We start from the raw sequence: 144,179 nt of genomic DNA on the forward strand, positions 1-144,179 counted from the left end.
CAAGTTAATAAAAACTGAAAAGCAAGATTATGTAAAAATTTGCATTAATTTCCCAAACTAATACTAATTTAAAACTAGAATTTATATATTTTTTTAAATTTGAAATAGTAATTTAGACACCACAGTCTAAAACAGGCTCGTCTTTAGTAACCGGTCCCACAGCCTAATCAATCCTAAACTGGATGACGCAGACAGAGCCAGGCAGTCTGTTTCCCAGACTGTGGACGGCAGCATGTAGCCTGTAACATACAGTACACAACCTGTACCACATAGGTCGGTGATTTAGTGGGCATAGTGGGACAGAAGTCTCCACTAATGGAATATCTAATGTCTCCATGTCCGACACTTTAATCTGCGGTGAGACCTCCAGCTTGCACACTTTCCATATAAATCAGAGACGCACCGTATACAGCAGAAGGCCCAGACTGTAAGTTACAGCCCTTAGTCTCTCTCTCTCTCTCACTCTCTTGCTCTGTCATCGCTGCAGGATATCACCAATATCACCTGATGCATAGGGGAGAAACAGAGGGCTTGAGTTTGACACATTAGTCATCCAGCAACAACAAAAAACTAAATTCCCATCAGATTTTATAGAGATTTTATAGCAGTAGCTAAGGGTCATATCATAATTTGGAATGGGATATTAAAGTAAATAATTTTTACAACTTCTAGCCTGCACCATGCAATATGTCGCCAAAACACAAGGTAATAACAGTCGGAGGATAGGCATCTGCCCAAAGTACTCGTCCCATCTGCCAGGATGTCAGCATTAATAGTGTTATATCTATACGGCTCCGTTGCTTTCGGCACCACTGTGAATACGCAATCAGAGGTGCCTAACAATAACACAATTTACTGCTTCATATAAAACTGCCAAGTGCGGACAATAACAACCCCCTTGAATGCTCTTGCAACCTTGAATGTCTATGATTTCACTGAGCTACCGCTACTACTGTTCACACACAACTTTTTGCTAGGCAGCTAATATCTGTCAGCAAAATGTTTTAGAAGTTTTATGAAGCAGCAACACACTAATTTCAGAATCTGTATTAGGTATTTTTCACTCTTTTCAGTTAACAGTTGCATATTGTGGTTTCTTTCCTGAGAGGGATACACATATCTGATAATGGATTTGTTCTTTGTATGCGTTAGTCATAGCAGCTCTGGTCAATATGCCAACCTCTTCTCATACAGTGCATCATAGAGTGGGGCTGAGATTGCTATCGCACTCATACGCCAGAGGTGTAACTTGCTAGCCTAATGATTCCATCTTTTCTTCCCCGTCTTGTTTTTGCACACATTGTGAAATAATGCACTTCATGTACATACGGTGAGAAATGTTAAAGTGTCTGTAAGTGAAATCATCCTGCAAGCCTTCTGAGAGGGAGGAAAGAGCTTGGGATGGCTGTGTGTGTGTGTGTGTGTGTGTGTGTGTGTGTGTGTGTGTGTGTGGTGTTAAGTATGTATGTGTGTGTGTGTGTGTTTGTGTGCGGTTGTTGGAGGGCCCCTCATGCACCGCAGGGGGGATGTGCTCTCTTCACGGTGCATGAGGGGCCCTCCAACAGCCGCCATAAAAGACACTGTCGGAAGCAGCTCCACTGACAATGAATGGGATTTTTTCAAGATGAGTAAATTTAAGGATACTGAGCTGTTAGCACTGCAAAGAAACATCTACCTCATTTTGGTGCTGAAGCTCAAACAAACACATTAAGGCAACAGTTAAGTTTAATCTCAGGATCCTATGCTACATGGTAGCTAAATGGGCAGGAGCAATCATATCTCATGCCGTGAATGGGCAGATTTTATGTAGATAATGTGGAAAAATTGTATGTGATTTCTGTGTAGGCTAAATGAGTTATGTGGAACATAACTCCTTATGATGCAAAACAAATTCCTAAGAAATCAGGAAGTACAACTGCATTGTATTTGCTTTCCATTCAATCATGTGCTTTCAAGTATTAAAAATTTCACTGGCAACAAATACTGTGAAAACTTTCAGTCCAGCAATGAATGATCTTGAGGCTCAAACTCCTTGTTCAACTTCATGCCATAAGTAGGCTACATTGCTCTGTAGAGGAGATTATTTCCCAAACGAGCAGCTGACCTTATAATGTTGCCATGCTCTGGGAGAGGAGACTGGGAGAAAATCCAACCATGTATTCATCTAACATTCTTGTTGCACATACCAACGGTGTTCACTAAGGAGACAAACATAGACCCTGGTGGACAAATTATGAATTTCAATGTCCAAACTCCGGGTACGGTGCGCCGCCAATACAGCAGGGAGCGGGCTAGTCGTTTGATGCGGTTGCGTTTGTGTAGTCAAAATATTCAAAGAAGAAGAAGGCCCCTCAATTGAGGAAAATGGCCGACGTTGAGATGGATATCGCGTCCACAAGAATGAATAATGGCAACGAACACGTGTAAGGCATTTTAAACTTAAGATTAAACTTTAGTGTTAATAAGGGGTTGCCATATTTCCCATTCGAATCTAATCGGGAGCGAGTCTGTAAGTTAGAATCGCGGAGGCTAACAAACTCGCACGCTTCATATTGTTGCCGGGGCTAGCTCGGTTACCCAACGTCAGCTAGCTAACGTTCTTAGCCAACTAGCTAATGTTCGCTAGCTTACCTAGCATTTAGTTTCCCTTAAGCACACAGTATGCAAAAGTGCAATTCAGCTTCATTGCTGCATGTTTTATTCCATAAGGTGTACGTATCATCCCACATATAGTTAAACATCATTATTCCGTAGTAAGTATTTCCCTGACAATATTAGTTAGCACAGTCGGAAGCTAAGTTACCTAAGAAACGGTTTCAGCTTGCTAGCTTAAGTTTGCTAGCTACTGTTAGCAAATCCTAGCTAACGAGAGTAAATCGTCTTGGCGGTCATGCTCAGCGAGGCAGGGAAAAGCTACCAGCGAAGTTAACTAGGTAACAGTTGGCAAATGATGCCTCAGTAACAGCAACCAGCTAACGTCAACATTAAGACGAGGTTGTTATTCTTAACACTACTTAGTGTTAAACCAAGCGCTAGCTTAATTCAGCCCATTACATAAGCATCTATCCCCTAACATCTAGCTAACTCATTCGTGCAGTGATCTGAATGCTGTTTCCCGGGTACTGGTGCTAAGTTTGCTGTTCTTCTGTTTAAGTGAGCAAGGTGCATGCAATTCTCAATCTGTGTACACCAATGCCTGCTCAGGCCTAAACAGTTGTTGAGTGACTATTTTGTCTTTTCCTGCACAGGAAGCAGGATTTGGAAAGCCATGAGAGAAGTGGAAATGAAGACAGTGGAGATATGTCTGAGGAAGAAGAGGAGGAAGAGGTAAGGGTGCGCACCTGTATGGCTTACATATCTTTTCACAATATTTCATATTGTGGATGATAGTGGAATGATGTCATGATTCTGAACTTGTTGTCCTAACAAAGCTGAAGCACAATAGTTTATTTGCCTCATCGTATTTTAACTCAATGTGCTATAGGTTTGGCATTTTCTGTGATTGTGATTAAAGATGTGTTCAGGTGAGGGCTTGAAACCTAGCTATATCAATATGTAATTTATTAGTCAGCTGCAGTTCTCTTCAGATCCAATAATCTTACTGCAGACAGGCCTATATTGAGACAACCATAGATTTTGAAGCACATAATGTAGGATTAGGCTAGAATTTCTACTAGGCCGGGTATGCTACCTTAATTTACAGCTGTTTTGAAAGAAATCTATTTGTCTTGAAGTTAAACTTTTATGACGGCATAGACAAATAATGCAAGAAAGTAAAGTAATTGTTCCACTAAGTCACAGTTTGGAAAGTAGACAGATATTTAATAGTTTTTTTTTATTTTGGGGGCAAGTGGAAGGTTTTGGGGAAAGTAGAACTGTAAAATTGAAGAAAATGAATGAAATCATATTATTCAGAACGTTAATATCATGGCATGATCTGATGCCCGAATCGACTGTCACACTGTTATGTTGTCACCACCGTAGGAGGAGGCAGAAACTAATGGTGAGAAGACAGAAGAGGGGTCCAAACATCATAGCAGTGGAGGCAAACACAAGAGGAAGAAACACAAGCACCGGAGTAAGCACAAAAAACACAAGCATGCCTCTGATGAGGACAAGGACCGCAAACGCAAGCATCGACACAAACACAGGAAACACAAACGCAAGGAGGGCTCCTCTCCCTCTGGTGCTGTCATCTTTGGCTCCTCCAGCCACAGAAAGACTGAATCTTCTCCCTCCTCTGGAAATCCCAGCCTGGACGACAGGGCCTTGCTGGAGGATTTAGAGAAACAGAGAGCCATGATCAAAGCTGAGCTGGACAGCCAGTTGATGGAGGGCAAGGTGCAGTCAGGCATGGGCTTGATCCTTCAGGGTTATAACTCTGGATCGGAAGAAGATGGAGATGCTAGGGTCAGAAATGGAGAGCAGCGCCAAAGGAGCAGCTCAGGTAAACCCATATCTCCCAGGGCAGGAAAAAGTGGCAAATCCAGACGGGACTCAACAGAGGTCAGTAAATCTAGCTCCAAGCGTCACAGTCGGAGTAAGTCTAAGGAGAGGCCAGCCAAGGAGTCTAAGCAGGATAAGATGACCAAAAGCAGCAAAGATGCAACTGTTAAAGACAGAGGCCGCGGCAGGAGCAGGTCAAAAGACAGAAAGCGTTCAGACAGTGCTGATAGGTCCAAAGAGAGAACCAGGAAGTCCCCCTCCCCTTCCAGCAGGAGAGCAGAGCAGAGAGGTAGCCGGTCTGAGAAACGTACCTCTCCACAGCCTGATGACAGACCAAACCAGGAAAGAGCAAGCCGCAGGTCCAGATCACCTGGGCGGGAACGGCCAAGTCGCTCAGATGCTGACCGGGACAAACGGCCGACCAAGTCCCCATCCAAGGACGCGTCATCCGGCAAGGAGAACCGCTCTCCTCATCGACGAGGGCCTCATAGCCCCCCGAGGAGACGCAGTGCTTCCCCTCGCCATAAAGATGCCCACCAGCCCTCGGCCAGTGCCTCAGACAGGGCATCGAAGCAGAGCCATTCTCCCTCCAGAACAAGGTCTCCTCCCAGGAGGCCACGCAGCCGCTCACCAGACCTCAGGAGGAGGGATGCTGACAGGCAAGAGTCACCACTGAGGTTGGTGAATGAGTTGTTGTGACTTTTCATAACTTCTCACACAGTTGTAGAAGTTGTCTGAATCTGACAGCAATTAAAAGCCATACACACCTTAAAGAGCACTTGCACACATTGTACAATGATCACATTTTTTGTTGGCTTTTGCAGAAATTCCTTTGCGGTGCGTTTGCGCCGTTGTTAATTGAAAAAGTCTTTTTCATATTCTCATAGAAAATACACATACTTCCTCTTATTGATTTCATCACCTGCAGAGCCGATATGCATTCACCTTGTTATATGTATGGTGCGTGGGCAATTTGGGCGTTGCAACTAATTATTTAAATGTTCTGCAATGTAGATTAGAATTTCACTGTGTGTTAATATGAGTGTTCAAATGTAACAGACTTGTAGAATGTCTCATTCAGCCTCTGTCTCGTCTCTGATGTCCCTGCAGGAAGCGCCTGCGGCCGGATATGGGGCCAGGCAGAGACAGGTCACGGGAAAACAGCCCCAGATCGGCCTCTCGCCGGAGAATGAGTCGCTCACCTCTAAGACGGAGGTCCCCGTCACCACGACGACGCTCCCGCTCTTCCCCCCGCAGGCGGAGCAGGTCTCCACTGAGACACAGGTGAGGGCAGCTCACATCTCACTGAACTATCATTAGGCTCTACTGCTCACAGAGGATATTGCTATGAGTTACACCAATGCAATATGTTCTGTCAAAGGAAAACCTTGACATTTTTATTTTTAGTCAGGTACCTGTCACAAATTTCTTTTTGAGGGGGGGACCTTCGTTAACATTCCTCTCTGGGTCCTGCTTGCGTCTAGCAGTATCCACTGGTATTATGGAAAGACATTGTCAACTTGGAGTTTTTACCAGTTAATAAACTCTCTGACATCTATGCCCTGCAGGTCTGGGGAGAGGGACAGGTATGGTAGGCTCAGACAGTACCGACGCTCAATGTCCCGGGATCGGGAGAGGAGAAGGAGGCGCAGCAGAGACGAGGACAAGTTCAAGGGCAGCCTTTCAGAGGGCATGAAGGTCGACCAGGAGTCCTCAGAGGAAGAAGTGTGAGTAAAAGAAGATACTGATCCTTGTTTTCCCACAGGACAAATAATGCATCTCAATGGGTATCTAATATAAATATTGTATGTAGTAGTAGTAGTATTTTATTCAGTCATCACACACAATACAATAAGTATAAACAGTATATACAATATACAATCTAATATACAATAAGTAGACAGTATAAACAAAATCAACAATCTATGTATTAAGTAGTGACTGAAAAGGCACAGGCAGAAGCATAATGCTTATATATGCCTATCCTACATTCTTATCAATTTAAGCTACCCTCCAGAAATAAAAAATAAAAATAAAATAAAAATCATTCACACTTGTAACCCTCAAAAATAGCTTTATAAACCAGTCTTTTGAAAACCAAAAGCGAGTTACACATTCTTAAATTTATATTAGCATTATTCCATAATTTAACCCCAACAATAGAAATACATCTCCTTTTAATCCCTTTTTTATTTTTTTGTACGGTAAACTTACAAACATCTCTCAAATCATATTGGCACTCCTGCATTGAAAAAAACCTTTCTACACAGTCTGGGAGTGACTTTGTTTTAACTCTAAACATTATTTGCAATATTTTATAATATACCAAATCATTAAATTTCATTTTATAAACAGTGGATTAGTGTGGTCATAGTAACCAGCCTTATTTATAATACGTATGGCTCGTTTTTGTAGTAAGACTATTGAATTTATAGTCGTTTTAAAGGTCGACCCCCACAATTCCACACAGTAAGATATGTAAGGAAGTATAAGTGAGCAGTAAATTACATACAAGGCCTTATGATTTAATATATCCCTAGATTTATATAGGATTGCTATTGACTTTGAAATTTTCCCTTTAATATAGTCAATATGTTGTTTCCATGTTAATTTATGATCAATCACAACCTCTAGGAATTTTGTCTCAAAAACTCTTTCAATTTCAACATCACAAATTTTTAATTCAATATCCCCATCAATTTCTTTTCGATTTCCAAAAACCATAAATTTAGTTTTCTTAATATTGAGAGACAATTTATTAATATCAAGCCAAGTTTTGAGAATTTTCAGCTCCCTTTCAGTAGCATACAAAAGTTCCTTTAAATTTTTCCCAGAGCAAAATAAATTTGTATCGTCTGCAAAAATGACAAATTTTAACAATTCAGTAACATTGCAAATATCATTAATATAAAGTATAAAAGGTTTTGGACCAATCACCGATCCCTGGGGTACTCCACAGGTGACCTTCCTAAATCCTGACACTGTCATTAATTTGCACACATTGCTGTCTATTTTCCAAGTAGCTTTTCAGCCAAGAGTAAGCTATACCTCTTATCCCATACTTCTCCAATTTTCTCAATAATTGGCTGTGATCTATAGTATCAAAAGCCTTCTGTAGGTCAATATAAATACCAATAGAACACTCATCATTTTCAACTGCCTTTGATATGTATATAACAACTGTATTAAAATAATGGGTCTACTGTGCAGTGAACTAATTGCTTATATCAAACCTTAATCTAGGCATTGGGGCACATGTAGGGTCTATGCAAAATTAGACTAACATCTAACAGGAAACTGAGGTTTTGCCATATTTCCTAAGGCCTTGTGTGTGTGTGTGTGTGTGTGCAGGTTGGAGGACTTTGATGGTGAGGAGGTAGATGAAGAGGCTCTCATCGAACAGCGCCGCCAGCAACGCCTGGCCATTGTCCAGGTCTGTTCACACCTATGTTGATTCAGATGTGCTGTTTTTGTATTTGTCCTTTCACATCAGTATCAGCATTGAAGATAAACTGATTATTTATTAAATATCTGTTCAAACACTGCAATCTTGATGTTCTTAATATAGTGGTCTAGCATTTCAGAAACAAATACATGGCTGTAATAAGGCTGGGCGATTTGTATGTTTTCATTTTGCAGTAGGCCTATATATGTGTGCATTTACAATAAAAAGTAAGCTTACTGATTGATCACAAAAAATGACAAAATCGTTAAAAGTTTTTGTCGTTGAACAAATCGGCAGCAAAGCCATTTTCAGTCATGGCCAAATTATACAGCAGCATCGTCGGTGGAACAGGTAACAAGCGGAGCATGCCCAGTGGAGCTTTGCTGTATGGGACTCAAGCGTTCAGTTCGTAATGAAGTTTCACATTCAACTGGTAGGAGCTTTAAATTAAGTAACACACACTCTGGACTGCACTGGAGGAATGCATTTACTGAACATACCGATGTGGAAAATTAGATCGGTAAAAGAGTTGTAGTGTCTGTTTTGGTAAATTTACCGCCCAGCCCTAGGCTTTATGTTCATTACTTTTTACGTTTAACATGTATTCTCATGGTCACATTATTCCTGCCCTCATGCAGAAATACAAGATCGGGAATGAGGACAGCAACATGGTGTCGGAGCCCAGCAGCCCGCAGAGCAGCACACGCAGCCGTTCGCCCTCACCCGACGACATCTTGGAGCGAGTAGCCGCAGATGTCAAGGAGTACGAGCGCGAGAACCTCAACACTTTTGAGGCCAATATCAAAGCCAAGCACAACCTCATCGCCCAGGAGAAAGACGGTAATGTCCTGGTCACGATTCTCATGTCTGTGGGCATACAAGGCCAACTGAATGAACCATGCTTGTTAGGTTAATAAATTAGGTTAGGCTAGGTTTGTGGTGGTGACAGGCCGGGTTTGTGTCGAATTGTAAACAGTAAGTCTGCACATGCAATGAATTAAGCAGTTGTGATATGTATTAGGATGTAGGATAACTATTTGTGGGGGGCCTGTGAATATTATGCAAATTTGAACGATTTGGCATATTTCAGGCCTATTTCACCTGAACTAATAGCAGCAGCCGACTGTAGCGATATAAATGTATAGCCTGGCCGAATGCTACCTTACCCTCCTCAAGGAGCCCATCACTCATAGGGCGTACTGGCACTCACATCAGATAAAATAAAATCTCTCTCTTCTCTGAAGTTTGCAACTGTTGTCTCTCATGGGGCTTGGGAGAAAACTGATGTTGGTAAGCAGCAGCTTGGTTCGTGTGACAGCTGCAGACTTGTGTGGTGCAAGATAGGCAGGGATTTTAATTTTGTTTCTTTCTGTTATGTGTTCATTCAGTTGCTGGCTTGTAATCCAAAGCCTGGGTGTCTCTGCCACCTGAAGCATGTTTTGATCTCTGCAGAGTATGTGAATCAAACACATGTTCCATATCTTCTGTTTTACAACACGGCAGACGACTAGAAACTCACCCTGTGGTGTTTCCTTCTTCTTTCTTGCAGGAGCCAACCCAAAGAAGCCCTCAGCCCCTGATATGTTTACAGAGTCAGATGACATGTTTGCAGCGGACTTTGATGTAAGTCATGGAGTAAACACCAACTTTATTCTCACTGTTACTCTTCTTTTTGATTTACTTTCAAGTTGTGCACTCCCTACATTGGGGATGTATTCAAACGGCTTAGCCCTGAAGGCATCTTTGGAAACTGATGAAGGGACTGGCCCTGGTTGATACAGTTGTCTTTACTTGCGTCTTATAAAATTGGGCCCATACCAAGTAAAGCGACGTCCTGGGTTCGAATCTGACCCAAGACTTTTGTCGCATGGAATTTGTGTGTCTTTCCTGTCTGTCTCCACTTTCATCTTTCTAATAACGGCAAAAATTGGCAAAAAATAATCTTTAAAAGAAAAATGGGCATGCTAGCTTATGGTAGCCTCCAATTTATTGAACGGCAATATAGTTTTAATATATTTTTAAGATGTATAAAATTGATCAAGCCTTTTTTATTTTCAATAGAAATGGGCCTATTTTAAATACTATGCAAGAAGTTTTTATCTAACCAACTACAGCTAATGATGAAATTATTTAACAACTAGACCTCTCCCAACTCCTTTTTAATAAGACTTAAAGGATACGGCTGGTGTTTTTAAATACATTTCTTATCGTCAACAAATCCTATGAAAATAACAAAATCAACAATGCGTTTGCTCTACTCCCATTACTTTCAGACTTCCCACGTTCCCTTTTTAGCCTTCAAACTGGAAGTCATTGGCTCCAATTGTAAGCTAAAAACCAAATACAACTCTACAAATACAACTAAATACAGCTCACAAAGACATAGTTTCAATTTTAAAAATCGCTAACTGTTGCCACAAAAAGTCAGATTATTGTAGTTGAGAATGAGAGAATGTTGTAAATGAGAACAAATTCTTCATTACGCCGGGGCCTATTTTCGGTGCTACGGAACTCCTTTAAGGTGCGGTCAGACTACGGGCTACAAAAGCTACAGAACGGTCTGGCGCACCAAGCTGCATTGTTGCCAACGGAGCAGGAAAGTGTTGCCCGGGTGGTCGCTGACAGTTCCTGTCGTCGTCAGGCTGGGTGCACCAACTGATAATGTCTGACTGTTATAGCATTGCATTTGTCTCATTTTTTTATTTTATTTGGCAAATACTCATTCTTCTAATTCATCAAGTAAACAATAACGTAAATATAACTTCCCTACACTACCTTGATTTGTTCATGCTTCACTGCGTCATCAGAGCGTGTTCTTCATGTTGCTTTGTAGCCCGTGGTCTGAACGCACCATAAGAGTCTAAGAGCCCCGCGACATTCTATTTTCGGTCCTGCCGGGAATCGAACTCGGGTCTCCCGATTGAGAGTCAGCAGTCTAAACTCCCTGCGGCACACTTTCACCCACGGGACCCATCAAGTGGTGAACAGAGCGACCGAACGAACAGCCGACAATACCATCCATAGAGCCCCTGCTGTCGCGGGGCTACAAATAGAGTATTGTGTTTTACCACACGTTCTTAGGTTACTCATAGTGGTGGTAGTGGAAAGGAGTCAAGCAGTGGAAAGGACTATTTTTGAGCAATGCAAAAACCTCTTTTAATGTTCCTCTGTCTTTCAATAGACAATTTGCACTGGCCCCATCTGAAATTTTGGTATGCCATCACATAAGAATAGGAGACACTGTAATTGAGAATCCAAGGAACTGTCTGTTGTATGAGCCACTGACCTCATTTTTGTGATGTTTCTGCAGAGTGCCAGGATGAGAGCGGCAGGTGTAGGGAAGGACTTCAAGGAGAACCCTAACCTCAGGGACAACTGGACTGATGCTGAGGGTTACTACCGTAAGTGTTCCCTTCCTAATCCTAAGATTTAGGCATCATACCTAGGCAAGACTCTTACTAGGACTCTGCCAGTGTCAGGGAAACACCCATGAGTCCTTACTTACTATCATACATACATACAACATACAACTTTTGCACAGTATCTCCAGTCAAGGCTCATGCCATATGGTGGTTGCAATTGAAGTACATTCATTACACACACTTGGAATATTTTTTAGACTGGGGTAACAACCTTCCTGCCATCAACTGTGTGTATGTCTGTGGTTATACAGGGGTGAACATTGGTGAGACACTGGACAAGCGCTACGATGTGTATGGCTACACGGGCCAGGGAGTGTTCAGCAATGTGATCAGAGCCAGGGACACTGCCAGGGCCGGCCAGGAGGTGGCAGTCAAGATCATCCGAAACAACGAGCTCATGTGAGTCATACATACTGTATATTTATATATTAAAAACCTTTTTTTTATATGAATGTAAACTCTCTCATATCCAAACTAGCATTGGCCCTTCAAAATAAAATAATTGAGAACGGATCTAAACGAAGCTTTAATTTGATATGTGGAGATAAGGACTCTTTCTTTTGTGGTCTATAGGCAGAAGACTGGTTTGAAAGAGCTGGAGTTCCTCAAGAAGCTGAACGATGCCGACCCGGATGACAAGTTCCACTGCCTTCGTCTCTTCAGGCACTTCTACCACAAGCAGCATCTGTGTCTGGTGTTTGAGCCCCTCAGGTACTGTGAGAGGGGACACTGCTCATTTCATCCTTTCCTGAGACGTGTACTCTTAATGTTATCTATAGCATTTATCTAACCTGTTAATTACTTGTTGCATTCCCACCCACAGTATGAATCTGCGAGAGGTGCTGAAGAAGTATGGTAAAGATGTGGGCCTCCACATCAAAGCGGTGCGCTCCTACAGTCAGCAGCTCTTCCTCGCCCTCAAGCTGCTCAAACGATGCAACATCCTCCATGCTGACATCAAGCCAGACAATATCCTGGTAGGATGTAAATGCTCGCTCTAAGAATCAAGATAGATGCCAGAATTAAAAGGAGATGGAGCAGTCTTGTGCTTACTAATCTTGTCTTTCCTCACAAGGTGAACGAGTCAAAGACCATCCTGAAGTTGTGTGACTTTGGTTCTGCATCGCATGTGGCTGACAACGACATCACACCGTACCTGGTCAGCAGGTTCTACAGAGCTCCAGAAATCAGTAAGTTCGGTTATTTATGTACATCTGTAGTTTTACCATTGCTTTCATAATTGGATCTTATTCATCTCATGAGATCATACTAATCACTTATATGTTTCTTTCTGTCTCAGTCATAGGAAAGCCATATGATTATGGTATTGACATGTGGTCTGTCGGCTGCACTTTATATGAGCTTTACACTGGCAAGATCTTGTTCCCCGGATCTTCCAACAACCACATGATCAAACTGGCCATGGACCTCAAGGGGAAGATGCCCAACAAGGTAGAATTGCATCATGGAATCTCAGAGCTTCCGTCAGATATATATATTTTTTATCTCTTTCTTAGACGCAGTGTAAAGGATTGTTGTTCGATGCAGTGTTGAAGAAGTTACAGATGATGCAATGTTGTGTTTTTCTTTTCTCAGATGATCCGTAAAGGCTTGTTCAAAGACCAGCACTTCGATCAGAATTTGAACTTCCTGTACATTGAAGTGGACAAAGTGACAGAAAGGGTACGTTGTTCCTTCTCACTTTTCACGTTAAACTTCCGCCTGCTCAGAGTTGTTAACATGTCCCAGAATTTGCAATAACGAGCATAAAAAATGTATTGAAAATAGTTGGAACATAAATATGTCAGATACTGAAAATGTATCGTTGTTATTATTGTTGTGCTTATAGTATCCACTTTGACTAAAGTCTCTTCTTTCAATCCTCTGGTCCTCTGCTCACATCAGGAGAAGGTGACGGTGATGAGCACCATCAACCCCACCAAGGACCTGCTGACAGATATGGTGGGAGGCCAGCGACTGCCTGAGGACCAGAGGAAGAAGGTGATGCAGCTCAAAGACCTGATAGATGGCACCCTGATGCTGGACCCAGCCAAACGCATCAGCATCAACCAGGCTCTGCAGCACCCCTTTATCCAGGAGAAGATCTGACCCACAGAACGCCACGCACTCCCAGACTCGCAGACTCGAAACCCACCGCCAGACTAGCTCTGACATGAACTCTGCAGTGAGGCAGCCAACACACAGACTTCGATTCAGAATGTCATGGATTTTTGTTCTTCCTCAACCTAATTTTGTTTATGGATACATACTCTTGTTTTATTGTAAATAGATCATTGAAATAGTAGCCATTCTTGGAAACATTGATTTTTGTGATTATCGTTGTAAACTTGTCCCCATACCCGGCGATGCAGTTATGGACTTTTTCTATTTAACTGGCATTGAAGTGACTGATGTTAAAAAAAAGATATAATTCCTGTAAATATGTCTATTGCATTATTAACAATCTTGAGCATCAGCCAGTTGAGTTTCGTCGTAGTTGCAGATGTCAGATACTGGCACATCCTTTTTTTTTTTTTTTTTAATGATCACATTGCTCATTGTGGGGCGATGCATGCTTTTGAATGTGCACCCTTTGTGCTCTAGATTTCTGTGGTGCAGGCCTGTGTAAATGCTCTGTATGTGCATCAGTGTCCCACATGTGACGGCACCCCCCCCACCCCCCCCCACCATCCCTGGCCAATTCCCAGGCATCAGGCCTGAGATGAAGGAATAGATGCATATTATGTACTCCCTCCCTGAACAATAGAATTTATCCATTTCAAAGCAGGTAGTCATTGTTTTCTGTTGCTGGACGGTTCCATGTTTTTCTAGCTTTCTCTCCCTCCAGCACTCTGGCTAGGTCCTGGCTCTTAAGGCTCTCAGATTTAAGTGCCTCCTGTATGAGCCTAGTTTGTTAAACACCAAACAATGCTGGCCTGTTGAAGCCACACCTGTAACCCTCCTTTCTCATCGTTGTATATAGTCCATTGTTATCATCGTTTCATGTATGAGTCGTTTGTTTTTTCCATTAAGTGGTAAAAAAAATCTTGTGATTTCAATAAAGAATTGTTGTGAAAACGCTGCTGAAAGAGCACCTTCAGTGTAACACAACTTTTAGTAATAAAATGTTTCATATTCTATACCAAAATCCCACTCCATTTCTTCATTGTTGGCATAATGGATGCGTACTTACTTGTCAATAGCAATGTATTCACACTTAATTGTGAAGAGCATTAGATATGTAGAGAAACAGTCATGGAATCTGTACAAATTTCACAGCTGAATGTTAGCTGTCCAAAAAGGGCTTTTGACAGCCCCCTGGATGATACCCTCGTACTCCGATGAGTGTAGTCTGAAGACGGCGAGGGAGTGTGAGAAAGGTGGGATATTCCTTTGAAGAAACTGTTTTCGACTGAGACGTCTGCAGCCTCGGAGCATCAAAGGTAAAAACGGCCTATCTTGTGTCCAGTTGGAACAATTTATGGCTCTCATGCTCCCTCTGCAGTGGAAATTCTTCTAACTGTACCCTTCATTTCCGCCATGTGATTGCACTTGTGTTGAGCTTCTAAAAAGCATAATAGAGACTCGCTTAGAAAAGATTCCCATTTTCTCTCTGTCTGGGAAAGGGGGAAATGATGTAAGATCTGCCTCTGCTTGCATCGACAGCACTGAAAAGGCTTCTGATGTGAGCTGATGGGCTGTCAGGCTAAAGGGTCTGTAAAAATGTGGGCTATAGTGGAATAACCACTGGTAAAGAGGTCAATGAGAATGAGTAATGCAGGGAGACTAGTGATACTAACACCTACTGGCTTTGATCTCATGGCAGACAGGGATCAGGGCATGACTGCTTTCAATCTCAGTCTGTAACCAAATAAGTAAATGATAATCATGCGTTTCATGAGGATGAAGTGCATGAAACCATCTTACAACATAATTGCAATTTCTTGTAATGATCAGAAGAGGGCAACAAAAGCACTAGCTATTCTCCATGAATGACGGTGTCGAAGTTGAAGGTGACTGCTCTGGAAACTCAGCTGCTTGTCTAATAATCTGTATTTCCATTTTTAATGAGAGGAATGGAATATATTCTCACCCAAAAAGCTAAGATAACACCAGACACTGCACATTTATTTACTATTTTGGCTCAGTTTTGACTTAAAACTCATAACCTAGCTCCATTGGATATGGTATGATCATATTTTGTCCCATTTTCAATCCCATTTTATTAAACATAATGTTTCTGTGTAAACGATAATGCTAGCAGTTCATTCTGTCTTTATAGTCTGTCTTGGTTTGGTGACTCCACAAAAACAAGCACTTAATTCAAACCAATAACATTTCCATATATTATTAAAACCAGCACACAAGCAAGAAAGGAGACTTAAAATATAATTTCCGTTTTTATTAAAACCATACAAACATTTGTAGTCAGTTATAAAAGAGCAAAGTGGCTCTTCTGGCAGAGGGGCAGTGCTGGGCACTCCACGCTCCCCTCTGAGCCAGATCTGCCTGGCCTCCACCCAGGGCCGGGAATCCCTGCTTTCAAAGTCAGTTCTTTATTGGCCCAAGGATCCTCCTCATATCTCCGCTAAATCTACAGAAAGAGTAATGTATTTACACATTTATATATAAAAGAGGACAATAAATGTGAAAACTAAAAAACAAAATCAAAGAAAAGTTGAATGCGTTTCGCAAATCTTGACTTTTCTGATATTCAGACTTTGCTTATATAAATGTTCTGTCATTTTTCTTTTCCAGGTCTCACAAGACACTTAACATGTTTATTCTTTTTATTTTTTTCATCATTCACAATGGAAGATTGGCAGTGATCTTTCTCTTTTTTCCGACAGGCAGATATAAGGCACATACCTCAATGTAATTCCCTCCTTTCAAAGGAAATGATTACTACTTCTTTCAACAACAAAAAAAACCACCATCAATGCACAGCTACAAAAATGACAAAAGTACCAAAAACAATAAAACAATTTGTACCTCATTGCTTTGACGCTGAATACTAGGTAAACTACTCAATATTCTGTGCGCAGTCACGTAAGACTGCAAGGCAATACTAACACTGTTGACAAAGTCACTGCAATACTTGATGGCAGTACACATTCTGAATTAAAGAGCTTTGGAGAAAATGACATGGATGATTTCCTATAAAACAAAACACATCATTTTATAGCATTTACCATCATGAGAGGGAAATTCATGTGCTGTGGACCACTGTTGGTCAGTAAGACAGATTAAAAACATGAAGCACTGAAATATCTATTTGTATAAGCATACATAAAGCACCAAATGGGACCCTTTATCATCAAGAAAAAAATGTCCATTTTCACATCAGCTCCGAACAACCGTGCAACCCAACGTCAAAAATCAGATTATCACTAACAGAATATAAAAACACGTTGTTATATACACCCGTGAGTACCTTACCAGACTAACTAAATCAAGCCATTTAGATATCAACTAGAAGACTATTTATGGTGCTTGTGAATTCTAAGACTTTGATGTGTTGTCCTTTTATTTTGGACTCAATACCATACTGTGATACTCTTGACAAAAACACCACTTGGTAAGACTTGGTAGAAGCACTGAAACATTAAGATTTACAGATTCGCAAAAGTAACATACAAACAAAATGACAATAGATGTAAATATACCACTTATCAAAAACTATGATATATAAAGTTACCATCGGGGCCTCTTAAGTTAAATGACCCATTTCTGACCTGCTGGAACGAGAATGGAATTAGAGGCTTTGTACCTATGGGATCGAAACGATAGATACTTGGCACATGGGCTAGTCTATGTACTTATAAAGACAGTGTTTATGTTTAACCTTGAATACATGCATTTATACCAACAGTGTGTACAGCAAAAAACAGTGACAATACACAGAATACTGTTTCAAAGAAGTGAGATTTTGCTCACCATCACATAGTAATACAAAGAGAAGGGCTTCCAAAAATAGCCTTCATTCCAGAAAAGGAATATAACTATTTATCTATACATATTTTTGACACATCCCTTTTCTGTGTGGGATGACAATTTTACAAAATAAATCTGTTTGGCAACTATCTCTTCCAGAACAATTTGTTTTACGTACATAATAAACCTCTCATAATTGCCACTTTTTTCTAAGTGTTACCATTTTTATCCTCTTTTTTTCATGAGTTCTTCACATACACCAGAGTTTTTCTCTTCCTTTTTCATTTTTCCCAAGGGAGGAGAGAGCAGAGAGAGAGCAGCTATTGCATGATAGCCAGGAACTTGCTCTCCTCAGCAAGGGTGGTGAGGAGGGAGCTCATGTCTCCGATGGCCATGTTGTTGAGGCCGGGCGCCACGCTGTGGAAGGTAGTGGATGCTCGAGGGGTGGTGAGCCGAGACGAGGTCCTGGACAGACCCTGGAAGATGGAGGGACTTAACACCCCTGATACCAGACTACCCTGGTCGTACCCATCCTCCAGCATGGCACCAAAGTCCAGACTTACCACCTCGTCCAGTACACCAGGCACACTGCTGTCCACTGTGCTGGTCACCTGGTCTGCACCGGGAGACAGGAGGGCGGCCGAGTCCCCGCTGCCACCGCCTCCGCCTCCGCCTTGTCCCACAGACTCAGCCATGGAGTCCAGCAAGCACTGGTCCTCCAGGACAGGGAAGGAGGACGCCTTGGGATCCACTGGCTCGAAGCAGAGCGGGTCACTGAAGCCCTGTTCTAAGTAGCCATGGTCCGGGGCCTCCAGTTTCAGCCCAGACACCTGGTGAGCCAGGGAACAGTGGGTCCCATTCCTCTGCAATTGCTGCTGCTGCTGGTTGAGGCTGGCCTGGATGCCATTGGTGTTCTCTGGATTGAGGTACTGCTGGGTCCTGGCCGGGTTCCTGTAGCTGCTGCCGACCGGCGGGCGAGGGGCAGGAGCCTGGGGATTGTGATGAATAACGGGACCCTGGGAGAGGCTGGGGAGGCTGGAGAGGCTGTCCATGGAGGCCCTGCTCAGGAGTAGGTTGCTCCCGATCTGGCACGAGGTGCTGCTGTTGTGGTTCTGCTGGAAGTGGCTCTGACTCTGAGGTCCATTGGAGGCCTGCTGTCTGTAGCCCTGGGGAAGAGGCCCAATGGTGATCTGTGAGAAGTCAGGCCTGCCAAAGGTGTTTGTGGGGTTGTGACCGTTCCCTCTCATCTCCATGCAGGAGTTAGTGGATGTCTCTAGCTTCACCCCTGGGTTGACTCTGCAAGCGGCCTGGGACTGGTTAGCCTGGGCACAACTGTTCTGGAAGTCACGGGTCAACCGCCCTTGCTGCTGCACCACCATGTTCCCAAACCTGCCAAAGGGAGCAGATGCGGCTCCATGTTCGGACCCCTGCCACCTCCCACACTGCCTCTGGTGGTTGTGCTCCCTCTGAGGAGATCGCTCGGCACTCCCAGAGCTGACCTCATTCCACTGGATGGGCAGCTTACTGGGGCTCTCTCTCTCTGCTACCTGCTGCTGGAGGCTGTGCGGCCCAGGGAAGGTCAGGTTCAACCCTGAGCCCTGGATCTGCTCCATCTCCCCTAAAGACGGGTGGGAGATGTCCCTTTGGCTGCCAGCTGTTTGGTCCTCGACGTGGAAGCCTCCGTCTGCCTGGGCCTGGGAGCGGAGGTACTGTACCAGGTCATCTGGTAGCATGTCCTCATCCCCCAGCAACAGGCCGGCCTCCCCCTCCTCCTCCATGGCCAGGGCTTCTAAGGCTGAGTGTTCTGTGATGCTGGGGGTGCAGGGTGAGTGCTGCAGGCCTCTCTGCAAGTTGCCCTCTGAGCGCGTATAGTTCTGCAGGCTAAAGCTGCGGCTTTCAGCTGTAGGGTGCTGCATCCCAGACAGAGGCGGAAGAGGGTGGAGGTTGTTAAGGCTGTTGAAGCGTTGCACTTGAGGCAGGCCGAAAGTATCAGGAGCCTGCGTCCGCACTGGGTCACTGGCCCTCCGATCGCAACTCCCTGGACCCTCGCCAGGATAGAAGACCCTCCTCCGGTAACCTGCATGTCCCATATACCCATTGGCGTACCCGTTGGTGTACCCGTTGGTGCCGTCACTGCAGCGGCGCGGCCTGACCACAGGGGGCAGCGAGTGGTTACCACCACTGTGACCGTCATCCATCATGGCCATGCGAGTCTTCAAGCTCATGCGCTCCATGTTGGGTAGAGGCGTTGGGGGTGGGCCGCCAGTCGCCGCTGCATACTTGGCTTTCAGGTGGTAGTGCTGGGCTGGGGTGAGATTGAGCATCCCCCGTGACCCTCCCCCTCCTCCCATGCCTCCTCCCCCTACACCTCCCCAGCCCCCACCTGAGAGTACCCCTCCACCCCCTCCTCCTCCCCCACCTCCACACTGGCTGGCCTCGCTGGAGCGTCGGGAGGCGTCGGTGGAGATGGGGTCGTAAGAGTCGGTGGAGCTAAGGTTATGGAGGCGGCGGTGGTGGGCGGCTGATGCCACACCCTCGCTCTGGGAAGCCTGGCTGGAGCGTCGGCTGGAGAAGCAGGGTGAGATGCCCGAGGAGCGCCGGCTGCTGCTCAGGTAGGCAGAGCTGGTGGCGCTGCCGCTGCTGTCGCGCCGGTCGCGGAGCAAATTGAGCACTGTCAGCTCCGTGCTGCCCAGCTCGGGATGAGGAGGAGGCTGAGGAGCAGACACACCCCACGGCCTGCCCAGACAGGATCCTGAGGAGAAACACAGAAAGAGAGGCAGAAAAGGAAGAGAGAAGATGGAGAGAAAAGAGCAGACAGATAGATAGGGGGGGAAAGGTTGGCGACAGATAGAGAAGTGGGAAAATGATGTGGTGAAAGGGAGATTACAGAAGGAAAAGAGAGAAGAAGAAGACAGATGAGTTAAGTGTAAGTGCACAGAGATCCCTCAGACAGATGCTGCCACAAACAACTGGCAGCACTTGGCCATGAAACATTGTTACATGCTATTCTGACTGATATGATATACAGCTTGATACGGGTTTGATACCATTTTCCAGCGGAACAGAAAATTTTAAGCATTTGTTTTGCCTGAATGCTTCAGCCCAGTTGGCAAGATGGAATTCAGGATAGTTAATCTCTCAAACTGTGATTTGTATACACATTTGGGGTGACTATCTAACTCTGCTGCTGTTTACAGCTGCTTCTTATCTGTAAAATGCCCAAGTGAGTGTTCTATGTGTGTCAAACTAAGACCGCTTCTACTTGCCATTGTAAAATTGTGAGGTTTGTAGACTTCAGTAAACCAGCACTTGGAACTGGATTTCCACACTCACTTGGACATCAAATTTTTTAATGAAAAACTGAAAAACAAATTGGCATATCTTGGAGTAAAACATGGCATTGGTCAATATTATGCATCACTGAGGCTACATATTTTACTCATGATCTTGACAAGTCAAAAAATCATGGTAATCATGAATTTTACTGCTGCTATATCAACAAAAATATCCATCACAGGGTTTTTCTCAGGATGTGAAGTGCTGATCCTAGGACAGAGATCTGAGACGTATTGATGAATTTGGATGCTATTTTATTTTAAAAAATCAAGTACTTTCAAGGCCATCCATTCATTTTCAAAAACTTTCAAGTCCTCAAATTCACAAACTTTCAAGTTGCGATGGATACACATGTTTATTCAAATCAATATGTAACAGAGGCTGTAATTTAGTGAATGTAAATGTGTTTGTAATTTTCTGAGGTGACCTTACCCTTCCCCAGGATGTTGGGTAGCGTGGAGCCTTTGGGGGGCGGTGTGGGGGACAGGGGCCCCAGCCTGGGCAGCGCTCCATTCACCTGCTTCAGCCTCTCCATCTTGATGTGCTCCATCCAGCGCAGGGGACGGCCAACACTTCGCCTCGCCTGCAGGGTCAGCATGGCCGCTGTCGCCGTGGAGACCGTGGAGTCCATGATGGGGGCTGGCTGACCCTCGCACTCCTCCTCCACCTCCTCTTCATTTTCCTCTTCCTCCTCATCCTCCTCCAGCCCCTCCCCTGGCGAGCGTCCGGCGCTCACAGCAAGCTGGACTCCACTGCTGGGATAGGCGCTGACGGGGGACTGGTCACTGCTGCATGTAGACTGACCGCCAGGGCTTGGCTGAGACGTCTGAGAGACAGACAGACAGGCAGACAGACAGACAGACAGACAGGCAGACAGACAGACAGACAGACAGACAGACAGGCAGGCAGACAGACAGAGGAAAGGAAGACAGAGAGACAGTTGGGAGAAGGGAGGAGATAAAGAAAGGAAATAGGAAAGCCAGATTATTATCAAGTTTATTTCAGATAACACGACGAGGACAAATGCACTATACCATATGTCACAAACGATGATACAATGTAATGCTTTGGAAGATGCATTTCCTATAACATCAGACAACAATAGTTATTCATAAAGTAATGATCATGAAAGATAATTTTCTTCATGTATCATTGTACATGTATCCCGTATCACTGCAGTTCCAACCGGTTCTCCAAACCAGAGAACCAATTGCTACAATGATTTATATTAACTCTTTTTTTATCAAAAGGTGTTTGATACACAGTTTTCATTGCATTACTGGGGCATGAGTAATGCCTCCCCCTGTGCCATCAGATGTGCTTGTCCGGACACACAAAAAACGCTCCAGAGGAGAAAATCATGTTTTGGGCTGACTGGCAAATAGGATAAAGGCTTCTTTTGAGACCGGCTAGTGCCTAATTGGGTTGTTTACTTTAAATTTTAGAAACTGTGGTGCACCGAGGAATAAGGGAATCACTTTTTTGGCAGAGAGTGTCAGCAGTGTTTAGAGACTACTCACCCTGTTTACTATGAATGAATTTGGCTGAGCAATTGAGCCCTAGGCACTATTGGGCATACTTTCAATACACACTGCCCTCATGCCGTTGGAAATGCACTTAGTTCTGCCCAAAGGCATGGGCATTGCTCACTGAAATATATCGCCCTCAGTAAATATCACTGCCACTCTTCAACATAAAGTACAATGAAGAGAGAAGAATAACCTTGTAATGAATGTGAGGGATGAGAGAAGCCTACAATGAGAACAAATCTGGATCGTTTTGGGTGAAAGTGTCTAATAATTGTGATGGGATGAGAACATAAATCCAATAAATCCAACAGACAATGAAAGGAATGGGCAAGCAAGGAACAAGTGAGATTTAGAAGGAAGGTTTTACGAATGCAACGTGAAGGGACACCTATCTCACCTGATTACCCACTGTCCTTAGAAAGGGAAGGAGTGAAATGCCGAAGCATTGGATAGAAGAAAACATTTACTCATTAGAAGGGGTCAGTGTCAAATGTGCATGCCTGCTACACAAACACACACACACACACATATCATTGTTAAAACACACACAAACCTTAATGTTAAGCATACAAACTGGGTTTCATTCAACTTAGGAGAATGGTATTAAAAAGCATTAGACAAGGCTGCAGGGGAGAAAATATTATTAGTGTGGATCAGTGGAACCTCAGAGAAAATGAAGTGTTTCTTTCCAAAATGAACTATCTATGAAAAACTTCAGACCTACTATTACAGAATGTTTGTTGGAATAAAGTTAATCACATTATGGGTTATTATTGAAGTTATGAGACATCTGAAGATGTTTTCTTACACGCCACTATTTTTGAGGATAGAATCAGTTGCGGTTTTGAAATACTGACTAATGAATTTCAGGTAGCAAAATCTTTCCGAAATGAACCGTGTCAAGTCTTACCATGGGCTTCTCTGTCTTGATGGACTTGACCTGCAGACATTCATCCTGTTTTGAGGTAGCGTGGTTGTACTCCCTTTGGTCCGTGTACCCGCCCAGGGGCAGTTGCCCTGGCGACCGGCCCTGGCCGTTGCCCCCGGGCTCCCGGGGCTGGGGAGGGGGGCGCGGGTAATCGCCACGCTGTTTCTTGGTGACGTGCGCCTCGGGCCCGTGCACCGTCTTGACGTGCTTGCGTAAGGAGCTCGGGTCCGTGTAGCGCTTGGTGCATCCTGGGATTTTACACACGTACGGTTTCTAAAAAGGAGAGGAGATGAGGAGTGAGGAGTCGATCGTCTACATCGAATTCTAATACCAGTAGCAAAGTCAAGGGAGCGTGACGGGATTTTGACTGTGTAAAAATATGTTTGTGAGCACCTCATTTGAGTGTGTGCGATTCTGATGTTTCGCCCGGTCCGAGGCGTTGGAGAAGGCCTTGTTGCAGCCTTCGTGCTCACACACATAAGGTTTCTCTCCAGTGTGGGAGCGCAGGTGAGTCTTCAGGTTTTCCAGACGGGAGTAAGCCTTGGCACAGCCTTCAAACTGCAGGAAGAGAGGGAGGAGGAGGACAACACCCACGCATCCTTTAGTGTACTTGTAATACATAAAGTCGCCTGAGACCTGATCTAAAAAACAAGGATGCATTAAAAGCGTTTTTTCATGTACAAGTCAATTGATGTCGAGTAAACGAACGGATAGGAGCGTCCTTACTGTGCACTTGTGTGGTTTTTCCCCAGTATGCCTGCGCATGTGGACCACCAGCATGTACTGGGCCTTGAAGGGCTTCTGCTCCCGCGAACAATCGTCCCACCGACACACAAACTCCTTCTTCTCCCCGTGGATGTGGTCGTTGTTTATGTGCTGGAAGAGGAGACGAGAGAACATTAACCAGAGCGACTGGGTCTGTATGAGGATATTGTATTTACTGTGGTGCATAATGGGAATGAAGGAAGTGACTAAGTGGAAAATCGTTCCGTCTTGAATTGATTTGTTGTTCTTGTTGAGGAAATTTTTGTCATAAATTTTGTTGCTCTGTACAAAAGGGCAGAAGAGGCAAACACAACCTCCTGTTTCCTGTTTTCAATTTCTTTTCATGTTGTTTTGATACAACAGTTTCTCCCATTTCATTTCTTTCATCCCATCCCTCTTAACTCTTTCCTTCCTTTGTTTCTAGCTTTTCTCTTTCTCGCCTTCCCCTCCGCCGGAATCTGCACACAGAGGAATAAAGGCAGGCTTGTGAGTCTCAGTGTCCGATCTGAACGGGATTTTCAAATAAAACCCTGTCACTTCGCATCACATTGGGCCCTTGCCCCGCCGTGACAAGTGCTGACAGTTGTGCTGCCGTGGCAACTTCCAATCTGAGGCTTAGGAGGGAGGGGAGGTGGGAGGGAGGTGAGGGGATAGGGCGAGAAATCAAAAGTTCAGTGAAGGCATCTGAAATGCAAGGGTTTTACAACTCCAGCCAAGCATTATATCTGTGAGCAGCAGCTTCCTCTCGCTCCATCCCCCTCTCTCTTCCCATTTCTCTCTGTCTTTTCACTAACTGTCTCATATACTGACCAGTAAAACGGGGTAAGTGGTGGATGTTACGGAGGAATGAAGGAGGTGAGGAGAAAAAAAAAAATGGCATGCAGACGGAGAATCCTCCGGGGATGAAGTCAACATCTGGCTCTCTTTCAAAGACAACAGTGTGTGGTGGCCTCTGAAGTGCCTTTCCGAGAGCAATTTAAACCCAGGGAGACAGACACAATATCCTGACCAAAAGGAACCAGTATTATTACATTCCAGAGCAAGAGTCTTTTACCTTGGGGGGGGGGGGGGGTTGGGCAGTGGGAGAGAAGGGGAGGGGATAAATAGAGACTTGACTTTGAACGGTCTTAAATGTCTGGGGAAAACACGCTTTCTTTGAGCACTTACTTGCAAGGCTGTTGAACTATAAAACATGCAGAAAAGAAGCAAATAAAAGCAAAAAAGGCAAACGAACAGTAAAAAAAAAAAAGAAAAGTAGGCCCCCCATTACACTCAGGGTCACTTTTGGCCTTCCTTTTTAACTACTGTACTCAGATAAGGGAATAGAACCCATATAGTTGAAGGCATTCTCAAGGTATGTGCATGTGTGTGTGTGTGTGTGTGTGTGTGTGTGTGTGTGTGCCAGGGTTAGTGCCCCTCCAGGCGTGACAATCCCCTGACAATGGCATCTTTGTGCTGTCCCACTGCCCCTCCCCCTGACCAGCTAGTGACCCCACACACAACCATGACCATGACATCCACACAGCTCCTCGTCCCCATCAAAGCGAGGGAATCGCCCCACAACACACACCGCCCTATGAGATCTGACCTTTCTTCAAGACATTTTGCCCCTAAGGCTCCTAACTTCAAAACAGCTGCACTCACCTCCCACTATATATAGTAGGAGTGCTCCAATACAGCCAGATACACACATATAGGCCTACCGCCAGAGCAAGCTCCACTGTTCACCGCATCCAAATCCCAAATGTATCAATAAATGAGTCAGCGCTGTAGCAGTGGGGTGTGATAGCAAAAAAAAAAGGCTAAAATTGACATTAATATATCCGCAAAGGTCCTCCATTATTTTCACTTGACAATTTTTAATTTAAAAGTGACAAAACAAGACTAATTCCACAGAAAATGATTGGGGACTGGACGACCACAGACGTTAGTGAAGTTTCCCCAAGATTGATCTCCTCCCCTCCTCAGTCAGAGCCGCAGAAAACCTCGGCCTCCTCTCCTCTTTTTCTTCCTCCGCTCTGTGAGGGAATCCCTGTGGCAAGCGATCGGTCTGTAGCGAGCGGCGTTCAATATCCCCCGGCTGAGAGCGATGGGAGCGCCGTGGCGTTGGATCACGCCGGCGGCTGGCACAACACGAGCACACACACACACGCACACACACACACGGATACACACCGTATCTGTACAAATGAAGGAGGTCGTTGACGGATGTGATGCATGAGCCCCTGAGCTGACAGAGAGGGGGACAGACAGTGCGGGGAGAGGGGCCGCCGAGAAACCTAATGGCATGATCTAATGGCAATTCTTATTGAATCAATAATCTCCATGCTGAGCGGACAGGCCCCGTTGGCCGGCTAAATCGACAAACAGGTGCTGATAGCGGCGGCGCGGCGGGTTATTCATCTTCCCCCTGCCAGCTTATCGGCCAACAACTGTAAAAACGCCACCAAGATGGATTTAGGAGGGAGTCGCACGACAGAGAGCGCCGGGGACACGGACACAGGGGACACTGAAGCCGTCTGTGACGTCGGAGAGGCGCACACACACACACACACACACACACACACACACACACACACACACACACATACATACATACATACAGGTGCAGATACTGTATTCTTAGTCCAGACCCCTGCCGTAAGTGAATGGCCATGCAAAAACACAAACAATTTTACACTTGGATTGGTGTATTTATGTATTCTCGGAAAATAAAGGCCTCCGTTTTCAAATTATTTTCACTCCCTCTATGCCAAGGCTCAAATCGTGGATTTACACCCACGCATCTCTACACACATTACTGTAATACCCAGAATCCTATCATTACTTTGCTATTTCCCAGCATTTGCCCACTTCAGTATCCATCTCCATGTCTCCTTATCAAACTCTCTCTGGGACACGGCCCTCATGCATTAGAATGCAAGCGTGCATGAAAAGAGGGCCTGTTTACAAGGCAATTTCACTAAGCTGTGGGACCCGCAACACCGTTTAGCTTTATCAAACACCGCCTAATAAATCATATGCTCTTTTGTGATGTCAGTTGCTGAAGCGCTTTGTGTAAAGAGAGGGGAAAAAAGAGCAGGAAAAAAAAAGGCAAAGAAGGGAGGGAAGGAGGGAAGGAGGGAGGGAGGGAGGGAGAAAGTAAAAGGGGAAAGATTGAGAGAGAGAGAGAGGGAGGGAGCGAGGGAGGGTGAGAGTGAGAGAGCGAGGGAGGAGGGGGCAGGGAGCTAGAATTGGCATGTGTAATTCAGCACAGTCTTTTCATCTTAGAGTAAGATACTCCAGACAGATAAGGGGCCTAATCCTTCTCCTGATCAAAAAAAATCTGCATTTTACCAATTAAAGGCCTGTGCCAGCAGCCAGAGAGGGGGGCCGCCTTCAGACTGCGCCCACGTTTATCTCCCTCCAACACCGGGGAGGCAGCAGCAGCAGCAGCAGCAGCAGCAGCAGCCGCACAGCGCTGCACACTGGAGAACCAGCCCTCCATCTAAGAACAAGGACATCACAGCGCCACCTAGGCACATGACCTGGAACAGCAGAGTCGACTGAGGAGGGTAGGAAAGGGCTGATCAACTGTGAGAACACACACACACACACACACACACACACACACATACCGACAGACACACACACACACATACACAGCATCTCACTGAACACTACTCCCACCCCCATCAGAGATCCTCTCTATATCCCCCCACTTAGTCTAGCCAACATATTTCCAAATCTGCCACTGGCAGGGTTGGGTAGCTTACTTTAAAAATGTATTCCATTACATCATCAAAATTGTAATCAGTAACGTAATGCAAATTATCCAAACTCAGTAATGTATTCTGATTATTTTCAGTTACTGTCAGCTTACTTTGCTGTATTTGAGGTATAAATATACAGATAAGAATAAGTGAAAAATGACATTGAATACCTGCCGCTATTTAAATGCGAGTAAAGTATTCCCAGAAATAATCCTAATAATAATAATCCTAACAAAATACAGTTACATTTTTTTGTGTATAAAATATGTAAATATATAGGTCTCAAGCCAGGAATGGTTTAACCACAACAACATGTGAAGTCATGCCACACTATAAAATATAAGAACTAATGATACTCAGTGATATTTCTCTAAGTGGTCAGGACACAACAATAAGATATATAAACTTAGAAAGAATAGTCACAGAAAACAGTCCAACACCTTGCTGTGTTTTTCATAACATCATACTCAGATGACTTTTTGATCAAGAACAATAACTCTACTCTAAAGCCACTTGTTATTAAAAGACTGTTATATCACAGAGAGGACAATACTCCTTAAGTTGAATTTTTCATCATATGAGAACGCTGTATAGTTATTTTCTTATGGATTGCACCATGGCTCGGCCGAAAGGGGAAGTATCAGGAATAGATCAATGAGAAATAATAAAAGCTTGTTGAGCAAGGCCATATTAGGGAATTATAGAAGTGTGGGGTTGGCATCTCCCGTGACAAACGGCAGTGAAAAAAGCCCACTTCAAGAGAGACATTAAAGAAGCCACCAGGCCTTATCTTTAAAAGTACTCCCTCCGAGGGGAAAGAGGGGAGGGAGAGAAAATGAAAGAGAAAATGAGAGAGGGAGAGGTTTATGCCCAAAAATGGGAACCAAAGCATGTGAGATGAGTGGAGAGGGAGATTGAGAGGTAGAGAGTTGAAATGTACTAAGTGATTGGTGAGAGAGGAATAAATGAAATAAATACGGCAACCTAAAATTGACACCCGCCTCGCTTTTGCTGACTGGGTAGGCCAGATAAGTGAGCTAAATTGCATAGATCTGATGTTTATCTTATCGCCGGCACCGAGAGCGCTTAAACGCAGATGATAAAGGAACACCATGGCATGTCATGGTGAGAGCACGTTTGAGAGTGTAAAAATATGCATCAAGAGCGCGGCAGGAGAGCTTTTGAACAAGGTGGAAAGCGATGAGGGTGGTGCGCAGGCTTAATTCTAAAATTAGGCCAACCACAAAAGAAAGGCGGATATTTTAATCAACGCAACCGTTACTTTTAATACTTCAAAAAGCCATTTAATTCGTGGCGGAAATTTTTCGCAACAGCAATCAAATTTTGGAGCATTTTTGTAGCTTAAATCAAAGACTGCCAGTGCTGAATATGATAATATCTGTGTGAGCAACAAGCCCGCTTTGCTAGAGAAGTTAACTTGGTGCTGAAAACCGAGGAGAAACTGGTATTTTCTCTCATCACGTTTTCCTTCCAAAGCCATTTCAGAAGACATGTACAGGGGGAGGGGACGCTCCATTGTTTGGTTATATGGAAATCCCCCCCCCCCCCCCCCCGCTCCCCCCAACAACCCCCTCCCAGTGTGCGAGGAGAGCCACTGTGGTCCAAATACTGTACTTATCCTATTACTGAGGGGGGGGGGTGGGGGTGGGGAGAGATAAGAGCATTTTCTCCTCCGCTCTGCTGAATTAGAGGGCAGGGATTCTGTAGGCGAAGACTTTTATTGGCATCTCTCTCCGTATCTGCATGTGCATAGAAAATGAGAAATAAAATGCAATATCAGAAAGTCAAATGCCCCCCCCCCCCCTCGCCCCCCCCCCCCCAAAAAAAAAAACAATTCCAAGATGGAAAAATGGAAAACTAATAAGGATTTTGTTGGTATCTGTCTACATGGCAATCACGGCTGTGCGCTGATTAAGAAGCGTGGCTCGGCGAGGTTAGGCTGGATAGTGTATGCGGTGGAATGAGCGGACATTGCTTTGTTCAGATGGCCACCTGGTGTGACTACATTGGGGGGGGGTGGGGGGGTGGGGGAGGATGTGAGCGAGCCTCTCCTCTATTAAGAACCCAACCCCCCTCTCCCACCGCCTAAACTCCCCCTGCCCCCTGAAACAGGGGCAAGAAGTTGTCAAGATCCTCAACCTTTGAGCAGAGCCCTTCAAACACGGGAGGCAGCCCATTCCGTGCTGAGGATATCAATTATAGATAGGGGTTACCACCGCGGCTGAGGATTGCAATGTCAGACGGCAAATAGACAGCTGTGGAGAGCTGAGGATCTTTCTATCAGATGTGTGGTGGTGTGTGTGTGTGTGTGTGTGTGCATGTGTATATTCCGTACTGGAGTGTGAGGATGTGTGCTTCACTCAGTGTCCCTTGTTCACAGCATCATATTGGTGTATTTTCACCACTTCTCCCAACTTCACAGAGTGAGAGAGGGCGAGTCTGCTCTCTCAGTTAGCTGACTGGTAAAACAGTTCACAGGCCACAGGGGAGAGCGGCAGCAGCAGAGCTAATAGCATCAGTGTAAGTGTTAGGCATTGTGAGGCAGACATGACCATAATGTCATTAATATTTAGCTTAAAAGCAACCCCTTAGGCACAATAGGATGAGCGCCATCCATCGCAGTGTGAAAGCAGACAGGACACGGAGGCGGAGGGCCGGTCCGGCAACATCCAGACTCTGGGAGGCTCGGTGCCAGGCCGCCGAATCAGTTAGCGGCGTTCAGCTGTGAGACGTGCTCGGCAGCCTTTGAGCCCATTACCACCGTCGCCGGATCCAATCAGGAATCCGGCAGCAGTATCAGTCAATGCCTGCAGCTCTCACTGTACTGTAGACCGCTGATGCACAAGCGCACGGGCAGGGGTTACAGCGCGATGCGATGCCTGCACGGTCCAGACTAGTACAGCTTCGGTTGATGTCGCTGGGATCCACTGAGCTCGAGGAAAAATACTGAGGAAATACTCACATAGCATACAAACCCAGAGAAATGATAGTTTCCGTGTGTGTTTTGTGTTAAAGCTGCACTAGGTGTAGGATGTAAAAATGCAGCTGTCTTATCACACTGTAGAGCTGCAGCGGAGAATAGCATCACTTCCCCCCTAATTGAGACCATGTAGATTCGTCCTATTTGCCTAAAGGAAATTCTGGTGTTGGGATCTCTGCCCAGAGGAAGTGATGAATCAAAACTTAACAGCCAAATCCAAACTGTCCAGAGAAAGCTGGACTCACCAACATTAGATCTTTTCCTTTCTCTCCCTTTGGTATCCTTTGGTACAAAGCGTTTGCAGACCGGTAAACATGAGCGTGCTGTGTGCAGATTACTGACGTCACATTACATGATTTCTGGGTATTGAAGTTAAAAATTTTCAGCTGCCATTTGAAGCTAACAATATGCAACATTGGCTAGGGCAGATTTATGTGGACAATCAAATGTTCTCCACTGGAATTGGAATTTATTGGACTGTTTTTTTGTTTTTTTTACTACTGAATACTCACATGTACTAGCTGCTCCTGCGTGTCAAACTCGCGGCAGCAGCTCTCCCAGTGGCAGTTTGTCTCGTACACCACCTCCGGCTCCTGCTTGCTCTCATCCTTGTCCCCCTCCTCCTTCACCAGGGTCATCCCATCAGGATGGTCCTGGAGAAAGACATTTTTTTTTTCAGATTAGCAACCAATACACCAGGCGGCACAGAGAAGTAATGCGGACTTAAAACCAGGAACCAGGAATGAATTGTGGTAGCTGTTTGAGTGGATTTAGGTAACATAATTTAAAGGGTTGCAGGATGCAGAGAACAAGCAAAAGGAGTTGTCTCCCTCTCCCCAACATCCAATCCATCTAAAGCCGTCATAAAATATTTGTTCAACACCCCGCTGGTTCAGATGTAGGAAGCACAGCCAAAAAATGCCCCCCTCTCCCTAATCCCCCCCACCCCACATGATTTGGTTACACGTCTCGACCACAGTGCCCATGTGAATCTGGCCTTGTTTGGCTGGCTGGGAGAGAGAAGTCTGGAGAGCGGAAATGTAGCGCTGAAAGCCCAGCTCTGTATTTGGGGTTGATATACGACAGGTCCTGGGCGAGTATTTCAGGAATCTAACCCCCTCTTCCTGCTGTAGGTTGCTCCATTAGCCTAGACATATTTCACTGTCACTGTTACATGGCTGAGTGGAGCAGGGTTTGGTCTGGACTAATACAGCAGCCTGGGCTTCACCACACACCTCAGGCTGTATCACAGCCGAATATTGACTCTAACAGGGTTTTTTCCTGCAGACACAAACACACGGCGGGCTTACTCTTATCACATTTCTCTTTCATTTTTCCCACCCACTTAAAATTTTGATTAAACAAAAGAGAAAACAATTTCCCTCTAGTGTCCTAAAGATCAATGGAATATTTTGCTTCAGAAAGCAGAGAACAGCAGAGAGCAGGGTGGGAAACTAACACCAGCCAACAGACAAATGCAGGTAAATATGGCTGGTAAGCTTGTCTATTCTTGCAGCCACTTTGGCAGGCAACCAGCCATCATTTGGGCTTCCTATTCTAGTCTAAAATCTGTGAAAAATTGTTGAAGTGGCTGGTGAATTCTGGGATTTAAGGACCGCTGTGGAATCTGCCAGAATGGGAATAGTTTTACAAAACAGTTTTAATAGCTAAAAATAGCTGAAAAAAATTCCTGTAGAATAAATCAGTGAAAAGCATATTTGATACTGTTGATACTATGATACTCATTTCCTCTGTTATAAATGTCCCGAATGTAAACAATCTTCACCTGTACGCTCACGGCTCCGGGGCTGGGCAGCTCCTCCTCTGGTTTCAGTTTGGAGCGCTTGTGGTGCATCGGGTCTCCTGTGCTGCTCACCGCAGACTCACTTGTCGGTTTGGTCTGCGGAAACAGAAAATATTAGTACATTTAAAACTTACATTTGATCATGTTAACATGTACAATTACAGACAATAATGGAAACAGGCCTTTTAGATTTATTGTTATCCTTTGTAGTGTTATTACCCATACATGTGATGCTTATCTATGGTTTAAGCTGAGTGTTATATGTGTTGTTTTTACATTAGCAAACTCTATAAGTCAATCAATCATTTAGTTAATCAATCAATCAGTCAAGCAATAAATCAATCAGACAACATGACCATGGCTGAACCTCAATATCTGATTGAGTGTCCTCACTCTTTAACTGTGCTAATGAAAAACTACGCTGCTCAATATATCACATTAGCTACCCTAATCATGGCAATTAAAACAAACTCAATGAACCAATTCAATGAACCATTCACTGAACCACTGGATGACCTGACTTTGGCCCTGGCTTAAATTCAGCCCAGGGGGAATTCTTGTTACACGCCAAGCTCACCAGAAAAAAAAGAATTAACAAGGAGATTCGAAATTCCTGGGAAAGGAAGCAAGTTTCCTTGGCTTTGTGTTGTTCCTGGCCTCTCCAGGAAAATGCTTGGTCCTGAAATGCTGGTACTTTTTCACAGGATACTGCGAGAGAGCTGAGATCCTGTCAGTCTCTGCGATATGTAACGTATTTGTTTATATTCGCCCTACTATCTTTGCTGAAACATATGAGATTCTGATGTGGTCCCAAAGCAATATTCTGTTTATTCAGGAGAAGGAAAGGGCAATTTTGGTGTGCACAATTTGAATGAGGCCTCATTCTCAGTAACACAGAATTCTAGCTGCGGGAACAGCAGGGAGGATTGGTAATAAACATTGAATATTTACTTTAAATGTGGGCCCGCACATACAGCAAGGATTGAGGAAAGAGAGAAAAAGCCCTTTTGGATCCATCCATCCATGTCAATATTCCCTCTCTATATCCTTGTTCTCTCTCTAGTGATTAATGGAGTCAGCAGTGGGATTCTATGCTAACAAGCCCCTTGTTGTTTGCTGCAGGCACGTTCTGGGCCGCGCTCGGCAGTCCAAAAACAAGAGACAACACAAGTAGGAGGAAACTCCCAGGAGATTAGTGCGTGGAGGGGGGGCCTGCCTGTACCATGTTAGCGCGCTCCGTTTCGCAGAGATGTGGCTGGCATACGGCGCTGCTATCTATTACCTGTGATGATGAATCGCACAGGCGTCTACCGGCGCTCTCACCTGTGAGGAGTCGTTGGAGACTGCCGAGCGCTCGCTGGCGCTGAGCCCGGAGGGGGGGATGCCAGGCACCGGCCTCTGGGTGGCGAAGGCTGGCGTCGGGTGGATGAGCGGCGGACTGTGGCCAAAGGCGGAACCCACGATGCCCGGTTGCCGGCCAATCAGCTGCTGGTGCATTTGCAAAGCCACCGGGGTTGGAGGGTAGGCAAAGCTTAAAGCTGGGCTGCAGGGGGGGGGCAGAGGGAAGAGGCAAGGGCTGACCGAATGTGCTGGGGGAAAACACACATCACAATACCGGAATACAACTTTACCATGTATTAAAACATCAGCCGCAGTGGCAATGAGGCAAAAAGAGGGGAAAGGCAGGACAGACAGTGAATAAATGGATTGTTCTGGATAGCTCCTCATCCCTGAGGACAATCTGACAGGAGGTGGTGTGGTAATGCTGGAACCACGGGGCTCCCGGCAAATCCCTGCCAATGAATGTTCAGCTTGTTAACACACAGTGAATTATCATGTGGTCTGTGTAAGGTAGTATGTCATTCTTCCACTGGGCAAATGATAGGGATGATAAATAATCTGGAGTGTATCGTACAGTAAATAAAGCAGAATTATTTTGCTGTTACTGCAACTAGACGCCTTGTGATTTTTCCTCAGTGTCTGTAGTTTATTTACCTGCGACCTAAGGTAGCGTTGTTGATACTGCGGTGGATGCTAAAAATCCATGAAGCCACCAACCCTCCTCTGGGGTCCTTCTGTAACCACAGGTAAACCGCCAGACAAACACAGATCTGTGTGGTTCGACAGCAGCGGCGCGCGGCCTCCATTCATCCTGAGCGCTGACGCCTCGCTCTCAGTGCGACCCATATGTCTGCTGATCTTATTACCGGCCGAGTGGAAATCAATGGGCCGAGACACATTTGGGGGCCCATCCGCTTGTCATATCACTCATCAGTCTGTTGGCCCTGGCTATTTGGGTCCTGTCACTACCACAGTGGCCGAGCACGCAACGTGATTGATCAGCCTCTTCTTACAGATCGCTGATCAATGGCCGCGGGTGGGGCGATGGATCTTTGCCTTTTCCTTCTCCCTTCCTTTCTTTTGCTCCCTCGCTCGCTCTCTGGTGCCGCGGCGTGATATATGTGATGTTTCCATGAGGTGTGCGGGATGACTGACACTCGCCGCCGGGGAGGCAGGCTGACTGGCTGGCTGGGAGATCGTCACCCACAAGGGGGTTTGACATGGATGATACACAAACACACACACACACACACACTTTCCCGTTTTCTCTCTCACTCTCTCACACACACAGACACATGCTGACACACAAACACAGTATGTTTTTACATGGTGATACTACGGTATCATCCTGAGGGGGACACATCGGTACAGGTTTTACACTTTTTTTTTTAAGTGTACTGTGTAAAAAAATCCAAATGATATTAGAGACATTATTCCCCAGGGAGAGATCCTGCTGTCTGATTTACAATTGGCATTTGCTAATCCCTGAATGGCCACCTTGAGAGAAACACAGTCAATCAAAGCACCTGAAAGACACTCTGACAGGATGTGAGTTAAACTTTTGACTCTGCACTGCAGGATCAACTGGATCCTTGGTCTTGACTGCTGATTCGAATGTACTGAGCAGAGATGCTTCATATGAAGTCTATTTTTTGGAACTGTGTTTCTGTTAGAAAGGTTAAAGTAATAAATATATAAAATCATGTCAATAAATGTCCGTTTTGCTGCTCTCTATCGGCGATTGAAATAACAGAATAGTGACTGAACCTATACCCAGTTCATGAAAGCTTTTACATATGCTGTTCTAAACGCGCGGAGTCAGGTAGGAAGCGATGCAATTTATGTTTTTCCGGAAGCTGCAACAGCGGTTTGTTTGGAATAAACAGAAGAAGAACTGGGTAGATAGCATAAGCAGTGATAGCCAACATGGAAACAGTGGCACCTACAGAAACTCAAACTTCATCAACAGGAAATCCAAGAGAATCTTGTGGACCACCACTTTAAATTATCTGCAATATTTAAAAATGCATGCAGCACAAACACCCCCTCTAACACACACACACACACACACACACAAAACACAGTCCAGCCAGTACCTGATGGCTCCAGCAGAGAGGTGGCCGTAGGAGCCGCTGGTGGAGGAGCTGGAGCGGGAGTTGTTGAGGATGGTGACGAGGGAGTTGGGTGAGGTGCGGATCATGGTCTGCAGGTCAAAGCTGTGTTCAGAGAGCGGTGAGATGGGCAGAGGGCGCTTCCTGCTGGGCCGGGACGGCAGCCTCGGGCTGGGGAAACGAGAGCCTGCAGGAGGAGAGGAGAGGAGGAGGTTAGAGTAGAGGAGGACGGCCCAGTGGTTAGAGAGACCGCTCTGTAACTGAAAGGTCACAGGGTCAAACCCGGCAAGAGCCATTGTGTCCGTTGACAGCAATGTGTCCTGTCAAATTGTTCTTCAGAAAAACACTGAACCTCTACCTGCTCTGTCGTTCTGGATAAGAACATCAGCTAAATTCCTAAAAATGAGTTAATGGATAAAAAGATTTATTGGTTTATACATGATTTTTTGTTTGACTTTTATCCAAACCCTAACCTAATCTAACCCTAACAGATGACATTTTTGTCAATCATCAGACAAAAGGCTCATCTGAATGAGTGTTCAGCTGTCAGTTGATGCACTGCTTGCATTTCATCCATGAGAAAACATGCCTTTTATGTTGGAGAAATGCTCTGACTGTGTATGGTAATATTTAATCAAGTCCAATTTGACTCGTTATTCAAATGCAATCAGTGTTGACTGGAAATACTAAAGGGGGTTTGAAAAGGTAAAAGGCAGAAACGGAAAAACCATTCTCTCTCCACATACAATGAGCCACGGGTAGAGATTAAAACATGACTTTTGTTGTCTTTTCACATGGAGATGTCACAAACAAGACAGGGAAAAACAGAGGGAGATGGAAGGAGGAGAAAAAAGCGCTGAGGGGATGTTGCGCTTTGTGCATGAACTGACACAATGACTTTGTGACTCAAGACTTGGAAATAAAACATTTTGAGTTATTTTATAAAGGCAAACAAAACCAGCTTACACAGCCCCGATAACCCCCCTCCATATTTACGGCCCCCACAATCCATCCATCTCCCAAACGTAAATGCTCCATCTCTCGTTTGACACATCCAACGATTACAGAACGCTCCATTCACATGGTAATCAGCGTGTGTGGATATGAATTTGTGTGTGTGCATGCATGCCTCTGTGGCGGCGGCGGTGGTGTTCTGGCATACACAGGCCTGTGTTTAGAGTACAGCATAAAGCTGTATGGAGAGGAACACCCCCTTTACATTGTCATTGCTGTGGCCCCGTATGGAAAAGCCGCCTTTCTCTTTGATGTCTTAGTGAGGAAGAGGGGGGTGGAGGGGCAGCATACATATACACATAGAAATACACAGCGGGACACACAATAACACACAAATCCCTGAGCTCACGCGATCGCACAACACAATGCAGTACAGTGTATATGTTAGTCATGTGACGTTCCTTGAAATGTCTGCTTCTTCACTTATTTCATTCAGCACAAATCATATAACTCATCCTCCTGCATATCAAATCATACCTTATCTTCCTGGAATAAACTACATCCAGCCTTCTACATCGAATCCCTACCTTGCTGGTGACCTGTGACTCTGCCTGACACACCCAAACACTTTTCTTTAACTTAACAAGCCGGATCCACGCGAGTGTTGAGGGACAGCCTCCACTTGTGGTGAATTAGGAGGGGGTTTAGCCGGGGGGGAGGGGCAGCGTCCCACCACTGCAAAGCCTCCTGGGAGTGGTGTTTATTAATGCACAGCACCAAATGATAAATCGGCCAACCGGGGAGAGAGAGAGAGGAGCGTCTCGTGCTCGTAGCAGGACTGTCCCTCTAATTTCCTCTTGATTTATGGACGGGATGGCTGGTTAGGCGCCGCGTCATTAATTCACGCGGCCAGGGAGGGTTCAGACAGGCCGGACTGACGGCATTGGAAATAAAAGCCGGTTCCAAACCTGGAGTTGAACCCTCGCCGACACACCTGGGGGCCACCTGAGAGGGACACTATCACAGCGGCGCTGGGAAGGGATGCAGGGAGAGTATCGCACTGTACAGAATTTATATGTGCAACAGAAATCTCAATATATGAGATGTAAAGGCACTAAGTCTAGAAATAAATCAAAATGGCAATAATCATAATTCTCATAATGAGTGTAATTATAATTAATGTCAAACATAAAAATTATGTGTCACTATTTGTTTATGGATGTTTTTTTAGGTAGATTTTGCTGAACAGATGAAATTATTGCAAATCTACTGCAATTAGACTGCATAACTATAATCAATAAATACAATTAACCAGGATGTTGTTATGAAAGTTGCATTTCGGTGTTCAAAACAAAGCTCAAACATAATTGAGACTGAACCCATTAATAAGGAAAACACTATAATATCACGAGGAAAAAATAGAAAGGAAATTAAAATTAACTAATAAAGACTCCAAATACAGATGTTAGCATGGTGATCCATGAGCACGAGCGCTAATTAGGCAGTAAGGAGGCAGACAATAGCCCATTAAAGCACAAATAGGCAGGACAGGCCCATTGTTTCATTAGCCCGGCTCTCTCTGAAGGTAATTACATTGATGTGAAGTAGACTAAAATAGCCGCCGTAACATGGTAGAGCACATTATTAGTGAAAGCCTCTTGATACGCTCTGCTCTTTGTATATTTTTTCTAAAAACCCAACAAAGCTTTAAAGTGTTAATTTTTCAGGCGTGGAACACACATTGTTGAAACATGATGAGTTATTACTAGCAATGATCACAGGCGATTTTTAAGTGAGGAGCCGGCATCTCCACTTGAAATTTGGCCCTAATTGTTTTGTTTCAGTCTATTAATCTTAAAAAGTGACACAGAAGAAAGGATTTCTCCAGTGATGAATGGTGGGACATTCCAATTCCCACTTAATAGCAATTAATTTTCTGATACCCGCACAAGTTTGGCTAGTTTTAATTAGTTTGTTCTGAGGAATAGGGGGAACTTCACCCCGGATTTCCATGAAAGCGGCGTCTGCCTGACTAAATACATTCTCATCAAAGGGAGCGGGGTGAGGCTGTCCGACCTTCCTAAGATTCAGTGTGCGTTTAATTTCCTATTTACACTTTAAAATAACTCATTAGCATAAGTCCTCTGCACACAGTCCTGAGCCCAACACATTAAGACAATAGCTCATTTAAATCATGTCAAAGTATAGCTGCAGCTCCCTCCTTGGCATGGTTGGACTGCAGTTTGATCTATATATAGTACGTGCTAGGTGTAGGCCTACTGTGAATGTGCCTTTTAGTGCCATGGTTAAGGGTTGAATTCCCACTGGGGCCATCCATGCTAAAAATGCATGCAGTCATGGCACCGTAAGGCGCTTTGGATAACAGCATCCACCAAATGTAATATGCAATGACATACACATACACTACCAGTCAAACGTGTGGACACACCTGATTGAATGCACTATGTTGCACACATGTTTTTCATTATCTTAAAGCCATTTTGATCTAAAGGCTTATGCTTAAATGCTTGAAATGTGTTTCTTAGACAAATATAAATAGTGAAGTTGATGCCTATGTATGAATTTCTTTCCAAAGCCTGGATGGCTACTTTAAAGAATCTAAAATATAAGATAGTTTTGATTTGTTTAACACTTTTTTGGTCACTGCATAATTCCATTTGTGTTATTTCATAGTTTTGATGTATTTACTATTATTCTAAAATGTGGAAAATAGTAAAAATAACTAATAAAATAATGAATAAATAATAAAAAAATGTGTCCAAACTTTTGACCAGTAGTGTAAAAGGACCTAAACATTCAAACATGAACAACAGAATCATACAATTCCACTGACTCATCTCTCATTGGCCTATGTTGTGAAGACCTGATTTATGAATCTGAACTCGGCGGTATCAAAGGGCCAAAATATATATATGAGATAGTCATGGGAAGCTAGCTGGTGATCCTGGATCAGCACTCTACTCTGAGAGACTTGATTAGAAACGGACCAATGTGTGTGTCTATATCACATCAGCTATGAGTCATGAGTGTAGCGGTATGAGATCTATGAGATCGGTGCAGACTTACTCTCCATGGCCTGCAGGTATTCCATGTGCAGGGCGCTGCTGCCGGCGCCGGCCGTGGACGCCACCGAGGGGAGCAGGTCGGTGGCGTAAGGGCTTCGGTGGCCCGCCAGCAGGGCCATCTGGTGGTAATACTCCGCTGTAGTCAGACCTGTGTGCGGGGCTGGGGAGGGCGGTGGGATGGGTCAAGAGGACACAAGGTAAAGAGAGGGAGAGATTGAGACGGAAAGCAAGAGGAGACAGATAAGATGCGAGAAAGGAAAACTTTGAGAAAGGTGGGGCAAGAGGGTGCGTTTGAAGAAGTGGGGAAGGAGAGAAAGGGAGGGAGAGCGGTACAGGAGGAAGAGGAGAGAAAGAGGAGAAGGAGGAGGAAAAAGAATTAGGCGATGAGGAAGACACGACAGGAAATGCACCTGCACTGCATTACAAGCCAGCGTTCATTTACATTAGATGATAATCAGCTCAGCAGAACAGTAATGAGCACATTAGCAACACCATCAAGTTAAGCAAAACAGCTGCATAGGGAGCACCACCTGAAGTCGAGAGTCCCACATGGGATTACCGGATGCTTGCTCAGAGATTACAGTTAGTATGCATTAGTGTGTGATTGATGCATTCATGCCAAGCATAGCATAAGTCATTGTCTTACAATACAATTCTTAAACGGCCCTTTCTGTTCTTCCTACTGTTCCTTGATCACTTGGAGAGTGTGCATGGGTGTGTGTGTGTGTGTGTGTGTGTGTGTGTGCTTGTGTGTGTGGTATATGAGTATGTAGGCTGATTCGTCTTATGCCAGAGATGGTGCTTACGTGTTACACATCAGAGCTGCAGTATGCAGATACGCAACCTGCTCCTCTACTCTGCTCCTTTAAACTCCATAGGAAAACAAAAGGCCTAAATCTGCCCAGATAGATCTGCATGCATAAAGAAATAGCAAAAGATTCTGCCTCCTCTCTACTCTCTCTCTCTCTCTCTCTCTCTCTCTCTCTCACTCACTCTGTCTCTCTCTTTCTTAAAATACCTCTCTTTTCCAAGTCATTCCCTTAGTTATAGAGTGCTGTAAGTCCTTGAACCGTCGCCTAAAAATAAACATCTGGCGGTGGGCTTCCTTATGCAAATATTCTAAGAAAGGGAGAGGGAAAAGACTAACACTGTGGTTTTGGATGCAAATATGGAATCGGTTCAGACCCACAGAGTGCTGCGGCTAATTCCTGTCTTTTTCCCCCAATTGAAGAAAAAAAAAGAGAAAATAAATAAAGAAACGCTGTATGAAAAGATCTCCTCCTAAGGCCGGCCTGTATGCCTGCAATATGCATCCCTGATTGGTTGAATGAATGTAAGAAAAAATTCTAAATTAATTCGATCTGGGTATTATGTCTTAAGTGGAAGGGGGGAGTTTCTTAATTGTCTTCGCTGTTCCGCTTTAGCTTTGCTTTTGCATTCAACCATAATGTGCCCCATTCTCTATCCATGCGCAGAAAAGGGCTTTGCGGAATTTCTAAATCAGAAATGTTGGCATCCGAGTGTGATCCTGGGGGCAAAGGGGGAGTGGGGGAAGGCTGTCAGTGTGGCACTTGACGTGGAAAGGCAGAGATGCGCCTCAGGACTTGGTGAGCCACCGGGAGCTCCTTCAGCACAACAATAGGATAAGGGGCAAGCCTACCTCTGAACCCCATCTCAACAGAGAGAGAGAGAGGGAGAGAGAGAGAGAGAGAGAGAGAGAGAGAGAGAGAGAGATAAATATTGTGTGTGAGGGAGGAGCAAAGAAAGCTGTGAAAGCAAATGTGTGGTAGCAAGAGGGTGGCACTAAATCCCACCCACTTTAAATCTCCATCGGATTCTGTTAATTAATTCATCATTATTCAAATGTACTTTTTGGTAAAAAAAAAAGAAAAAGAAAAAACCTTTGCATATTGAAGAAGGAGCCTCCCTGTAAGCATGGTGATATACTAACAACACAAAAGCTGACGGGTTAATTAATCACTGGGTTGATTAAAGGAGTAATTAGGTGCCTCATTCACAATTCACGGCATTATAAACTGTAAAGGGATCATGTGGTAGGTTGGAGAAACTATTTTGATTTAAAGCAAGCTGAGCCTGGTGCATATTATGTTGTGGTAACGGAAAATTGGAGGGTAGAGAGTTTCAGTTCGAGTACATACTTCCTGTCCACAAAGTGCAATGTTGGAGTGGAGAGCAGGAGAGGAGGAGGCTGAGAGAGGCTGGTACTAGACACTCTTGGTCTTCACTTAGACATAGCTTTTCACAGACCTGGATGAGAAGAGGTCAAGTGTCCCGGTACAGAGGAATCGCCCCTGCTATCTGCCTCTTCACAAATACACTTCAACACAAGGCAGGGAACTAGAGTGGGTCTCTGCTGCTGAAGTGTCTAAAGGTTGTAGCCAGCATGGCCGAGGACATGAGGGCCGCGATGGGAGGTCATCAAGCGGTTTCAAGACCTTAAAGGAGTGCATCGATTTCTGCCAAATAAGCTCTTTGATAAACTTACTCTTGTATGAGAGAAACTGTAGCAGTTTCACCTCTGCTTTGTCCAGTATCTATTGAGTTTGCTATAGTGTATGTTTCTGCTGGACAGTACTAGATAGCTTTGCATCATCTCAAAAATACTGTAACATACTAAATACTAAGTTGATTAAAGAGCTTATTTGCCAGAAAGTGGATGTATTCCTTTAGAGTTTACTATTGATTAGCGTTAGATGATTAAGCCTGGTTTCACAGATGGGGTGGAGCCTGGCTTGGTTCACTAATTGAGCTCCAGGCTTCAATCTGGTTCTGGTGAAACCTTCCTCTGGCCTTGCCTGTCCGTCTTGCCTGCCTGCACGGCCACTTTAATTGATTTCCCAGTCCTACATCCATCTCGAGATCTCAGGAAACAAATGCTCCCTGTAGGACAGCGTAACAACCCCCAACCCTGAACCTGAGTCCGACCCTCCCTCAGCGTGAGCGGTGTAACTGTACGTGACCGCGCCGCTCACTGATGCATCCTCCAGAGGTCTCTGACATGATTCACAGATCAAAAGGATTAGCCTCCTTCCAACCTGCAACCCCCCCCCCCCCCACACACACACACACACACACATACCTCCCACCCCCCACCCACACGCATGCAGTCACACTCATAATACTCCCATCCACTCTCTCCCTCTCTCAGATAACATCTCACTAACCACTGGGTCTTAATAGAGATGGATCTGGCCGCCTCTCACCTGACCTCCTCTGATCTCAAACAGGAATTAAACCGATATGGAGAATCACCAGAACGCTCTTAATAGCTTCAACTATCGACTCCCCACTAATCAATTATAACAATTATTTTTAAAGGTCTACTGAGACCTTATCGCCTATTTCTGCTCCGCTGAGGCAGTGTCGATGGTCTGTGCTGAGTGTGCATCTGTGCTGCGTATGTGTGTGTGTGTGTGTGTGTGTGTATGCATAATGCTTTGTGTGTCGGGTGTATGTTTCACTTTACTCACCATCTGCAGGGCTGAGGCCCCGGGCGGCTGAGAGCACAGAGATGGAGGGGCTGCTGTGTAGTGAGCGGATGTAGTCCATGTATGGGTTGATGTAGGGGTGCGGAGGGTGAAAGGGCGACTCCGCCCCCACAGAGGGGTTCCGCTGGGGCGAGATCCGGATGAGGGAGATATCGGAGAAGGCCGGACTGCCCGCCAGCGCAGGAGGCCTGCAGAGAGATACGGGAGAGAAAACAAAGAAAGAATAAAAACGCATACTTTGAATTTTCTATAACACAAACTCAAAATAAGACTGATTCATTCACACTCCCAGCCTGATATTCAGACTGAATGTCCATTTAGTTACCACTCCATTATTCAGTCTGACATTGTCTCCATGTTAGCCGTTTTCTGTGTGTGGAGGGTTGATTTTCCCCAAACCAATCACTAGTGACTGACGTATCCGGCCGCTCTGACGTTGTTATTTTCAGTTACAATGATGCTGGGCATATTTACTAACTTCACCAAGATTATTTCTCTGAGCGAGAGAACAAGCTGTTGACTAGAGCAACACCAGACTCTCTGAATCGCTCGACAAAATCTGAAGTAGGCATGACGCGATTCAGGAGTCTGGAACCAGGCTATCACACTCCCAAGATGCATAGCTGTAACAAATACTATCATACAAAACATCTATACTCCAGTGACTTCCCAAATTAAACAGGCGCATCATGCTCATTTCATCATGTATGTCTCTGCTTGTTTTTGAACGTCCAGACCTTGACTTCACCGCTGTGGGTGGACTGGCAGCGGCGCGGCCAGACAAATGGACTGTGACACTATCACTCTCCCTCCATCTGCAAGGCAGAGAGGGGAGCGCTGCATTCCAACTGCTCCCTACGCAGACATTTCCTCAGATCAAAGGCAGCTTTCAGCGCTGCGTCTTAATCAGAGGGAGACGGTAGACCACGCTCACCGCTAGCCAGCGCCAGACAAGCAACGCTACACCACTTCTCCAGGATGGCTCTGCACTTGGCTTTGAGTTGACAGAATTTACTGCATTACACATGACGGATACAGTGTTGTGTAAAATCCATCGGCTGGTCACACACAAGATAGTGGTCTCTTTTAAAATAGAAAATATGAATAATATCAGGCTATTCTTTTATAGCAAAAAAACCTTTCTATCTATCTGGTCCGAGGCATGAAATAAAGTTGAGAACAATCAAGAAAACTTCTTAGGAGCCAAGTTCGAGATGAACTAATTTGTCTCCCTTCTTATAATTGGCTAGGAGGGCTAGGAAACTTCATAATGATGGCCTTCACCACAAAGGCCTTCCCCCGAGGATGTGGAGAAATCCACATATCAGCCAGACATTAACAGGCTGAGAGATTAGAGTGAATTAGCCCCTCCACTCCTCTGTGGCTCCCCAACGGACCAGTCTACTGTGACAAAAGACCCCAGGAGAAGGAGAGGATGAGGGAGGGAGCGAGGGAGGGAGAGGGAGAGAGAGAGAGAGAGAGAGAGAGAGTGGGGGTTTAAAGGAATGGGGTCGGATAAGAGGGAGGTGAGGAGGAGGAGAGATGGAAGGGAAAAGAGAGGAGAGAGAGAGAGAGAGAGTGAGAGTGAGAGTCCCGGCCCAGAGTTTGTCTCACAGTGACCTTGAGCAAGGCCAGGGGAGCGGAACAGCCCAATTACGACCTCCGCCCCGTCCCCTGGTCCCCCACCGGCCCCGCTGTCCCTCCACTTCACAGCCCCCCTAATGAAAGAGCTCAGGCCAGGGCCAATAATGAGCACTGAGCACTGAGGAGCGGAAACAACACACACACACACACACACACACACGCACACATACAGACATATGTGTACACAGGCGTTCACACACACATACCAACTTTTGTTTTCAGCAGCCTTTCTGTAATTAGCCCAAAGGGGCTGCGGGGTGATTTTCAAGGCTTTCACTGCGTTCAGTTCACGAGTGTGACACCGTGTCTCTGTGATGCTGAAGCAGGTACATGAGGAATGGACGACAAGAAGCACTCGTCCTCTCGAGAGGGGAAGTCGTAGTCGTCCAGACAACAGAGAGGAACATCATAAGCCTTGTTGTTCAAGTTTAAAGGATGTAAAAGGTGAGATTTGAGTTTGGGATTTTAACTGACACTGAAATACAGTGTGTTTGTACACTGCCTCCATTTGATTTGTGTGTTTCTGCACGTCTCCTGCCAAATGATTCATGAGAAATATTTTACTTCCTCAACACAAAACAGGCCATGCTGAGGGCATTCTGTGCAATCCACCCTCCAATTGAGTTCTTGACAGGTGTGTGTGTGTGTGTGTGTGTGCGTGTGTGCGCGTGTGTGTGAGATAAGCAAGTCATGTGCCCACATGCCACCATTATATGCCTCATTTACACAGATCAACACAGCTGCAGTGTGACGTTCACTTTGATGTCACATGGCTGACCATGCATATCATACACACACGCACACACACACACACACACACACACACACACACACACTCATGCATGCACGCACACATACAACTGAGGAAACCACAAGAAAACCTGATCCTTCTCATGATGACAGAAAGAGACAGAACAGAGGAGAGGCCAAACCAGGGACAGAGACAACCAGACACAGAAATAGAAATAGAAATAGAAACAGAAATAGAAATAGAAATAGAAATAGAAATAGAAATAGAAACAGAAATAGAAATAGAAATAGAGAGGACCAGAGTCTGAAGCATTTGTCTCTGAACACCTCCATAAGACTATATTACATTTTGACCATTGATCTTCTACTGTGCAATAAATAGTACAATAAACTTAGATTCCTGCATCACCAACATTACAAGCGACCAACAGAAGGAGTGCAAGTGTCAATACCACAGCACCATAAATGGAACAAATATTCCTGTGTCTCTGGAAAGGCTGATATGTATGATAGAGACATTTTAGGTACAGAAATGAGAAGCCAGGAAGAAAGGTAGAAGAATTTGATTATTTCTTTCCTAGTCTGGCCCTCCACATCCGCATGCCTGTGTGAGGAGAGCCAGACACCCACTCTGGCCGCCGTGACAGTGATTAACCCTGTCATGCGTTGGCTGTGTCTCCCCGCACTGACCCTGGCTAAATGCCTCTGCTCGCCTTGTTTTTCCAATTAATTTAGCGCATAAGAACAGGCAGCCAGGAAAAGAGAGAGAGAGAAAAAAGGAGGGTTGCGCGGTCACAAAAAGAGCCGGTAACAAAGAGTAAAGGGGGGAAGAAAGCGTGCGTGTTGCGGATAGGAAGAGAGATGGCACATGTTGATTGGTAGGAAGAGGGGGGGGGGACGTTTCAGGTGAAAAAGGGAGAGAAAAGTTTGCAGGGTGTTGAAGGGAGGGTGGAGGGGAAAGGAGAGAGGTGTGGAGAGAGAACGCGGGATATGAGGAGGCAGAGGGAGGGCCGCCGAGGGGAGGGGAAGACAGTTAGAGGATGAACAGTAGTCGGAGGGAGGGCGCACGTGGAGATATGGACTGTGCATCGGGAGGGAAGGGCGGACGGGGAAGAGTTAGAGAGAGAGAGAGAGAGAGAGAGGGGGGGAGTGAGAGAGGGAGGAGAGGGAAAGAGGTCTCTAGGGGTTCAGAGCCAGGTGTGAGGGGATTTGAGGAGGACAGGAGAGAGATGGATGGCATGGAGGAGTGTGGCGTGTCTATGTACATGTAAGAGAGAGAGAGGGAGAGAGAGAGAGAGAGAGAGAGAGAGAGAGAGAGCAAGAGAAGGGCCCATCCTCTGTGTTCAGCCCCTCTCTCCAGTGCCTTGATCGTCTTAGCATCTGCCAGTATGCATTAATCAACATGACGAAAGGAAGTAATCTGACAATGTGCAGTGTGTGTGCATGAGTGTTCCCCCCCGTGTGTGCGTGCGTGTGTGTGTGTGTGTGTGTGTGTATGTGTGTGTGTGTGTGTGTGTGTCTGCACCCAGTGCCAGCGAAGTAGCGTCTTAGTTACACCTGATTTAAGATTTACATCAAAGCTGTACCCCAGGGTTTGCAGGCTGCTCTGTCTTACCAGGGTCATGGTATGCAGAGCGGCGAAAAAAAACTTTTCCTCCGCTCCTCCACTTCCCTCCACAGGTTTATAATTCCTATTAACCCTCAAAGAAGATATCCTGCAAACCGGGCACGAGGAAAGCCGGAGCTCCTGACATATGGAAGCCATTTCCTCTCACGTGGCCTGTGTTAAACCAGCCAGCGCCTCTTTAAGACATCGCATGTTTACACGGGGCGGTCTGCGGATTTTAAACTGTCATCTTATTTCACTGGATGACTATATACTTTCCCAGTGTAAATATGACCCCAAAATATGTTGAGGTTTCCACGAGGGGTGTGTGTCCATGTAAATGTCCTTGAATCTTTGTTTGGAGCAAGGTTATATCAACACTAATAAGAAATAGCTTTTTTTTTTTTGCGGACGCTGCAGTTGAAACACACAGCTGCGGCGAGGGCCGATGACCTCACTTAGGCACAGAAGGTATCATTGTGGTGCAGCAGTTAGACCTGCTGGTGTTGACACTGTGCCCTGCTAAAACAGGACCTGCGCTTTGCAAAATACGTCCAGCTCAAAGGATGAAATGCTTGCACAAGAAAGAAAATGAACAACAAAAAAAAATCTGTCTTTCTGTGCTTTGCAGAAGTATACAGGAAATTGGTGGGTCCAAATCCAATAATCCAATAACTGCCTGTGATTGCTCAGAGCCCAGCATGTTCTCCATCCATAGCTACTGGATTTGGCCCAAAATGAGATTTGGAAATAAAAAGTCTGAAAAATATGACATCTACTCTAACAAAAACCATTAAAACCACAGTTAAAACCAATCATGACATCTTCTGAAAGGGGCTATGTGTAACATTTTAATATCAATAAATCATTACCAAATTAATTTTGAGACGTTAGAAAAATTACCGTAAACAAATGAGACCATCACCAAGAAGACTGGCATCCAACCCGACTGCCATCGGGTTGGATTTTGCAGGAAATCTGCTGAATTGCTTTACGGCACAAAGGCAGATTGCTTTACGGCACGAAACAGAAAGAGGGCCAGTGAAAGGACTATAGAAAAATGACTTCCAACAAGTTCATCCTCTTCAGTAAAGCGAAATAAAAAACCTTTGTCCAAGGAAGCAAAGATTCTCTCTGCAAAAGGCAGCAATGGGATTTATGAGAAATCATTTTTAGAAACATTAGTACTAACAATACCACCTGCATGAGATAGGGGCTACCAATCATATCAACCATGGTCTCATTTGTTTACAGTAATTATACCAAGGTATCACATTCATTTGGCATATGTTTACAAATGCCACATGAGACCTTTATAGTGTAGTAGGTACGTTAAGTCTTGGTTGACAAAATGACACGTTTTACAGCCTGGATCCACTATATTTTGAGTCACGATTTTCTCCTAAATGGATGTATAGCATTTTGGAAATGGACTTTTCATATATATGAGATACAAGATGTAGTATAAAAATCCTGGGCCACAGGTCAGAAGCAGGTGGACCTGTCTCTCTTCCAGACGCATTATGCCTCCGGCCACCAGAGGCTGAGTGAGGCGAGGTGCAGAGAGCAGAGGAGCGCCTGTCTCCACCTCCCAGACCAGGTTTTGGGGGGAACTGGGATCAGTCAGGTGTCAAGGCCTCTCCTGGCCGAGGCTGACAGCCTCACACGCCCATTATTCCCCCTCCCCACCTCAACCTCACCACCTCATAGAAACCTACGCCCCCACCCCCACCCGTACCCCCCCACCCCACCCACCCACCCAGCCACAGGAGCGAGGCTGCCACCGCTCTGAAAGCCTAAACCAGAGAGGAGGAAGAGAGGGGCTCCTGACAGCGGAAACAGAAGCACTTTAAAGCTCCCAACCCTTTCACTGAGATCAAAGGGCCACAGGAACAGAGCCAGCTGAGACCCAGGGAGAGAGAGGAAAGGGAGCCGAAGACAAGGGGAGAGAAAAAGACAAGGGCGAGAGAAAGAGAGAAACAGAGACAGAGAAAGGGGAGAGATAGTCTGGCTTCTTTGGCAAAGTGATGAGATGGGAAAGTCTTCCAATATGCTTATTAGAATTGTCTAAAGTCAGTCATTAAGCATGAAAGTTCTGCCACTAAAAGCACAATCCAACGGGTTCATTTTCCATATTAGTAATGACAATTACAGGGCAGCTGTGATTCAACTCAATTCGTTTTATTTGCAGATCCAAAGAGTCTGTCTTCCATCAAGCCTTTTGCCTCTGGATCTAGCTAACACCTCTGGTGGCAATTACACACAGCTAATGGCTCGGTCTAAGTCTGTTAGCGATCTGACAGGCGGCTCGCACTCACAGCACAGACATTTCATTAAAGCAGGCCAGCAAGTTCACAGTTACAGAAAACTTTTAGATTTTAGCGATTCACGCGCCTATCCAGAGCAACTTGAGTCTTAATCAAGGACACTTTGACAGGATACATGGCTGTTAATGGACCCACTTTGGCTGTTGCAGGGATCAAACCTGCTGCCCTCATATCTGGAATCTAATATTTTGTAATTTCTTGAACTCAAGTAGTGCATTTCAGTGGCAATTCAAGACTAGGAGCTTGTCCTTTGGCCCTTACGATCAGCATCCACAGATAATATACCGTCACTTCCGTCTAATCTGAACTTGATGGGCAGTTCTCTCTGCGTTAAGCTCTTCTGGCGAGGCAGAAGCTGGGCATGGGCCTGGCCCTGGCAGGGCCCGGGGAGGTTGCCAGGCGTCTGGGGTAACTATGCCCCCCCGGCGCTGGGACGGGTCCGTGTGACCCCCTGACATCAAAGGGCCCGGCGGGTTCAGGGGGCGGGGAGGCTTTCTATTCATGGTCACATCAAGCAGGATTCCCTCTCTGTGGGATACCTCTGGAGGCGTGCCAGACATTCCCATGCACTGCACAGTCAGTGCACACACACACACACACACACACACACACACCGCTGCTGCTGTCCAGAATACCCAGGACTCTCTTTCTGTGTCTCTGTCTCCTCCCCCTGTGTGTTTCAGTCACACATACACTACCAGTCAAAAGTATGGACACACCTGATTGAATGTTCTATGTTTTTCATTCTCTTAAAGCCATTTTGATCTAAAGGCTTATTCTTAAATGCTTGAAATTTGTTTCTTAGACGAATATAAATAGTGAAGTTGATGCCATGTATGAATTTCTTTCCAAAGCCTTTGCCTTTCCATCAAGGCAAAGGGTGGCTACTTTAAAGAATCTAAAATATAAGATAGTTTGATTTGTTTAACACTTTTTTGGTCACTGCACAATTCCATTTGTGTTATTTCATAGTTTTGATGTCTTTACTATTATTCTATAATGTGTAAAATAGTAAAAATAAAGAAAAATGTGGTGTGTCCTTTTGACTGGTAGTGTTCGTGTACATATACACACACACACACACACACACGCACTTGTCCTGCCAGAAAGATGTACATCCCTGCAGGCACGTACTACTCCTCACTATGGGTGTGATAACATATGTTTATCAGCAGGAGTCAGGGAGTGTGACAGGCTCAAGTCATAACAAACGGGTCCAGGTGTCAGAGGCTCTGGGTGTAACTGCTGCCCCGGTGAACCCGCTGGAGGTGTGTCACACATGAAATATGTTCCTTGTTTTAGATCAAGTCCCCGCAGCGCTGCTCACAGTTGTCCGAAGTCAGCAGATTACGCTTTATCATAACGGCAGAAGCGCTTCTTCTCAGCGCTTGCGCCTGTTCCGACTTATAACCGAACACAATCGCTGTGAATGAGCAGGCTTGTAAAAAAAAAACCAGAAAAGTTTACGTCTGGGTTTGTCACACAGTAGGGGCTTTTCACAGGCTGTTTGGAAAATCATTTTCCACACCGCAATTAAATGTAATTTCAGCCATCGAGATAAGAAAGTCTACCAAAACAAATCAACAAAGAGTATATGGCAAAAAATCAAAACATTAAAGTGAAATTACACAAAATGAGTCTGCCTTTTTTCCTGTAATTTCAAGGGGGCTGGAATCAGGAAACAAACATCAGACCGAAAAAAAAGGTTCTCTTGTTGTGTTTCCTCTCCCGTGCTTGAACTTATTACAAATAACGCGGAGCAATCTGCACGGAACGATCCGCCTTCATCTCAGTTTGCCGAAAATCACGTACTTGATTGCTGTTTTTCAAAGCGAGAGTCAACGGTAAGCACAGGTGGAGCGAGCGTTGTTCTCAGCCAGTGTTTGGAGTTCCTCTGGCATGCCCCGGGCTAGAGAGAAGACAGGAGGGGACTCCTGGGTGTTGAAGTGTTAAACTTCTGAAAACAGGGAGGAAGTACATCTATCTCGCCTTTTTCCTCTCCAGTAGTGTCTCGATGGCCCCCGATGCCTTACACAGAAACCCGGCGGACGCCCGCAGCTAAACAGGGTCAGGTTCCACACCCCATCGCCCTCTGCTACCCAACGAGTCGGTAATGAGTGTGTGCGTCTGCGCGTATAGCCCCTCTCTCAGGTGAGGGAGGTGAGGAGAATGAGTGTGGCCCAGGGCTGCGAGGAGCGGCGTGCATCCGCGGTCCGGTCCTGAGACGGCTCCGCGTGATCCACCTCAATTCACCACATCACACTGGGCTGCTGAAATGAGCAGCCGCACGGACGGGCCTGAGCAAATCACAAACAATACACACCGCTACAAGACAGCAGAGACACACTGCTGGAGACGGCTAATCCTTCAGACAGAGATCTGAGGTAGAAAAGGAGGTCTGAAGGCAGGGAGGGGAGGGAGAGAGGGAGGGAGAGCAGAGACACAGAGAGAGAGAAGAACAGGAGCATCAGGTATAAGACGGAAAAATATATATTTCCTTCTCAGCGGTGAAAATCTCCTTTTCAGAATGAAATCCATCACGTTTTCCTAATACATACTTCGGGTAGAGGAGGGGAGGAAAGCGAAGCAGGCTGGACGGAAGAAAGGCAAGCGCTGGTGGGAAAGTGAACAGACACAGCCTACTTTATTCTGGCCATTTCATCCATCTTGTTGGACTAATAAAATGTCAAGTGGAGTTCCTTGATATTTAATCATGAAGGGGCTGACTGCGTGGTGGTGCCAGGCTCAGGCTTGATGAAGCTTTGGGAGGCTTAAATGCAGACCTGTGGAAATTTTGGCCAAACCACAAAGGAGGGTGTTTCACAAAGCTGCTACATCACCGAAACAAAATGTTGACATGATTGAGAGGGAATATCTAACGGGCGCTCGCTTTGGGGAAACGAGTTCTGTTCAATTCCGTTCTCCGGTTCGGAACTAGGAACGAGACAATACGTTTCCCGGCTGTATTTGAACTTCCACAATTCAAATGAACTTTTATCTCTAATTTAGGCGAGAGCGCTCACACAAAAGGGCAGCAACACAGAGATAGACACACACAACAAAAGCCTGCTGCATTTCTTACAAGAGAAAGTCCGGACACCCCGCAGCTGTGTGCATGACTGCGCATATTTGTGCAGTTCCCGCCGGACGCTTGCGGGGTAAAAAAAAAAAAAAAAAAAAAAAAACTTCACAAGCTGACCCCTCTCAAAAAGTGAGGTATCATGGGAGACGGAGGCAGTGAAGGGCTTCTTTTTTTCCGCTCATTCCAAACAGTTAAACTCCAAACGACATTATTAGATGAAACCATTCTCGCACTATCAGATGTAACGGACGCCACATCTGATAAGGGAGATAACGAGGGGCTGAGAGAATAGAATCGTTTTATGTGATATGAATTAATTTTCATTGGTGAAGAAAGTGTAAAAGGAGTGAAATTTTCTCTCAAAAGTGTGATTTGGAAGATAAAAAAAAAAAAAACAAAGAGCAGAAGAGGGAGGAAAAGAGAGGTGGAGAGACCCGTAAGAGAGGTAATGAACTCGTTTCCTGCCACATTAAAGCTGTCGATGGTCTTTAGCGGAGCCTCGGCCTGTCTAGAGGCATTTGAAAACCAACATGTGGTAATATTATACACTGTTACATTTAGGTTTCCCATCATTTATTTGATGCCTGAGCAGCAGAGATGGAGGAACTGGGGAGGGAAGGAGGGACAGAGGGAGGGAGGAAAACGAGGAGAGTCTTTCTGGAGAAAAGCGGGCAGGATTTATGACCCTGTTCCCCTGCTCTCGTTACTTGCTGTAACTGGCCCCCAGAGTGGGATCGCAGGGTCTGGAGCCCAGAGTCCACAGATCACAGTAATGGAAATTCCACATTTCTACACCGCTACACCATGACGTCTGCAGGGCAAAACACTGACAATTGCCTCTTAATTGTTTCTGTTTTTGCCTGATTTCCTTGAATTAAAATGGGTTACTCTGCAGCTGCTAAAGAACAAAGTATTTCATTTTGAGATAGGAAACTGAAGTCATTATTTTGTGGAAGAGTCTGTATTTGCTCTTATTGCAGCTCGCTAATTTTAAGCAACAGGTTCTTTTTTTGTGGGGGGGGGGTCATTTCTGAAAAGGAAGCTGTTGTAACTAATAGAAGACACTACTCAGTCCTGAGATGAAACAGACGTCAGGACAGCACCTGCCTCAGGTTGTGTGTCTGGGAGCGTGCTGCCAGCGCTGCTAATATCTTGACAGTCATTGCTGTTCTCTAATAGCTCCCAACCAACGAGGGGAGGGTCTTTTACAAAGCCAATTAAGAAGCGGCACGGCCCTTTAGACGTGACAGTCCGCCACACCCATCAAATAAGCAGCCGCCGCAGCCAGAGCAGGGGCCACTGAAATACTACAAGCCTTTACTAATGTGCTCTTTATTAATGCAAATACAATAATCATTGCTCAAGGTTCCTCTAGTGCTGCTGTGCATGGTAGCTGCTCTGCAGATTATTACTGTGGCTTACAGGTTGTTGATTTTTTTTTTATTTTATCTTGAAATGTGTCAGTGAAAAATGCATTTTTTTTTAAATAATAAATTATTAAATGTAAGTAATTAGATGAAAAAATGTAGTATGAACTGGGAGAAGGCAAGGAGCAAAACGCAATTTATTATTAGTATTATTATTATTTTTAAAAAAGGCAAGTGAATATGTGTTTAAAATGTATTCCACTTTGTTCATTTTTAAAAGACAAATTAAAAAAATGGCAGTGTAATAAAAAAAGATTGGAACTGACACTCAAACACTAGCAGAAGAAAATATTTAAAGCACACACACATGCACACATACCCACACACACACACATGCAGACACACACACACACACACACATGCAGACACACACACACACACACACACACAGAGCTGTTGGCACCTGCCTGTTATCTCCTCTCCTCAGACTCGGTATTTCATTGTGCTCCATGGGAGAGCTACAAATTGAGATCTCAAACATGAAGAGGGGGCAAATGACTTATGTATAGAAAATCAAATCCACTAATGTGTTACATGTGCAAATTCAAAGGCCTTATATTAGAGATTGATGTATTCCTCTTTTATCAGAATGTACCTTTTTCAAAGCTATTTTTTAATGGACCCTAAAATTAAATTCACGCAAAGACTAAGACTGCACAAAAATCACAGAGAATGGAAAATATTTGTTGAACGAATTATAAGACGTGATTTGATTTGCATGAATAAAAGTGTAATGTGAGTAACCATTAGGAGATTATCATTTGAATTCATTGTCGTAAAAGGAGTATTAATTATTTTCTTCGGCTGAGATTGCTATTTACCTTAAAGACATACTAATCCGGTCTCATTAATAAACCATTTATCTAACATGTAAAGAAGCAAAATGGAACATAAAAAATGCATGTGATATTTAATAACTAGGGAAGAATACAAACATACATGCAACTCCAGCAGCAGCCTCAGCCTAGGTAATCCTAGCCTGATAAGTAGAGTTTAGGAACATGTCTTAACAGATCTCCATGGGTAATGACTCAACCTTTAAGCCTTTACAGGCCTTGTCAAATGTCTGCTGTGCCAAACTCGTTTTTTTTTTTTTTTCTTCTCTCTTTTTCCCCCAAAACCTGCTGGATCCATCATTCTCAAAATACACAGGTGCCTTGAAAATATCATGGTCCCCTGCACAGGCTCAATAGAAAAAAGGCTACACTGTCCATTTAGGGTTCTGAAACTGGTGTATTACAAAAAAAATAGATATACTGTAACTTCAATCTGCCCACATTTCTGCTTAGGCATTTATCTCCTTTCTCTCTAAATCCTGAAATTGCCTCAGAAAAAAAAAAAAGGGAGAGATACTTTCCCCCCCTCGCACATTTTCACAGAGTGGCGCACAACTTTCTTTCTTCCCTTTTTTTTCTCCAGTGAAAATTGAAGAGGCTTTATGTCAAATACGGCTAAAGCCAGCCTCTCCATATCAAACAACGCAGCGCGAAAATTACTGTGGCGATGATAAGGCTGCCAGATAGAGTGGGAGAGGAGAGCGAGAGAGGAGAGCGAGAGAAAAAAAAACTGAAAGGAAGTGACTCTACTCAATTATACTGCAAAATTGGTATGACTGAATATTTTTCATTCAGGTGACTGATAGTATCAGTGAAACTGCAATGCAGATAAATAAAGGAGCCTTCTGTCAAGAATAAACACCATTAATCATGAAGCCAGCTACTGCGTGACCGCCTGTCCCCCCGACTTACTCCATAGAGAAAGTATTAAAGATGGGGGTGGGGGGGGTAGGGGGGGGGAGAGGAGGGGAGAGGAGGGGGGAGGGAGGGGAACCAGTGACTGCACTAGAGAGGGGTGACCTATGAAGTCACACAGAATAGGTTTTGGACAGTTGGAGAGGAAGATGAAAAAGTGGCCTTCCTCTCTCTCCCCTGCTTCCCGGTGACAGCAGCCATATCTACACAGAGATTATCAGGCACGATTATGAAATAATCATTTACTCTTCATGTAATTTATGGCTCCACTTTACATTCTGTCTTAGTCTAGACGATATTCAAATGGGAATATTAACAGTACATTTTCAGCGGCTACGGATTTTTTACTAAAAAGAATTTGTAAAATAGGGTTTATGCATATAATTGTTACATCACAAAAAAATAAATAGCTGCACAACAATTGTCTCATGCATTTGAAAAAAAATGCAGATGAAAAATGTTATAAATGGCGTTGAAGCATGGCCTGAAACGGAAAAAGCAACTCTTTACAAATGAGGCCTTGACACCAAAATGGAAAAACAAAGCCAAATCACACAGTAACCAAACCATACATAGGCACTGGTAAAGCCATACATTTACAATACATTTCTCCTCTAGCTCCTATAAAAGCTACACTAGGCCTTTTGTCTTGCTATTGTTTTGGAGTATGTGTGTGTATGTCTGTGTGTGAGTGTGTGTCTGTGTGTGTTGCAATGCTCGGCCTCTTCCCATCTGGAAGGAGGTGTTGAGATAAGACCCTGGTCTTTATGCTAAGCAACACGCCGCTCCTCTATGCCCAGATTGGGCGCTCTGACAACAGTTTATGTAAATAACAAAACAACACGGCGCACATCTAAAAAAACAGCCGCTCTCAGCCAAAGGCAGAGGACAGCGAGGGGGAAGCGAGGGGGAAGCGAGGGGGAAGCGAGGGGGAAGCGAGGGGGAAGCGAGGGGGAAGCGAGGGGGAAGCGAGGGGGAAGCGAGGGAGACGGTCGGCGCAGGGAAGCGGGCTGAGTGTAGTGTGAAATCGGTAAGAATCTCGTGTGCCTACAGTTAGTAAAATTGGAATGTAAAATTAAGCGGCTCGTGAGGCGTTCTGGGGGTAGCAAGGTGCATTTCCGGATTCAGTTTTAGCACCATGTTGCACTCTCCAGATAAACTGATGCTTCTCACGATAGCCTGCGTAGCCTGAAAATCAATTAAGTCCTTTTTTGTTGCTGTTAACTATCATTTCAGACGCGAGCGGAGGGTGCTGATGCCGCGCCGCAGCTCTCCCGTGGTCCCTCCAGAATACCTGGCAGTCAGGCCGGGCCCACAGCTGAACAAACACACTCCTGAATGAAATAACCACACAGGCAGGAAACACACCCTCCCAGCCCCCACCAGCCCTCCATAGGTCTACATAGACAGAATATACAGTCTGTGGCTATATTCATGGGTGACACTGAGAAGTTTACACATGTTACCGTTCTCTTTTTCTTTGAAATAAGGTTGTTGGTTTTTTTTACCTCTTTGACCTTTAACTTTGCATTTTTTCTAACACATTAAAACATTAATGGCAGTCCTTGTATTAAAATCTCTATCTATATATTTGAGAATGAAAAAAACGTGTAGAATGTAGATGAAGGATTAGATATTTAATTTCTAGTTTTTCTTTAGTTCATTTAATTTTCATTTTTAAGTAATAAGGATGCCTAGAAACATTTTCTCACAACCTGCTAAAACAAGAGAAGCTTGAACAAATAATCTATTCATTTTGCATTTCACATAGTAGATATATTTCTGAGTTATTCCACAATCTTTATGCAATCAAATAGTTCTTCTAGGAGAACGAAAATGAAACAGGCAGAGATTACGGCTTTCCTTTTGCTTTGAGGCCAACTTTACAAACTCTTAAATTGACTCTGATCATTTGAACTAATTCTTCAGTAAATCCACAGACTACAAGAGCGGTAGCTCCGCAAACAGGTTGCGAGTCAATTGCTTATCCCATAAGAATGTTTTGTTGTTTTAGTGGCCCCATTCACAGCACGAGGGCCCGGGACTCCAGAGTAAACTCTGATGCTGATAATTGACTTGTGACGAATACCTCTGTTTGTTCTGAGCGGTCTCCGGGTGACCGAGGGCCGGCGCTGAGCCGCATGAGAGGGCTGTTTTGTTTTGGTGTGTACCGTGGTCAGGCAATAAAGCTGGAATGAAAGGAGCGGTCTCTTCTCTTGGCCCCAGCCTCCCCCCAAACTCCCATTAAGCCAGTCCCGCACAATGGCGGTGGCAGAGGGGACCAGAGCTCCCATGGAGAGCCTGCTCTTCACTGGTCAATGTGTTTATTTAAGCAGGAAGCATCCTCTCTGCAGCAGGAAGGGCCTTCTCCCTTCAGTGAGGCTGGAGGTCAGCTGTTTCCAGACCAGAGACACGCAGAGGAAAAAACACTAGCTTCAAGGCAAAAAAAAACACTTCTGCTGGTCCCGGATCAGCGCAGGACATTGAGGCCCTGCTTAAAGTTGGAACGTTATAGAAACTCAGAAGAGGTTGGTCTTAGTTTGCACTGGTTTCAACTCAAACTGGGGGTGTTGAACCTGTTTCAGTTTCACATTTCAACCATGTGAAATGCTGTGCCTTTCTGTGAATATAGGACTTCCTCAGCAAAGCAAGCACCCACAAGAAGGGACCCCCACCCTCCTCCCCGACCCCGAGGCTTTAATATTGAATGGCACATTGGTACCTTCCCCACAAGAATTCATAAACTAACCGATTAGCCTCTGTCTGTAATTGCGCTCTCCCATGCCTAATAGGGGAGGTGAGGTAAAGAGGAAAAAAAAAACAAAGGACAGTTAATTTGTGATTTCCTCTGCTCATTTGAAGGCAAATTAAGTGTCAAACAGCTAATACAGAGCATATTTCATTTTATGAGCTTTTAATTTAATTCCACCGCCTCATATCGCTGGAGCCCGTTAGCTGCACTGCTAACGCCCGCTCCTCATCTAAAACAAGGGGCCATAAATAAACATGTTTCAATTAGGCCCTTCACGGTAATAGGATATGATTCTGTTCATTTGCCACATATGGATGGTGGATGTGTCATTGTGGCGGGAGGAAACGAGCTGCTGGGCGTTCTTGGTGTTTTTCTCCGGCCACTGATGCCCAGTGGTGGCTGGCTTGCGTGCGTGGCGGGGGAAGCTGGCTGGATTGATGGGACTGCCGCAGGGCCAACCCAACTGTAATTACAGGCCGTAATGAGAGGCTGCATGGGGAAGTACTGCAATAATAGTCCCTGTGTACTTAGGCATATCTTTGAGAGGGCTAATAACGATTAATTCTGCTCACTGAGGAGAACTTGTCTTAAAACAATTCAATATTTCTCCATAAGCCGCCTCCTGTCCTCCGTTCCCTGAAGCTACGGCTATACGTTGACTGCCTCTATTTGCTCAGGCTACAAGCAACATTAGTGAGGCGGACGGCATCACTTTGAATCCTAGGAGGCGTTGTAGCTTCCTAATGGTGAAGTTTGGCCACAGCTAAAACTTGCAGCACAAAGCCTGGAAGTATCATTATCTTTAATTTGCCATCAGGTGGTTGGATCCAGCTGTAATACTGTGTTTTGTTTTGTTTTTTAAATCAAGCAGACAATATTGTTGCTCCTTGTATGAAGACTCAAAACTAGTTGAGATCATCTCTGTATGAAACACGTAAGTCCATTGATAACGTGTATGACAGCGAGTTCACAGACTCGATTTAAATAAGGCCGGCCACTAAACAGCTGTCTAATAATAATGACAAATAGTTTCCCTCAGCGTAGCGTGTCATATTAAACAGCTCTATGCTTAATGGCTTGGATAAATAGGCCATAAGTAGCGTGGCAGAGCACGGCCGTGTCTCCAGTGACAGCAAACCAAGCGCACAGATAACTCCTGTCCGGGCCGAGTGACTGAAGACACCGCCGCTCCGTAACTTCTCCCCCCTTAATTCAATTCACCGGCTCTTGTGTTGTCCCTCCACCCCCTCCTCCCGTCTCTCCTCCCCCCTCCCTAACCTGTGCTCCAGATCTCACCAAAGCGCTCCTGACGGATAACAAGCCAGGCTGTTTGTTCGAGCCTATGTTGCCGGCGCGTGTTCGCCCCATTATCTCCGCATAAGCTAAATGCTAAATTATATTTGCCATTTTGTTTGCGGTGACACGGGGCATCAATCACCTCCCCTTTTTTTTTATTTCCTCGCCTCTCTCCCTCTTTCCTCTGCAGCGGGAGACGGGGGTTGAGAGGTGGGGTGGGCCGGAGGGGGGGGGGGTGGGTGGGGGTGGCGGGGGGGGACATAAAAAATTCATTACGCTTAGTGGCACATCGGCAAGGGAGAGATATGACTCCTGAGGAGGAGAAGGGGGGAGTTGATAATGATGAAGAATATCAAACATAATGCGGCCCAAGTAGCTGCCCCATCCAATTTGTCCCCGTCGCGCACTGATCGCTTCCTCCGTGTCTGCGGGTAAGAAACTAGCGCCGGCAAGGACGATGGAGCATCTCCTTGCCGTACTCACTGTTCGGGCACAAAGAATATAAATGATGGAGAGCGTAAAAGAGACGGAAAGAGTGAAAGAGAAAGGCGTGAGAGGGCGAGTAAAAGTGAGAAAAAGTCAAGAGTCATTTTGAATCGTGTGTGTGTGTGTGTGTCTGTGTGTGTGTGAGTGAGTGAGCTGACGCAGAAGCTGAGGGAATACACCCTTTACGAGGGCTTTGAAGTTAGCTGCTGACCTGGCCAGCACCACCAGAAGCGCTCGAGGAAAAAATGAGACTACTGTATAAGAGTCTCCCCGCTTAATATACTTACCACCCTCTCTCACAAGGCGTGACACCATGTTTTTACCCACTTCACCTTTGATTGCTTGTGCGTGCGTGTTAGTGGATGGGGCGGGATGGTTAGTTGTATACATGTACAGTTCATGTGTCAGGAGGAGATCTGTGTGTGTGTGTGTGTGTGTGTGTGTGTCAGAGAGGTGTAGATGTCAGGGGAGGGGTGCTTCCTTCTCTTGACAGGGCTTGATCACTGCTCTTATGAGGATCGCACGCTCCCAGGCTCCCCTCGCCCCGCTCTCATTTCCATTTTCTCTGACACATGTTCATTTGCGTGTCTCTGACATGCGGATCATGTTCCGCGCAGACGGGGCCACGGCCTTTGATCTGGAGAGGCAAGGAGGCGCCACGCCCACCGGCAGAAGTTCAGGAGCCTGATTCATATCGCCATTAACAGTGGGAGCTCCCGTCGATAGCCGTGATGCAGCCGAATCGACTGTGTTCTCAGACGTGATCAGCAAAATTTCGGAAATGGCCTGTGTGTGTGTGTGTGTGTGTGTGTGTGTGAGACCAGTTTGAGAGACTCACACGTGAAGAGGGGGCACAGGGGAAGGTTCGTAGATGTAGCGTCCCTGGGCATGTCTGTCATCGATGGGCACCGGAGGATGGAAGGCAGGGAAAAACTGTGGTGGAGCTGCATTGAGAGAGAGAGAGAGAGAGAGAGAGAGAGAGAGAGAGAGAGAGAGTAGAATAAACATTAGACATGACTGCACTCATAACTTGAGATCTTGCTTTTTTTCATTACTTTTTCTACAACCATTGACTTGTATTCTCTATAATGTATTTCCATGTGAATTCCCTCCTATGTGATCGCCCTCCTCAGCTGGTCTAAATAGCAGCTGTAATGAAAGGCAGTGGTTTTGATGGCTATCTTTCAGCAGACCCGCCCAAATGAGGCCTCATTAAACACACTGAACTAGAAGCCGCACTGCTCCGAAACGTTCACTGAAGAAGTCGTCTTAAATGGCTCAGGGCTGATACAACTCAAAATAAACCGTGATAAATAACTGTAAGAAATGGCATTTTTCTCACCGCACCAAGCATAATATGGTTTCGTACAAAGGATAACATTAAAGAACAACCACTGAAACATACAAAATGAGAACAAAAACGTAGTAGATTCAGGCGCAAAAATGTTTCGTCACAACTGCCAGAAAGAATCGGGAGGCTTTTTTCCCCCCTCCAGATAAAACATTAAAACATTTGCATAATATCAGCTTCCAAGCCTTTTTCTATTTTTACCCCTGAAAGGGAAACTGTTGTGCTGCCACCAGGCTGGATTCACATATTTATGTTATCCTCTAACCTCAACTGCACTCGTCTCCTCTGAGGTAAAACTTCCTTCAAACTAGGGCTGGAATTTGGTTTCGTAACTGAGCTCCCTGTGCATCCATTGTTGGACAAGTTGCAACATGGGCAACCCATGAGTGTGAATTTTGCTCCAATGCTAACTACCTGAGGGTCGGGTTGTGAAACTGAAATGGGTTAAAACTTGCACAGACCTACAGACTCACAGCACATACAGAGTATCACACACGCAAACACACATATAGCTATGACAGTGCACACACACATTCTCACACATCACCTGAGGCAACTACAGACACAGACAGAAAAACACACTTGGCAATGGGAGTGAACACACACACACACACACACAAACTCACATGTACAATCTCACGCACCTCATAAGGACACTAATCCACAAGGCAACTTTTTGGGCAACTCTAACAGCATCCAATGAGCGGCTGCCTTATTTGCATAGGAACATCTCATTGCCACGAAACATGTCTCACTTTGTTGCCTGTTGCTGAGAGTCTCACTTTGTCGCCTGTTGCCAGCTGCACTGCCCAAAAAAATACCTTGTGTATCACCACCCTGAGGCACAAGCATGTGTCAACATCTGCATACCTGCAGACAACAAGTCTCTATCTCCGAACAGACGTGTGATCTGTTAAGGCTGCAGGGATGTTGTTTTTAGCCTCTGAACATCTGGCACCGGGTGCCAAGGTGTGGAGGGCGGGTTGCCAGACAGAGAGGTGCTCAACAACTCTACCAGTGCTGCTCCATGCCAAACACAGCTGCACCATGGGGCGACACAGCGGGTGTTAATCCGCCAGCACCTCTCACGTCCGGTTAGCTCATCACTCACTCATTCATTCTGATGATCACTACCAGCTTGACCAAGGCCAAGCATGGCTCCAATCAAGAGGGACTCAGTTCAGGTGTTGTTTGTCTTCCTGCAGCATTGGCCTACAGGTCTTAGGCGTGTCACTTTAAATAAAATTACTGCGGGTTTAATTTCATATCTTGATGATGATTACCCTTTCCAAATGACGCCTTCAACTATTACTCTAAATAGAGCAATCTTAGAGCAAATTGGAGTAACAGCAATGCAGTATGATGTGTTGGAAGGTAGGAGTAAAATAACTTCATGAAATACCCTCGCACAGCTTTCAGAAACCATTCGGGGGATTTCTTCTTGTTTTCACAACAGCAGAGATAAGTGGTAAAAGCCTCCTCCTGCATGCAGCTCTGGCAATGTATCTGACCCCTCTGTCTCTGTGTGTTTGATAGCTTCCTCCTGATGACTCAGTTTTGGCCTGGCTCACCTCGCCTGATTCCAGAGAGGGGGATACGAGGGCAGAATCTGCTATCAGTTTTGTTTACTCTCCATAGCTCCACTCCTGGGCAGCCGGCCCTGGGCTGTCAGAGTCTGGAATGAACCCTCAGGTTTGCCACAGCCTCCATACTTTATGCTAGCTCCATGGAAATAAAGACTTAAGGGCCCATTCACATCTAGAACGCTAACTATAAAGATAAGTATGAACTATAAGGATGCAGTCGCTCAAGCATTCACACTACAACAGTATCTGTGATAAGTTCCTCAGCAAATGAAGTCAGCTACTGAATTCTGTCACCCCCTTCTTTCTTACAACTTTAATTTGATTGGTTGAAAGTGTTTTTATCGTTGTCTCTTCATCCAAACAATCGCTCTGAGATTGAACCAAAAATATAGTTGCAGTTTTGCATGTTTTTATAGTTATCATTGTAGTAGTAGCCTATTTACTTAGAACGATCTAAATGTCTTTATAGTTACAGTTGTCTTATCGTTTTAGATGTGAATGGGCCTTTAATGTTGATTATTCTATATGATCCGTCCCCACATTGCAGAAATCCCATTCTGCACCTCTGTCCTGAGGCAGAGGGGATGACTAAACTGCAGAGACTCACCCCCAACACACACACACACACACACCTCCATTCTCACATCCGCCCCTCCACGTTGGACTACCCAGACCCCCTCTCTGTTTATGTCTCCACACAGCCTTGCCTAGCCCCTTTTCCTCGCTCCTTCCTCGGTCTCCCCCCCTCCCTCCTCCCCTCTCTGCGGCCCTTGACTCCTCAGCGTGGCAAACCGTTCCGCGGAGGTTTATTTGAATCCGACTCAGAAGTTTACTTTACCACGGCCCTATCTAAATAGAGCCTGCCACCTCTTTTACACCAGCGCGGCTCTCCATTAGCAAGGCAAACAGCCCCGTGTCACTAGAGGGAATGTATACAGTCGCAAAGAACAGAGGGAGAGAGAGAGAGACTCCATCCTGCAATCTATCTCCAGTGTTTCCTGTAGGGACTCCTTACTGTTTACTCCGGGAGTAAATTGCCCCGGCTCTTCTGGATATTCAGGGGTATTCTCGTCCTCTAATACAGAATACAGCTGGAGGGTATATAGGAAGCCAACGCACGCGCCGCAGCTTTCACCTTCCCACTGTGGCTGCAACAGCACAGCAGTTCCAGCATTCCTAAGGAAAGCGTAATCATGATGGTTTTGCCCCTGCTGCATATGGTAAACCGCCACTGGCAAAATGAGAGGGATTAAACAAATCATCTCCCGCAGCCAAATGCCGATTCCAATAATTCACCAAACATTGGATATCGAAGTTCACAAATATATGAAAGAGTTCATGTGTCTTCTTTGGCATGCGACTTTGGCTTCTGAGTGGAAAATCTTTTGAAATATGTCAATGGGTAACGTTTTTCACAGCTCTCTGCCAATTCATCAGCACTTCAGAACTCTTCTGAAATATTTTAATGACCCCCGAGTAACTTTTCAGAGCAGCGGTATTAATTTTTAGTTTAAATTTTTTTTTTCTTTTAGGAGAAGGGATGGAAGTCATTAAGACATGATTACAAATGGGTCTTAATGAAAGGGCAATTAGAGGCAAACTTTGACCGGGCTCATTAATTCTAATTCAACACAAACACACCGTGCTCAGGACCAAAAGCCAGCTTCCCCTTCATTAAAAAGAGGATAGTAATTGCCTTGTCCTTTATTGGACACTTGAATAATTTCAAAGGAGGGGGAGGACAAGGGGAGGATAAAGCCTAAAGCACATCATTTGCAATATCCTTATTGGTTAATCTCCTTTCATAATGTAAGTTCCACCACAGAGGATCTTCATTGTACTTTGGAGCGTATTTGATGCCATACTTTAGGGAGAATTTGAGCTGTCACTCACGAATCTGACTTGAGTTTTGATAATACACAAACAATTTCTCTTCTTCCCCTTTTGTTGTCAAGTCAGCATTGTGAGTTTATTGTCTTGACGGCTAGACCTGGGCTCCTCCTCTGCTGTGGTGAGGGTTCAGTGACTCCGCTCTAACAGTGTGTCATCTGCAGCCGAGGACGAACAGTCTTCCATAAACACTGCACTTCTCATCGATGCTCCGCTGCAAGAGCACAAAGAGCCAGTGACAGATTGTCATAAGCGACTAAGGCGGAGTGAGAAAAGGGCTGCTGGGGCCTGCTCCAGAGGTTTGTGAATTGCTAATGTGGAACATATGAAGCCTGTGCCGGGGCTGCGACTGCCAGATTTCATTACGCCACCTCTCTCCTCGCTCATGATCTCACTGCTCAGGCACGCTCGTCTGCAGCGAGGCCCGGAGCCACACCATGACTGTGGGGAGAGCAGCGCGCCGCGGAGTGTGTGAAAGATGCTCAAGACTCTGTGTTTGTGTACGCGTGTGTGTGTGTGTGTGTGTACGCAAGAGCATGTGTGTGTGGCTTGTGTCGCTCCTTTTTCTGAGTGAATGCATGCCAGACTCTGCTACGTTTGAATGCATATTTGCATCACTGTGAATACATACATAAAAGTAATATGCTACATTAAAGAAAAAATCCACCCAAAAACACTTTAACACTGTTAAAAAACAGCTATTGGTGCTGCACCTTGCATTTCTCTGCTTATTTTGCTGTTTGGTGTATTTTTCTCATTCCCACAGATAACTGTCCAAAAACGAAAATTGTGTGTCGTCACATTGAGATAACGCAGTTACAACGGACTTTGATAGCAGAAAAATTTAGCGATCTAAAACATCAATGGTAAATGACAAGAGCAAGGGCTTCTTTCTAGACTCACTATTTTGCACCGACATTCAACAATCATACAGGCAGAAATCCATCATAGAAGAGGCAAAGACGCCAATTTCTCCACCGACAGTAGCCTCAACAGACCGTAATACAATGCAACAGCAAGACATGTTTGCATTTCGAGTAAAGGGTGCAGCTGTGATCACTGATGCACCCCGATGTTCACAAATTAGTTGGCCAGCTATATATTTATATGGCCGTACGCCCACCTTTGATTGAAAGCAGCAAGTTCACGCCCCTTCTCTGGTGGTTGTCAAAAGTCATTCTGGGAAATGTAAGAAATCACTAACTGAAGTAGAAGTATGGCTGAGGGAAAGTGGATTCACCAAAAAAGTAAATTGAAACTTTATCGCAAAATAACTCCTGGAATGCACTGAACATCACAAATCGATGATATGTAACAGTGTAAGAGTATCTGAGGGTGGACTTTTCCTTTAACTAAGCATACATGTAGAATGGCATATCAGCATGCAGGCACGACTGTGTGTATATGTGCATGTACTGTATGAGTCGGTGTGTTTGACTCTGCACGGGACCCTTCTGAAACAGCTTTCCTCCGGTGATAGCAGCAATGTGACACTGAGCCTCCACTGTCCGGCTGGCAGGGGATGGAGCCACAGCGGCTCACCTGTGCCTGTGTTTCTCTCAGCAGCCCCATGCAGGCTCTGTCAGCATCAGAAGACGAGCTTCGGAGGCTGGCCCCCCCGCTGATCAATCCCTTCACACCCCGTCTCTCATGATGTTTGCTTATACTGAGACCTCAAGCTGTTTGGACAAGTAAATAACACTTTCGGCGACTGTTTAGCTAAGCTCAGTGGGAGTTGCTGTTGACTTTTGGAGCGCTTTGCTTAATTACGGGTCCCAGATTGTTTCAGGTCTAATGGCCTAATTACCGCTGTATAAATTAGCCTAATGTTCTTGCTGTGCCGAGCTTTCTCTACTGTACGAAGGGGCTTGGGCACCAGAACAGAGACAGAGTAAGATAAAAAACAGGCCTTTACTCAGCAAAGACCAACAGTAAGAGAGAGGGGGAAGAAAGTGAGCGGAGAGGTTAAATAACAGAAGAATGTTAAGTGTTGCCTTGCCAATCTCGCTGCCATTCATCATATACGCGAGGCTGGCAGATCACACTCTGCCCTTCCTCTGCAAATCAATAGATTTTTTTCTCTCTTCCGCTGTATTCTGTCCCACTTTTTCTCTCTCTCGCTCGCTTATTTTCTCTCACGCTCTTATACACACACGTTTTTTTTCTGTAGGGAAAATGGTGAAAAAGAACGAGAGAAAAGAGAAAATAGGTGCTAAAAAGATAAACGCAGCTATGCATGATAATACACTCTCTGTTCAACTGTACATTCCATCGCTACTTACTGTCAAAAGTAATTTGTTAGTCTAGACTGAACAAGTCAGTTAGTGCCCATCCTTCTTCATATTTCTACATGTCTATGCATATTGACATTTATACTGCAGCTGAATATTCAAGCAAATTATCTCTTTATTGCAACCTTTATACCAGTTAAGTATAGCATAATTTGATGTTGTATTAAGAAAGTAGACCACGAGTTTCACTATATTTATAGTAATCTCCCCACCTTAAACAGTGATATGTAACAATTCTCTATCATACAAATTCTAAAAAGCTTAAATTTTCACAGATCCCATGCCAAATGCATTTCCATTTGCAGGCCATTGATCTGAAAACATTTAAGAAGGCCTGCTTTTAGCAACCAGGAGTCAGGAAGCAAAATGTTGAAGATCAAGATGTATGGTCCAAGTAGCTTGCAGTTACCTCCTTTACCCCCTCCCTTCCCCATAAGTCACACAAATATCTTAATGGAACTCCAGCATCTGCAAGACATTTACCAAGCTGAGTCAATCTTAACAAATTGCACGCCAGGGCAGGGACCCTCGCGTTGCTAGAGAGTGGAGCTAAGCACGCACCGCTCTTCCCGGGGCCCCCAGCACCAGCAGCCCCAGCCATGCCCCCTTTTCTCCCCTCCCTTCCCCACCTCCCTTCCTCCCTGTATCCCAGTGTGGATCAGGGAGTGAAGGTTATTTCACGAGGCCTCTGCGGAGCGCCAATCTATCTCCTACATTTGGTGAATTTCTCCAGATTGGGATAAGCTGGGGAGCAGAACAAAGCGCTATGCGTTGGCCCTCTCCCCTCGCTCCAGTACCCCCCCCACCTCCCCACCCCCCACCCAGCTGGGGAGAGATTTACACAGCAGTTTAGTAGCTGAAACACTGCACTACACCTCTCTCCCCCTCTCTTTCTCTTTATCTCTCTCATCTGTCTATCTCCTTCCCTCCAAACAACGATGCCTCTCAGAGAGGAGGGAGTTGATTTAAACCTCAGGTTAACTCACCAGGACTTCACAACATTTACTTCGCTTCTGCTCCCCTCCCTGTGTGATTTATGCTAGTCAAATGGAAGGTTGTTTTAAGGTTCGATCGTTTTTGAGAGCTGCGTTTAGGTATTTAATGTCACTGAATAAATAAAAAGGGACATCCTCAAACTAACACTCTAAGACATCTTTATATGCTTGTATCATGCTAAACAGAAATTATTCTGATTTACTGTGGCACATATATAATATATGAGCCAAGGCAGTATCAGTGACAGTGTTCATGACTGCCACAGCCGTATCATGCAACTCTGTGACAGATTGGCCCTATACAGCCCTATGGCGCAGCTCCTCCCTGGGCCCCCGTGCAGGCGATATTGGGGCTGTATGTGGCTGTGTGATAGTGACTGTGAGGCTAATACACCTGCATCAGTCGAGGATACCGTATAATAACACACAGGCTGGACACTGCGGGGGAAATAGGCACCGGACAGCTTCTCAATTCTGACCCACGCTGAGAGGCGAGGGGGCAACATCACTGACCAAGACCACTCAAGTTAATGTCATTCTTCTGATTACGAACTGACACAGTGTAAGAAACAGTAATGGCACAACTCTGGTTTAAAAAAACAAAACAGTATTAAGTTGTTATACTGTACCCTCAAATAGTGTTTTTCCCAGTGTTGGTTTGTTCACTCCTGTGTTTCCCACAGAGCTCAGATAGACGTTGGACGAAGCCTGTGTAGGCCTCAAGAGGTACGTGGCCATTATTTGTGCTAATGGAGGAAACTGTGTGTCACAGAGCAAAGCCGGGAGGAAGCCCAGTGTCACAGCATTCAGACAAATGGCTGCTGGGTCTGCAGGGCCAGGCAGGGGTCGACACTTCTGGACCAATTAGGTCTTATGAGCGCAGCAACATCTGGAACTCTCTCTTTCTCTGTCGTTCCCTTTCTCTCCCTCACATCCGAGCCCTCTGCATTGCTGTCACCTTACCCTCTCTTTCACCCTCTCTCTCACTCTTGCATCCTCTCCCTAATTCTTTCAGTTAATCCCACTCTCTCCCTCTCTCTTTCTTTGCCTCTCTCATTATTCAAAGCGCATCCTCCTGATCTCTCCCCTTTCCCTCCTCACAGCATCCCAAAACAAGGACAAAGTTGTAATCCATTTACTGCACCCCTGTCAACAGATTCCACCCAAATAATCCTAAAAGACTTACAACCAGGGCTAGGTACTATCAAGGGAACGGAAGGAAAGAAGAGGGAAAAGAGGAGCGAGAGCAGGAGAGAAAGAGGGAAGAGAGAGGAGAACATGCGACGGAGCGAAGGAGTGAGACAACAGACGATGGGAACTTGTGTCACAGTGATTTGAGTCTTTGTCACGCAGGTGGCGCCCAGGGGTTCCCTCGGCCCGGGCAGAGAGACAAACTGGGGCCCGTGTAAACCTTAAAGAGGATTAACCCTGCCGGAGCGCTTTAATGAGACCTGAAAGTGCCGGGCACCGGAGAGCCCCACTGATTGAGCCGGGCTCGAGTCGGCTCCCAACGGCCCGCCGGCCCAGTGGCCCAGCAGCGCTGCGGCAGCCCCGTGGCCTACAGCCGCCCGCTCACACTGAGCCACATCAAAGCAGCCCGTCTGGGAGAGCCCCGAGACGGGAGGAGGGGCGGAGGGGCGGAGGGGAGGTGGAGAGTGTGAGTGAAGGAGAGTTGGAGGGTGGGAGGGGGGGGGGGGGGGGAGGGGGCGGCTGGATGGAGGAATCCCTTATCTCCTCCTGAGAGGATGCTGCTCTGTGGTGCGAGATTGTCTGGAGCTGCCACCTGTCCCAGGCATCTTTGAAGGCAACACTAAAGCCTGTGATGGGCCTGACCTCCTTGAGCTCCCATTCTTTTATGTCTCTCTTCATTTTCTGCTTTGTTACACCCCCCCCCACCCCCCACCCCCACCCCTCTCTCTCTCTCCTTCTCCACTCTCTGTGGCTCCACTCTCTCTTTCTTACCCCTCTGTCTCACTTAGCCTCGGCCTCGGCTCTGTCTCTCTTTCTCTCTCTCTCTTTTCTCCGGAGATAAGTGGAAGGGGCAAGGATGAATTCCTCTTATATTTCACCAGGCTGGTAGAAACATTTTAATTACATTGCGTTCATCAGCCTCTTCCTTGTGTAGAACAATATATACAGGCGACCCTCTGAGGAAGAGAGGAAGATACGGGTTGTTGGCTGAAGGGATAAGGGTGCTTATCTTTACCACTATGTGAGAGGAATGCAAATACAAAAAGGAGCGATGAGATTTGGAAACAAACATGTAGACGGGTGTAAAATAACTCTTGATTCTCCCGCAGCACACAGTGGTGATTATCCTGCTGGAGACTGCAGGGTAACTTAAGGAGGAGAGAAAAAGCTCAAGATATTGTGGTTTTAAACAGCTAGCGGAGGAGAAGCCCTCATGAGCCTCGAGTATTGTTCCTCCCGTTTTTGTAATATAGTGCTTAATGTTGTTGTTGCTGGTGGTGTTTGTTGTGGTTGGTTGCCCTCACGGACGGAGAAGATGCAGCAAATCTTTATTTTACGCCTTCACCACTTCGGCGCATTGTCATTGTTCTGACTCTGCCTCTGTGTGTTGACTGATTAACCATTCTCATTTGAAAAGAGAACTAAAAAACGCAGACAGATGTTGCTAGAATGATACCAAGAAATGCTGAGTATTCCTCTTTGAACATCTTAAGTCGCCTGAAAATTCTTTTTAATTCTTCTTAAGTCATTTCAAGTTTAATCTTGTCATTGTAATTAGAACTGCCATTATTCCAAGATATTCAATTCACACACATCAGCTTTGTGGTAGCAAGAGTACCACATGACCTTAAGATGGCATGGAAGTGCATTCTTGAAGCACTTCAAACTTTGCCTAACCCCCTTAAATCATCAAGCGCTACAAAAGGGCACATGCTTATGAGAATATGGCCTATCTTACAGCATGAGATTCCTCTAATAAGCTGTATAAAAGGGGATCATCTGATTATCCCTGGTGCGCTGGACCAAGGGGCCACAGGAGAGCGCAGGCCCATGTTGTTCTTTCTTGATGAACAGAGGTGGATGGAAAGGATCCCTCTCCATTGCCTGCAGTGTGCCCCGGGCTTCTCTACGCCGGCGCACCACTGGAGGGACTACACCGTGCCGCCATGCTCAAAAAGCCAATATTGAAACCATCACAAAGGCAAACACTTACCCTTGAAACAGGCACGTGTCTCCCCACCCCGTCTCTCTTCTGTAGTCCCCAGTTCTTTGGGGAAGAGCGCTTGAACCTGCATCACAGCTCGTACTTTTGATGTAAAAACCAATAGGATGCCAGAAAGTTGGCTCTGTGAGTGCAGTTTCGGAGAAGAGCCTTGTATACAGTATGGCTTTTTCAGTGTAATTTTTCTACATGCACACACACACACACACAGCTCTCCATAGCTTTCTCTCACTCTCTCTACATCTCTCTTTCTTTCAAGGCTAAGACACATGGAAAGGTCCATATGTGTGACTCTGAATGAACGAGCACTGTAATTAACTGTAGAGAGTCCGGGGCCATTGTTGTGCAGATCACGTTCAGTTTGGTGACAGCCAGCTCATTCAGTTCAGTGGTCAGCTGCATTTTGATATTGAGGCAGACAGATTGACGTCAGGGCAGCGGCTGGCCACGCTACGGCCCAGTAAACCAGAGATCAGCTCCGCACAGCAGTCTGGAGTTTAACCCCTGTGACTGGACACCCACCACCCCCACTCCATAAACCCCGCGGCTGGTTCTCCGCCATGGCTCAGTGTTCCCGCCAGCTTTCCCAGAGCACAGGGCCGGTATGATCCAGGTAGCGGTCACCTCTGGCCAGGCTCAGAGAGCAGGGTTATTGTGATACATGTGAAGGAATCCTGCAGCCAAGAGATCCATACCTCCACCGCCTCTAGCTTAGCAGGCCAGGTTTCAGAGATCAGTCATGGACAACAAGGCTTTGGTCTGCGGATTAGGCCCTGGCGGCCAGATCTGGGCTAGATTTTTAAAGGAGCTAGCCCAGAGACTACTGGGCTGATAGGCAGACACCACAGCCTGGAGATACAATTTATGGGTCTGGTTTATCCTATCAATGATCCACTGTATCACAGATACTATTGCCAAACTATGTCATTTAAGTACCAAAATACTTAAGCATTGTTTCCAAAGCTTAGCGATTTCACTTCCCTCGAGTTGCCTTCCTTTTCACTAAACATCTTCTGATGTTTCAATGCAGTTTAACATTCACAAGAAAGCCATTGAAGAGAATGTGCATTAAGTCCCTCCGCGGGATGTGTTTAGTCTGGCGAGGAAGGGCAAGTGTTTAAGAAAGAGACAAACACTTTAAGGAAGAGGATCCCCTTGGAGGAAGCAGAGATGCGTCGCCAGCAAGTGGGCTCACTGTTGCTGCAGGACCACTGACCCGCTAATCGGCGCACAATGTAAACAGATGTCAGCGCTGCGCATCCCATTCACACTTCCACACAATTAAGATCTTAAAAAAATGGTTTCTCTCTCATTAATCCTCATCCCAATCCTTTCTCCTTATCCCACAGCAAAGCCCCATGTATTAGTGTTGTGGTAAGAAGGATATGGACTCTTATCCAGTGTTTGCCCAAGAAAAGCGGCTAAGACTCAGGCATCACCACGATTTAGCTAATGCTAACAATGGGGGCAATGTTTCCTTAGTGCCTCCTCTTTTCTGCACTGAAGTGGGTGTAAAAACCAGAGTAAACACCGTCTTAGGCCACAGACTTAAGAGGAGTGGGAGAGCACAAGGCTGGGTGAATAGCAGAGATTTGCCAGGAGCAGAGACCTCTGAAGATAAACCCCCCCCTCTCTCCTTTATTCCCCTCTCTTCTCGTTGCTCAACTCCCACGCCTCCCAGAGCTTCGCCACCACGTTAACGACCCAGCGGCCAGGTGTGGGGAGGCTGCAGGTGCCGCTGCATTTAGGCACATTAAGCACTGACACACACCAGCGCCAAGAGTAATCGGATTTACCTGGCTGTCCGCTGCATGGCGTGGCGCACTGTGCAAGCACAGCACAAAGGCTCAGGGCCCCCTCTCCATCACACACACACACACACAAACACACACACGCACACAGACAGACACACACACACATACACACACACACCTGGGATGAATTTAGGAGGTGATAGAGCCCCCATAGAGGGACTGCCGCTGTTTGAGTAAGGGCTGTGTGTGTCTGCATGTGTGTGTATATGCATGCATGTGAGTGATTTTGTGTGTGCGCATATGTGTGTGTGTGTGTGTGTGTGTGTGTGTGTGTGCTCACATGTGTGTGTGAGTGTGTGGAAGCAGTAACCAGAACAGCAGTCAATGCCTTTTCACACCTTGTGGCTCTGTGGAGCCACAGGCTTCTGGTTCAAAGCAGCGAAGGGAAGGGAGGGGAAGAGGAGGTTTTAGGGGGAACCCTTCCCTCTGCTGACCCCCAGAGTGCCGGAGCACTGGGGATTGAGCTCCGGTCCTGGGTTCAATCAGACAGAATGGGACCGGTGCCTTTAGGGACACCCCATGTCCTCAACACCTGGTGCCAGGAGAAGCTATTTTACACAGCAATGCCCCCGTCTCAGATCATAAGTCTTCCTGAGCTGAGTCAGGATCAAGCACTGACAGAACCATCAGTGAAACCCCACTAGAAGTCAATTAGAGTAGACTTTGTATTATTTTGTCTTTACTGCGCTGGTAAACAGTGAAAAGTGCTATATAAATAAAGTTTATTACTATTATAATTCAATCTTAACTTTTACATTTAATTCTTGTGTAATATATCTACTGAGATGGTATCTAAGAATACCAAAGAATTCTATACAACAGTGTAGAAAAAGCAGAGAAAACCCTATGTGTGCCTTATACCTATATGTCTCCTTCGCAGCACCTTGCCCTGTACTCTACTCTCTACTACTACTGCCCTGTATGATTGCAGTCTTACAGCCTCTTAAAGTCCCCATGCAGAAAGAATGGAGCCTCTTGAGGCTCTACGGCCCTTTTGACTTTCCCTGCTGCTTTTGAACTCTCCATTTCAGACCGAGACTTTTCCACATGACCCCAAGCCTCACTGTGACCCCCCGACTACCCCGCTCCCCCCCCCAGGCTTCAGCGGTCTGGAACCTCCAGAGCTCCTTCACACATACCCACACACATACATAAAATGAGAAGTGGCAGTGTTGCTGAGCTGGGTCGGGGTGTAATGGCCAGTAATGTTTTGTGCCTGTGAGGCTCCTGTCCAAAGAGCCGCTGCCTGGTTTTAAGTAACCTTTCCCTTAAGGAGGCACCTTGGTGACTCTGAGGGCTGGGAGGCATGGAGGCACCCAAGCAAAGGGGAGTAGTGGCTAATGAAGTGGCTGAATAAATAGAGTTACAGTATAGGGTTGGGGTCCACTGGCCTTTCCATTACTGCCTCTGGATTAAAAGCACTCTGTCCCACTCTGTCTGCCCCAATTCAGGGCCAATTTAACCAAACTAAACAAGCCATCACATCAAATCCTTGTCTGCAGGCCAAGTCCAGGCTACAGTGGCCACCAAATTAACCTCCTAATCAGCCTCTTACTCTCCAATCATCTATCTCCTGTTCTCTCTTTCCACATACACACACAGTTTCACTTTCATCCAACTACTACTGTCTATCTCACCTTTTCTCAAATTATCGTCAGTATCTCACTCAAGCCACAGCTCTCCCTTCACCTCAATCTCTCAGGCTTCATCTCCATTAGTCTCTCTCTCCATCGCCCTCCTTCCTGCCTTTCTCTCACACAGTCTCTGAGTCCCAGAGAGAGAGAGAGAGAGAGAGTAGGGGGTGGTGAGGTTTGACTCGGCGCTGCTTTGGGGCTTTGAAGTGTGTGTTGATGAGGGAAAGTGGAGTACTGTGCTCAGACAGGCCCCTAATGAGGGAATTAAGAAGCTACGCTGGCCGTTCCCCATACTAACTTCCCAGGCACAAAACAAGGGATGTGTGTGTGTGTGTGTACGTGTTCACGAGTGTGTGTTGGTGTGTGTGTGTGTGTGTAAAAGAGAGAGCAAGCACAAGAGAGAGGCTAATCTGTCAGACTTAATCAAGCGTCTAGCAGTCCTGCCTCTCACCTACAGTAAAGAGAGAAACTTGGCCTCAGCGTTGGGGTGCTACAAGCATGTCCTTGAGCCTTCTAGTTCCTTTACACTGTATACTTCACAAAACCCATAGGCTGCTTCAAAGATTCACATTCAAATCATCAATCTACAGCATTTCCCTATAGACTCCAGACACAACGTGTGACAACCAAGTCGATCGTTACAGAAATGACCACAGACACCACAAACACAGTAAAGAAGAAGAAGAGAGAGACTGCAGGACTGACCCCTCTACCACAGTGGTTGGCGGACCACCAGGGGTCCTTGAGGGGGTTCTAGGGGGTCCCCAGCAAATTGATGAAATGTTAAACTCCATCATTAATTCATTTACAAGAAGTTAACAGCATTAGAGAATGTGGAAGAATGACTATTTTGATCATAGTTTCACTGTTATCTCTCTACCTACAATAAAGATAGTCTTGGAATTCTGGATAAAATCATATCTAATAGTAAAAAATCTCATCAAATGGGGGTCCATGGCCCTAAATTAGGGGTCCTTGATATGAAAAAGGTTGAGAATCACTGCTCTACCAAACACCAAGCAGGTGGCGGCCGGTGGACTTACCATAGTGCGAGTCTAGGTAGCCGTTGCGGGGGTCCATGGCGAACAGAGTGCCTCGGTAGGGCAGGGCATGGTCAGCCAGGTGGGGCAGGGAGCCGTGCAGCTCCTTCTTCACCAGCGAGGGGCGTTCCTCTGTGGAGGTGGAGGGCTCCTCGCTCAGCTTCCTGTCGGGGGCGCCGGGCGTAGCGGCCTGAGAGCTGATGGCGTTGCGCCTCTCCCGGTGGTACGGCGTGCCCGAACTCTCATCCTCTGCAGGGGGAGAGGGGGAGAGAGGAGGAGGAGGAAAATAAAGAATGATTATTAACTGATATCAGAATAGATATTGGGAGAGGGTGTGGGAATCTCTCTCCCTCCCTGAATATGTTTCACACACTCACATAAACACGTACATTGCACATGCATGAACGCGCACACACATTCTTTCTCTCTCTCTCGCTCTCTGTCTTTCTCCCTCTCTCTCTCGCTCTCACACACACACACACGCAGCCAAACACGCGCATTTTGTAAACACCCATAGACATGGTGGTGAGCAAGTCAGATCACGTAGCGTGCTCTTGCAAGGGGGAGGAGGAGCAGGAGATCAGCTTTGTACACCTGCAACCTACTGGGCATTATGGGTGTAAATCCGGCGGGGTTTGCCTCCGATGGAGCCAGATGTGGGAGTTCAGCGGCAGACAGTGAAAAGCGAGCGGACACCTCAGATGAAACAATCCCAACCTCTTCATTTCGCACAGTCAAGGGAGCGTTTCCCAAAAGTCTGTTCTTAAAGTCAGCTCTGTCTGTTCTTTTTATAAAGAAATGAATTCCCATGGAGGAGGAAACACAGGCTTTTCCCCTGCATTCCAAGCTGCCCATTAACCGGCCTCATGGGTTGTTTCAACCCCACCCCCTTTCGCTGTCTTGCTTGCTGCCTCTCTCTCTCTCTCTCTCTCTCTCTCTCTCTCTCTCTCTCTCTCTCTCCCTCTCTCCCTCTCTCTCTGTTCTCAAAGTAAATCTCTCTCTGTGTCTGAGGGCAAAATTAGTAGGAGATGGGGTCTCTGGAGAAAGCTCCCTGGCATGCTGGGGTAGAGGGGATAAATGTGGAGTTGAGTTCAAGGGCTGAGCTCCAGCAGAAAGACATGACCCTTGACCCTTGGCCTGGCCTCTGATCTGACATGTATGGGGGTCAGCAAGCCTCCTGACCTGGTTTTAGTCTGTGCTGTAGTACGATACTATACAGGCTAGTTCAGAAACATCCCAGAACACACTGGGATTTCAATACTGTCTCTTATGAGCTGAGCCCTTAGATATGATGAATGTGTATGATAGAAAAAAAAATGGAGGTGAAACTATATCATTCTATAAAACCTTTGAGTTTGATTTAATTTTTATTTCATAGAGATAGAGATAAATCCTGCCTGTTTCAGCCCTGGACATATCAAACACCCTCTTCAAATCCAGCAGCTTGGTCCAGCCTGATCCACAGAGTCTGGCCTAGTCTCTATCCAGGCCCAGATTCCTTCATTAGCTGCTGCTGTGAATGGTCCCCAGGTTGAGCCCTGGTTATAATTTCACCATTGAGGGTGTTGATCATCAGTACACTCCAGTGCTCTAGCTCGGGCTGAGATCCTGGCAAAATGCCGCTGTGCTGGCGCCAGAGGTTCTGTAGTATTAGCGGCCTAGCGGTGTAAGGCCCCCCCACCCCCGCTCCCTACGCACTGCAGCCCAACAGCATCCAACTGCCAATTAAGAACAGAGGAGAGGGCCAGATTAAAGACCACTACCTAGAGCGCTGAAGAGGGCCGCCATAGTACTGTACCACTTCACAGAAGAAGGGAACCGGTCAGAGAGGGAGAGATAGAGAGAGAAAATGAAGCAGGGAGAGAATGAGACAGAAAGAAGCAGAGAGAGAGAGAGAGAAGAGGAGGAGGAGCGACCCACGGGTCTTGCTTTTATTCCTCTCACTCTCCCACATCCATTACCTGCATTTGGGCCAGCCGTGCCCCGGCGCAGCACTGGCAGCAGATTCCAAGAGTCTTAACGCGGAACTGACAGCCGGAGAGGGAAGCCGCTCTCATCCGCAGGAAATGACAGTGTCAGTTATGATATAAGTATTTAATCCTATACTGCACAGCCAGTGATCTTATTAAGGGAATAATGGCACTTATACGGTTAAAGCTGGATTAATAGGTCTGCTCTTGCAAAGCGCAATATTAACATAAAGGGATTTCTGAACTGGGTTCATCTCCTCACACGGATTGAAGAAAGTCGCAACTGTAAACTGTGCTGGGAGCAAACACAGCTAAGGGTACAGCATGCAGCTGAGGGTAGCATAGGCCTGTACTGCATAATGTCAGCTTATTCACATCTAGCAAATCAAGCATTGGACTTGGGAGAGCAAAAACTGTTTATTACAAGCTCTTTTTCTTACCTTTTATAAGGGTATATGGTGTTTTTTAAATAGATTCATCATTGGGTTAAGTGGCCATCAGACACTGCTACTGGCCTAAAATCAAATCCCGCCTTCTTCTGCGTTGCTGAAAAAATATACTATCCATTAACTGCTGTTTTACTATTTTCTTATTTCCTTTTGACTCTCTCTCTATCGTCTCTCCCCATCTTTCTTTTTCTCACTCTCTTTCCCCTCTTTCTTCTTTCCTTCTCAGTGACCTGCACTGCTATTCAGACGTGTCTCTCTCCTCCAAGGGAGGTCAAGCGACTAATAGTTCAATCACAGCAGTGTCACGGTCCCACCATCCCCCTCCGGTCACCATGGCAAACCCACAGGGGGGTTCATCATTCTACAATATACCACCTTAAGGGGCTTCATTACTTGTGCTCATACCACCTTAAATGGTTAAACAAACACTCGGCAGCACAAGGGTCAATTGACTCCTTGGCTGGTGGAAGAGAACCACACGAGTCAACTGAGGTTTCCCCTCTATGCTGCTTATAACTGCAGCATGAAACTTTTGACATTTGAGGTATAAGTAAAAAATGTGTAATGGTTAATTTAAAGATGCAATGTTTTCTCCCGTCTGAGTGATGTTGAATGACAAGTAAGACACATGTGCAAACACACACATGCAACTTTGAAAAGTTGAACTCGGCAACACCTCTCCAACCCTGACCATCCGCCCCACAGACCCTTTCCCCTTTTTCCCTCCCTCATTTTTCATTCCTCTTTTATTTCCCTCTCTTTTCCCATGGTTGCCCCATCCAGTCCTCCACCAGTTTGCAGGTCTATTCAGCCCAACACAAAAGCAGCAGGCCGGTCCTCTGTGGACCAGAGGAAAGCATGCCTCTCAAAAAAACAGAAAAAAGAACTATCCCGCTCTCTCTCTATGGTGATTGAATTTCTTAACATCTTTTCAAAAAGCGCTTAAATGCCTGGAGGCGAGAGGAAGAAACAAGCTAATGGTGGATGGGGAGCACTGAACAAATTTCAGAGCCCTTTCCTGCTCGCGTTTGAGGTTGAAAGCGAGCTCCTGCCTTTCAAGTTTCAAAGTCCTCCTTCCTCCCGCAGTGTCACTGAAGGATTTGAAAAGAAGGTAATTGTGCTCACTGCCGTCCTGATCAGAGCACACGCCCCAGCTCTAGTATTTCAGGAGCTTTCTCTGCCACTATAATGGTACCTGGTGCTCCATTCCAGCATTCTCCCTCTCTCACTGCTCTTTCTCTCTTTACTCTCTCTCTCTCTCTCCATCCCTCTGCAACTGCACTCTCTCTCTCTCTCTCTCGCTCTCCCTCACATTCTCTCTCTCTTGCTTTCTATCCCCCTTCCACCCCCAGCAAGCCACTCATTAAATCCTAATGCCCAGGTTTCTCCCCTTCTTCCCTTGTCAGGGGTCTCTATTGTAAAACTCTGGTTCGGATACCTTCAGAGAAAACCTTATGCATGGCCTTTAATATAGCAGTATAAAAGAGAGGGGGAATGCATACAACAAATGACAAAATGAAAATATAAAAGAGATAATGAGATATGGAGTGGGGCCAAGTCATCTGAGAGTTGGGCCCTGGGACAAGGGGGCTGAAGTTAAGGGTGCCCAGCTGATTCAAAGAAACAAGAAGCCAGACAAAAACATTGCCCTGCTGTCTTTGAAGAAGTTGGTGTTTTCTAGAGGCAGAGGTTGAGGTTGAGAACAAGGATCGCGGTTCCTCCGCATGCCAATCTGTCCTTGCCTCTAAACCATCTGACTTGCCCTCCAGCCCGCACCATGTTCGTTTCTAAAGCTGGGACATGTGTGTTTCACAAAGGGCCATTGCACACTGCTGCTCTTTCCCCCATGACTGCCTTTTCTGAAAACCTTAACATCAGAGGAGGTGTTGTTGTTCCTCTGAGCCAAAGCCAGCCTCATACATATGTTGTGTTCCACCTTCGAACTTCTCAAAGCGCCGTTGTCAGAGGCACGAAGAGGTTTTGGCTGGTGAACACATGGAGAGTGAACGACGGAGGAGAGGAGTGGAGGATGCACAGTGAAATCACAAAACGCTGCTTCAAAGCTCCTCTCCTCCTGTGCAATAATCTCTCGCTCCTTTCTTCTTTCTCTTGCAAATCAACTCCCGGGAAAGACTCAAGACTCCCCAATTAACAATGAGAGGGGGAAGAAAAATTCCAGCAGCTGGCTAGAGTTTAATAAGAGCACCTCTCCAAGCGGCTTAGGCTTATGTACCTGATTCACCGGCCCTGGCACTGGCGCTATAGACAGAGGGAATCATTCACGATTAGCGCAGGCTGAAAGAAGAGGGAGAGAGAGACCGTTCAAACTCCACCGATCGCAACACAACAAGAGCACAGGGGATTACTGCAATTGTGTGGGGTATTTTTCTGATCAACTTCTTGGCTGCCGGGCGCGGCGCCACCAGGAGCTGGGCGCCTTCTCCACAACAGAGTTCAGTTTTGTATTATGTGAAGGTTACGGAGTCTTAACGGAGCTTCCTGCATCTGCCTAACAGGGTGACACTCCAGAAACTCCTTGACAAACAAATCTTCTAAATGTCACGGAGCAGAATCGCGAAAGGTCATATCCCCTGTTATCTGTGTGCAGGATAGCTAGCAATCCCCAGTCAAAAAAACGGTCAAAGCTCTGCAAAACTTCAGCAAACATTATAATGCCCGCTCCCTCTAACTTTGCGCTCTTGTTTGATTCTGTCTCTGCAGAGTGAATCCGTGGTGGTACATTATTTAACTATCAGCGTGTGACTGATGTTTGGTCTAATTGCGGAGAGAGGCAGTGGGCAGGTCAGGATGATTCCCTCTCCTGGTTAGCAGTCTGTTGTCAGCTGCTGATTTCCCACACAGCGCCGACAAATGCTCTCTTCGATATTCATCTAGGCAAATTCGACGGCTCCCACATCTCAATTTGGCTCTCGGCAGCCCACGCCCCAACCCCCAGCTCCGCGGCCCAGAGTCCCAGCCCGCTCTCTGTGCCGCTGGGGGTCTGCTGGGACGCACCCAGGGCTCAGCATCTCACAGTCCCAGCCTCCAGGCCCCGGGGCTGGGGAGGGGCAAATCAAAGCCTGCTAGGCTCCTTCCTTCTTCTCTGCACTCACCTCAAATCAGCCTCACAGCAGGGTTGCGTCATGCCAAGCCTCCGCCTGCCCCTCGCTACCCCTTATGCACACATTAGGGGCACAGGCCCACCATAGAGCAGCCCGAAACCCCACTACCATTTCATCAGGGCCACATTGTGAGGGAGCAATGAGCATCGCAGTCAAAGAGCTGAAAGCCCTCGCTAAAATGCACACTGATGCATTTTTGACCATGGATACTTATGGCTTTTAAGGTTTTTCGCTGAAAGGGCACCTTGGCCTGCATTCTTTGAGGAATCAAACTCTAAGAGATGCATTTGATCAGGGATTGAAAGAATAAAATGAAGCCATTTAGCACTTTGATTGGCTTATAGACGGAATTAGCATTGCTTTAGATGGTCACCAAGCAGCTATGATCAGCCGTAACTTGTCGGTTATTTACACTGACCTCTGTAACAATATAAAGTGATTGTGCGCTGGGGCAGACTAGGGCAGAATCATGACTGGTTGGGACAGTGGGTCTTTTAGGGTGGATCTAGGCAAACTGCCCACCAGACCGGAGTGGGCCAGCTTTCCACTGGGCCTGAGCATTGGAATCCCACTTCTGACACCAGAGTGATCCGGACCGAGTCTGTGGCACTCAGATTAGGAACCGCTCGCCAAGAGAAATGGATACCCAGCCAAGGCAAAGAAGCACAGAGCCAACAGTTAGGATAAAATAGAAAAAAAAATAATAATATAATTTTAAGCACATCAAATATGATCCACAACGCCACTGTGGATATTTCCCACCTTACAGTACAGAATGAAATTCATAAAGCTGTTTCCCTTAACTGTTAATACATCCAACTTTATGTCCCAGTGTTTTTTGAGCTCCTTTCCATACTAGACTCTGAACACTCTTGTGCCAACACATTGCGGTGGTGTGAGTGTGTGTGTGTGTGTGTGTAGATTCACACATGCCAGTATGTGTGTTCATGTGTGTACGTGTGCGTGCATACGTGCAACGCAGTGAGGCGGAGAGGCCCCCATTAAGATAGTTAGCCAGCGCTTACTGGGAGCTGGATAATTAGACACTTCAAAGGCACCTGCCCGCCGTCCCAGAGGGGGCAGGAATCGCCGCCCCCCGCCCCGTTTAAAAGCATGTTAACTCCTATCTGAGGCTAGCAGGCTAATTTAACTTTTGACATTTGATATCTAAGGAATGAGAGGGATCAGCCGTTTAGCTGGAACAGGATTACCCCCCAACAGCCCTCCTCCTCCTCCTTCCTCTCCCTCCGCCCCCCAGCCCCAAAAACCCCCTCTCCCAGTCAGGCCGGATTCATTAATTTTCCTGCAGCTAAGCAGTTTATCAATGACTGGTGAATGTCTAAGTCCAGAGTGGAACATCCATTGCTGCGACTCTCTCTCTCTCTTTTCTCTCTCTCTCTCTCTCTCTCTCTCTCTCTCTCTCTATCCCTCTCTCTTCTCCGGTGATTAGGCCTTCGGATGTTCGGATCAGTCTATTCCACTGTTGTCTCCCTGCCTGCTCGGTTGCTGCTGATCTATTCTCATACCTGCTTAACAGCTCAGTATACAGAGGTGAAACACTGTTTAAGTGAACTGTTTGAATGGCATTCAGTGTGTCTGCACAGAAATGGTACTTTCCATTCACAGGTAAAGATGCTATTAGTTGTAGACCTGTGAGATTAATTTTCCAACAGCACCCCAGACAAAAACCATGACATCCTTTTCGAGGAACCAATCACGACAATAGACGGTAACCTTTGACCTGTCGCAGGTAGAGAGGTGTTAGGAGTTAATTTGAGGCCATAACTCCACATTGGTCTCAGTCTAATGCTCTCTGCTTTATGTCTACATTACAGGTTGAATCAGGGGCTATGCATGAGTGTGACGGATCTGGGTTAAACGAACAGCACGCCTGGGCCTTTGATGCCGCAGCTGGTAATGCTTACTGTTCCTTACCCGCCACATTCAGACATAAGGTCTTTTTACCAGAGAGCATGACAATCAGAATTCCAAACTACAAGCCAAATGTCATAAAAATAACACAACTAAACTGACTCCTTCACTCCACTCCCACAGCCACAAAAACAATCAGGGGCTGTTCTGAGCTCACATTAAGTCACCTGGTGTTAAAAAAAAATATTCCAAGGTTAATCAAATCAACTCTTTCAGCTTTAACACCTTGACACGTCAATTATTAAAAATAACATTGGTTCATTTTCCACAGTTTCTCCTTCAAGAAGAGGTGCCAACTCACTTCACAAAGAATCCTTTATAGACCCATCAATCTCCATTTGCCTTCCACCTTCCTTATATCTTAAATTCCTATTACAGCTGTCGTTTGGGCCAAGTCTGCCACAAAATCCAATGACCTGCCCCCCCCTCCCCCCCCCCCGCCCCCCACCCCACCCCGGTGATATGGATGGGAGTGCCCGCTTGATAAACAGGGCGTAATTCAGCCCCCTTAAAATACAGGTGAGACCTGGACCCCTTCATTACAGTGTCTGCAGCGGACAGGGAAAGCTCTGCAGATTAAAGGATCTACCATGTTGGCCAAACAGACTTAACCACTGTCTGCTGGGAAGGGGCTGGAGGTTGGAGGTGAGTGGGAAAAGGAACAGGCACCAGACTCTCTATGTGATTAGATAGGTGGCTCTGCAGCGCAATGGAAAGCACATTGCAGGGCAAAATAGTCAAAGGTTTGGACGGCTTTTTGGCCCAGTGGTTGGAGTGGCCATCTGGTAGCTAAAAGGTCACAGGTTTGATCAGCCTGTATATATCCTGTCAAAGCATCCTTAAGCAAAACATTGAAGCCCTACATGCTCAGTGTAATAGCTCAGTAATAGCATCAGTGAAATGTCTAAAATGTAAATGAAGACAGCCAGAACTGGGCACCGTGACAGAGAATGAAGATGGAGGGGATAGTGTTAGTTTAACACAGGTATATAAACATTACCTCTATAGTATTTCAGTGCTCACACTGGGGCAGCATGAGTGAAAAGCTACTCCTTTATCCCAAACATCCCATACATGGGACACATTCCTCCATCTCACCACATATTGTCCTTGGCTTCCTATTGCATTTTCATTCTTTCAGAAAAAAAAACCCTTTCCTTGATCTTTACACCCCTCCAACTTTCTCCTCACCATATCCTCTGCTTCAACACTCTCTCTCTCTGTATCCTTTTTCTCCACTTCCTCCTTCCCTCGCTCCCTCAGTCTCTCCCTCTCTCTTAAGGGAGCACGGCCTCCTGTTGCTGTCCCTTCTGGGTAATGAGCTCTCCTCATATGTGACCTCTCCTGTCACTCCTGCCTGTGGAATCCTCCTCTCCCATCTCCCCTCCTCCTCTAATCTCTGCATTACTTTCCCATTAATCCCACATTCCACACAAGGGCCGCTGCTGCAGCTCAGCTGACACGTTGCCCTCATAATCTGGTGTCCTTATTGAAATGAATCGCCGTGATGGGGCTCGGTGGAAAGAAAAGATTGTTTAACACAACCATATTATGGCGGCGAAAGCTCCCTGCAGGTTTTAGCCTGGATTTCCCCCTTCTAGGATTCACCTGGAGCACGTTCCCTTTACTTCCCTTCTCTCTTCATCCCTCATTCCCTCTCTTCTGCCTCTTCACATCCCACCTTCCTTATCTGCCTCTCCTTCTCACTTTCTTCCTGCTAATCTCTCGCTAGCGCACTCCCGCTTTCCTGCTCTCGCCCGTCCCTTCATCTCTCCCCTCTCTCCCACTTCTTCTCTCAGTTCCCATGTCTTCCTGAATCCCCTGCATCTCCCTCTCTCTCTCTCTCTCTCTCTCCCTTCAATCTCCCTCTCTCTCTCTCTCTCTCCCCTCGTTCCCTCCCTCCCTCCATCCTTCTCCCTCCCCTCCAGGGCCGCAGTGGGACTGTCGGACTCACGCAGCCCCATGCTGAGCTGCTCCAGAGCCAGGCCAGAACAAAGAGCCCATTGAGCCGAGCGGAGACGTAATGTGGGCCGCCTCTGACAGCACCGCGGATGAAGTCATGAGGTCGTCAAACAGTTAATAATCACAGGCCCATCCTCCAGCTGCCCCAAGTGTGTGTGTGTGTGTATGTGTTCGGTTGTGTGAAAGAAAGTGAGAGAAAATGAGAGATTATATGTGTGTGTGTGTGTATGCACGTTTGTGTTCACGCACATGACTGAGTGTGTTTATCTGCAGTATGCAATGAGAGTGTACATGTCTAAGACCATGTGGACGGATAAAAGCTTTTAAGAGGGTAATGAGATACTCCATGACACTCAAAAATGCGTTCGATCACTTTGTAAATACCGCAGATGAAAAACAAAACCTCGAGAGAATTGCTCTTTTAGTTTTCGGCTTTGCTCCAGTTGTGTTGAAGAACAACCCCCCCCCCCCCCAACTCTCTCTCTCTCTCTCCCCCCCTTCTTTCTTATTGGAGTCTGTCTGGCGCAAAGTCTGACATGACACACATCTCCCCGGGACCGGAGCTGTCGCTGCGAGGCCCGCGCTCCGAACATCATTAGCCTCGCAGCTCCAGGTGAGACCAGACAGGGCGAGAGAGACGGAGAGAAGAGCCGGAGAGGAACGGATAGAGACGGAGCTGCATGTGCAAAAAACGTGCATGCGTGCGATTCTGTTACAGCATTAATCTCAATGCCACTGAATGGCCATGGCCTATTAAAATGCCTTTAGAGGACCACTTGCTTGTCAAGAGGCCTCCAGGCTGAGTTTGGCTCGGGGCAGGAGGAGGAGGAGGAGGGGGGACAGAATGGTGAAAGACAGCTATGCAATTGATTAACATGAGAAGGGCTTGCTCAAGTTCAAATTGCACGCCCCCTCCGCTGTAAGCTACAGACATTTGTTTCCCCGCAAGTAGAATGTTTCTTTCAAACCCTGTCTCTGCTACACATCTGAGTTCAATTCTCCGCATGCCCTCTTTCTGAAAATCAATCCCTTCTCCTCCTCTCCTCTGCTCTCTTCCTCCAGCTCTGCGAACAGAGCAGGGTGAAGGGATTACGCCGTCCCTCCCCAGATCCAGGCAAGACAACAAATGGTTCTTATCAACTGACACCCCCCTGCCATCCAGGAGGAAGAGGCTGAAAACTGGCCAAGCCGCTCCAACACGGATGTGTTTCTCGGCTCTGTCTGCCAATCGCGGCAACTCTTTTCACACTTAAAACCTGAGCTATTTACGAGAGCCATGGGAGCGTGCGCGCGCAGCACCAGAGGGTGGGAAGAGCGGAGGGGAGAGAGCTGCCGCTTCCCAACCTCTGCTTCTAATCAATCACCAGAAATCACTGCCATGGTTTACGGCCTTTGATCCTAGCTCCTCTTTCGCACTGCGAGGGAGAGAGAGGGGCGGGGGGGGCGGGGAGACGGGTGAGAGGCAAGGCCCAGGGGGGTGGGGAGGTCAGGGGAGAGAGATTAGGGGTATAAGGCCTACTGCTCCCTCGAACCTGAGAGCATGTCTTGATTTAATCCAATGAGTTTTCAGCTAAAATTGAAATATACAGGCCGCTTTCGGACAAAAAAATGAGAAGATGTTTTGCTTATCAGGATATCAACTAACTATTTATCCACAAAGATTTTAAAGAGTTTATTTATATGATTCAGTGCAAACTTGGCAATTTTTTGGGGGATGTACAGCCACCAAAATTGCTGTACATTACATGCTGTCATTTTCATTTGCAAATGCATGTATTGTTTTAAGGTTGACAAAGTAAATTATTGTGATATTGATCAGTAAAGTTATTTTGCATGTTAAATTTAAAAAAGTACAATGGGAAAAAAATATATATGTATTTTATCAGCTATTATCTAATTTGTCTATTGCATAACTAAAAATGATAAACATCACATATATACAGTTTGTTTTATTTCTGTATTTTCAGCTGGTAGAGTTTCATTAGAAACTTTTCTTGATTCATTTGTGGTACCTGTCCTTGTACTGTGCACTATACAACACATTGTATATGCAAACAAATTATGCTCAGTTATTTGTGTGTAATATAATGCAGTGGTTCTAAATCTTTTCAGCACCTTCTTCAGCGAGACACAAAAAAAAGTTATAGATTGTTTAAAAATGTCTCACATATCCTCACCACTTGATCATGTAAGTCAAGGAAGCAACTGAAAATGAATGCACAAAATGTCTCATGCAGAAAATACAAATCAGCTTGAGACCAATAGGTTTTCTTTACATTTGAACAAAATGTCAAGGAAAGCTCAGCTCGGTAGCAGGACCTTTCCTCCTCCATACACACCCATTCTTTCACATAAACACAAACCCCAATGGCAAGGCCACTAGTTGCTACTTCATCCTCTGCGTCCCATTCAACGAGAACCCAACCGAGGTAAGGCGGCGTGAGCGAGCGAACAAAACAGAGAGGACGCGGAGAGGAACACACCACAATAAATTCTCCTGGCAGGGTCAGGACACTCCTGCTTTGTTCCTCCTGGCAGGAGGGAGGCCACTGATGCCTACCGACAAATGGACAGAGTGGCAGAATAATCAACTACTGTTTCCCCACTTTATGGGTTTATGAGTTTATGGGGGCCCTGGCCCGACCCTGCGCCTCCCTCTCCCCCTCTCCGCGGTGGTGCAGCGGTGCAGCAGGGCCGGGCTGACGGACTTACCCCTCTCCTCTCACACAGGGCCGGGCCGGCTGATTTGTCTTTGTGAGGCTGGTCGCTGGTTCAGTGCCTCGTCTCTGACCCGCCTGACCTCTGACTCACAGGCCTTTCTGGCTCTCAGCATGTCAGTGAAAATGACCTCAGGCTCTTCTGAGGAGCCTTTGTGATGGTCAGCGTGAACTATCACAACAGATTAGAATTAAAAATCTATGATTGGGTAGTTGAACTGAGATTACCATCTGTATCTATGCAGTGCACAACATGAACTCTGAGTCAAATTAAGGACAAATTTTTAATAGTTGTCAGCAAATGCCATCACTCGGAACCACCACAGTAACAGCCAAACACTTCCTATAGAGACTCTCCATAGCAAACAGGCAGGTTGTGCACTGACAAAAGCAAAGATCAGAATGTGTATTGCAATTCCACTACAGCTGAATTCTGGTGGCATCTCTGCATGCAAAAGTCTTGAGGCAGTGGCTTACATGTAGCTTCCAGAAGTGAAGGAGCAGTGGAGCTCCAGCAGGCAGATCTGTGCAGGCAGAAGTGTGCCAGAGAGAGAGAGAGAGAGAGAGAGAAGGGCCAGGCCGGGCTGCAGTGGGCCGGGCAGCTGCGGGCCCCTCCGCCCTGAGTAGCAGTCAGGCTAAGCTAATCCCGCGCCTCGGGCCCCTGTGAGGTGGCTCTGCCAAAGCCTGTCGCCCTGCTGCTGCAGGAAATTGCCTTCAGTGCAGAGGTCCATGAAATGGCTCTGGCTCACCAGTGAAGGCCGAGCATATCCATTGCATGTGTGTGTGTGTGTGTGTGTGTGTGTGTGTGTGTGTGTGTGTGTGTGTGTGTGTGTGTGTGTGTGTGTGTGTGTTTGTGTGTGCACACTTGGGCCAGTGCGACTTTATGAACCCTAATCTACAGGCACCTTCTTTATATTATATCTCTATGTATCTCTAAGACATCAAATGTACTTTAGTGAAAACAGCCCTATTCTGGCAAAATATGCATTTTCTTCTATGCATTTCCACTGATATAACACATACAGAGGCCATACACAGGGAGCCTTGCCACTAAAAGCCAGTTTTCCTGTGTGGGGCTGTGTGTCAGGCTCTATAACGCCCCCTCCATTGTGCTGTTTGACCCGTGGGCCAGCCACAGCTCCCCTGAGGTCCCTTATCCCTCCATCAGTCCTCTCTCATTAGCCCCCACAGGCAGAGCCCAGAGCAGGGCACCACAGAGGGGCCCCTGCTTCCTGGTGCAGGAGCCACACACCTACCTCTGGTCCCCATAACATACATACAGCACTAATACAGATCACCTTTAGACTCGCCGCAAATACCGTCACAAATCACGTTTTCGCTGTTTGATGCACACGCCAACAGTCCGATAATCTAGTATGAGATTCCTGGAGTGCATGTCCTAAAATAACCAGCAGCCTGCGTAGTGCTCTAACAGAGGAAAGCCAATTTATCCGACACAAAACTGAACTGAAATATTTCTCATAATTTTCCTAATTTTCATATCCCATATCAGATCTGCTTCTTCCTCTGATGCCGAATCACTCGTCAGCATTTATTGTCAGAGAGCGTCTGGCTGGGTGTTCTCGTTAAATTTATATATTCATCAAAGATTTTTTTTTTCTTTTGCTAACAAAAAAAATGATCATCAGTAGTTCATCTTTTAGGGGCGGGGGGGGGGGGGGTGCTGGGGGGGGGAAAAACGAGGGATGAAAAAGTGGAAAGCAGAGGTGGCAGCATGAAAAGGGAGGAGGAGGAGGAGGAGGAGGAGGAGAGGGGGCAGGACACAGTGGAGAAACAGTTGATTATGAGTCCCATCAAGTGATCAATGATTTCATTAATAAGACGGATCGCGCGGCTGTCATCGCCGTGACACCGGGCTGAGGGATGATCCGCTCCCAACGCTCCATTTCCCCCCCCCCCCTGCCTCCTCTCTTCCTCCTCCCCCCCCCTTCCTCCCCTGTCCTTCCAATATTGCCTCCCTCCGCCAACGACAAGGGAACGCCAAGGAAAAAAGGGATGGAGCCGGGGTGTGGGGGGGGGGGTGGAGGGGGGCGGTTGTGTTGACGGGGGTGGCGGTGGGGGCAGTCATGAGGGAGGGAACGGAGGGGGAGAGGAGGAAGAAAAGTGAAAATCCATTTTGAAACCCATTTTCAATTAGGGGTCCACAAGCTGTTATCACAGGTGTCCCAGAATGGGGGCCCGTAAGTGAAAATGTCTCCTATCCGTTTCTGAAATGAAACCTTATCTGGGAGGCACAAAGATGGCGGGGACAGCGTATCTGTAAATTACTTTCCATCCCCGCTGTTAACGGGAACTTTATTTCTGTCAGATGACATTCCCCTCTATTTACCGTTGATCATTTAAATGGCTGCCTAAAAAGAAGGTGGCCCCTCACTCTTTCTCTATCTCTCCCCTCTCTTCTGTATCATTCTGCCTTCTCTCTTTTTCTCTCCCTATTTTTTCCCCGTCAAAAGATTTTTTTATTTTTTTTCCCCAAAGCAGTCAACTGTTCCTTTTCTTCCCTAAACACTTTAGGCACGCTCTCCATTTGCTTAGGGATTTCTCTGGTAACCTACACGAAAGCCTAACATTTGTTGCCCTTCAAGGCTTAACTTGTTTGCCTCTGAGACCCTGCTCCTGCCCTTTTAACCGTGACCATTAAAAGGTCCCAACTCCTTCACTTCATAAACTACTTAGCTCACAGACGCCCTGCTAGAACAGTTGCATTCCCTAACAATTTTCTGAACTGAGTCTATCGCATCTCCTCCCACTATCCCTGTTTCTCTATTCTCGTCCCACTACTTACATACTCACTAACTCCCTCTCTCCTATAGCCTCAGCTTTGTCCCTCTCTTCCCCCAAATCAGCAGCACCCATATCAAAAAAGTCCAGCAGACCAACCAACCAGAAACTTTTTTTCCCCTTCTTTTTCGTAAATAGCTAGCCCTTCAGCCCCCACCCCTCTTTTTTCTTTTTTTTTTTTATTAGCAAATTATCCCATGACGACAGGATTTATTCAGCCAAGGAGCATGGACATCTTTTTTTTTTTTTTTTTTTAGCTCGGGAGGCAACAAAAGAATCAGGGGACTTTGTGGTCCACCTGCCTGGCGAATGATGAGGGTGGGAGGGGAGAGCACCCCCCCACACCCCTCCTAAAGAGCACCAATCACAGTATTGTTGTGGCACAGTCGGCTCTTTTGAGCTGTCAGGCCAGGGGAGGGGGCACACAGATGAATGGCACACAGGATGAAGCCACCATTTAGCCAACCATGTGGGAACGCTCTACCAGGACTCCATAATTACTCTGGGCCTGCTCAACTTGGACAAAACTTACAGACTGAGGAAAGGAAAGGAGAGGAGAAGAGGGAGTGGGAGAGAGATGGCATGTTGGAGGAGGGAAGAGTTAAAAGAGAGAGGTGATGAGGAGAAACCAAGCAGGACAGGAGAATAGAGTTAGTCAGTCACATGGTACAGTGGTTCAACAAGTGATTTTCCTCATGCTAACCACCCGCCCAACTTCACTCTATTGTTATTTACAGCCGATCTGCATCAAGTCGGATTATTATCTTCTACCGGTTAAAGCAAGTCTCCATTATGTGATTGCTATCATCAGAGATAGTGAATATGCTTGAAGAAGCTTTTTCATGACACCTACTACAATACCCATAAGCCTCACCAACTCTCGACCAATCACACGATCGCAACAGCTCTTACGCTCGTTCCACTGTCACGCTCTCTCCTCAGTGGCAGCGCCCATTTGGCACGGTAGCTAGCCGTGTGCTCCATAACAGCCCATAGTATCCTAACACCAAGCACGGCTGTTTGAGAGAAATTTTATCTTACTGTTTAAGTCTGATATACCATTCTTTCAAGCATTCACTCTTGAGTGATCTGTAAAATGCTTTACAATTGGTTACAATCCGGCACAAAGGCATTTTTATCACGGAGAGGCGGCCGGTCAATTGAAAACGCCGCTGTATTGCAAAGCACTATGGAAACTGTAGTCCTTTACCAAGCTAAAGCTGTTATGTACACAGTTTTGTGCAAATGTTGTTTTTCTTAAATTTCAAAGTGCAAATCCAATTTAGTTATATATTATTCTTGCAATGCAAATTCTCTGATTGAGTGAGTGAAACTATATGGAACCAGCTGTTTTGAAATCTTGGTGCCACAAATGAACGGCTAAAACATTTCCAGAACCTTGATGACGTTGGTATTACCACATGAATAACCAGCTCTATAAACTGAAAGAGAAGAAGAGGAAAGACAGTGAGAGTGAAACAAGAAGAAACAAGTTTTCCTCACTGAAACTGAACTTTTTAATATTGATTTATGACAACCCTGCAAAATGCATGTGAAGATTGTTTCTGCAGCAAAATCTGTTTCCCCAGAGAAAAATACTGCTTGGTCACCAGAAGATTGCAGTTGCCAATATTAAATTACTGATCAGATCAATACCTCTGTGTGCCAACTGATCACAGCCACAGCTAAAGGCCATGGTAGCTGAGATTACTTTAGAAGAAGCGAGCTGAACAGCCGCCATGTCCGCTCCACCTGCCCCTCCTACTTACTTTCCACTTTTCACAACTTATCGTAGCACGCTGTAGCTGGGCGCACCACGGGGTTTCCGCTGCGCTGGGATCAGGGGCCGCTACCCCGCCTGACGGGGGGAAATATTTCCCTGGGCCTTCCTCAGAAGAGCCAGTCACTGGGGTTCCACAGCTGCTCACAATTACCTTTTGTTTGGATGGAGGCAGTGGGGCAGCCGCTACGGGGGTTAAAGTTGAGGCGAGTGTAGGGTTACACCTGATAAGAGGTTATGAGTTCTGGGGGCGACTTGGGAATGCGCTGTAATTATAACCACACAAAGAATGTGTAAGCTATCTTATGATTCCAAGAGAGAGATTGGGATCTAAAGGGACCTTTCTGTGTAGATAAGTATCATCCCTCCCTTCTCCAGATGAATTATGGGACTACTGTCTTTTGGGGTATGCGCCATTACTTGAGGCTTTAGCATGTCTTCTTACGTGGCTGAATCGGTTTTAGGAGATTGCTCAACGAAGTTTACAAGACAAACCTTGTGCCGTTCCGAGTAGTAATTACCTGCACATTACAAAGAAAAATCCGCAATCATGGAGCCAAATTACATCCATGCTTTTTCCACAGCGTAAAACTTTGTTTTTTCCACCGCTGCCCCTTTAATTAATAAAACAATGTTGGCCATCTGGGAATGAGTAAGAGTGAGAGTGTTCCCAAGACGCATCAGGATGCATTCCCTTACCCAGCGCCTCCACCCAGTTCCTGCGATAACTCCCATATGGGGAGAAAGTGACAGTCCCGGCAACCGATTTACCCTCTCTTGGACTATTTGAGGTCTCCTGATTCACACTTGGGATGATAACATTTGACATCCCACACATCCGCAGAGGCAGAGGGGTGACAGATAGCTCTCTAAGCTGTCAGCCCACCAACTCCACCTCCTAGATCCTCCCCCTGACCCTCCATCCCCAAGAGCTTCTTAATCTTCTCGTTGCTGCTAATGAGCACAGCTGCAACTTAGGTCATGGTGATTTCAACCCTGGTTTTGTTATGACTTTTGCCCGTTGCCCCAAGGCTTTCCACCAACAAAAAAAAGTTTGTCATCTAATATTCTTCATTCCAGCGTCTGAATGGGAATGAAAGGCTGAATGACGACAAGCTTAATGAAGTGTAAGCTCCATGTCTCTTTTAGCAGCATGTGTTGAAGACATTGCTATGTAAACATGCCAAAGTTTTGCTACCAGTGATTTTTCTATGTGACTCACTGTAAACCATGAGAATGAGGAAAAAGTAAACATTCATGTGCAAGCCTAAATGTTAAAGGAACACACCAAGTTTTGGGGAGATAAACTAACGAGAACATAGACACCAAACTCATCTGTGTGACCGCAGTAGATCATTGGCTCCATGCTAACACTTTAGCATACATTAAGTTGAGTGATCGCAGGTGACTAGCATTATCCAAAGTAAGGAGACTGATGTTTTAGTAATATAAAGTTGTTTATAGCCTGTGGTTTATGGCCTGTAGAGTCATAAATCTAAAACATGAAATATCATTAACCAGGTTTATTTTTGGAACTATTTTAGGTGAGTAACTGCCAATACATCCGCTTTTGATTTTTAGCTGTACACTGTCACACTGACCACAATTATGTAAAGAGGAACAGTAGTCCTGGGCAGTTCAAAGCACTTTTGTACCATTTTTTTGTGTAAATTTTAGTATGTGGAGCACTTTGTTGTTAAATGTCTGTCTTTAATTGTAATGTCCTTTCTGTTGTGGTTGTATTTGTCTGACAGTTGCCACAGACACAAAGAGAATTTCCGAAAGGATAATAAAACTAACTAACTAACTAACTAACTAAACCCCGAATCTAGCCGGATGTCATATAAGATTACTTAGCTTTAGGAAAATATTGTAAGCTAAACTGCAGCACCTAAACAACCAAAGCCCAAAATAAACCAAGATCTAAACCTAAAACTTAACAACCAAACTATAAAATGTAGCAAAAGTAGCAAAGCCTAAAGAGGTGAACTTTGCATTCGTACACTCAGGCAGCACATAGTCTAGTTTAGTTGTCGTCTCTAACTCAACATAGTACATGCTAAAGAGTTAGCATGGAGCACCGGCGTGAGCGATCTACCAGGGACACATGGGACACTTTTGGCTTCTATGTTCACTTCATCACTTCATGGGTAAGTTGACCGATAGACCAAGTGTGTAGTGAGCACAGGTGAGAGGTGGTGCGTACCGTTTGAGGTGGTGCTGGAGGCCACGGCCTTCTCACTGATGTCGGTGCGTGCTGATGAGCCCTTGGTCGCCACGATGGTCTCCACCCTCTTCTTCTTCTCAGCTGCAGAACTGGCCTGGGACTGGGTTTCCATGGCGATCGCTCATTCCTCAGCACCTCATGGAGACAGGATAACTGATGGAGAAGAAGGTGGAGAGTACAAGGTAAATATAAAGCAGCGAGGCACATAACATGAGAATAAAGTTGTATGAACTTTCAAAAAGTGTCTCTCTACTAGTAAAACTGAAATAAATCCGTATGGAATGATTTGTGAAATAAGTTTGAGAATGATGCGGTTTTTTCGCTCGATCGAAGCTAAACTATTTCATCAAAAGAATGCCTCAAGAAAACGAGAGTTGAACTCGGTGAGCCTTTCACCCCGAAAACATGAGTAAGACCTTGGATCCAGTCCCCCTAGTCATGAAGCCCAGATCAGGCCATGGGTTAATCCACCAGCTCACCCTGGTTTATTTTAACTCATAATTGTTTGGGTCTAATGTGTCTCGATTTGCGTCTCCACTAACTGTGGTTAGATACCCAAGGCCAAAATTCAACTTCACCTTATTTTCAACTATGTCACAATAAACTTCTGACTTCCTGTCAAAAAAACAACAACTCTATAACAGAGCGAGGCAGGACACCCTGACTAGGTTTTATATCTCAGAATAGAAGTAAAGGTAGCTTGTGGATATACTGATAATCCCACTCAAGCAGTCTTTCCAGAGAGAAAGCAGAAACCTTAAGGGGATACCACAGAGAGAGAAACATTCACAGTCCTGAAAAAACAAGGTTTGTTTGAAGGCCCTTTTGGGAATATCATGGTGCCGGGCAATTTTTCTTTCAAAGAATAAAGGTGGTTCAAGTTAATACTGTCTGTGGGTTTAGTAGGGGGTTCAGCCAACAGTCTAGCAGACATGCTGCTCAGTTCAGCACCTCCGAGGCCGTCTACAAACTCAACACTATCTAGGTCACAGAGGGCTCTGTCCTCAACCCTGATTATGGAAAGACCATTAAACCAACATGGCGATACACCGCAGCCACTCATTTACACAAAGTACAGGACAGCTGCGTTTGGTCCAATACAAGGCCTTCACTTAGACTCCAAGTGCTCCATAATTCAGGATAATTACTGGAAATATTTAGTCTGACTAACATTTTCTGTCCAATAAAGACAGCTAATTACCTAACATACTATTTAATTGTCCTCCACCCTATAAACATGCATGGATACAAAGGCCAGCAGTAAAGCCGGCTGTAATGCAAACACAGGGCTGCTGCTAAAACTACAAGAGAGAGAAGGGGGGGGGGGCATTTTTACCAACTCCCCAAGGAGGGAAGGAGAGGGGGAAGTGGAGAGGGGTAAACTTCAGACAAACACAGTGCGCTTTGTTTGTTTTTTCTCCAACCCCCTGAAAAACCAAAGTCTGTCATCCATTCTGACCCGACAACAACATCTGTAAGCAATTCCTGGCTTACAGAAGAAAAAAAAAAAAAAACACAACGCAATTACTCCCCTACCAATCAAAACAGAATTAAACAAGAGCTCTTCCTCTAATCACTCCCACATGAATACATGTGTAGCCGTCATTCCCGACCAAAGACATTTCTTCCTACTTGCACAGATATCATCTCAAATCACTGCTGCGTGTGTTTGATAGAATGAACGCTTTCATTTTTTGGGGGTCTTTAGAGAGCGAGTCGGCGTGTTAATCTGTAGAATACGTGCGGTGGTTTTTCGCGTGTCTGTCTGCACATGCATGTATGTGAGTTCCTCAGCCGGATGATCAATCATAGGTGCTCAGTCGTGAGAATAGCAGGTCATTCGTTCACTTTCATCGGCCTGGAAACACAGAAACACCCCTAAGTCAGACTTTTACTCTCCCCTTTTAAATTTTCATTACATCATTCTAATGATTGAACTTGTGCAAAAGCAGGGAAGAGCAAGAGAACAGGGAGAGAACCTCCTTTACAGCTGTTACCGAGTAGACCCCAACATGCTTTATGTGTGGAGGGTGCATACGTGCATGTGTGTGTGTGTGTGTGTGTCCCTTTAAAACACCCTGTTCCCCCCCAGGTGAGTCAGACAGGGGCAAAGCGAGCTGAAAGCAGAGTGAATACGAGGGTCAGGACCGGGGGTTTGTAGGGGAGGCGAGGAGAAAGCGGAGGCATTCCACTGGTCGGGCAAATATTCACAACTCCAAGCCGCTGAAGCGTGTCTGACCGGCCTTTTGTGTTCCACGAGGCAGGCCACAGTTCCAAAGCAGCAATTAAAAGCAGGACCTTTTCACCCATAATCCCTCTGACCTGGACGCCCACACCCAATCCTGCAGATGTTCCTCGCTCTTATTCGCGTCGCTCATTTTCACTCCGTCCCACTCTTCACCAAACTGTTTTTTTGTCTTCAGATCGATGCGTTAATGCTCAGAAATTGTCCAACACAAAGACACATTTACATCAAGACATTATCAGGACAGGGAGAATGCTTCTTGGTGCGGGAAAAAAACAACTTTAAGTTTTTTGCTCTTACAGAAGATGTTAATCTAAGCCCAGAGATCCTATTTTCTACAGAATTTGTCACAGCGCAGCCTATAGTCGAACCGCTTGAGAGTCATGTCATTGTAAGTTGTCATTTAGTGCCTTGAACCTTCGCTGGAGAGAACAAACACTAATCTACTTACAAGCCACATGCAAAAATCAGATTTTTCTAAATGTTTGCATGAGACAGCACAGAAATAACCATCTGCCTTATAGACCTTGTTTCAGTGTTTCTCACATCGGCCTGGCATGTGCAAGCTCGGTAAGAACCCCACAAAGGAAGGCATTACAACTATGCATTGGTTGCTGTTGTTACCCAAAATACATGTTAATTTCATATTAATGTCTATTCCTTGAAATGACTGTCCTACACCCAATTAGAGTAGAGAGAAAGAGGGTGTATCTTTATTTGTGCTCAACTGTAATCCTTCCACACAGAAAGGGAGGCGATTAAACAGGTTTAAAATACCACAATTCAGACTGTTCCTGAGAAAAAAAAAACATTCTTATTTTATAAGCACATTAAGCAAATCAATTTAACATAAATTATACGCTTTGGTGACAAAGGCACGGAGTTGAAAGTCATCTGCAAATTGTACACATCAAAGTCAAACACTAAAATAAACTTTTGCCTTTGATAGAAGAAAATTGTGTTGTTTTTTTTTCTTCACGCGAGGTTAAACAAGCTAAAACCACTGACTCTGAATAAACACTGCTAACGGTATCAAAAAATCACTACCTATTGTTATTTAAATGCTAAGTCCTTGCAAGCCTAATTTTGTGAAAGTGCTGAAGGTGTACCTCTAATCCCACTGCATTCTACCATCAGGAACATATACGCACCTGCATGGCACACGCACACACACACACACACACACACACACACACACACACACACACACAAGAAACCGGGGGAGATTTCTCTATAAACTCTTGAAGTGTCTTCTTAGATTTGGCGACCCCCCCTCACTGGAGGGGTACTGTATTTGTGTTCATTTCATTAGGGGGACTGTTCAGTGCCGAGGGCCCCCTGAGGGGGAGACTGGCAGCGCCACAGCATTCATCATCATTACATCAGCGACCACCGAGATCCGCTATCTCAGCCTTATCAACGCTGCACAAACACACCGCAACACAGTGAGTTAGAGGGGAGGGGAGAGATGGGAGATGGAGACGATTGAGGGAGATTGTGAGCAAAAGTGGGATAAGAGGATAGGCAGGGGGAAAGAAAAATGAATGGAGAAAGGGAGGAGAGTGAGAGTGTGTGTGTGTGTGTGTGTATGCATGTACATGTGTGTGTGTGTGTGTGTGTGTGTGTGTGTGTGTGTGTGGGTGCATGTTAATGCGTCTCAGTGTGCCCCTGCATGCCTGCACGTGTTTTCCTGTGTGTACGGTGTGTGTGTGTGTTTTCGCAGATTTCGCAGCTATGCCAACAACATTAAGGGCTCCTGCACAGCTGGAATAACTAAAACACTGAGGGCGAAGTGGGAGGAGGGTCTAAGCCCCTCAGCAAGATTAGCTGAATCTAGCAATAAAACAGAATGCGCTGGCTAGGACTGCGTATGTTTGCATTGGATAAGGTCAGTGAGGGGGATGAGGCCCCGTAAAGAGACAGCGGAGGTGCGGAGGCCTGGTGGGTAGAGGACCTGTCATGGGTTCAAAATCCCCACTGGGGAGATGTTCCCAAACTCAATGGCTCTCTGGGAAAACCACATACTTAGGTTTCCATGCTGTGTTCAACACTGCACTTATGGCTTGCCCTTGGCCCTGGGAGGCGAAGGGGAGGGGGGGAAGATTGGGGATTTGGTGGCGGTGGCTCCCATTCACCAGTGAAACTTAACATTGTGCCCAGATGGCACTAAGTCTGGCCTACAGCTGATGGGGACCAGCCCCTCAAGTAAGGGCCATTTAGCAGGAATTAGTCACGCCCCGCCACACACACACACACACACGCACACACACGCACACACACACACACACATATCAAATCCCACACATGCACATGCCAACTGGTTTAGTGCTAGCCCTTCTCACCCTTTTGTGTACTGTGACATGGTTGAGCTATTCAGACTGTTAGTCATTTACATGTTTACATATGATTCTACCACACTGGGCGACTCCCACTTTAACATGTTTTACAGCTAGACGGTGGAACCTAAATTAGATACATGGTGTTTTATTGAGGTGACTTAATGGTTTATTTATTGGAAAGGTAAAATTATGCGGTAAAATGAATGCATTCATTTTCTGCTTTATGTCTTTTAAGTTCATATAAGACCTACCTGTCTTCAACTTCATCCTCACACCAGAGGAAGTGCGGCCTTATTTCCAGTGTATTAGCCTGACATCCCCAAACAATCTGGGGTGCTATAGCGAATGTGCCGCACTCGTTATGAAAGAGGAAAGCCTGTGCAAATGAGGGGTGTTTATATTTTTTTGTCAAGGACAAACAGTGCAACAACGCGGCCCATCGGTGGCTTTCAGCGGAGCTAATAAGATTATCCTCGCGTGCGTCTCGCTCTCTCAGACCTCTCCACTTAAGATGCTTTGGAGGGCTGGTGAGGGACCGTGTGTGTCGCACAGCAGAATGAGCTGAGTGCATCTTACATTCCTGGGTAACAAACCCACACGATGTAATCGTAATGCTTACACGATGCCTCTTTTGCGCTCGCTACCCAGTAGATAAGGGGCAAATAAAGCACGTGCCACAATGGAAATCTTGAGCGTTTTCCCCACAGCTCCCGCTTATTAGCTTGTTTATTTATATATTTTGACTTTGCATTTGTTTGTGAGCCACTTGTGTCAGGGCAAGAGGGGCTGTGAGGCCTGAGACAATGGATACTGCAGGCAGCTTTGTTCCCGCGGTGGCCCGGTTATGCGGCATTGGTTTCCCTTGCTCTCCGCTCCTTTCATTTTCCTCCCATGCTATAAAGTAGAGCCTTTGTTTGATCAGACACTTTTTCCGCTCCTTGAGAAGAAGCCTTGGTAGGGGAAAAGATGCTCGTTCAGCCATTTACGGGAAGCCAAAGCAAACAATGCAACCTATTACTTCAGCAAAATACTATGAAGGACCTTGGGAAAAAAAAAAAACTTTTTTTTTTTTGGCAAGTCTAAAAGTTTTCTGCCTTGAACTTGCCAAGATCAAGTCCAGCTGGACAGTACTATACTTTTACCGCCATGACTTAGAAATAAAAATCACAACTGATAACTTTTCCCCACCTGCTCATTGTCTTGTTTTCTATCCACCCAGCCACTTGCCACTCAGTTTCCTATAAAATCAATGCCTGTTGCAGCATTCTCTACATACAGGCCGTTAACTAAGATTTCCGCTTAAGTAGCCCCCGCACATGGCACATAAAGCACAGGAGAGTGAGGTCTGTATCCTGTCAGAGGGCCTCTCATCTCCAGCGAAAACAGTGTGTGCTTGTTGAGGCATTCTTCATACGAGGCTTCAGAAGGCACTCCGCATGATGCCACAACCACTGCGCGACAACAACATCCTTCGCCGCACTTTCACAGCGAAAGAGCGCGTTTCGCTGTGTGTCACACTGTTTCTGAGCGTACTTCCTATGTATGCATGTGTGTGAACATGGCACGGGGAAAGAGAAAGAGAGGGCCTCTTTCGACTGTGTTTGGGAGTGTGTGAGAGTGTATATAGGAGTGGATGTGCCAGGTGCTCCATGCGCCTTTCACTCTGCAAGTGCGTTCACTATGCGCACAACATAAATAAGAGAGGGGACCCCAAGGGAGGGGATGAGTGGAGGAAGAGGAATTCCTTTGCTGATGAAAAACTCTCACACACACACACACACACATCTCTCTCTGTCTCTCTCTCTCTTGCTCTCTCTGCCTCTTCCTCACACGTGCACATCCACAGTGCACTCAGAGAGGGATCAAGCAGATAGATGGTCGTGTGTGTGTGTGTGTGTGTAGTGGCAGCAGGTTTGGCTTTGACAGGAGGTGTCCACACTTAGCCCAGGGGACGGAAGAATACACTCCTCTCATCCTCAGTGTACAACATATAGCAGCACTATTTGAGGCAACTGAACTACTGAGAGTCATCCAGCGGCTATACAGAAAGAGAGCTACAGGTTACGGAGCCAGCATGACACACTGCCCACTGTTCCCCTCGGGTTTGAAGTTCTCTTTCAGTTTTCTTTTCATTTTAGTTTTCCTCTTTCCTTATTTACCTTATTCCCTGCTCTCTCCCACTCCTCCCTCTCTCGTTTGCTCTGTCTTTCTCCCTCCTCTCTCCTTTCCTTCATTCCTCTGTGTCATTGGGATAAGTGCTAGAGCGCAGTGAGTCAGTGCTGCTATGTGATTAATGACGGGCCCTGGCGTCTCCGGGGCCGAATGCTAACAACAGCCAGGGGGCAGCGCGATAATGCACAATAATAAAGCCAGCAGACAATCAGCCAGGCAAAGCAAGGCCTATTAGCCGGCCCCATCAGGACGGCTAAGTGAGAAATTAGCCCTTCCCAAGCTCCGCCACAATTCATCAAGTGCTGCCCCTGAATCCCCCCTCAAGAAGTCATAATGTTTACTTAAAGACTGGCCTAGATGCCCCAGTGGCGAGCTTTATTGGCTCTTATTAATTCTCGTCCGGGCCCTCGCGGCCGTGCCATTTAAACCGTATTAAAGGGGGGAAAATTGGGCGAGATGAAGTTGTCTTGGTGTTTGGCTCTCGCATGATAAAGCCGGACCTAAACAGAGGGAGACGGCAAAAAAAAAAAAAAAAAGTGGGGGGCAGCCAAATAAATAGGGATGTAAAGGAATGCTGAATGAAGCTGTCCTCAAATGTGTCGCAGTCGGTGAAAGGAATGCAGAGAGAGAGGGAAAAGGAAGCGAAAATGAAGGAATGGCGTTTGCTTTAATGCTAGACTTCCTGTGTCGATGGGAACGAATCCAAAAGGCTAACATCGGGTCATACATTCCACAGATGCAGAAACTGATGATTCTTTCCATTCTTCTTATCTTTCATCGGGCAGACCCACGGAGACTGAGAAATACCTTTAAACAAGGTCATTCCATCGGCTCTCCAACTGTAATTTAACATGTCAGTGATGGACAGGAGAACAACAGTAACAAGGGAGGGAGTTCGGGGCAGATGAGTACACTTACACAAAGTACACTTAATGAGGCGGTTAAGTTGGTCTTCCACCAACAGCACAATGAATCACACTTATAAAAACCTATGACGAAATAGCTTCATTTTTATCCCGAGCAAAATGCTTTTGCAGCTTGGTCCAATTACCCATTATTCGAAGCTGTGTAGTTTTTCTTTGTTGCTGTTTTCAAAGTTCCCTTCTCTCTTAGTAGTAGTGCTTTCATATCACTCCAAATGAATTGTGAGAAATGGACTCGCCGGCCCTTGTGGAAGTCTCTAAATAGAGTGTCAGAGTCTCATCCGTCTGAACTGCGGGTCTGTGTTGTGGGATTGGCGGAGGCGGCAGGTGAGTGTGTTCTATAGAGTGTGGAGGATATGGCTGAGGAGGTGTGAGATCAAAGACAGCCGAAGCTCAGAGGGAGTCCCACAGACTTCCAGCTCCCTGACGGCTCTCCCAACGGCAGCATCGGGAGACAACTCTCTCCCTTCACTTTCATATCAGCCACAGAGCCCCCCCATCACTGTGTGCCGGCTCATAGGCTACACACACACACACACACACACACACACACACACCCACACGCAAGTAGTCTCAGAGGAGTTAGCAGTGCTGCCAAGCCTGCACCCCACCTACAGCACCACTCCTACACACACACACACATGCTATTGCTCAACATAAACCAATGCATCAAAAACACACCGCTGAATATTTTGGATTCTGAAAGGTTGGATTCAGTGTTGTGAGGCAAAAGGAACTCTCAGCCCAGTGAGAAAGACTTCCCCGCGCTCGCGCAAGTCAAATACCAAGCGATATCGCACCATATAACACTGGAAACAGACAGCGTAAACCTCACAGCGCTGCCAAGTGTTCGACAAAAACTTCCCATAAACTCCAAAGGACACGGAGTCACAAAATGGCCCCCGAAAAAACCCCGGCATAAAACGCGGGGAACAGGACTGCTATTAGACGGGCAGCCCCCTCAGGCCCGCCGACTCGATCGTCGGGAAGCCAAACATCTGGGTGTGTTTACGCGTTTCAGCTGTTTGCAACCGCGCCTCAAATAAATCTGGAGGCTGTACAGCCATCGCTTAGGACAGCTCCTAAACAAACACGCTCGACGCTCGCCGGCTTGCTCACTCACTCACCCCGGCGTACCGCGGCATCTCGGCCGGGGCCCGGGCGAGCTAACGCTGGCACATAAATTTGTGAGGAGGAGGCCTTAATTGGAGCGTTCGACGGGTGCCTGGGGTTAATTGGGAAGCATGGAGAGCAGCTGGCTCCACTGTGGAGGTTGAGACAGGGATAATAAGTTCACCCTTTGCAGGAGAGACAGTTAGTGATGAATCAGATCAGAGGAACAGTGTACTGTAATCATCCCCCCATCGCTCTCCCCCCCCCCGCCCCACCCGCTCTCTCTCTCTCTCTGTCTCTCTCTCTCTCTCTGTCTCTCTCTCTCTCTCTCTCTCCTGACAAGCAGAGACAACCTGGCTCCCAGCTACACAATCTGGCACCTATCACACAGGACTGGCAGTCACAGGGAAGAGATCTCTCCCGGTGCACTCACACACACCTACATACACAGACACGTTCACACACACACACACACACACACACACACGAGTACGCACACTAACCCACATTCATTCAGCTAATCACTCACACACACAATAATTCTTACCTCCAGGACATGGAACCTAGTTTATCAGTTTACTGGTCGATGTATGTAAATCTCTCCAACAATGTGTGTACTAATGGCTTATTACCCTGTGTTAGCTGGTTTGCATTGATCTCTATGCCAGAGGGAGATGGGGAAACTAGAGCAGTTCTCTGCTCATATGTACCAAGCAGGACTATAATCACATCGCAGCTTGTTTCAATAAAGGCAACATTAACATAAACCATCTCAAACACACTAAACCCTTCACCCCCGCTCAGTCCATGCAAAAAAAAAACTTTCCTGGATTACAGGGTAATCAGGGCCATATGGGATGGTCGGTATAACTTTGTGTGTCTCTCTGAAGTCTATAGATCGCGCTTGTCACCGCAGCTCATGATTTTCTGAATATTAAGGAGAAAAAGAAGTGGTATTTTTCCTCAGGAGCCAATCTTTAGCCAATACAGATATCATACAGTCTCTCTGGAAAGCAGTAGCTGTGAAAGGTTTATATATAAAACACTGTAGTCAATTCCTTGTGCTGGGAGGGGGGCTGAGGGAGCATTTGGGGGCTGAAGGTAGCCCAGGTAGAGTCATAGGCAGTAATGGGAGGAGACAGGGACTTAGAGCGCCACACAAAAGCCAGGCTTTATAAATAATTCCAAAAGCTAACAGGATCCCTTGTATGTGTGAATCTGTGAAATACATTCACACATGAATGCACACACACACACACACACACACACACACACACACCCTAAGATTTTCCCCTCTACCTCTCACGCCCCCCCCCTCCCCACCGGGGGGAATAGGTTATTCACTGTGCTCCGCTGGGGCTTGTGAGTTTTGAGTCTGACCCGCCTGGATCGGTAAATTTGGGTAAAGATCTTTCTTGCATAGATGATGCAAAAGATAGAGAAAACAGGTCGTGCACAAAAAAAAGACAAAAAAAGAAATGAAGAAATGCCCATTTTACAAGAAACACACACACACACACATTAACACACTCTCACACACACACTCACTCATAATGCAGGGCGGCAAAGCACACCGGAGACCTGTCTTGTAAATCTCTTTGTGAAAGCAGCTTTGGGGGGTAGACAGGGGCTTACATACTGAGCCCTGAGGTAGAGCTATAGACTCCACTCCCTCTATCCCCCCCCCCCATACTCTTTCTCCCTCTCCCACACACATACTATCTTGCTCTCTCTCTTCCTCACCTTCCACCTATCCCACATTTTCTCCTTCATTCCTCCCCCTCTCTCACCTTCTCCTCCGCTCCCTGCTTTCTGTCTCCCTCCCCTCTCTCTCTATTCTCTCCTCTCTCCCTCTCTCTCCGGCCCTCTGTCCCAGCCCGGGCTCCGGAGCAGTGGTCCTTAGCCCTCCAGGCTCCTCTGGTGTGGTGGTGACTAATGTCCTGCCTTTGCTCAGACAATGAGTTTGAGACCGAGCCGGGGAAAGTGTTGAGGAGGGAAAAAGACTCCGGCACCTTTGACAAATGGAACCCTTCGCTCTCCCCTGCCCACTGAGGGAGGCTTTACAATGTCGCGCTACACGCTCCGCGTCCTCCGAGGGACGGCTGCAACCTGCGAAGCCGCTTCTGGGGGAACATAATGAATTCTTTGGGAAGTCCAACCTGGCTTTCTTCATGAATAAGATATATTTCCAAAGCATGTCGACCCCTCTTAATAAAAACACCAGTCTGGCAGGAATAGCCAAAGCCGTTTTAGGGCCCCGTGTACACGTTAATATTTCTGTTTCTCTATAAATTTTCGAGGGCCCACTTCTTTCCAGGCCTGTCACTGTAAGGCCCGCCCTGCGTTTTCCCTGGAAGGTAGGGGAGCCATGATGACAAACTGTCATTAAAAAACGGCTGGAGTCCCTCTCTTTCAAGGAACTCAAAACTCTTGGATGCCCCCCCCCCGCCCCCCACCTCCCCTCCCCTCCCCTCCTCTTCCCCACGCACCCCACCCCCATGCAGCCCTGAAAGGAACTGGGCTTTGTCTGAGGAGCAAAGGAGAGAGGAATCCCCCCCTCCCCTCCCCGAACCCTGTTCCTCACTCCCTGCGGAGTATTGTTAAAACACAGCCCCCTCTCTTTCCGTGGCCCGGGCTCTTAAAACAGCGTGCTTTGCATGAGAAAAAACGATTAGTCTTCAAATGCTGCGCTGTCAAAAGAGGGCTCTTTCAGGTTGGGGCAGAAATTTGCTCAGATAGTAGAGTTCCCCTATTGTTTTTCTAAGATGAGGCATTATTTGTCTTACAGCCAGGGTCTGTTAGCATTCATTGCAGAGGAGCCCCTACTAGAGGGGTTTATATGGGATGGTGCCCCCCACCCCCCACCCCCACCCTCCCAACTTGCCCCTAGTCCCTAGCAGACGGAAATGAAGGAGCAGAGAGTGGGGGAAGAGGTACTCATCTAAACATGTTTGGAGAAGAGAGAGAATGCCTGGGCTTCTTTCAGGTATTAACCTTGGGATTTACATTTGACATTCAAACAATAGCCCCCTCCTTGACCTGCACTCCAGGATGCACTAAGACCCAGGGATAACTCCCACTAAAAGATAACTATGGCAGCATGGGACTGCAACTACATGGGGTTCACATTGTGAGCATTACTGCATGACAATACATATCTTTATTATTAGTGTAGGGCCTGGAGTTTTGTTTGGCACAGTTAATATGTTTTTTTTCCCTTTTTCAGTTAAACGTAAATCATTTTGGAAAAAAATATGTGTGTGTGTCTCTGTGTGTGTGTGTGTGTATAAATGCTAGTGTCCTGGAGTAGCCGCAGCCTGACTCATGGCTTTACACATCAAGAAGCAGGGGTAAGTGACAGATCATTGTTCACAGCAAGCGGCCGGCTCATCTGTCCCCCCGTCACCACGCTGGACGAGAAAGCACAGACCCCCTCACGGATGCCACAACCAGCTCCCATCAAAGCTGACACAATGCCACATCTGCAATAACAGCCCCGGCCCCGGGAAAGCGGCTCTTTAGGCGCTCAACTTTACACACGGCCCACGAGCAAATGGGCCCCCACCAAAGCACTTCACCTCTTGCTGCTACACTTCACACCGCGGTCTTAAAGACGTTTTTACGGCGGCTACAGCAAACAGAGGAGGAGACGAGCGCCGTCCTCATCCACGCGCGACCTCCGCTGTTTCTACTCAAGTGTTTGAGAAAAGAAAACGCAGCCGCTGACCGGCACACTCTGCATTCTCACACACACACACACACAAACATGTGTATATATGCAGTGCACTTTTATCTCGAGCTACAACAAGCAGCACAATTGCATGCATCATAATTTTGAATCACTTGAATGAATCCCCGAGTTATTCCTCTTTTTTTCCCTTTTTATTGCTTTCCTCTGTGCCTCTCTCTGGGAGAGCAGTTGACCAGACTAATTGTCAGGTCCAGTTGGAGTTTCCAACAGGCCAGAGCCATGGAAAACAAACCAGCCCTCTCTGCCTCTGCTAAGGCAACTTGAGCTCCCACTTTTTTTCCTCCCATTTCTTATTTCCTCAGAACAAAATGAAAAAAAAGTTGCTTGCACGAGAGAGGGGGAGAGAGGAAAAGAGAGACAAAGAGAAGAGAGACCAATAAAGAGTAAATGTGTGTGTTTGTGTGTGTGTGTGTGAGAAAGAGAGAGAAAAGAGAGGGACAGATTGAGAGCAGCCATGAGTGTGTGCATGTACATGAATGCATTTAAAATGTAAATGTTATGAGGTGGTAAGTATATGACCGTTCTGTCAATGTGGACGCTGTGTGCAAAGGCACCGAGTGTATTCGAGTTCATGAATGTGTGCAATATACACATGTGTGTTTTCTTATGGAATTACGGTACAATATCTGTGTTTCTTGCACCCCTTTCGTCGGCACTTTACCCCCACCCCACCCCTTATGCAAAGACATCACCCCTCTTGAAAGGTGCCTTTAGCAGGCTCCTTGAAGCGGGGAGCGGGGGTCCCGCTCTGGGACAGTGATGGTTGAGGTGGAGGGGAGCCGGGGGAGCAGGAACACATAGCATATTAAATCTGCTGGCGGAGCTGGGTCGTCCGCGCGGAGAGCCAGAGAGCCAGATCTGAGGCATGCCCTGAAGGGATGGCTGGGCCTGGGGATTAGGAGGCCAAGGAGAAGCCCTCGCGCACCCGCAGACCCCTTCTTCTCACCGCTCACACGCAAATGCATCCAGACGTTTTGACGCTCCTCAGGTTTGCCATCTCAGCCCAACTTTTCATAGCACTCCTCCGTGCCTCGCAAACCACACCGACACACACACACACACACACACACTCCCACACACTCTCTTCTCTCTCACACCATCACACAGCCTTTTTTTCCTCAATCACTACCTCTTTCTGACTTGTCCTCTTTCTTTCCCCACTGTGTCTGTTTCATTTGATGTCAACATATCAAAGTACCAAATCATCAAAGTGAGAGATTTCTTTTGGGGACCATCTATTCAGCCATACCAGTTATATGCAAGGGAAGCAACAGCTAATCGAATTACACAGGGAATTATTCCAAACTTTCACTGGGCAGCTGGTTATTGTATATTCGTTGACTATCTATGATGAATAGGTATAATAAACTATTTACACCTGCACACGATGGCTATAATTTCACGAGAAGCGAGTAAAACAGCATTTAGAAAAAGCACAGAGCTGGAAAAAGCACATCACCCACCACATGCCGCAGAATAACCCGCGCAGCAGCAGCGTGTAAAAAGGGGGACAATGTAAACTAAAGCTAAAAATACACCCTAGTCCCCATTATCTTAGGGAAAATCAACTTCCCTCAAATTACCCTCGTTCTAACAAAACACTTGGCACCTCTTTCAGGGCCTTTAGGTCAGAGCGTTAGCACAACAACGCAGCTCATTAGGGCCTCATGCATACAAACCTGATACAGGTATATACAGGATGTAAAAGGCCTGGGGACAGAGCCTGCCTTTAGCTGTGAATGCAAGGCCCTTAGAAAAGGAGAGGGCCATACCTCAAAAGCTAATAGTATGTCATCTCCCTGCATTAACATGACAGGCCCTATTCTGCCAGGTCGCTGGGTCATGGGTGTGCTGGGCCAGCGTCGCTATGCATAATTTCTACGTAAAGGTGTGCTTAAAGTTGAGATAAAAAAGCAGGCCGCTATCTGACAGACTGACTCCTGCAGAGGGAAGCGTTATCCGTGTGTTCCTCACGCACGGGGCTGGAGGAGCAGGGAGCGGCGCTGATGCATCTCTGCTGGCTGCAATAAGCGAATGGCTCTGTGTTGTGCATCTCATTCCACCAGATTAGCATCTTAAACACTGCTGCATTCATCACTGCTACTGCATCATAATGAAATAGGGTCTCCTGGTTTTTTTTTTTTGGTTTTTTTTGTAAAATTGCACCTGTTCGACTTCAGCACAGCCCTTAAGCTCTTACCTACAGTAACAGAGGCACCAAATAGAACAAAAATACACTATTCATATGCATATGTATATGGTTGAAAAATGAAATATTTCACATTCTGTAATTAAATTATTATATGTTTTATTATATAGGCCTATATCACATATTTTCCTCCCAGCTATAAGACTTATGGCCAACATCTGAGAATCATTTTCAACAGGACATTTTATTAACATGCACACTGTTGAGTCACAATAGAAATTAAAGTAATTATATGTAATGTTGTTTTGGATCATATTAAATCTTCTCTTGAGAAAATTACACGTTCTTTAAAAATAATGTCACAAAGTTCTCTGTCATCAATCAATCACTGGAATTTAGATCAATCACACTTAATATAAGACTGGTGAAAAAAAGAATAAAATATCATAGCTATAATAGCACAGCTACACTATGAAAATAAAATCATATCCCATCAAAATATTTGCCTCCAGTAATGATGACAGATTTAAAATTATATAGCTAAGCCATTTTTTAATTAGCAGTGTTATTTGGAAATCATTTATTCACAAGTCACAGGCCACAGAAATGCAAAACACATAAGATTAAGGTGAATTTGTTTGATCTCTGGAAAAGTAAATGATATTCAGCAATGGTTCTCATGATATTATTTTGAAATATAAGCTATTAGGCCTAAATTCTGACTGGTTAAGTAGGCCTGACCTGTCTGTTCATTATTTTACATGTTAACTGGGCTAAATCATTTTGACAGAGATTAATTTCCCACTTGTGGGCCTTGTACATGTTATTTTGTAATTCCAAATAAAATAGGGGAAATATTAAATGACGGTTTGAGTAACAGATAGCCTTTTTTTCTTTTATTTAAAAAAAACATTTAACCTATTTTGCAAAATAGAAAGACAACTCTGCTCAAAGCCAAATCCAGACCCCAGGATGAAGGAATTAGGGAGAAAAAGGGAGATTTTTTTTTTTTTATCTGTGTGTGCTTATTCTCTTAAACATCTATTGTTTTCTATTCATTCACTGCTGCTTCTCAAGGCAGTCAGATCTCCGTTAATAATTCGCCAAGTGTCAAAAAAAAAGGTGGTTTGAGCTGCACCGCATGGCTGAGCGCCTCGGACCCTCGTCGTCTGTATGAAACCCGAGAGCCGACAAGCAGATAAAATGTGGAACAGCTGGCGAGGACAGGAGGAAAAAGTTTCAAACAAATATCTACACATGTGGAGGCTAAAACAGCCTGGGCTCCCAAACGTTTTCATGTCCCGGACCCCCAAACACACACACACACACACACACACACACTACTATTAGATTATATTTTGTCACCAGCAGACCCCATATGGGAAGTTTTTTTGTTGGTGATTTTGTATTGAATTGTATGTCTGTCTACACTGTGCATAGGGGGAGATAATAGTGGTGAGAGCGAAACGTGATTGTTTTAGTCATTTTTATGCTTTCCCTAATTGGGATAATTTCTAGTGAAATTATAGTGAAATTAAACTATTCCTCATTTTGCCGGAGGGCCCCAGTTAACTCCCTGAAGGACCCCTGCAGGGCCCCGGACCCCACTTTGGGAACCACCACTGTAACGGGCCTAAATTTCCTGGGGAGGGGAGAACTCAAAAAACGTAATACATCTAAACAAGATCTATTAATGAATCCCAAAATCTTATTTTCTAAAAAAAAAAAAAACAAGTGGGAAAAATGGCCCAGCGGGGTGAGATAATTTCAGTGTAAATCAAATTGTTGGAAGAAATTATCTTGAATCAAGTGTCATTTTGCTGCTGCTGGTGGAGTGACTTGCCTTATTCTGCCAGGTTTCCAGCTACTGACACTTGTTTCTGCAGTAGCCTATCACTGAAACAAGTGAAACTGCACTGGAAACGAGTGGAATTATTTCACCTCACTGGCATAATTTTTCACTTGTTTAAAAAAAATACTATTTTAAGACCGAATACGCGACTAAATGGCTTGTTAAGATGGACATTTCTTGCAGAGAAAATCTATTTTATATAGCACCATTGCCAAAATAGCCTACATGTGTGAGTCAAGAAAAGGCCTCACACTGACTTTAAGTTTTCATTGAGAAGTTTGCAAAGCATTGTAAAGGCAGTGCTGCAAAAAAATGTTTTAGTGGCAGGAATGGCTATAGGATTAAATAAGTGTAAATGTTTAAGGTCAAGGCTACGGTTAGCCTACATGTTTGAACATGACTGGACTGTAATTGTGTCTTCTTTTTTTAATAAAACGGTGTGTAAGCATACAGGAATAATCTTCCCATTAATTGTTTCAATAAGCCATAATCTTTAACCCCCTACACCGAAGCATAACAGGATAAAGTGAATCAATAGAAGACACTGAAATATGATCACACATAAATATGCATGTACCCCCACCCCTCCCCTGCGTTTCTTTAGGCAAAGGTCCAATAAGTTTTATGTCTGCAGAAGTTCATGAAGTTTCAGCCCACAGCTCTCCACAGTAGAATTACACGTGTATTCCTGGTTTATAAGCCACCTAAAGAAGAGCCTTTTTTTTTTACAATAATACCTAACTTTATGCAACTTAAAGCAAATAGGTAGTTCTTAATTTTTAGTAAAATGCGCGCATCTGTCTATCGGGTAGGGTACTTGTAAAGTGTGCCATCCGGGGTCTGACAACTAAGACTTATTTCAAGGATTATAAATCACACCCAGTCCAAATATAACAGAATTAGACTGTTTTACTTTTTTTGTGTTATCCCAGATCACGAAGCTTCCATCGTTGTTTAAAAAGCTGGCGTTTCATACCAGTGTCGTTGCATTAAATCCAGTCCATGTCTGCATGTAAACTTCTATGAAATTCCATCTTTTTGAAATGTGAAACCTCTGCTGCTCTGGGAAGTCTGACTGCCTTTCAAAACTTTTAAAGTAGGACTAATAAGCGCAACAACGTTCAAAGTCTATTGCGCCTCCATGTGAGTTTTAATGACTACTTACGTCTTTCTGGGTGATTTCCCCTGTAATTCTTGACCTTTCTATCTTCTCCTCAGAAAAATGATGTTTCTTCTTTCTTCTTCCTCTCTTCCTAAGTTGCAGATGTGCCTCTGGAGTTGCCTGGGACTTTTTTTTTACGCTGCAACTCCAACTCCAAAACGGCGCTGCCAGAGTTTTTCCTCTTGCCTGTCTTTCTCCTCCTTTTCACAGTTCGCTGTGTTCAACCACCGCCGGACTAACACCATCAGCCTGCCGATAATATCTGCCGATAGCAGATCGCAAACGCGCGTAAAAACAACATAAGCGTTAGAGAGGCGCATGGAGAGTTGTTATTACATTAAGTGCGCTTTTTCGAGGAGAAGAGAGGGCGAAGTGTGGGACTCCAGCTGCTCCTTCCCTCGCTTGACTCCTCCCTTCGGATAGCTCCCTCCTTTACTCTCTGCCTCCCTCTTTTTCTGTTCTGTCCCCCCTCTTTCTTTCTTTTTCTTTCTTTCTTTCTTTCTTTTTTCTTTCTTTCTTTCTTTCTTTCTTTCTTTCTTTCTTTCTTTCTTTCTTTCTTTCTTTCTCTCTGTCTTTTTGCTCCCGGGTAGATGGAACCAACATGTTTGAAACTTGGATCCTGGATAGTCCTGTAAAAACTGGTGAATATTATAACTAATGGAGCATAAACCAACCTCAAACTCTGTTTAACCTCCATTTATTCCTAGTATTTGTCACAGTAACTAGTACCAAACTGATGGAGATAGGGCATTTTAAGGGGGGAAAAAACATAAATTAATGTTTTTAACTGAATATCTACTACTCCATCACTGATTATGAGCTACTTCTCACTGTCTGTCTGTGGCATTTCTTACACTGTTTGAATGACAGTGGGCCATCAACTTGTTTATGCAATGGGAAAAATGCATTTTGGTCAACAACGCTACTACCAGGACTCCACTTTATAATAAGAGACATGATGTTTTCAATGTTGCTTCTAATGGCCTGCTAAAGCTAGGTGACCCCTATAACATCAATTAGATCACAGCTGCCATTCAATCTCACAAAAGTTTAAAGGACTGGGAAATGTTCAACTGTAATGAGATACATTTCTCATTCTATTTCTATGGCATTTAATCCCCTATAATTAAAGTTGCAGGACACATGTGACATGATGTAATTACATTCAGCAGCAACTTGAGTCTCCATTACACCATTAAAATCATAATCACCAAAATACACAACCATGCACACCTAATAGCGTGTATTTTTTATTTGCTTTGCTAAAATACAAAACAAGGTTTGAAACCTGTAACCTGTCATGTGTTCTTATGGCAGTTGGATCAAGTCTAATCATTCACTTATAAATCTTCTTATAACAATAGCAACAACTAACTACGTTGATTTATTTTGTAATTATGTGATCATTAGTCAATGTGTGTGTGTGTGTGTGTGTGTGTGTGTGTGTGAACTCTTTAACAGAAATGTTTAGTAGAAGTATTTTTCACTCCTTTGAACCAGGTGATTCACTGGCTGCTCTAGTATCCCCCCCCCCCCCCCCTAAAAAAGTCCCATTTACATTATAGAGCAATATGACTCACATATTGGAAATTGTGGATTTATGGGCGCTAAAACGGTCTCCTGGGCACAGCCTTCAGAATGAGACCTAATGTTACGGTAAAGCAGAGGGAAGCCTTCCTGTAGGGTTAGGTATAATCAATATACATAATCAATATACAGGGAAATTATGTGGTAAAAGAGCTCTTCGGGGCACTGTTTCAATCAATGAAGAGGTGGGAGTTTGGAGAGGAAAATCACCGGTTAATCGTTTAAGCAGGATTTGAATGTGTGTGTGTGGCCAAGAGGTCAAGTCCAGCAGGCCACAGTTATTGTATTTACCTTGATCTTAGACACAGCCAATCAGCTGCTGTGGCAAATAAGGAAATATGTACAGTAGTTGATGTGCTTTTTCTGGTACAAAAGAGGATGTTCATGTTTTTTTAAATCATTTACCAGAAGGTCCCGAACTGGTTTGGCCCTCAGAGTGATCCTACTGTTCCCTCATAAGCTTATTATGCCAATAAAGTATGCATTGACTAATTACTGCCTTAATCAATCAGAGCCTAAGATCTTCTGTCACAACTGCCACCATCTTTTTCATCAATAAAACCCCCAAATGTGTTTTATTCTAATTTCTGTCAAAATATGTAGATGGGTTTTTGATGGGCAAGTTGATACACAGTGAACTGTATGGGCAGTCTGTGACCGACTATTTTAATTGTTTCAGTGCAAGACATGGTGAGGCCTCAGCTTAAATATTATCGTTTTTTTTTATCATCATCCAGTTATTATCCAGTTTTTGTATTTTTTTTTCAGTCATAATATGTAATATATGGGAATGAATACACAAGTGACACAGTGTTTACATTTGATATTTTTTTAAATGAAAATACAGATCCTATAGATATGGTTACGATATAGGCCTAAAATACAATATATAAAATACAAATATGATATGATAGAATATGAGCTGTGATATAAATCAGTGTCCATACAGTGCAAACCCTCGTGTGTGTGTGTGTGTGTGTGTGTGACGAGAGGAAGTCAGCCGAGAGAGAGGAGACAGTCAAAGGTGCTCTGTAAGACACGGCTAATTCTCCTGTCAGTTTGTCAGGCGGTGCTCATCTGGCCTGGACTACACAGAGATAAAGTCCTTGTTATGAATCTCTCAAAGAGAATCCAAGGAACGTGGAGGTGGGGGGCGGGGGGCGGGGGGCGGGGGGCAGCGCAGGGCGGGGGGGGGGGGGGGGGGGGGGGGCCGGGAGGGGTGAGGTGGGGGAGAACAAGAGGGGAGAGGGGGTGCACATGGGCATCAGTAGGGTTAGCGGCTCCCGAAAGCATTTCATCAAAGAGGGCCAGGATCCTGGGGATTGAGATTCTGCCTGGAGGCAAGTAACCAATGGTCTCCCAAGAACATATTCCAAAGTAGGACTCACAGAGCCAAAGCACACATCAAAAGCACCTCTGTAGCCAAAGCGATTCTGGAGGAGAAAGAAAGGGGTTCGGGTCCCTTCTTGGCCCCCTTTAAGCCCCAGATCTCACCCCAATTAAGAAGGAACTACTGTTTGTTCCAGACCCTGAGATCTACAGACAGGGAGGCGCACTCACTAAGGTAGACACACAGGCATGCTCACACACACACACACACACACACACACACGCAGATACAGATACACACACACTATTAATAACCACAAGCATGTAGTCACATTCACACACTCTTGCAGACACACACACACACTATTAACCACAAGCATGTAGGCACATTCACACACTCTTGCAGACGTGCATACATGGACACTAACAAAAACACACACAAACTGGTAAAAGCACACTGGCATGCACAGGCACACACTCTCTCTCTCTCTCACACACACACACAGACACACATACACACACACACACAGGCACAATTTCTCACACCACAAGCACAAATATGAAAGAAATGCTTTGTGCTGAAGATCAACATCTGTATCTTGTGCTTATTTTTCAAATAATGACCAACTGACAGAGCATGTTTCCAGTTTCAGCTGTGATCTCACTGAAATAATATGTAGTGCTCAGTGTGTCCATGTATGTTACATGAGTAACAGTAAATCAATACTTGGCAGAATGTAGTGTAGGCATTTGGATTTTTCCCTTTAATTCTTCGCCGTTGGACAGATGTCACTGTGAAATGGATATGCCAGAAAAAGCATATTATATCCGCACAGATGTGACCACTTGAAATGCACTGGCTGCATGAACAGAATGACACAGGCTCCTGTGTTTCTCACAGCGGAGAGGCAGTATTTTAAGATAAGGGATTGCTTTAAAAGGAAAATTTGAAGTGCCTTCACTTAACATCACATAATCTTGGTCGGTGCTGCACGTCTGACTGGTAAAAACTAACTATAGGTTTTCACTTTTAACCGTCTTAGATTCTATTTACTCTTGTAAATCGGAACTGGGTCAGATAGCATTTACAAATAATTCTTAGTGTTTTTTTTAATGTACTTGGGAAAACAGATGTGAGTTTTACCAAATCAGGACAATTCAGAAAGGTAAGTTCATCAGGTAAGTTGTAAATTAAAAAAAATAACCTAAATCCACTTAAAAATAGTTTCAGCTTTCTCCCATTCATTATATTGTCCTATAAGTAGCAAACTCCAGTCATCCAGTAGTCCAGTAACAATTCCTAAAAACTGTTTGCAAATACTGTTTGAAATAGTGTCTGACCCAGGTCTGCTGTCACTAAAGCATTACTTAATCTAAAGTGTTTGCTTGACCTTCATCCTAAGACTACACATGACCTGACAAGTCCGCTAACTGACTGCTAGTTTGCTACCGCCACCTGACTGTGGGTCCGTTTTTCAGGGACCAGGGAGATTTGGGGTCAAACAAACACACACCACAAAGAAGAACTTCAACGGCCCCTAGTCTACTGATGGGAGTGTATTATGGGGTTATCCATCCTAAAACTGTGTGCACAGGGTTCAAGAAGTGCACTCCACAAACCACATGTCCCTTTCCCTCTCTCTCTCTCCCTCTCTCTCTCTCTCTTTTTCACACACATACCTATATACACTTACCCACATACACACACATGCTCAGCATAGCCATCCACCCGATAGCAAACAGCGAAGACACCATTAGATACACCCCCATCCCCCCCACCCCCTCGCCCCCCTCCTCTCTCCTGCTGGAGGTACATGGGGTGACTCTGAGCGGGCCATTAGTGTGCATGACTGATAACAGACTCTCAACCCCAATAATCAGAAAGGGGATATTTGCGGTTATTTTGAATCCGTCAGAAATAATAAACGTAAAACTATATCCACTTCGGCTATTTAAGCAATTTCCCTGTGATAACGTCCCGGGGGGATTTCATGTGGATTCCAAATGACGACATAATAAAACCACGACGCCTGCACCCCCTTATCAGGGTGGATTAAAAGGGAATAATGAAACAGAGAGGGTTTGGAGCCTTGTGTGGTATGAATATGATTATCTAATGGACTCCAATGGAAAGGCATGTTAATTCCACTTTAACGCGAGACCTTTCCCAGACTATCTCCTGCCCCTGGCTCCTCCTAAGCCCTCCTCCACCCCCACCCCCCCCCCCTCTCGACCCGTTTCTCTCCCTCTTTCTTTCCTTTAAGTTTAAATAATCATTGTTCTGCTTTTCCACAGAAGTCATTATGCGCGCCGTCTATCTCTGTGTATGAACGTGAGCATGGGAGAGTGATTAATCCCTCTCGTTTTTCACCCTCTTCCGTTCTTGAGGTCTGATTGGAGTGTGTTGGCCTCTAACTTTCTGACAAAAGCACTCAAGGCAGTTATCAATATTCAGATTTTTTTTTTTTTCATGCATGGAGATCATTGTTGCTTGGAAGAATGTGGGTCACTTTCATATAAACTCAAATCAAACTTTTTGAGCACCCATTTGAAATCATATTACATGGTCCATGATACTGGGCTTAACAAGGCCTTAGTATTTGAATACTGGGTCAAAAAGTGTCGTTATCGCCTCGCTGTGAAGAATCCCCAGTCATTTTAACCCTGCACAGCAAAATTTCCAATGTTAATGCGTGTTGATTTTTAAGTAACAGTTATTTTGAGTTGACAAGTGCTGATTGGAGACTTGTTTGTCTACTCATAGAGCTGATATGCCTCTGCTCAAAACTATCAAAAGTGTTCAATTAACAATGGGTGTTGACTGTATAAACACTAGCATAGTGTTTATTTTTACACTCTCAGAGGTAAATTAACACTGACGAATTTGCTGTGTGGGATTGTCTTGAATTAAATGTTCAAGTTAAAGCACACAACATGCATTTAATCCATTCTAATCACTTAGCTGCACCCTCGCATCAAGGGCGAAAAATTATCTATCCAACACCAAATAAAGATTTAAGTCATGTGCTGGCCTCGCTGTCAAGATTCTGCTGTGATGTTGTCAAACTCACATCACTCATGCGTGTATTTAGTGATGGGTGTTGATTGAGTAAAAGTACCTCAAGCTGGCCTCTCTCCTTTTGATCGCCAAAAAAAAAATGGCTGACCAATTTTGGCCCAAAGTGGGGGGCCATCCAGCATCATTAGGACCATTACGGCCAATAAGACTCCTTGAGCCGAATAGTCAAGTCCGTTCTCATCTAGTGAGGCACCAGCAGGATTGTGGATCAGCGCACACATCCTGAAAGCAGACTGAGCTCCCACAGGACACAGTTAAAAAAAAAAAGCATCAATATTTCATCAAACTACTCTCTCTTTCTGGTCCAGATCAAAGCGTCGACTCCCACAGTCCTACAGGTAGAGATGGCTCTTTTGTTTTTGCTCCTCAGGTAGGGCAGCAGTCAGACTCTGTTCTCTTTTGGAAACCTTGCACCGCTCAGCTCATCCATCTCACGGCTCACTGCCTCACTTTTGGAAGAGGAGCTAAAAGGAAGAGTAGAGTAGAGACTGTAAGGGTGAAAACATGATCTAGAGATGTCCAGAGATTGAACTCCTTGGCCTTGTAGCGCCGTATTATTTCCTATTTTTTCCTGGTTTGTCCTCAGTGAGAATAATGGTGGTGAAATGGTGAAAGAAAACTCAGTATGTCTGTAATTGGTCTTTGTACTATAAAGCTAACTGAACTACAGAAGTTATCATCATCATCAACATCATCATCATCACCACCAGTAATCTTTTAATATCATCTCCTCCCATTGATTGGGCTTATTTGAGGGTCCTGCCATGGCTGTGTATGCTGATTAGCAGAGTTAAATATGACTACAGACATGACATTGGACACTGAGGAAATGTAATCCAAGAAAACAACCTCAGTTACTGTAACATAGACATCGTTTCCATCTTTTGACTGTTCCTCAATAGACCTATACAGGTTTTTGGAGAATCTCTGCTCTCTTGCTTCATGTTCAAAATCAAAGAACACCAACATATTTAAGTGGTGAAATTCAGTGCTATTCCCTTTTAAAGATTTTAAAACAAACACTATTTTCCATACATTGACCCCTCTGTCATTTTAATATATCAGTAAATAAATATAGTAATTGTTCAGTATTAAACTATTGGTGGTATAATGGTGATATTGAACAAAGGGAGCAAAAATAGGGCCCAAGTGCCATTATTTCATCATAGAGCTGAGGGGTAACATATTGCTAATTTCATTGTATTGAAATTCTACACCACTAAAAGCATTCATATGATATATAAGATTAATAAAATAGGTTGCAGTAAATGGAGAGGCATGTGTTCCCTTATGTCCCTTTATTCTTTCTCTATAATGAGACTTTATAAAAATGATATGGTGTGTGTAGGGTGTTCAGGATGTTTGTGTATGTATGCGTATATTGGTGTCTTTGTGTTTGCAGGCGCCAGCGTCTTTGTGTGTGTGTTAGTGTGTGTGTTTGTGGGTGCACACATGTGTAAATGTGCACATGTGTTTCCTTCCCCTGCATTAACCCCGTCTGCGTGTTGTGGCTGGCTGTTTGGAGCGCGGCGCCTGTGCCTGAACACACCGGGCCTCCTCCTCCTCCTCCTCCTCCTCCTCCTCCTCCTCCTCCTCCTCCTCCTCCTCTCATCATCAGCGTCAATCTGCGGCTGTCACTCCGAGCCGGACAGTGACTAACGACACTCCCAGTCAGTCAAACACTTATCACCACACAGGTAACACACAGGCCTGGAAATGACTGACATGAAATGGAAACGTCTCTCATTCTGTGGGCCGGGGAGCTGAAGTGAAATATTAGCTGTGGGAGAGATGGCGGATGATAAGAGGCTCCCTGTTTGGGCTGTGATTGTGGAGGTCCAAGTTCTATTACATTTCTTTTTACACGGAGGAGCGGTATGAAGATCCTGTTTGCTTGGATAAAGGATGATCTTCCCTTTCCATTTCGTTTCCTATATGCATCGTTTTAGCGTGTTCTACACAATGCGCTGCAACTTCGCCAAAGGTCCAGGCCCCTAACTTTCATGATGAGCTATTTGTGACAACAAACTTTACTTGTTATAATAATAAATGGTGTTCAAAGCCAGCGGGTCATTGTTGATACATGAGCCATTGTCCCCCAGTCTCTCTCTGGTCCACAGAACCAGATCCGGCCCGTTGTAACCAGAATGCAGCCCGGTCAATGTCAATGGGTCACATATGCCTCCTCTGTCTCTCCTATTAGTCATAGACTCTCCCATGCTCTCCCTCTCTCTCTCTCTCTTTCTTTCTCTTTCTCTCTCTCTCATGTCTCCTCCATGCTCACACACACACACACACACACACACACACACACACACACTCATGTACACACACACCCAAATCCCCTTGTGCGGAAAGATGGATGGGATGTTCCCAAACCACAGGTGCTGCTCTACTTGTGAGTCTTTCACATTCTTCACTATACAGTCGACCTGCTCAGTTTTTACTTTTTACTATTTTCCCAAGTGGCAATTACCACAGTACTTCTGAGTCGGGGAATAATAAAATAACAACATGGAATATTAGGAACGCTATATACGATCAATCTGCCTGTCAATTAGCAGGTCTTTTGAAAAGAGATTCTCTTTGCATTAATGTAGAACAAGACAAACCTCATGAACTTGAAACTTGATGTGTGGATCTGCTCCCACAGACCTGGCCTCCCCTCCAGGCTGCCACTAGATGGGGTTAGTTTCATTTCCAACTTGTGTGTTTACCAGTCACTCGCACTGATGGCTAAACCACAGGCTTACTCTGCTATGCTAGCTACGCCATCTTGTGGTAGACATTACCATTAACCCATACGAAAATAAAGGGTATTAAGACCCTGTACATCCACATTCGGATTTTATCCAAAGTGTCTTACAGTGCCATGAGTGTATATGTTATGTAGCATGGGAATGCATGAAACAAGCCTTTAACTCGGGTAATGCTCCATTGATTTAGATATATAGGACACACAGTTTTCTGAGGATGCTTTTGACCTGGTTTACTCACACATGGCAGATGCCCATATCGTCATACAAGCACCTGTAGACCACAGCTAAACTCGCTACATGTGGACTTGACTAGTCCGTGCATTTCAGAGCAGAAGACAAATTGCATTTTGCAACAGGAAATGATTGCATTTTTAGCAATTTCTCCTTTTTAAAATGGGTCACACTCTTTTAAGTCTGGTGCGCTTATGATAAATTGTGAAATATCATTGCAAGCCTTGTGACAGATTCACAAAGGTATGTTTTGTATTGTGTTGATAGCGACACTGCGGAGGGAAAATCAAATCGAGGTCGGTAGATTAAATAACTTGGAATAATCAAAGTAATTCAGATTAAGATGACAGATGAGTAGTAATATTGACCTTCATAGTTGCCAGAAAAGACAAATTTGAGTCATCTGCCAGGGTCTCCATGGACACCCAGAGTGAGAGTCTTGGAAAGGCCTCGGCTCTACAGTTTAGAGGGAGCATGCTGTTGTTGACTTGACTGATGGTTTCTTGTCGTGAGAGAGGGAGAACCAGCACGAAGGAGGGAAAAGAAAGCATGTGTCTGTGGTCTCACCTGAATTCAGCAGGTACTCTGCAGTTGTGTTGGCCCAACCTCAACGACCTCAATAACATCCCAGGGCTTGTTTTTACTATCGCTGTGGGATACAGCATGTCTCCCTCTCTCTGTCTATCTTTGTGTAAATAGATAGACAGGCAGATGCTTGAACCCCAGACTTAATCATTATGCCCTAAATATGCCATAGATAGAGGTGGTTATGAGCCTTTAATAGATATGCCAACTTAAACCAACTTTTCTATCAAATCAAATGCCTTCTGCAGTACTGAACCATATCAAATGAGCACAGAATCACACTCTTGGACTGTTAAATGTGCATCATTTATCTTTTGAAGTGTAAATATGGAGCTGCATTTGTTTGTTTTGCTTCATGGATGGAACACAAGCAGAGCAAGCCATGATGCCAACCTCAGTCTCAGTCTATTTTGTCCAATTTCAGACTTAACACGTCGATACCAGCAGTTTCTGCATGTTTGGGGGTGTCATGAAACTGGGATTATGCGACACAGAGCTCACCGCCCACAGCTCACTCTTGCGTTCAGCGTATCGGGGCTGTATTGGAGAGAGGAATGATAAGCAGGCCTTTCCAGGATAACAGCCCACCATTTACAGTTAGATACCTTTGATGTTTTTCGGTGGCATGGGCCAAACAAGTAAAAAAAAAAAACAATTCAGATGGATTCTGCATTGCCTCTTGAGCAGATTTGTGTGGCTTTGAGTAAAAAAATGCCAATAATTCAATGTGCTGGTTTTGAATGTGTTGAAAATGAAATCGTATGCTTTCGTCATCTTCAAAGTGATGTGGAGTTGTGGTCTGAACATGAAGCAAAGAGCTGACGTGCAACTTGCCTGCCTGGTCTGAATTTTTTTACACTGAGTCACAGCCGTTGTGAGGTCAATGCACGCACGTCTTTCATGCCAGTTTGGATGGGCATCACACAGCCTTACTTTGAAACTGCCAACTCATACCCAGACTGAGACAAGGTGCAACAGTTGAGAGCGTCTGCGGTAGACGAGGCACAGACTGTCAATGGCAAGTCATAGACAGTCAGAGCGAAAACATTGTGGACTGGACTAGCCACATTCACAACTACGTTTCCCACCACGGAATGTACGTTACACCAGCGAAAGCGTTTTTTTTATATAAAGAAAGCCTATGCCAGCGCATTCACTCGTGTGCACAAACTGGTATTCTCCCTTTTATACCTTCTCCCTTCTTCTGTTTTGCTGAGTGAGACACTTTCTCTTAGCAGCGACAAATAATTACAGAATGCTTCGGATTTCATCATTTTTTTAATCATTTTAATAGTTTTTTTACCTGATAATCAAAAAATAAACAAACTACAGCAGCACACTGTAAATACATAATGGAAAAACAGTTACAGTCACAGTTATAAAAAAAAAAAAAAAAAAAAAACATTGGTACAATTCAGAGTATTTACACGAATATACAGTTTATACAAGCGATTTAAGAATTAGGAATATTTGACCTTTCTTGACTGTTAGAATATGGTGAAGGTAAGCCTTGAAGAAGTTCTGCTTTAACAGTTGCAAATCCTATCTTTGATCTCCCAGCAACCTACTGTATATGGCATGGGGTGACATATGACGTTTGATAAGGCCTTTAGAGTAAGTTAGTTAATACATGATGATTATGTTGAAACATAGGCTCAGGTCCCCAGTTTAGGAAAGGGGTTATTTATATGGAAAGGGCAGGGGTAGTCTCAGTGTCGGACATGACAGAGGGACGTTTGGGAACCGCCTGTATTTTAGTGAGACCTCCCCTGCCCAGACACATCTTGGCAATCCTCATGAGATCTTGTCGGAAGCGAACGCCAATGAAGACGTAGAGGAATGGGTTCAGGCAGGCGTGAGTGTACGCCAGACTCTTGGCAATCTGTCCGGCTACATCGAAGTGCATCGCAATGTCACAGTCGGTGATGGTGGTGTTAGCTGCCTGCGAGGCCTCCATTACCAGCAGACTGTTGTACGGCAGCTGAGAGAGGACAAACACAGCCACCACAGCAAAGATGACCCGCAGGGCCTTATGTTTCTCAAAGCTCTTGGCCTGCAGCAGAGTGCGAATGATGACAGCGTAACAGAGCACCATCACCAGTAAGGGCAGGCAGAAGCCCATGCAGATCTGCAGGGACAGCACCAGGATCTTGGTCCGGTTGTTCCAGTTGTTCCAGTAGACCATAACACAGAAGGACTGATCCTGTTGGTCAGTCTTGACCTGGGAAAAGATAAACTCGGGGAGGGCCAGGAGAGAGGAGACGAGCCACACGCCCAGGCAGGCCAGTTTGCTGTAGAAAAGCCTTTTCTTCTTCAGGTTCTGGGCTTTGGTGACCTGTACAATAGCAATGTAGCGGTCCACGCTAATGCAGGTGAGCAAGAGCATGCTGCTGAAGAAGTTGATCTTGTAGACTGCCGACACCATTTTGCAGAGGCCGAGGCCGAACTTCCAGCCCTGGGTGGCGTCAACAGACCAGAAGGGCAGCGTGCCCAGGAAGAGCAGGTCAGCCACAGCCAGATTTAGCAGGTACACATCGGTCATTGTTTTCAGGCGGTTGCGCACAGTGGTGTAGATCCAAACCACCATCAGGTTACCCAGGGCCCCCAGGATGAAGATGATCCAGAAGAGTGGCGGTTCATACTGCCCACGAAACTTCCTGACCCAGCTCTTGTCACACATGCCGTTTTCAATACTGTCACCATCATAGTCGTTTGTGAAACCAGAAGAATAAGTATAGTCCTGCAATCAAAAAAGAAAAGGATTATCTGATGTGATATTTAAGAGTAGGTTTCATGCAACAAATACCACCGCCTGATTATTTTCCTCATCCTTTCTTGGTAACTACCTAAGACATTGTGACACAGTTTGCTATCATTTCCTGTCTGGCATGTTTTTTTTTCTGCTGTCAGGGTTTCATAACAGTGATGCATCTCGTGGGGATAAAATGATATGACATCAAACGCTGCTGGTGACGTTCAGGCTAACCAGAGTGTGCAGGAACTGCTGTCAGGTGCAGGTGTTGTGTCTGTGAGGGAGAAACCACACTACTGCACAACTTCCTGCTGCTATCCAGGGCTGAGGGGGGTAAACGATCCTGAGGGGCTCCAGAAAGGGGCCCGCAGCACAAGGCAGTAACCCAGCACCGTCGACTTTAACACAGATGTAGGACAGAGATAAACAGGGGGGCGAAGCGAGGGGCATGGTTTTTCAAAAAAAACAATGGAAATTTTGATGCTGATACTGCTGCGACTTTGACTGCTGTATGTAATCATCCTATAGATGCATGCTTTAGATACAACATCTACCTGGCGCATCAAATGTATTGTGTAACACATTAAATAAAGACACATGAGGAATACAAAATATATCACATTTCGTACCGAGCATGTGTTGTTTTGCACACACTAATTTGGGCTTGTTGATGCAGTGCCATGAAACCATATGACATTTTTTAAGGTCATAGCTTGTGTACTGCACCATAAACAAACCTCAAGAACAGAGAAGAATGTGTAACAGACTAGTTGTGAAAGTTGTTACTTTTCCTCTGATTACATGGTAAGTAGTCAGCACCCACACTGCCACCCGCTCTGCTCAGCCCCAGTTTTTTTTTTTAACCTCCTCCCATGTATGTAAACAATCATACAGTATATCAGCAACGCTCAGGATAGACAGTCTTCCTTCAGGAGCATATAAATACTAAGTTGTTGGTTCGTTGTCTCTCTCTGGTGTCACAGCTAAAGGTTATTATTTACAAATAATACTTACAATATCACCAAGTGGATCATCAGTGGTCATATCAGTCATATATTGGTAGTCCATTTTATCTGCAAGGAAGCAGAAAAAGTAACAGAATAAGATATAAGAAGTTGCTTGTCTCATATTCTTTGTATTCTTTGTATTTTACAAAAAAACAGACAGTGTGACAGGGATTAAATATGACATATGGTGCTAATATTATACTTAAAGTCAAACAGCAAGTGCACTGTGGATTTTGTGCAATTTTCTAGCAATCCAACAAATCACTTACCCAGTCAGTAATGAGATGTCAGTAGTGAGGTGTTGAGAGCAGTCTATTCGTCACTGTTCTGTTCCTCTCTCTGAGAAGCCTGATGAATTTTTACAACCAGCCTCATCTCCACTTGCTTATATGGTTTCCCTTTAACCACAGCAGCATCACGTGCTGACATATCTCTCTATCTGTCTAGCTGTTTCTTTTTTTTTTTTTTTCAGTGTGGAAAGATATGACACTTTGTACACACTGCCGTAAATGACTATCTCCAATTATAAAATAGGCCAGTAGCAAACTATGCATAATCTTGAAAGACAACTGAACATAACTTTGTGGAACTGTTGGACAGCGACTGTATGAAAGTTGTATCAGACTAAACCCAGTGAACCACGACCATCAGGCTGGAACCAAAACAATACTCTCACATCCCCTCCACAGTGTATTAAGTTTCTTCAAGTCATAGCCCATTTTTAGCACACTGTATACACAGGTGGAGCACTTAAGACCACGGATGACTGACACTTGAAACTGAAAACCATGGCATGAGGTGTGATAAAGCATCAAAACATGAGGTAGTGGATGGTGGGATGTTGTAGCCTCCACTGCCCATTTTCACACTTTGGGCCAGCAGTGTTTCCAGTTGTCTGAGGTTCAGGCAGGATGGCCTAATGACTCTGGATGAGTGTCAGCTAAATGCTTAAAGTGTAAATGAAATGGTGAGTATGTCCACCAATTACAGGACATTATCAATGGTGTGAGGGAGACCTGTTTTTGAGAGGCGTGATTTTCTTCTTGTTAAGTTAAGAATTCAGCTATTAAACAATGAGATAATCTAAGAGGGAAAAATGTAGCGTCTGTTAATTATAAATGAACTGGAGTCATTAGGAAAGACCAAACATGTTTCAAATTTGTTGGAAAAGCATCCTTGTTTATATTGTTAAACTTAATTTAATGGGAGTCCCATTCATAGCATAAGCATTGATTATTTATCTATATTTACACGATGATAACCAGGCTACCAAACCATACATTCTAGTTTGTTTGGCTCATTGTCTATGACCAAACAATTTCATGTGATATCAATATCACATGAAAAAAACAGGAACTTTCCTTTAAAGACAGGGAAGTGCAAGCTTCATTGGTATTACCAAGGATAAAATGGCAAAAGGTCACCAAGCTGACCACACTAATACAAAGAATCTAAAAGTAAAAAGTCCCTGTTATTCCACCTGTTTTGCTGAAACGCAAACAAAAACACTGACATCGAAAAATGATGACACTCATTTCCTAAACCTCGAAACCAGGGAAAGGATTTAACATTGTTACATTAAGACATAACCTACAAATGAAACTTTCCAGTATCACCAGCAAATCTGAGTTTACAAAGCCAAGAAAGGTTTGAAATCATAATCAAGAAAGTGTTTATGTCAGTTTTGTATGTAAGTGTGTGCGTGTGTGTGTACGCGTGTTGTTTCCTGTGAGTGGGTGTAAGAAAGAGTCCTGTCTCTCTCTTGTGTGGCTGTTTTGGCTCCTTTGAACATATTCTGTACAACAGAGAGTGAGGTACCATCCTCTTTACAGTTTCAGTACCCAACCTGATTTAACATTTGCAGTCTTGGCATACATGAGCATCAGACGCAGGAGGGTGAGAGAGTGGCTGTACGACATTTCAGTTTTCACCAGTTGCTGGTTGCGTTTCTCGGTTTGAACCACAGCAAGGCACAGGAAAACGGCTGAATCATGCAGGGCATTTTATTCTGAGAACGCACTGTTGAAGAAAGTGACAGACGAGAGAAGAGGTTTCACTACAAACAGCACTACTAACTGACAAAGTGCAAGGAAGTGTTTGCGTTGCTCGAATCTCCACACAATCTATATCTAAATATAAAACATGTATAGTATAATGTGTGCAGACAAGAAAGTGAACCATACTCAGAGTCTCTCAAAATTAAACCTTATTCATCACTAGACAGAAACAGAAGGGAAGGCGTTGCATTGGGTTCTTATAGTATAGAATGGACAGGTAATCTTTGGTCAGAATAGGCCAATGCATGGGAAGTCTTCGTAAATATACATTAAGATCCAGTCAAAAACAGTAGTTCCCAGCAAAAAAGAAATGTCCAAGACTCATTACAAAAATCAAAATGGCTTTATTTCACAGGGCAAGAATGTATCTTAATATATATTTACAAAGACTTTCCATGCATTGGCCTGTTCTGACTAAACCTCATTCATTGTTTACAGACGCATTTCACATGATGTAGAGTCTAAAGGTGATTTCCTTTGCATCTTGTGGTGATGCACATTTTTGCTTTGACAGACAAAAGAAAAACTACAGTGCCAGTGCTCGTTCATTCATTTTCTTTACCTAACTATCCCAGCATGCATTAGTGGAAGGCAGGGAAACACCCTGGACAGGTCCCCAGTCCATCCCAGAGCTAACACAGATAGACAGACATTGACACTTGCATGCATTTGGACTGCGGGGGGAAACCCAGGCTGGCACAGACCCAGCCGCTGAGCCACTGTGCCGACTGACGCGAATGAGCGTCAGTAAAGCGTCGATAACCTCACTCTGAAAAATGCAGAAGGCTTTATTACAGTCAGCAGTTATGAAGGATCATATTGAGTTTTGACCAGACATATCTGGAAGTGAAGCCTCAGATTTGGCATCAGACGTCACTGCGGGGAGAAACTCCGGGGAACATAAATAGTCTATCAAATGGTTCATCTGGAATGACATTCAGACGGATTAGTCACTAGTATTGCACTAGTATTAGACACAGGCTGTATGATATTAGTTCATACGGCATAACAGGCTGTAATGAGGTTCCACAGTCACGACAGGGGAAGCCCTTGCAGTTAGGTCTGATTGATCTCATTTGAAAGGTGTATCAGTCAGTTGGCCACCAAACATCCAATAATATGCTTCATTCAATCAAATGATGCAGTTACAGTTACTCATCTGTAACCACTCAATCACTGCTTGAGTCAGAGAAAAACTGAGAAAAAAAATTTATTCATATTGATCAGTGACTTACAAGGAATACAGTGATTCGCTGTAAAACCGGACGTACAGTGGTATGACAAAAGCTAGAGTATTTAAATTTTTTCATCAACACACTTTGCATATGAACTGTTGGCTCTAAGGTAAGATTATGCTGATTCATGCTTGAAACCAGTGAGGGTAACAACGCTGTAATTCTTTAAATGTACATCTAAAGTGCTTATGTGAACTACTAGTACTTGAATGAGGCCGTTGATGGTGGTGATATCTTTTGGTAAAATAGATAATAGTTGTGCCTTGTCCCACAACTCATTTAGTAGTGTTTTATCGCTCACCCGTATAACGGTAGGAGGTCTTGTTGTAGGACAGATTTGCAGATTTTCTGAAACAGTATTTATACAGTATACAGTGTATATACAGTATAGGCAACATTTATCTGAGACATATAGAAAGGGTATATCTGAGGTTTTTCATGTATTGTTAACAGAAAAGAGAGTCGATAAAGCAATATGTGATAATGAAAGGTTCAAAATAAGCCAAAATTCAAGCGTGATCCAGGCCATATCTATATGTGAATCATATATCAGTACATAACTTCAGGTGGATTCTGGTGAGCAGATTTGTCCTCTGCCTTGACTTTGCCTCTGACGAGTGAAGAGGAGTCGTAGCTGCGAAGCAGAAGCGGCAGAGGAGCCAGCTCGCTTCCTGCTTCATCAGCTGTATTCATCATATACGGTGCAGTTTCAAGGAAATAATTCTACATTGTCATATCAACAAGGTGAAAATGATGGTGTGAAATAATGACCAGACATTCTCAAAACTGGAAATGACTTGTGTTGGTCAGGTATCTGCTCCTCTCTAATCTTGATCCGTGACAGTGTTTTGTAAATGGCAGACGTCAGATTACAGAGACAGTTTGATGTTGAGCTGCTGGTAGCTGAGATCTGCTTATACAGGTTATCTGTGGAAACCTCAGTCTCTGCCTCCAGGTCAGTGTACTCCTCCTGGTGCTTGGCCATGCCCCCTGTGGAGAAAGTTGGGGAGTCAAACGGGGAGACAGAGAGAAGGGTGCTGAAAGAAAGGAGAAAGATTTGTAGGAGAAAGGTGATCCGCAGAGATTATATCCATTGATGATAAACAGATGCACAGAGGATAAACACTGGTAACTGGCAATACTGAGGTCACTCAAAAGTAACATTAACTTTGTGCTATGCACCTTTAGTTAACAACTGTTTATTTATAAATCACAACAATCAGACTCTGGACACTACCTAAAACCTCCCTGGAAATGCACGCAAATTCTCACGCACGCAAATTCTCACAAGCAGAAACGCACTCGATGATTCTGAAGAAAAACCAAACAACACTTTTGCTTTGTGAGTGAAGTGGAGAAACCCCCTCTGATGCCTTGACAGTGCTGCTGTGAATGTTTACACCGCTGTGATGTGTATTAACAGTCGCCCCAGCACATTCTGGGAAAGTTCTGTCGCTCGTGTTCTCTCAGCAGCAGCAGGGGAGTTTGAGTCTGCTGCTGCTGCTGAGACACTAGTCACCACTTCCTGTGTACCTGCTTGCTGTGATTTATTTCACGCACTGATTGTCATCAGCTTGCCATCTGCATCCTATTTGAATTAATCGGCAGTTTTTACCCGTCAGTTACCGTTAATTGCTGCCTTGATACTGTAAAACAGACAGATGCACACACAATATTTGACGCACGCGCATTAACACACAAACACACCACACTGATTAGGGTTTGTAGCTCCAGATGGTGCAGCTAGATAGTTCCTTTTTTTTCTGATCTCTGCCCTGGTATTTGAGATAAGTGACGCTTCTTTCAGATCATCTTTTAGATCAGTGGTTCTCAACGTGGGGTCCGGGGACCACCAGGGGTCCTTGAGGGAATTCCAGAGGGGTCCCCAGCAAACTGATGAATTGTTAAACTTCATTATTTTATTTACAAGAAGTTAACACAATTAGAGAAGGTAGGAGAATGACTGTTTTGATCATAGTTTCACTGTTATCTCTCTACCTACAATCCAGATAGTATGGGAATTCTGGACAAAATCATATCTAACAATAGAAATATTCTCAGATTTGGGTCAGAGAGACAAAATCTCATCAAATGGGGGTCCGTGGCTCTAATGTGGACTAAATTAGGGGTCTTTGATATTAAAAAGGTTGAGAATCACTGTTTCAGAGCAAGCTCATTTAGAAGACAGCAGATCAAAGAGTTTTTGAGTTTTTCTATAGGTCCCTCGACGGTCCGCCTCCTTCCTCTGCACCTATAGGAAGTTAGGTAGACCATGCATACAGTCACATGACGCAGAGCAAGTTTAAGTCAGGACAGACTGTGGCTTGAAGAGTTTCACTAAAAACAAGAGGGAGTGACGGTTGACTGGTGACCACTTTGTCTCTTACTCTGCTCAATCTTCTTTGGTTAACAACACACAGAAGTTGGTGTCAACAGCAGCTGTTTTCCTTAACATGTCGCATGAGCTGAAGAAGTAGATGAAATGTGGTCAAACTTGCGGCTCTTTTTTAAAACCAAATTCTTATTCCTCTGGATTTGTCCTGATGATACAAACTTCTCGTTCTAGAGGCCTGATCAAGATAGCAGATACATCTTCACGTGATCATTTGTCCCCCGGCCTGGTCTGATCTTTCTGGCTTAGAGAGTTTATAGACTTTTTTCTCTATTTAATCTGTTCAATAATGTCACTCCTAACAAGTATTTACATGCACACATATACATTGTCTTGTGAAAGAAGATCTTGGTCTTTTCTTCACCACTTGTGCTTGAGGTTTGAATCTGGCCTGGGACCACTGTTGCATGTCACCCCATTTCCTGTCTCTCTCTACTGTACTCTGTCCAATGAGGCAGTGGATGCCTTTCCCAGTGCGGTCAAGACCAGAGCAGATCATCATAGCCTCCTCCCAAGACTTGGTGATATAGTCCAGATCCTCTTCAACACTGGTGAAATATTTTGCATCCAGTTCAGTATGTGCCAGAGTGTGATTATACATTATATGTCACGTAGGTGCAGAGCTTTTCATGGTTTTTGAAGAAAGACATTGTATTTCATTAATTGGTGCATGCCCAATCCATAATTGCAGTAGCACCCCCTTGTTGAAACACTGTCAGTTCTAGACAATGTGATTTTTTTCCAGTCTTTCATTCATATTCATTCTCTCTACCTGTTTATTCTTTATCAGGGGCACAGCAGGCAGGAGTCGATCCCAGCATACATTGGATGAAAAAAGGAAGACAACCTGGACAAATCGCCAGTCCAACGCAGGGAACATTTATTGTCTGATATTTTGATAAGGCCAGACCATAGTAACAGCTAACACACTGGAGTAAAACAGGCCTGTATTTGAGTTATGATAGGTTTAAAAGTTCCAAAATATTATAATATAAGAACTTCGGTTTAGATGATCAAATATATCCTGGACTTATGTGAAAAATGACATGATATGAGGATGACCAAATGTATTGTTTAAACTCAATAAAAAGGACAACACATTTGTTTTGGTAACAGCTTTTATTACCCCAGACTTTGCACAATACAAACAAATCCACATCTAGTATAATATACTGTAGATGTATCATACTCTACAAGAGCATTACATCATGAACAGAATCATATATAGTTTTTCTCTTACACTCCATCACCCAAAGCAATAAGAAAAGTACGCAGTTAAAGTTTTTAGACAAAAATATTCTATGCACACTGTGTAGGGAAATAGGGAAATATAATATATTTCTGGATCACAATGTTTTTTCCACGTCATTCAATATGCAAGAGCAGAAAATATAAATGTAAGAAATTAGAGTAAACATGGAATATTTCCAATCATCATACTTTCATTCCTATTGCCCCAAATTTTCCTCCAAAATGCTATGAAATGTTTAGGTAAACAAATTATAGTGAGAGTGACATCTGAAGGGTCAAGTACAATTATTTTGAATCTATTCGCCATCAACAAACACAATGACTTGGGGTTGGCTTGGAACTCTGAGTTCGTCTAGCTGAATTTTGACTAAACGGCAGCTAAAAGTAAGACTGATGAATAGAATAACCACAAGTAGAGGCAATAACTAATGACTGGGTGCCATAAAACTATGCATAACCTATACCTATCAGACAGATAAAACTGCAGAGCTTCAGGCAGAGTATCTGTCCAGTTCGGACAAGGCCTCTTTAAACAGGGACATGATAGTACTTGCATAGAGCACTGAGGGAGGCCTGAAAATGAGCTCCGAATTGAGATGCAGAAAAAAAGCACAGCTGAAGAAGGCTACAACTTGTCACTACTTCAGTTGTGTGTTCATCTACCTCCAACCCCCCTCTCCTCCCCCCGGCCCTCTCTACTAAAGCCAATGACTACTTAAGATGCTGGATAAAGCATGAAACAACCAGATCTTCATGGAAGCGCCTCTTTCTGTCTCTCTAATGCTAGAGCAGTAGAACTGATGGTTTCTCGAAACCTCTTCCAAACCACAGGTATAAATTTTGGTCCCTTCTTACCCCCCTGGTCGTCTGGGTGAGGCTCATTCATCGGACTCATATCTGCAAGAGACAGCACAGATATCATATTAAGAAAGCCAGTTATACTATTTCACAAAGGATTGAGCGTGACATATACAGAGTGTGAACAAAGTACTGTGGCCCCTACCAGTACAGAGCCACAAAAATTGTTTGATTCAACTTAAATTAAAACTTTACAGTCCCATAAGGGAAATTTGGGTTGCAGGCGGGGTTTAAAGAAAAAAACACACACAATAAAAACACAATAAAAATAAAAACACATTACATAAAAGCACGATAAAACATGTAAGTCCACACAAGAAGTCAATAGCTCAATATAGTGCAGTAAAAGATGGCTGAAATTCAGCAAAAAAAATTTAAATTAAAAGAAAAAAATCTAAATCTAATAGCAGCGGTGATAAATGACTCCCTGGTTCTTTAACTCTAAAGCGTCACCCAGAGGCCATCAGCTCAAACTGCAATCTAAGGGCTTGACAAGCCAGTGGAGAATGGCATACTATGGAAAGACCTGATGCCATTTCCATTGTTTTTGCTAAAATCTATAGTTACAGATTCCTTCACTCACCTCTGCAGTCGTTTTCTGATCTCTTTGATCTGCTCATTCTTCTTGGTCAGGATCTCCTTCATGTTGCGGTAGGCAGCAGTTTGCTGGAACTTCTTCTCCAGCTCCTGCACACATACACACACACACACACATGCACATAAGCGCATGCAAGCTGAATGCAATAAGAGGACCAGATTGGTACAGAGTATGGAGGGTTGCTGGCAGTGTCCAAAATTCACTTTTCGGCTCACCTGTCAAGAGCTTGTAAACCAAAAGAATTTACCTGCTAAGAATACTTTTTACCAGCCAAAATTATGAATATACATTTTTCAAAGAAATATCTCACTCTACCTGTTTTCAATACTATTTAATGTATAGAATCGTGTCCTGTGTGACACATTCAATAAAGAAACAAGAGCAGATTTAGAGTTTTTATTTAAAACTTGCTCATTCACTTATGCAATGGATCAAGTTTGTAATTCATCATGAAGTGACTCGCCACACGGGAATAATGTTAAGTTTCAATTAATGTCAGGCTAGTTAACCATCCAGGCAGCGGAGAAACAGACGGAAAAGCTTGCAGAAGTTTAGACGCTACCACTTTGTGTAAAGCCAGCACAACAGGCAGCCAATCAGGAGCCTGTTTGATACAGAGCCATTGTTTTGTTTTGATTGGCTCATGGTCAGAGCGTGTACGGTGGTTACTAGGGACAAAGTTTGACAACAGGCAAAGGCCAAAGACTGTATACAGTATATCCAAGGCATTCAAATGTTATTGTCTCAATAAATTACCGGCCAGCGTGGTTTATTGAAGACAAATTGGTAGCATTTGGCTTGGCGGGTGTTTCGGACACTGGTTTGCTGGTCAGTTAAAGGCAAGGAAAACAGTGACGTACCTTCTCTGCCAGGGCCAGCTGCTCCTGCACTCGCAGCAGGTCATGTTTGGCAGAAACCAGGTTCTCCTGCAGGTCCTTCTGGGAGGCGGCGTTGGCAGTGAGAGACCTTTCATAGTCTGACTTCAGAGATGCCACCGTGTCTTCTAGACTGTTGATCTCCTGGGAATGAGCAGCCAGCTTAAAGGAAAAGAAACAACACATCAGTTCAGATGGAAAGCATGGCGTTTATTTGACACTACCTATATTTTTATGTGACAGAATCTATATCTTCTATTCCTATTCACAATCACTGAAAAAGTAACCCTTTTGGTCATTTGCATACATACCATCGCAGGTCCAAGTTAGCAGATAAAATCAAATGACAGCAATTGTTCAGACACAATGAAATGAAAAACAAAGGAGCAAAACATGAGAGCAGCACGATACAGAAGCAAAATGTAGTTGTAAACAAAGATTTAACTGATACTACTTGCAAGACAAACTCTGGACAGTACCTGCTGTTCACCTTGCACCTTCTGAAGGTCTTTCAGAGCCCGCTCTGCCTTGGTTTTCTCATCTAGCGCACTCATGGCCTAAAAAGGGAAATCAGAACATAGAGTTAAGAGCAATATAAACTAGTGGGCCGATTGTAAGGACAATGCGGTCCACATCAAAAATGTGTGACTGAATTTTTATACCTGGGATTCTAAAGTCCGAAGCCTGGTTTTCAATTTATCATTTTCCTGCTGTAGTCTCGATATCTCCTGAAGAAGAAATGAGGAATAAAGTGTATAAGGTTGTATGAATGTGATAATGAGGGTCCAACTTTTCACAGTCAACCTGTACATCTAACCCAGGTAACATATTTCTTTACCTTGTTTAGAAGCTCTGACACCCCGCCTTCATTCAGTGGTGCTAACTTGGGTTTGCTAGTTTCCTGGTTTACCTGAGAATAAAGTAAAAACATTGCAATTGAAATGAGAGAATATTTTCAAAACCTACTGAAATCATAAAACAAACTGAATTCAGCATTTGCTATGTACATACAGAGAACGTATCAGTGAATACACAACCGTTGATTTCTTAGTCAAAACATGTAGGCTATGCCCTGTTGCTGCACGCAGGTAAAAGCAAAGAAAGAATATATTTTGATATCCATGTAGTCTTGCTTGTCTTAGAAATGTGACTGATGATTATAGAGTGTAAAGGTAAAGAGCAAGGTGTGAATCGCACAGAATAGTAATGAGTGTTCGTGACAGGAATTGATTTGTTGTTCAGCCATGTGTTGTTAAACCACACGGCAACCTCTGTTATGTGTGACTTCTGAAACGTGTGGATAGGTGTGAAGGGCTGATGGCCTGACATGAGAAACTACTTCAAATGCCTTGGAACGCTGCGCTGCTGTCTAGTTACTGATTTCCATGTATGTGTGAACACCCTGTGAGCACATGATGGATGACTACTACCACGTTAATGGGGATGTTTCATGCTCTAAATGGGGCACAGCTGCACAAGATACTCACCTTATCAGTGGTTTTAAAGTCAGTCTTCTCAAACTCCGCCACTTGCTCTAACAGCTCCCTATAATGATAGAGGTATAAGCAAAGGGTTGGGCAAGGGAATGATGAAGGAAATAGCAGAGGAAGGAAGATAGATAAGCTTAAAATCTTACAAATAATGTAATGTTAACAACAACAACAACAACAACATTGAGTAGACAGTGAAATTAATCTGATAATCTATACTCGTGGCCAACGCATTCAGCAACTGCAGCCATTTCTTTACCACAGTCTCTAAGGAGCACAGTCGCACCTTGGCCTACACATTATTTTACAGAGATGTTTGGCAACATTCTAGTAGATGACTTATGTGAAGCGGAGAAATCCACTATTTGGCAGTTACGCATCTTTCAAAAGGAAAATATTACACCCATCATGTTCCTGATGACAGTTTAACACTAAAAGTATAAGCTATATGCTTGTGGTGAACAAAGCAGCACTATGCAAGGCTTAAATGTGGTTTGAAAAAGCTGCTGAACGCACGTAGATCTGTAACACGGGGCGTATTCCCTGCTTCTGACACCATAACAGTTTAGGGCTGAGGCCTGCAAAACAAGCTTCAGGGGCTTGTTTATCCACCTACTGTTCGCTTATTACAAACAAAAGAATTTTTCCAAAACAAGTACATCGCTTGTAACATCAGTAAAGGTCTTTGAGTTCTGCAAAGGTTACAGGAGGTCAGAAGTTACATGAAGTTCACCTGAACGCCATAGAAGATAAAGACTACATTCAAAACTGTGTGCATGTACTGTAGTGCTTTGCAGTGATCACTGTACAGTAAACACATTATTGTGTTATTTTGCCCTTGTAGCAAAGTTCCTCAGAGATGTGAAGTGAGTGAATATGGAAAAGCCTTCGCCTCGTCCATCTCACTGGCAAAAATAGGAACAGGTAGAACTCAAACACCTGGTAGCATGTTAAACAAGTGCTCAGGATTTTTTTATGCTTGTTGCTATGGTTTGACAAAGAAATTTGTCTAGTAAGTCTGTTTTTGAAACAACTGCCATTGACATTTTTGCATTTCATAACCCAATTCCTCTCACTTGTGCTGCTGTGAATTGATGTTAATGTAATAACCATCTCTCTTGTTCCAAGGCCTGACGATGAATGCTTGTGCCAAAAAGCCCTAATACATTTCTTGGCACAATGTCAAGAGTGCAAAGTAAATTCTGACAACAGATTAAATGAGATTTATCTTTTTTTTTTAATGGCAGCACTCATGCCCGCATTGCTCTATGTACAGGCTTGTAATATAGAAAAAAAAATTCAAAGACACCCTTGGCAGCAAGAAGGATTCTTTGGTTGCTCTGTTTTATAAATGTCCTTTCATCACAACTAGCTTCAAGCCCAACACTTCCCTTGTCATCACAAACTTCATCACTACAAAAGTACACACTGAGAAAATCTGAGCTACCAACAACCATTAAGAGAAAAAAAATCAGACAGTGAATTGTTGCTTTTATACCAAATGAAACAGTCCTGTAACAATTTCTATAATAGACAGAGTTAATTTCATTCTGCGCGTTATGATGAAATTTTCTTAAAAGGTAGCAGAAGCTGTGGCTTTGAGGTTGGCTGAATGTCAGTGAGAAAAGGAAACCTCTGCAGAGTAAAAGAGGGGAAGAATTCACATGAGAACGTGTGGCTTGGCAATGACCTTTTTGCCTGGCTTATACACTAGATCTAAATCTAAAGAGTACTGAAGGAAGTGGCGTTTCTCTCAGTGAACACGAAGGCGTATTGTGTGTCAGTCAGTGGCCTGGTTCAGCTCTCACTTTGGTGTGGCACTTGTTTTGACTTCAAACTACTATGTCACATCATTTTTTTAAAGTGTTGATGATGTGCCTCCATCAAACTTTAACGATGAATAGATGTTGACTATATAGTATATAAAATATAGCGCCAAAATGAGTTGAGACGATGCCTGCAGTCGTCCATGGCTGCTACTTGTATCATTTCGTTAAATCAGGACCTAAATATCTCTTTTATATCAGTTCAAAACAGTTTCAACAGCTGCTTTAATATGAATTTTTAGTTTTACCAAGCCATAAGAATTTTGCGCTTGTTCAGATTGACACTGAACTTGGCCACCTCCTGTTCATCACTGTCCATCAAATGCTTGCTGGGTAGTTTCAGTTTCTAATTAAACAGCGAGATCGAACCTGTTCTCCAGCTCTGAGATGTCCGTCTGCAGTCGGAGGTAAAACTTCTCGGCCTGGGAGAAGAGCTGCCGGAGCAGCAGCACGTTGGTGTGGGCTGTGTTGATGAGCTCTGTCTCCACCTCCCCCCGCACCACCGCCTGCAGCCCATCCAGCATCTCCCTCACCTCGTCCACCGTGAAGGTTTCCTCCACCAGCCTGCAGACACACACACACACACACACACACACAAACCATAGTAAAGATCAATCAGACATTTGAACTGATAACCACTTTTACATGATAAACAATGACACCAAAAAAGTTAACAATATATGAGCAATCACCTGCTCTCTTTGAGTTCCTCAAAGCATGAGTCAATGGTCTTGAGTCTCAGGACCCTCTTTGAACGTGCAAATCGCATGTAATTGATGACTTCGTTCTGATGATGTTCATTAAAACCAAATTCAGCCTACATGGAGAGAGGAAAGTGGGAGGTTAGAAACACCACTGGCACCACAAGTGAAGCGAGCAGATGCTCAATGAGGTTAGAGTTGTTTCAAGTACAAAAAAAGAGCTTGTAATAGCAACCACAACTAGCTGACCAGCTAACCTCAAGAGGATTTTCCCTAGTGACAGGGCCTGTTCATATGAGCTTCAGAGATAACGTTACATGTGTGGGGATGCTAACTGTCTATTCCTATTTGAATCCAGGTCGAGCTGGCGAGCGACACAGCAACGTGTTTAGAAAACAGACAGCCGTTTATCATGCTAATCTGTCAAAGCGAACAGGTGGCCTGGTTAGCCACAAACAGCATATTATGGATAGCAGCTACTTACCATTGTGGCTAAGAAGCTAACGTTACTAGCTAGCTTGTGGGCTGAGCTAATCCAAAAGACTAAAATGGGTGTTTCTGCCTCTGTTTTAGGGCACGCGGCTAACAGACTAGGAGCTAAATTTTATATGCTGGAAAGACTTTCGGATCAAAGCTTTTGTACTTAAAATTCAACTCGATCAAGAGGATTAATGTAGGTTATTTTATAAGATTATCTGGCAGATTTGCTAGCCTAGCTATCTAGTGTTTGCCTTGAGAATGCCTTGGTAACGGGGAATAGCGTCATTGCCTTGGTTACCAGGGGCGCGTTCAGCGGCGCTACGTTCTGTAGCACAACCGGAAGTAAAAGCGCGGTGGTCGAACGCGAACGTCATTCTAGGGTCTCGGGGAAAAAATAAATAAATAAATAAACATCAACGGACAAACATACATTTTCCCACACACGTACTTGATTTAAAACAGCAGAGACTTTTTATTTAAAACATAAATCTTTATTTCTAAAATGTTGGTTATTTTTGATTCAACTTTTTAATTCAAATTCAATTTACTTATTGAGGAGTTTCTATCACTTTATAACCTTCCAGTGGCACCGTAAGACTTTGCTGTAATTTTTTATTTATATTTTTATCTCTGCAGGTGTGTGTATGTTGTTTAAAACCTATACTAGACCTGACCCTCAGTAGCCCATCCATGCTCTCACTGGTTGACTCACCAATAGGGAAGGTGTGTTTTTCATCTCATCCCCATAATAACAGAGCTGTACGTGCGCTATTCCATATTTTATTGTTAACTAATCCATATGTTACAGCCATAGATGCATTGCCATACATAGCTCACACCTTTCTGGAACTGAGGTGGACCTTTCCCACTTCAAGAAGGGCCTGGATAGTGTTCTGTATCCCCACACCTTTCAGTAGACTATAAGTACCGGTTGGTGCTACGCTAACTGAACTGCCTGAACTTCCTTTGGACTGTTAATGTTAGGATGGAGTATAAGTATGTGGAAATAAACAGTGGGAATAGCAAGGGGCCCAGACGGCAAAAACACAATCACCAGTCTTGCCGCCTTAATTATGCAGCAGCAAGGTTTTTAGCTGATGCTAAAAGATGAGATCATATGTCTCCAATTTTACTATCTCCACTCATTACCAGTTCAATTTAGAGTTGATTTTATGATTGTGCTGACGTTTAGCCTGAGATCCTCAGGCAAGGCCCTTCTGAATATTTACAGACAAGACTCAAGACTAAAGGTGACTGGGTTTTTGCCATCAGGGCCCCTTGATTGTAGAACTATGCAGGACCAACTTCAGCAGCATCTTTGTCTAATGCATCTAATGCCTCTGTTGAAAGTGCTGCAATTGCAGGGTTAGGCCTAACCTTGGCTACCGCTTGACAGTAAGCCAGACCCCATGTGGCTCCTCTTCAAGGTGTTAAAGTGTCACTGGCAAATGGGGGGGGGGGGGGGGGGGGGGGAAGCCAAATAGAAATGTGAATATAAAATATATCAAAATAAATAAATTAAATAAAATGTAACTTTTGGATTGAACATTTTATCTTTACTGTTTGAATTTTCCATTTTCAGGTTTTAGAGTGAACTTTTAATTTTCAAATTGCTTTTTCATCTTTTCTATTTCTCTTTTGAATTTAAATTTTGCTATTTATACCCTAATGTTCACATTTACATTTTATTGTGGCTGTATTATTCCAAGAAGAGCAGTAAATAACAAAGCATTTAACAATTCCATTATCATTTTGAGTCTTTGATCCACTGATGCTATTTTGATGAAATTTGGGTAAATTATGCATCTTACCACATTTTCAAAGTTACACTGATTGGCGGAAGGGGGGCGCTACAATTGCAGATCAAAACAAGATGACATCGCATATTGATTGGCCCAGAGAGGGAGTGCAGCTTTCATGGGGCATGACATGTTTACTGTTGCCTTGTTAACTGGTTGGCAAGACGGGGCACATTACTTTGATTACAGACTAATGATTAGCTGCTTAAAATTGTAATTGTTTATGTAGTCCAGTAGATTCTGCATGGTCAGTAACATAATCCGATTGCAAGATGTGTAATGTGATGGAACAATTTGAGATCCCACAGTGAAAACTATTTTGCCCTCAAGCATGCCACAGAGTAATTCAACAAGACATCTTTAGGTTTTTTCACAAGTATAAGCCTATGTATTCTGATAACTGTGTTTTTTCAGTACCTGTTTTGGTCATGTAACATCCATCTCTCCCAACTTTCTAATGGTAGATATACTCTAAATGTGCAGAGAAACACAGACTGGTATACTCTGTATACACTACAATACTTGTTATATGCACATTTAACCTCCCATTGATCTTTCAATACATGTTTCAACTGAACTATTGATTGGACACAACATGGGAGCTTCTCCATCAGCTAAACGTATTTGACTCCCATGTGAACCAAATAAAGAGTTCATAGAAATTCAGTTGCTCTGTCTCCTCACCTCGTTTCACTGAAGCCCAAAGGAAATCACTGTCCATTTTGTTAAAGAGGATCCTAAAAAAACAGAAGGCAGCCTCTTTTCCTCTGGTCCCTCTATCTATAATTCAATTAGACTAACGGGCAGCGCATGGTAGGCAACTTAATCAGATGCTTCATAGCGTGACCACTCTGTGCTACCCCACTCAGGTTTACTCTGCCACATCAGTCAGTCACAGAGGCCAAGATGTTTCCCCTCTACCTTCAATCACGGTGAGTCACTCACTCTTTCAGACAGAGGCTAGGCGTCACTAAGTTAGAACATTATTCTACAGGGTGACAAGGCTTAGATGAGCCTACTGTGCTCAGTTTTTATGTTAGTGCTGCTATTCCAGAGCAGTCAACCAGACTGCAGCGGTGGCTCTTCATTGTTCTCATGCTTTTTAGCTGCTTCATGTTGGGCTAGTCATGCTGTTGACATGTTTGATGACATTAAATAACCATTAAATAATCTTTTATGACAGGAGGAACCATACAAAATCAGTGAATTTTGAAATATAGTCAGATCTGCAGGGACAAAGATATTCCTGTTCAGAGATGAGAAGATAATAGAATGAAACTTTATTGATCCCTGTGAGGAATTTGGGTCACTGCAGCAGCAAAAGTAATAGGATATACCAGGAAAAAAAGAAAAATAGAATATGAGCACAAAAATAGCATTAAAAAATAGGCAAAACACAAAAAAAATAAAAGCAATAAAAAGGAATATCAACAATTCTAAATTATATAAAGATGCAGCTGGCATGTTAGGTAGACTGTATTAGTGGGAAGTATGGAAAAATGTATTACATTAGTGTGTTACATATATGATTTTACTTACAGTTGTTACTTACAGTTATTTACCGGTGTTACGAACAGTCTCATTGCTTACTTGAATCATATAAAGAGTTTAATTCCAAAATAAGATAAAAGTGACACTTACTCTAACAAAATGATTGATAGCATAAAATGAAAACAAATTGTAGTACTTTTTGCAGGATATTAGAAAGCAAAACTTGTTGATTGACAAAATGATAACACTTTTACAAACTCAACCTTCTATATATTAGAGATACTGAATGATGAACCTCAGGTAGTGATTTTTCCCAAAACAGATGTAATACATTTTGGAATAGAAATCTTTATATTGTGTCTTTTTGGCTTCATATCTAGTCTTTGGCTGCTCATTTGCAAACATTAATTAACACTAACAGCCATCATGGGCTATATCAAAATGGTCAGCTTGGTACTTTTTTTATGTGAGTCTATGAAACATTATCATGCATCTGTCAGGGTGAAAATAGATTAGGAGTGCTAAAGCATTGCTAGATGGGGAGTAGATGGTCTGCAGTGACCAAGGCAATAACAAAACCCTAGACATTTACAGTGTTTTCAAAATCTTTGCGTTAATAGTTGGTGTAGCCTATATGTAATATTCTTTGATTATCAAAATGTTTGTAATATTGTTTGGATTAAATATGGCAGAAGAGAGGACCTGTTTAGTACTGTGGTCATATCCAGAAGCCACGTTTTAATCACTTGTTGCCCAGTCTGATATGCATGAGTTGCAGTTCTGACAGAATTTGTCTGTCTAACAGTCTAACAGGAGAAGTGAAATGTAATTTTGATTCTGATTCTAATTTTG

General features: G+C 44.8%; 4 protein-coding genes across 6 annotated transcripts; 1 reads left to right on the forward strand and 3 right to left on the reverse strand.

Annotated features, from left to right (window-relative positions):
• The first annotated feature begins 2,304 nt into the window (after positions 1–2,304).
• Positions 2,305–14,454, forward strand: prpf4bb (pre-mRNA processing factor 4Bb). 2 transcript variants are annotated; one of them, XM_071915038.2, is made up of 16 exons: positions 2,305–2,423; positions 3,249–3,333; positions 3,985–5,123; positions 5,557–5,730; positions 6,015–6,173; positions 7,798–7,879; positions 8,530–8,731; positions 9,441–9,514; positions 11,202–11,292; positions 11,565–11,712; positions 11,887–12,024; positions 12,137–12,290; positions 12,389–12,503; positions 12,614–12,765; positions 12,910–12,996; positions 13,219–14,454. In XM_071915038.2, the coding sequence occupies exons 1-16, from the start codon at positions 2,365–2,367 to the stop codon at positions 13,420–13,422; spliced, it is 3,063 nt and encodes a 1,020-aa protein (XP_071771139.1). In that variant the 5' UTR covers positions 2,305–2,364; the 3' UTR covers positions 13,423–14,454. The 2 variants fall into 2 exon arrangements, with proteins under 2 accessions (XP_071771139.1, XP_071771140.1); XM_071915039.2 differs by having other exon boundaries at positions 3,249–3,327.
• Positions 14,455–15,700: 1,246 nt separating this feature from the next.
• On the reverse strand, positions 15,701–113,275 carry gli3 (GLI family zinc finger 3). 2 transcript variants are annotated; one of them, XM_078291327.1, is made up of 15 exons: positions 112,949–113,275; positions 95,219–95,392; positions 76,282–76,527; positions 61,323–61,428; positions 43,346–43,551; positions 39,856–40,014; positions 35,800–36,001; positions 33,686–33,905; positions 32,357–32,458; positions 31,071–31,211; positions 23,767–23,916; positions 23,434–23,598; positions 23,023–23,313; positions 21,016–21,409; positions 15,701–19,999 (listed from the first exon to the last, which is right to left on the reverse strand). In XM_078291327.1, the coding sequence occupies exons 2-15, from the start codon at positions 95,349–95,351 to the stop codon at positions 17,568–17,570; spliced, it is 4,947 nt and encodes a 1,648-aa protein (XP_078147453.1). In that variant the 5' UTR covers positions 95,352–95,392; positions 112,949–113,275; the 3' UTR covers positions 15,701–17,567. The 2 variants fall into 2 exon arrangements, with proteins under 2 accessions (XP_078147453.1, XP_078147452.1); XM_078291326.1 differs by having other exon boundaries at positions 32,345–32,458.
• A 10,504-nt stretch (positions 113,276–123,779) lies between these two features.
• LOC139924105 (C-C chemokine receptor type 9-like) lies at positions 123,780–126,656 on the reverse strand. Its single transcript, XM_071915037.2, has 3 exons — positions 126,544–126,656; positions 126,282–126,340; positions 123,780–125,255 (listed from the first exon to the last, which is right to left on the reverse strand). The coding sequence occupies exons 2-3, from the start codon at positions 126,333–126,335 to the stop codon at positions 124,200–124,202; spliced, it is 1,110 nt and encodes a 369-aa protein (XP_071771138.2). The 5' UTR covers positions 126,336–126,340; positions 126,544–126,656; the 3' UTR covers positions 123,780–124,199.
• Positions 126,657–133,090: 6,434 nt separating this feature from the next.
• lztfl1 (leucine zipper transcription factor-like 1) lies at positions 133,091–140,275 on the reverse strand. Its single transcript, XM_071915059.2, has 10 exons — positions 140,042–140,275; positions 139,549–139,673; positions 139,226–139,420; positions 137,028–137,085; positions 136,379–136,450; positions 136,203–136,268; positions 136,020–136,097; positions 135,526–135,702; positions 134,651–134,754; positions 133,091–134,106 (listed from the first exon to the last, which is right to left on the reverse strand). The coding sequence occupies exons 1-10, from the start codon at positions 140,042–140,044 to the stop codon at positions 134,088–134,090; spliced, it is 897 nt and encodes a 298-aa protein (XP_071771160.1). The 5' UTR covers positions 140,045–140,275; the 3' UTR covers positions 133,091–134,087.
• Between the last annotated feature and the right edge of the window lie 3,904 nt (positions 140,276–144,179).

Source organism: Centroberyx gerrardi, chromosome 22 (genome assembly GCF_048128805.1).
Source record: "Centroberyx gerrardi isolate f3 chromosome 22, fCenGer3.hap1.cur.20231027, whole genome shotgun sequence".
NCBI classification, from domain to species: domain Eukaryota; kingdom Metazoa; phylum Chordata; class Actinopteri; order Beryciformes; family Berycidae; genus Centroberyx; species Centroberyx gerrardi.

Bases quoted from the DNA above. Each gene is read 5' to 3' on its own strand.
- lztfl1 (XM_071915059.2), bottom strand. The intron at 139,421-139,548 runs GTGATTGCTCAT...GTGTGTCTGCAG, and splicing joins GAGGAACTCAAAGAGAGCAG to GCTGGTGGAGGAAACCTTCA. The intron at 137,086-139,225 runs GTTCGATCTCGC...CTATCATTATAG, and splicing joins ATCTCAGAGCTGGAGAACAG to GGAGCTGTTAGAGCAAGTGG.
- gli3 (XM_078291326.1), bottom strand. From the start codon at position 95,351: ATGGAAACCCAGTCCCAGGCCAGTTCTGCAGCTGAGAAGAAGAAGAGG. The intron at 33,906-35,799 runs GTACTGGCTGGA...CCCCCCCTGCAG, and splicing joins CTCTCTGCTGGAGCCATCAG to CCCAGCTTTAAGCTTTGCCT. The intron at 32,459-33,685 runs GTGAGAGCGCCG...CTGTTTCCGCAG, and splicing joins TCTCCAACGACTCCTCACAG to ACCAAACCGACAAGTGAGTC.
- prpf4bb (XM_071915038.2), top strand. From the start codon at position 2,365: ATGGCCGACGTTGAGATGGATATCGCGTCCACAAGAATGAATAATGGC. The intron at 11,293-11,564 runs GTAAGTGTTCCC...GTGGTTATACAG, and splicing joins TGATGCTGAGGGTTACTACC to GGGTGAACATTGGTGAGACA. The intron at 12,025-12,136 runs GTACTGTGAGAG...TCCCACCCACAG, and splicing joins CTGGTGTTTGAGCCCCTCAG to TATGAATCTGCGAGAGGTGC.
- LOC139924105 (XM_071915037.2), bottom strand. From the start codon at position 126,335: ATGGACTACCAATATATGACTGATATGACCACTGATGATCCACTTGGT. The intron at 125,256-126,281 runs GTAAGTATTATT...TTTTGATTGCAG, and splicing joins ATGATCCACTTGGTGATATT to GACTATACTTATTCTTCTGG.